Below are 143,215 nucleotides of genomic sequence, written 5' to 3'. Positions count from 1 at the left end.
TTTTAGACTTGGCAGTATGGTGTATCGACAAAGAAATAATCTTACAACCAGGTAGTTATAGGTTTGATTCCCAGGTAGAGCACTGAAATAGTGCCATTGGGTTTACTTAGATTTGCTTCATTAAGCATCTAGGTACTTTATAAATATGCATGATATGGAAAAATTAAAGTACACTATGCCCTGGGTGGGGGGACAGATAAACTTCCTGTTTGCTTTAGCACTGAGAGAAGAATATTTGCGATTGCGCTCCTTAATAGAAGCCATTGCTCGGCTGTGCCCTTAGCTCCTCTTATCTCTCATCACCAAAAACTGAGACCTGTGGCTTGGCCTCAGAGTACCTTTGGCTGGCGAGAAGAGACAGCCGTTCTTGAAATCCCCACCAGCCTCAAAAGAAAAGAGGAAATGGCGCACATCCGTGCTCTGCGGCTTTCACAGAGACAGGCATCACACGACGCTGCTGTCACTCTGAAGTATAAAGTAACTAAGCTTAAGAATCTTAAGCAGCAATGTAATAAAGCAGTGCATGATCTGTTATGCACAGCTAATGGTAGTCATGGCAGGAGCATGGACATGCATTGGCACCCAGACAGCACTTCATGTGTGATCGTAGTATCTTTGCACTTGCACTGCCTCACACATTGCACCTGTTTGTCTCCGCTTATAGCAGCGTAGCATGTCACCTGATAATAGAGAAGCAAGCCAAACTTGAGGGAAATGCTTCATTTCATCTTTTGCCCTGTGTGGGGTTATAGCAACCTGTGGCAAATGATACATATCAGTGCTTCAAATCTGAGTATCTGAGCAACTACTGAAAATGTGGCCTGGTTTAGTCTGGCCTTTCTTCATTAAGAACACATTAGCCTGCTACAGTGGGAGGACTGACAAATTCTTATTGTTCATTGCACTGTAAATGTACAGCTTTGTACAACTGTATGACTGCACATTATTGACACAGTCTTTTTAAGTGGACTTAGACTTCTGGATTAAATGAGCAAACTGAGCATGAGCAAAGTCCAAATGCTGCTACTTAAATAACACTTTTATCAGAATGCTAACAGTTTACCTTCAATACCTCCAATGATTAATTATAACAATACTTGAGGGAAGAAATAGTATCCCCCCAATGTCAGAGTGTACACCCTTATGTGGGTATCCTGGTCCTTCCTGGCTCTGTCTGTTAAACACTATCAATGCTCAGTTCCATGGGAGACATCATCACGTTGTGCACATCACAGATAGCCAAAGCAAGCTCCAGGATATTTCATATGAATCATTAATTTACCCTGCTTATCTTTGTGTGGAAGTATTTTTGTATGAGTCATGAGAGAAGTAATCATGCAAAAAATAAATGAAGCAGTCCAAGCATTTACCAAAGCAAACCACCTGGTCCCGATGGATAAGATTTTGAATTTAATCAAACGTTTTAAACAGTTCCACTCCCTTCATTTCCTGAGGCATTCTTCAACATATGGTCACTGTAGTCCTTCACTATATCAGTATGGGAATCTGTAAAATCACACATTTACAATAAAAGTAATGATCCACCATCATTCAGCAATTACCACCTAATTATTCTAATAACTTTAGATAACAAAATCCTGGCTATAGTCCTTACGCTGTGATTACCAGAACTATCACCGCAACTAATACAACCACTCTTGATGTCCTGATACTTTATGGCTTTGGCCATAAAATAGATCAAAATCATTTACTTTGAGCTACAGGTTTCAGTATCAATTAATTATCAGATACTGACCTTTCATCAACACCATCCACAGCATATCAGTGAAATTCAATTCAATAGCTGCTGTAAATGAGACAATTCAAAACTTTGAAAGTTCACAGGGCAGGACACAGGATACAGGACAAAGAATTAACTGGGGGAAGACATAATTGTGGCCTTAAACTCCATTCACACAAATGCATATCAGGGACTAGAGTCCAATTTGTCAAAGCAGTTAATAAGTAATTAGGCCTAAATTTACAACTAACCCAACAACACAAGGCATCACTCTCAAGAAGATAATAAAACAAAGATTTTAATTTTAATTTTAATATGGGCTGTCAGATTAACATTGTCGCTTTGCCATTGAGTCAATACTGTCAAAATGATGACTCTGCCAAAAGTCAATTATGTACTAAAGATGCTCTGAGTACTTGCATTCAAGGAGTGATTTGATCATTTCCATAAAGTAATTACATCACTCTAATGAGTGATGAGAAATTAGAAGGTGCATTGTTTATTTCAAGACTCAGATATGCAACAAGCAAGGGAGACTTGAATTTTTACCATTACAATCAGACTATTGGATCCCAACAGCTAATGGCATGGTGCATATCAAGAGTTAAAACAGAACTCAGACTGAGGGCTCAGAATGTCCCCATGCCAAAGATGAATGGGAATACATTGAAATACTATGCCCTAAAAAATATCACTTTCATTCACCTCATGTTTCAGTGATCTAACCAACTGTAAGCTATTGCCATCAAAAATAATGTGATTTAAATTAATGTAATGTAAAGTAAAGCTGTTCTCAGCCACTTGCGTTAATTCCAAAAAAATAAAAATAAAAATAAAAACACTGAAAGACTGAGTAGATGCCTCAGTTCCCACATTTAGAGACTAACTCAATGAAGCCATATTTTTCTTTCAAATGGATAAAATTGCATTTATTATTGTAGGGGATTATTATTCTAGTCTTCCTCACACGGGGTATCAATTATGTAGGGGACATGTCTATCCCCACGGAGGCACTGGCCATTTGGGGAGGATAGTTAACATCCCTCAACGAACATAATAATTAATAAAATGAGCTCTTTCAAGCCTATTAGAGCCCAGTTTGTCAATACAAAATTCAGACGAGACGACATTTTAATTAATAGAACAAGTTTATTAACACAACGCAGACAAACAAAACGACATAAGATAGAATATCTGAACAAACAGAACAAAAAATGGATTAATGAATCAATTGTGTGAAGGTTACTGTGAGACAGGACAACACGAAAAAGTGATTTGTGGGTTTTGGAGTGGTTATCAGCAGCTAAGTCAAACTACAGGAGATCGTGAAATGATAACCGTAGTTTGACAGGCGCTGGCAAACATTAATTAGATGTGTTTCTAACCGTGCAAGTTACCTTGCTTGACAAGCTTAGCTAAACTAACTAAGTCAGTGTAATCAGTCTCGTAATGGTAATTATAACAGGGAAAAATTTTCATTGCAAATATGTCTAATCACATCTCGTACAAGATCAAATCAGCTACGCAACAAACGACGCCAATGTTAAACAATACTCATTGAGGTATTGAGGAGGGCCAGTCCATCAGACTTAAGGGGATGGAAGCTCATTTGTGGCAGGCCTAATGGGAGGCTGCAGCCCGTCTCCCACCAGAGGCTTCTGGGTTTGTCGCTGAAGACAGAGACACGCGCAGGAGAGATCTGTTGTCCGGCCATCGTTGGGGAGCTCATGTGGCGTCCAGGTCCATCACTGGAGGTCCGCTTATTCTGGTTTTCCTTGCCAGACACACATTGTTGATGTGGGAATGACAAAGAGATCCGGTCTTCACATTCAATGAAATAGCCGTCTTTTCCGACAGCTTACAACTTCGCGTTGGGCATTTCGGTCTCTAAGGTTGCGTCATTCATTGTTGAGGGACTTGCTTCCAGAGCCGTTTGTAGATTCATAATGGGCTTACTGCAAAGAGCTTGGCCATCCAGAGTTGAAGATGAGCTCATGATACATCGGCGGTGAGTTCAGGATGCAGCGGTTTGATTTCAGGAGACATCGGAGATTGAGGAGTCTTCCTCTTTCAGAGCTTGCTGATTTCAGAAAAATTAAGTGCATCTGCTTCGGGGGGGAGGCCCCCCCGAAGGAGGGGTCCCCTAGCAGAGCTGGATGAGGTGTGATGCCATCAACAACAGGGAGCAAGGGAGCCCCGAGAGCCTAGGAGCCAAGGGACACTGCTTTTGCCGCACTAACATAGAGCCACTTCAAACACTATAGTCCACATGGGCTCACAGTTCGGTCACTGGTAGAAAACTTGCACCTCTAATTGCCACGTGATCTGATCGGACGAGAGGAGCCCACATAGGTGCTACGTGACAAAGACCTTAGAATCTCCAGTGAACTGTGTATGACCCCATAGGGGCTCATGTTTCAGGTGCCAAGTATCTCAGAAGTATTGCACGCTGTGCCAGGGTTGTTTGTGTTAATCTTAAACCAAGAGCAGTGTTATGAAGCCCATCAATAAACAGCTTGATGTTCTTTTATGGCCTGATAAGGGTGAGGGGTCATGCAGAGCCCAATCCTCTCCTTACCAGATGGCCAGGGCTGTATACATTCTGAAGATGCCAGGAGTAGGCATTGTAAATAACTTGATTTTGGTTGTAAATATGTGTCCATATCCCTACATTATACAAGAAATGAATGACAACAAGAACATATGATAATATGAGCAAGGTGCCTTTGAGGATGACTTCATTAATTTATGACTTTATTACAGCTCTGATATTCCATGATTTGGTATGATATGGACTTCCATATAAAGATTTGGAAAGGACGGTTTTCAGACAATCATGAATGAATTACATCTTTTCATAACAATCTCACCTACCACTTCCTTTCTGTGTCAGTTATTCACGGCATTCCTCCTCCACCTTTTATGATGTCGAAATGGGGGGTCAACAACCGCAATCTAATGGCCAGGTGCAATCCCTTCATCTGACTCAAAAATGAATATCCTCATACCTTCGTCAAACAGCCATCCTCTGCGCTTACCTGTATATATATTTGCATTGTCTGGAAATTTATATCTACTGAATAGTAGATATAAACCATATCATTAAAAAAAGAAAAGGATTCAAGCCTTCTGTTTTTGATGTTGGTTCTTAAGATCTGCTCTTTCTCATCCTGGTCCTTCAGACCTTCTCTGTTTTTCATCCTGGTCCTTTCAACCTGCTCTGTCCTACATCCTCACTCCTCTGGAACCATGTGCTGGGCTAGCTGATGAACAAAATAATCTTATGCACAAGCACCTGTTGTCAGGATTTGCAGAACGAAGGAGACAGAGCAAGTATACTATACCTCTGGCTTCAGACAAAATTTTTCATCAGTTACTAGTACATCATCTATTTCACTGAAAGGCTTTATGTTGTAGAATGTGGACCCTGATAGAATGATGCAAGAAGCAGGTAACCCCAGTACCGCTGCTACAGGAAGATGCAGGATAAGGTTTTCAAACATGGAACTGGATTTATTATTAGATTTATTAGAACCAGTATTTAAAATCCAATGACATCACTGTGTACAGCAGCATTGTGTTACAGCTATGACATCAAGTTATTACATATTGAAATATTCAGCAACACACCATATATTAAATAGCATATATTGGTTCCTTCAGACATCACACAACTACATATCGAGATGCTCAGCTTTACAAAACCATAAATTGTGTAACACTCTTTCTGTATACATACAGTGGTGCATAGTATTTTGGCAATGCTCTTTTCTCCTTTACTCACTCTCGACAGCATGACTAAATCCATATTATAAACATTATCGAATTACCATAATGTTCATGAAATTAATGCATTAAATTTGGCACTCCAGAGAGTGTAGCTAGAGGTATAATATCATTGAAAAAGAAAGCCAGTAAGAAGATGGAGAAAGAGAAGAATAAGACAGCACTTTTAGACTAATATACAAAAGCTGCACAGACTTTCACTTCTTCCTCCGTTCCCTTCAGGCCCTCTGTTTTCTCTTCTGCTTCCTGAGGCCTGCTTTCCGTCCAGCTGAATTCCCTCTCACCTTCTTCCTCCTCGCCTTCTCCTTATCCACCTTCTGCATGGCCCTCTTCACCCACTCCTTCTCAGGTTCAGAGCAGATGACCTTCCCTTTTCGAGTCTGTAACCTACAAACGGACCAGTCAGTCAGTTAGAAGACTCACTATTTTGCTCATTCATCCATCTGTGTGTCAGTACATTTGCTCATTCATCCATTCATGCATTCATTCATTCTACCATTGATCCATCCATTAGTTAATTTGATTGTTTATTCATTTCTCCATTTGTTTGTTCACTTGTGCATCATTCTTTTCTCTCACATTATGTGTTTAATACTGCATTAACATGTCTCCAAGTGATTTACTCAACTTTTTCCTCCGGATGAAAGGCTCTTTGGTACATCAGCACACATAATAAGGACAAACAGCATTCAGGCAGTAGTAAACTAACAGCTGAACCACATAATTATACAGTACATGACAGCACTGCACAGAGTTGGTTTAAAGTAGTAATCTCATTTGAGGATTGGCATCTGCTTTTCACTGCTGTTGCACATTTGGAAATCATATGGCCTTAAGAGCTGTATAGGGTATAGTGTTTTTGAATCTGCCAAACAGAAATCTTCCCTAACAATCTGGAAACTAAGATGAGTGCCTCTGTACAGGAGTCTCTTTATGTTTGATATGGTAGTTTGAAAATGAACAGCGCATTTACACACAAGCTGTTTTACAGGAGTATCTGTGTACTCACACCACTGCCTGCACAGGACACAGTCCACTCGTCTGCAGCTTGTAGCCCACTATGTTTTTTGGGTGGACTCTGGTATCTGTCACCGTGAGGCAGCAGCTCGAGGTGGGCCCAGCGGCTGTGAGGAAGAGGTGGAAGAGAAGAGCATCCCTTAACACACCACTGCAGAGATTTATGAATGACATTTTAACATCAGTAATATACAGTAAATACACACGTGTACAGTTGTCATTTTCTCTCCCTCTCTTTCTCCTCTCTGCGTGTCACTTTCTGTCTCTCCTTCTCTTTCATCTCTGTTTCTCGCTTTCTCTGTCTCTTTTTCTCTCTATTTCACACACACACACACAACCCCTCCTATGCAGTGTAACAGCAATGGCCACAGTTAACCTCTGGGTGTATATTTCTCTCCTCCGCTGTCCTGAGCCGGGCTGACCTCATGAATCCATCACCCAGTGACCTCAACTTCCTTTAAAGGAGGTGAACAGAAAAACACTTGAACTACAACACAGACCGCTCCATCCAAAAGGCGGAACTTACTGGCTGAAAGGCAGGTGATCCGCGCGGCAACGCAGAGGAAGACAAAGGTGAGGTGAAGCTTCATTTCTCCGGGAGGACGGTGTTCAGAGAAGGCTGAGGTGTGTCTGCGTTGATACCCCCTGAAACTGAGAGTTTTAAAAGTAATACTCTACTGCCCACTCTTCACACCTCCCGCCCCACACCTCACACCCCACCCCGTGTAGCGGAAAAGACAAAGAGGTGTCATCCTCTCCAGGAGTCTCGTGTGCCCCTCCGAAAGGGTACAGGGCCTGGGAGTGAACAGTGAGGGACACCGCAGAATGACTTTCTGTAGAACTCTTAGAGCTGAATTGTTTGGCCATTTAGATTTTAGTCTACATCAGTGAGCAGGAATTAAACAATGAGTAAAAGGATCTATGTTGCCCTATATTGTAGTTGACTGGCAAGTCCTCCTTGCAAGCCTGGCCAAACTGGGCCTTTTGGGCACTGCTCCTAAACAGCATTCATACTTTTCTGATTATTCCTACAAGGCCTCAAAGCACCAGGAGTCTCCCAGGGATCTGTCTTCCACCCACACATTCTCCTATACTTGGAATGCACAGGCTAGGAAGCCTTTCCAAGTCTTGCTCTCATTTCGACCCATCAACAAGCATATTGCCCCAAGCATCAAGGCATGCCTCAGTGAAATGTCCATTTGGATGATCAGCACAATCTCAGCTTCTCTAGATGCAAGCTAGTCATCACCACACAAACTTTCCCACCTTTGACAACATGACTGTGTCACCATCCCACAGTGCCAATGAATTGGAGATGACACTTGATACTAGCTGACTATTGTCATTCTCTTCTGGTTGACATCCTGGTAGGTGCCATCCAACCTTTCCAGCTGATTCAGAATGCAGCTACTTGACTGATCTGCAACCAGCCAAAATACCGCCATGCCATACCTCTCCTCACCTGTCTACACTGATTACCTGTTACAGCTCAGAAAAAAATCCTAAACTCTGTGTCTAGTCTACTGAGCAGAAACAAGACTTGGACTTTCATACTTACAATATGAATGAATGAATACAATGAGCTCCCCACCACCGTCACAACAGGAGGATCACTGTTTTCTGGTTCAGATTCAAAACCCACTTAACCAAATTACATCTTAGCTCCCTAAATTTTAATCTCTCCCCTGACAAATGCTAGTATTTGTAAAATGGATGACAACTTAATACACATAGAAGATGAAAGCCTGGTGGCACTTCAAGCTTTTGTAATGGTAGATAATGGTAGAAGCTCAGTGGTAAACACAATTTGGTGATACAGGCTTGTGGAGATATGGTGCCTGGAAATTGCCAGTAATAGCTTAAGGTCATGTACCTTATGAGTGCAGCTACTACCCTCATGGCATGGTTCTTAAAATGGAATTATATTTCAAGGATGGCAATAACGATCTGTGTGGCTGTGTGCTTAAAACTATTAAATGCTCTTTTTGAAAGTGCCTCTGGATAAGAGCATCTGCCAATTGAATTAATGTACTGCATATGTGTTTGTGTGTTAGAAATGGTAAAATAATGGAGGCCATGGTAAATAAGACAACTTTGCCTTTTTATTTAAGTTGTCTTGAAGTTACACTGAGGGTTTGGGGTTCAGCCAACATCAGAGTCATACCAAAGATATGTTAAATGTTAGCCACTGTCTCTCTCTTTTGTACTCAACTTTAAGAGAGATGGGCTGTGAGTGACAGCATTGTGACAGACTGGCATCCTCTCCAGGGGGTATATTTGTTCTTTCCAACTGCTTCCCTGAACAGACTCCATGGTGAGCCTTCAGCTGATCTGCAGTCAGGCAGGACTTCTTTATTCAGTTCATTAATCTGCTGTATCACCTGTAAAACTGGGTCATAATCACATTTATTTTTGCTCAGCACACAGACTTATATAGAACTAAACGTAAACTAACTAATAACATTAGCATAACAATGTGTGAATCCTGTAGGATGGGATTGATGACTATGTTAGAAAGAGCACAACAGTGTTATTCTTGCACCTGTCTTATATCTGTTTAGTGGGTGTTCGCTTTTTTCAGGTTCAAACATCCATTATGTCATCATATTAGTGCATTTATGGGTGAAGAAATAGTAGTCAGTAGGGGAAGGGGTATGTCTACAAACAGGCCTTAAAATGATCGTGTCGACCACTCAGATACAATGTATGATAATAACGATAAAAGTAATGGTAAAAGTAGGTAGATGACAAGAAGAAGAATGTATGAAAAAAGTGATACTTTTAATGTGATGAGAATAAGAATAAGAAGGATGATTATAACAAAAAATGTAAATCACCAAAAAGCAGGTGATAATGCATAAAAGTAATATATATTGAAGATGATGTTCCAGACCAATGGCCTCAGACAGTAACTGTCACTTTTCCCTGTGTGATTTCAAATGGAGGACTGGAAACAATGATGATATACCTGACTGAACTCCCTCACCGCATGTAAGTACAGCTCTCAGCTCTCTCTTAGGGTGTTACTGTACTGTGCACACATACAGTGTAAATCCAGACAGATCATCTGTGTTCAACCTCACCTCGGAACAAGCGTGACTCTAAAGGAATGATTTCGCCTGAGCCGTCGCTGCGTTTCGCAGATCTGAGGTGTGGAAAACGTTAGCCAGCAGCACACACGGGTGGGCTTTCTGACACTCGGCCCACTCCTTCCTTACGCTCCACCACAAAGCCGCTAGTGCTCCTCTTTCTTTTGTCTCTCGACTTTCTGCTACCGTACCCAGAGCAGCCTGCGTTTCTATTGTACCACAGCCTAAAATAAACAGGCCCCCAGCAGCAGCGTAGCAACATAAAAGCATTGCAGTGTAGCAACATGGCACGTAAACACTACTGCTTCACCAAAATAAAATATTATATAAGGCAGGAAAGGAGTGGGATGGCCCAATAAGGGCCTAACAATAATGATGATGATCATCATATTATCATGATGACAGTCTAGAACAATGATGATCAGCATATTGTGATCATGATGTGGATTGTTACTTGACTTGACTTGCAGCCAGGCAGCGAAGTTCAACATTTTTGATCTGTAGGCTGAATTTGATGGATATTCCAACGGCTGCAGTTGACTGAAAATAAGAACCTCTGATGCTTAAGCACAAGTAATCCAAGTGTAAATATTGCTGGGTATTGTTAGTCCAGCTTTGTTACTGTCACAAAACCTTGACAGTCTTACTGCAAGAGAGCCAGATCTGCGGTCATGGCTTATTATAATGATTTCCATAACTGCTCATTTTTGACGAGGTCTAATTCAGTACCATATCAGTGTGCTGGGCTGTGTGTTACTACATATTCTGTGCTCTCACGCAGTGTGAGGTGACATTCCAGTGTGGTGAGAACAGCTTTGGCCGCCGTGCACTGTGGAGTAGATGCAGAGTAGAGGGGAAATCCCGTTCGAGCGCTAACAGAGAGCGCTCAGTTGCTCCGCACGCTGGTTACCCCCACTTAGCCTAAAAGACTGTGCTGTAAGCTGTACGATATAACCCCCACACACAGTGGGTGCACACAGTGTTTGCTGTACAACACACCAGGGGAAACAATACACACCTACAGACACCTCGGTCCAATGCAGACCAGCGAGCAAGCACAGTAACATAAGACAGTGATGAGTATTTCTATGGACTTTGCTACTGTCCAGGACAAACGTCTTCACACTTATGAGCACCGGGCAATGTCTATATTTTTTACACTTTACAGAATCTGAAACAGCTCAATACAATAGAATCATTATCTCCACCAGGGATTCAAACTCACAACATTTTAGTTTAAGAAAATCCAGTCCCTATAGGGACTTTCCATAACACTGCCCACAAATACGTCAGGGGCTACACAAGTAAGGCCATGGGCTTTGTTTCTTCATGACTCAAAGGAACAGCAAGCCATTACCACAGCCCATACTGTCTTTGTGAATAATTTAATTCATTTCAAATAAAGATGAACAAATTCCTCATTTCAATGAATCTCTGTTCTAAGCCTATAGGCTAAAATAACAGAAAAGTCCATTTCTTTTGAATATATAAAACAAAATACGCACATGGCCATGCATTTTATTGCCATAGGGCCATAGTCCATGAAATATTATTGGGAAAAGTAATCCGAACTCCACATGTATATTAAGTTTTGAAAGATATAGGGGTCATAATTTGGGATTGTGATGACATGAGAGGTGGCATCAGCAGAGGGCCTGCTCCTGTTTTCATAATTAGTCCCGAAGGCCATGTGACTCCTTTAGTGCAGGCAGTCCCACATGCTGCCTGTCCTCAAGGAGGAATGTCAAGACAATACATTGTTTTTGAAGGCCCACCTCAAGGTTTAAAATGCTAAAAAGTAATCTGACTGGTTGACTGGAAGGGCATCGGAGCCTCAGCAGACTATATCTCTGGATGTTTAATCTGTTTTTGGTGCTTGTTTTTGTCCAGTGGACATGCTGGCCTTCTACCTGATTGCACACTGAACAGATACCCCTTTGGTTCTCTGTCTACCATGGAGTAATTTTGCCTTATTTTGTTTATATCTTGTTAATTTCTCATTCTTTAAGCTTTTCCCCGCAATTTTATGCTTTTATTAATGATTTTTATTTCACCACTTGAAGCCCCTGCTATCCAGGCATGAAAAGACTGTGGTTGAATGGAATTCTCTGAATAAAATTTGGCAAGATCACATCATTGTCCAGATGATTATTCGTCTATACCTGAAATAAACTTACATTTTCCTTTATTTGCTTTATCACATAAACTATTTATGTGTAATGTAAATGTAATATAAAATTTATGTAGTTTTGTATTTGCAGAATCAATTCAGTTAATTCTCTTTGCGTCCAAAGTCTCATTAGCAATGCTCCACCCAGAATCTGAACCTTGTTATATCACATTCTCTTATGCCAATGCTACCCTGCAGCCCCTGACAACACGGGCTTGGTTTCTAAGCATTTCAGAAAGCCTTTAGAACCATATTGTATCTATTGGATTCTCATTACGGTCCACTTCTTCAGCAAGCATGACTTCTTGTGCTGGTTTAGAGGCTATATTGCTGTGCGAAGGTTCAAGTCCAGGACACCCACAACATTAGAGATAATTTATCATGTTACCACAGGTCTCTACAAACATGGGGTGTGATCAAAGACCTGCTCTAAAATCAGTGTATGAACACTAAAGAATGATGTCAGGGAAAGCACTTTAAACTAATTGAGTATCATCTTTTCTCATATTCATGTATAATCACATAAATCATGTAAGTACAGAAGGAATATCTGATTCATTTTTTTTCTGAAATGAGGTGATGTGAATCTTCTTAGAAAAAATAATTTATTATAAGTTATTCCTGTTCATTCACAAAAAACATTCACAATTCAAGTGGAAATGCGTTCAGCTTTGATGTGTTGACCCCCATTTCACGGGTGACATGATACAAAATAAAGTTCATTTAATGTACAGTAGCAAATAATAATTTATAACATACAGTTGTAAAGTGCCTGTCCAACCAACTAAAGAGAATACATTACGACAGTTCTAGACATAACACAAACTTTTAGAGTGTGTACATTGTAGGATAAAAGACAGTGTGCTGGGATATGTGAGATGAGTCCGAAATCATGCCAGATCCAAAACAATGGCATTATACAGCTTTATCTGTGGAATTCTGTGTCAGTGGCAGGTCTTCTGTTGTTGGGCCAGGTGTCGTGATGGCCGTTGTTGGGTATGTCCTTCCCTTGGCGTTCAGGTGCGCCATGGCTTTTTTTGCCCAGAGGCTTGTGGGACTGGAGCAGATAGTAATTCCTTTCATTGTGGTGAAGCTGAAAGAACAAAAGGAAAACCAATTCACCAACTGAATTACAAAACTATGCTCTAGATGTAACATTGCAGTAGTGTGATGTTACAGATGTTACAGAAATGTTGTGGTAACCACACATGCTCATCTGCTCAATCTTTGATTGGACAAATTCAGCAGAGTGACTTAAGCATTGTTGTGTAGACTAAAGAACTGTGTGGTAAAAGCTTCGTGGATCCAACAAAAGCCTAGCCCAGAAACAACAAAGTAAATGTGATGTGTTTTGGTAAGAATACTTACACCACTGCTTCCACTGGACACATGCCACTCTTCTGCATGTAGTAGCGGCTGAGCAGCGTCACATTGACCCTTGTCTTGGTCGTTTTTAGACAACATGAAGCCACTGGTCCAGTTGCTGATGGAGTCAGAAAAAAGAGTACTTTAGATCATACAAGTTGCACGTGCCATAAAGCAGTTTATTAAATTGGAGATTGTTTGCATCTCCTCTCCCTAAAAAATTGTATACTAATATGAAAAACCATGCACTTGATTGACAGAACCAGTACCAAAAACCATGACAATCCTACATGTCCATGGACACTGTCTCTGAGGTACACTGCCCTACAAAGACCAGCAACTTCAATTTTTGTGAAAAATCTCCTATCACTTAGAATGACCTCTCTGGAACCTGATCAGACATTTGCATGAATATCAAGGCATATGTCATATTTCCCAGAAAAGCTGTGTAGACTCCCCTGGCTATTTTTATTTTGAAATGTGTATACATACATGCATACATATACACATATATAGCTTGTCAGTCACTCAACCAGGTAAAAGGTTAAGTGTCTTGTTGAAGAATGCAACAGCTAACAGGAATAGGAATGCTCTGTTAGAAACACAGTCCCTCACCTTGTCCAAGGCCAGTGAACAGGAGCAGTGCAGCAAGGCACAGGAACACAGCGATGAGGGTCTTCATCTTCTTTGTTAGCTTGCAGGTTGCTGCCTTCCACCAAACCAGTCGTGCTTTTAAACACTCCTGTGCTCACTCATCGTGGAGTGGAAAACCAGGTCATACTTCCTCCGTCAGAACCCCCTCCACCCAAGCCCCCCTTGCCTCCTACCACGAGCCCCCCCTCGACCTCTCACCACAAGCTCAGTGATACTCTTACGTTCAGCCACAGGGGGGTGGAGAAAAAAGTTCCACTCTGATGGTGAGAACACAGATATGGAATGAATAGACCTGTAGCAGTCATTGAGCATAACAGAAGCCTGATTGGATGAGCCACAAGGTTTTCTCTTGTTCAGACTTTGTTCTTTACCTACAGTCAAAATTGGTGAGGTGTTGGATGTTGAACAAGTATCGTAAAAAAGAAATATCAAATGGCATATTACATCCAAATACAGTTTCAAGAATAAAACATGCAAAATAATGTGTGTGTGTGTGTGTGTGTTTGTTTGTATGTCTGTGTGTGGAACAGTATAGCCCACAATAATCAAGAAGGCAATCCAGCAGGAATAGTAGTAGAAATATCCACAACCTGCATTAAATTGAATATGTGTGCAATAAACACAAAACACCTAAAATCAGTGGTCCCTCACAACTGAAAGGTAGTTGTAACAAATACAAATAGGTAGTTATGAACATGGCAAAATTATGAACATGACAAGTTACTGTAGTGACCCCATAAAAATCAAGCATTGATTCCCATTGTTTAAAATATATACCTAGGTCAAAATACTAAGTGCCTACAAAAAACTCAGTGAAGGCAATAACCAGTTATCAATGGCTTGTCCTTTCAGCATCTTGGTCATTGTGGTTATATTTAGGTGTTGTATCATTGTCTCCCTTTCAGTACCACAGACTGAAAGAACAGAGACCCTCCATTACGCCCTCTGACTAGTAACACTGCACTGCTTCTGTGGTAAGTGCCGCAGAAGGCGGAAAGCATGAAAGACTAGCAAATGGAAGCCCTCAATGGCCCTTCCACTTCACTTGTGTCATTATGTAATAGTCCATGTATGGTCATTTCCTGTGCATGCCACACACATTACCGTAGCACTGATATCAATTCATTGTTAAGCCCATTGTGGAATTGATGTATGTGTATCACCCCCCCACTCCCCAGCAGACAACTGTTCATGTAGACATTTTCATACCTGCATCGGCAGAGACAGTCATGATACCATTGCAAATAACACTTGCCAGATCAGACTTATAAAGAGATTAAACATGTATTTGGAAGTGCTTGGTGTAACTGATTTGCAATTTAGTGCTGTTCAGCTGATATGTATTTTTACAGCTTCATCCTAAATTACAGCTGCTTGCAATTTGGTAGGGACAAATTAGTCACTGTAAGTGACACAAACCTTTTATGGGTCTTAAATATGTTTTTTCTGTAGCCATCTTTGTAGTTCTTCTTTACTTTGTTTGGCCACAATTTCCTCATTTCCTTCCAGCTGGGAGATCGTTCTGGTCTGATATATTTAGCAGCCATAGCAGGAAGTGAAATAGCAAGAAAAGTAGAGGCCAGTTCTACTACAGTTCTACTGTTAAAAGGCCTGTTTAAAAGGAAGAAACTGAAAATACACCCACAAGAAAAGCCTCAGCTGAAAAAGGTCTCAATAATCCAGTGAGTCAGACATAGGTGTGAGAGAATGGAGAATGAAGCATAACCACAAGCCACTGTTCATCTCTGACAATGTGGGTGAGTGCGTTTTTTCCCCACAAAATGCATGATGACATCCAACTTATTTTCCCACAATGTGTATGACAATTACACTCAACAAAAGTGTATGTTGTCCTTCTATTACATCTACATCTCCTTGGCATTGACAGATGCTTAGTAGATTGCCATACCCAGAGCAATTTACAGTTGACATCTCATCCATTTACTGTGGAAGGATATTGGCCAAGGCAGTGTGGGTTAAGTAATATAGTCAAGTCTGCAATAGCATTATTCCAACCTGCATCCTCTGGGTTACTAGCCCTGCTCTTCACCACCATACCACCCTGCAGCTCTCAGACTACCTTCACTCTCTTTCATATCAGCATGTTGCTAACATCGTCACGTCCTCATTGTGTTTGAGTTCAGTCACAAGGCTCCTTTCGGCCCCCTATACTAGTTGAAGAGTCTGCAGAAACGCTTTGACAATGGAACCTTTTTCACCTGTTTTATGTGACGTTTGTTTTAATGCTTTCTATTACTAATCATAGCATACAAGTGGGCCTCTCGCTTCGTCCATATAAAACACATGTTTGAGTATTTCCTGTTCATGAGGTATTTCAAATCTGCACGTAATAGTTTTACCCATACAGGAGCATCCCAATACCCTGCCCTCCTGAGTGAAATGACACTAGGACCACATGGCATTAGGGAATAGGAAGTGAAATCACAGCAAAACACTGATAAACACAAATCAGATAAACATTGGCCAGAGATAACAAGAGATATGAAGCACTTCACAGGGACTTCACAGGGATAGAATAGGTACTGGGCCCTCTGCATGAACTGGCCTAACCAAACTATGCAAAAGCATCTACAGCACATTTCCACTGCTGAATCCTGCAGGCACAAATGACAAATTTATCATTTGTTTCAGTGCATCTATGCCAGTGTTGTAGTCAAGTCATGTAACCTCAATGCCAAGCCCAGTCTCAAGCCACCAGGTCTCAAGTCCAAGGTCAAGACTGTAACTGAAAGTTCATAACCAAAAGGTTGCTGGTTCAATTCAACACTGGGGTACTGCTGTTGTACCCTTGGGCAAGGTACTTAATCCATAATTGCCTCAATAAATACCAAGCTTTATAAATGGATAAAGTTTTAACTTGTGTAAGTTGCCCTGGATAAGGGCATTTGCTAAATGACAAAAATGTGATGTAATGTAAGGAGCCACTTAACTTGGGTCCACGTCAAGCCTCAAGTCACCAGTACTCAATTTACAGACTCATCCTCCCACTGGGGTTCAGCTGGAGGACGAATGGCCCTCCTTCAGGAATGTGCAACGCTGGGAACCTGACAGGGTACCATCCCAATTGTGTGTGGCTCCCTGAAGGCTCCTCCATTCTGGGGCATTCAGTCTGGGCCACAAAGGGACCTGGAAGACTGCACGCGGGGCAGGTGCATAGGTAGAGGGCTTTCCATAACCAAAAGCCCCCACCTCCTCTCTTCAGGTAACATCTGTTGAGGCTAGCACCCCCTGGTGTACATGTTCAGCTAATGCTTTGCAGCCTGCCAAGGCCTGCAGTCCCCTCATTGACCCTTGTCCCATTCCAGATCCATACTACAGCTCCTTTCCATGAGAGTTCTTACATGCCAAGACAGACGGTCAACAGGGCCACCTTCAGGTGGTCGAACACATCGTCACATTCAGTCATCCATGTCATGATTCTACTTCTCTAGAGCTGGGGTCACACTCAACAGCTTGTGGAATAACCCACAAACCCCAAAGGCGCTCATACTCATCACACCATCTGTGGTCAAGGCCAATTCCTGACCACAGCTGTCTTGTCCAGCTCCATGGCTACCTCTGCTCAACATGGTACATGTCCCACATGCTTTACTTCCATCATCACCTTCATCATCATCATCATCAATAACAACCTGCACTTTTGTGGCTGTGACTTCACACTTCAGATGCTGGAAAACCTGCTCAGCGGGACAGAAATAAGTCTTAAAATTAAGTGAACGCAACATAACGTCATCTAAGTAAATCAACAGCAGCTCCCTTACTGATCCCCCAGATATCTCTGCATAAACCTCTGGAACATCGCCAATCCATTACTGGGCCAAAACAGCTTACATTATAATTTATATGAACCAGGGTGGCTTGTGATTTTGAAAAAAAAAAACCACAATGACAGAAACTTTCTCTGTCAGTGTGTCTTTGTATATGTGGGTGCCTTCAGATTTATATAGTGCATGTGTGTGCCAGACATTATATCCATGTGTATATGTGTATCTTGTCTGACTGTGCATCTGTATGTGTATATAGTGACTCTGTGTGTGTGTGTGTGTGTGTGTGTGCGTGTGTGTGTGCACGTGTGCACGCATGCATGGAAGAGGAGGGGGGGTGGTGACCTTTCCCCCTCCTCCCCTTTTCTCTGCAACAGATAAACCACAGACCACCCTCCCATCGTGAACCACAGCAATTTCTGTTCTCTCACATCTGCCACCTTCCTGCCATGACTCAGACTCAGTGTGCCCGCCAGAGATCAGAGCACAGAACAGTAGCCATGTGACTTTAATAAGAAACACAGAGATGTGTGCATGAGTGGATTGCATTCACAATGCCTTAGCATCCACATAAATGTATAGAGAATATCATGGTGAAACAAAATTAGACAACAGGGAAAAAGCAGAGATTAATAAGCAACTTTAATTTCTAAATAACTTCTAAAAAAAATCCTGATTCAGATCACAAAAACAACATTAGTATCCAGTGGTTGGGATGGGTTCTCAATTTAGTGGAGAAAATCTTCTCCCAGCACTGCAACATCAAAGGCAGAGTCCTGGCTGTGATGTGTGGCTCTCTATTCTCCTGCAGGCAGTTGTGGCCTGGATTGCTAGCAGGACTCCTGAAGAAGAACCATAATCCATCCAAACCCACATAATCTGCTGTGATGGGGAATGGGAACAGCATCTCTGTCAGCTACCACTAGGATAGGCTGATCCTTGTGCTACAGCAACACATGAAGAAATACAGGCATGTAATCGTTTTTTTAGACTTGGCAGTATGGTGTCTTGGCAAAGAAATAATCTTATAACTGGGTGGTTATAGGAAATAGTGCCATTGGGTTTACTTAGTTAGATTTGCTTCATTAAGCATCTAGCTGTTTTATAAATGTGCATGATATGGAAAAATTAAAGTACACTATGCCCTGGGTGGGGGGACAGATAAACTTCCTGTTTGCTTTAGCACTGAGAGAAGAATATTTGCGATTGCGCTCGTTAATAGCAGCCATTGCTCGTCTGCGCCCTTCGCTTTTCTTATCTCTCATCACTGAAAGCTGATAGAGATCTGCGGTTAGGCCTCAGAGTACCTTTGGCTGGCGAGAAGAGACAGCCGTTCTTGAAATCCCCACCAGCCTCGAAAGACAAGAGGAAATGCACATCCGTGCTCTGCGGCTTTCACAGAGACATGCATGATGCACCACTGTTATTGGTCAAAACGATCAGGAGTCTAACCTTAAGCATTGCCAGCAAAACAGGGTCAAATTCATGCGCAAGTGCATGATCTGTTATGCGCTACTGTCAGAGGTCATGGCATGAGCATGGACGTGCACATGCACTCAGTCAGCAGCTTATGTGTGATCATAGTACCTTCACACTACCTCACACTATGCACCTGTTGATCACCACTGAACATAGCAGCGCAGTGTGTCACCTGATTTTTGAGAAGAAGACCAAAACTGAGGTAAATGGCTCATGATCCTGTGCCCTGTGTGGTGTTAAAGTAACCTGTGATTATGTATACACTGTATATGGCAGTGCTGCAAATTCAAGTAATTGCTGTAAAGTGGGGTATATCTGGCCTTTTTTCAGCAAGGTCAACATTGGCCTTTTAAATTACAAATAATAATCTTTTATCATTCCTCTACATTTACAGCTTCCTGTAGGTACTCTGTGTTCAGGGGTCACTTAAATGATGAGGCAGACATGAGTATGTATGATTGCACATTAAAGACACACTTTTAGGTAGAGGTAGACTATGGGGATTAATGTCATGACCTTAAGCAAAGATGACATATATCCCTTTGAGAACACCACTACAAATAGGGAATTAGTAAAAACAATAGCAGACAATGTAAAGATGTAAAAATGTGAAGGTAAAGATAAATGATTATTCAATAATTTACACATTATGACTTAAGATCACAAAATATCCTCGAAAGTTTTGACTTTTTGATACTTTAAAGTTTCAGCCTCAGTTACATCAAATCAATTCCAATGCTATGCTTTTAACCACAGGATTCAATATCAGTTAATAGTAGCATCTTGTACCCCTTTCATCCACATAAAGCAGACAAGGCTGCCCTCTGCCCCCTATCTTTCACCCTGGTCCTTTAGACCTCCTGACTTTCACCCCTGTCATTCAGACCTCTTCTCTTTCCTGGCCCTTCAAGCCTTCTCTGTCTACAACCTGACTCTTCTGGACCAATATGCACCACAGTACTCTTCTTTCTTTCTTTCAGTAAGATTTGGGAATAGGAAGATTAAAAACACAATTGGATTTATTAGATCAGAATCACTATCCATAAAAATATAATGACATCACATGTAGACTTCTAGAACAGCATTATATCATCACAGCTATGACATCACACAACCATATATTGAGATACTCAGCTTACCAAAACCACAAATTGCGTAACAGTCTTTCTATCTATATACAGTGGCGCACAGTATATTTCCATAATGTTCATGAAATTAATGCATTAAATTTGGCACTCCAGAGAGTGTAGCTAGAGGTATAATATCATTGAAAAAAAAGCCAGTAAAAAGATAGAGAAAGAGAAGAATAAGACAGCACTTTTAGACTAATATACAAAAGCTGCACAGACTTTCACTTCTTCCTCCGTTCCTTTCAGACCCTCTGTTTTCTCTTCTGTTTCCTGAGGCCTGCTTTCCGTCCAGCTGAATTCCCTCTCACCTTCTTCCTCCTCGCCTTCTCCTTATCCACCTTCTGCATGGCCCTCTTCACCCACTCCTTCTCAGGTTCAGAGCAGATGACCTTCCCTTTTCGAGTCTGTAACCTACAAACGGACCAGTCAGTCAGTTAGAAGACTCACTATTTCGCTCATTCATCCATCTGTGTGTCAGTACATTTGTTCGTTCATCCATTCATGCATTCACTCATTCTACCATTGATCCATCCATTAGTTAATTTGATTGTTTATTCATTTCTCCATTTGTTCACTTGTACGTAATTCAATTTCCTCACGTTAAATTACGTGATTAATGATGTATTAACACCAAGTGCTTTACTCTACTTTTTCCACAACATCAAAGACTTCCAGGTACATCAGCACACAGTAATATTAATAAGCAGTGTTCATACGGTAGTAAACTAACAGCTAAATTTCATAGTTACACAGTACATTAACACACTGCACAGACAGCCTATTTAAATTAATCAATTCAGCGTGGGATTAGTGTCTCCCTTTCACTGCTGTTGTGCATTTGGAGTTAGTAACGCCCACAGAACTGCATAGGATGTGGCAGTTTGAAACTACGTAGCAGAAATCTTTCCTAACAATCTGGAAACTAGGAGATGACTGCCTTCTCAAATGGAGTTTCCATGTCTAGTGTGGTAGTTTGAAAATGAAAAGGATGAGAACAGCACTTTTACACACAAGCTGTTTTACAGGAATATCTGTGTACTCACACCACTGCCTGCACAGGACACAGTCCACTCGTCTGCAGCTTGTAGTCCACTATGTTTTTTGGGTGGACTCTGGTATCTGTCACCATGAGGCAGCAGCTTGAGGTGGGCCCACTGGCTGTGAGGGAGAGGTGCAAGAGTAAAGCATCCCTTAGTACATCACTGCAGAGATGTATGAATGATATGCACTAAGTTAACATGTACAGCTATCATCTTCTCTCTCTCCCCTCTCCCTGTCTCTTCTCCTCTCTCCCTTATCTTCATCTCTTCTTCCCTCTCTCCCTCTCTCTCCCCTCTTTCTTTCTCCCTATCTTTTTCTATCTCACACACTACGGACTCATTTAATCTGTCACATACACTGGTCCACAACTCTACAGCCCCTCCACTGCAGTGCTACAGTGATGTCCATAGTTTGCCCTTCACTCCTGACCCAGGCATGGCGGACCCTGCAACCCTACCACCCAGTGACCTCAGGCTCCTTTAAGGGAGGTTAAGTGGAACAGAGCACTCTGTATGAAAGGCAGAACTTACTGGCTGAAAGGCAAGCAATCCACGCGGCAACGCAGAGGAAGACAGCGGTGAGGTGAAGCTTCATTTCTCCGGGAGGACGGTGCTCAGAGAAGGCTGAGGTCTGTCTGCGTCGATATCCCCTGAAACTGAGAGTTTTAAAAGTGATACTCTACTGCCCACTCTTCACACCTCCCGCCCCACGCCTCACACCCCACCCCGTGTAGCGGAAAAGACAAAGAGGTGTCATCTTCCCCAGGAGTCTGGTGTGCCCCTCCGAAAAGGGTACAGGGCCTAGAAGCGAATAGTGAAGGACACCGCAGAATGACTTTCCATAGAGCTGTTTCAAAGCGGAATGAAATCTGGCCGTTCTGCCATCTGTAACATTGTAGGCCTTACTGTACTGAAATCAGCAAGCATGAATCAGTCAGTGTATGGGCTGGGAAAAATATTTACATCACATTTGTTCTAACACAAATCATGTTAAATGATTTGGAAATTATCTTAAATTTGATTTAAAGTCAAAGTCAAATTTAAAGTCAGCTTATTTAAGTCAGAGCACTGGCGTGTTTTGGGTTTAGTCTCCATCAAAGTCATACCAAAGTCTTTAAAATGTAAGCCACTGTCTCTCTCTTTAGTACTCAACTGTGGACTGTGAGTGACAGTGTTGTGACAGGTTGGCATTCTGTCCAGGGGGTTTATTTCCTCTCTTCAACTGCTTCCTTTAACAGACTTCATGATGATCCTTCAACTGCTCTACAGCCAAGAAAGACTTCTTCATTCAGCTCATTAATCTGCTGTATCACCTGGGTCATAATCACATTCATTTTCATTAATGAAACTGCTCAGCAGAACTAAACCTAAACTAAAATTATTGAAATGAATCCTCTGGGAAGGGAATACTGGTTATAATAGAAATAGATCACCAGTGTTATTCTTACATACAACTGTTTAGTGGTTACTTCCTTTCATTGTTCAGGTTCAAAGATCCATGATGCCATCATATCAGTGCACTTCTTTGGGGTAGACATACCCCTTCCAATCAGGGGTGGAAGGGGTATGTCTGCAAAAAGGCCATAAAATCAGCATGTCAAGTATTGAAATTCAGCAAATGATAATATTGTTAACAGTAGGTAGATGACAGGATAAAGAAGGTATTTATATAGACATATGATTTGTGTGTCAGAACAGGTTTTGATTGTTATGTGTGTGTGTGTGTGTGTGTGTGTGTGTGTGTGTGTAAGTAACACATAAGTAATATATATTGAAGATGATGTTCCAGACCAATGGTCTCAGACAGTAACTGTCACTTTTCTCTGTGTGATTCCAGATGGAGGTCTGGAAACAAGGAGGTCTGATACCCGACTGAACTGCCTCACTGCATGTAAGTACAGCTCTCAGCTCTCTCTTAGGGTGTTACTGTACTGTGCACACATACAGTGTAAATCCAGACAGAACATCTGTGTTCAACCTCACCTTGGAACAAGCGTGACTCTAAAGGAATGATTTCGTCTGAGCTGCCACTCTCTTTCGTAGATCTGAGGTGTGGAAAACGTTAGCTGGCAGCACACTCGGGTGGGCTTTCTGACACTCGGCCCACTCCTTCCTTACACTCCACCACAAAGCCGCTAGTGCACCACTCCCTCCGCTATCTTCTTTCTTTCGTCTCTCCACTCTCCGAAGATCCACCACGATCATCATGATAGTATTACGGTTCAGGATTGTGGTTGCAGCTGATTGTGATTGATATTATGAGTCATTATAGTTTCAATTACAGTTAAAATCAGGATTACATTTGTTATTGCAATCATTTAATTCAATTCATTCTTTAATAAGTCCACAGTCACTAGAATTTTGTAATAGAGTCAGACAGCCTGGTTTGACCTAATGAATGTGTAGGCCCAACGTAATGCACATTCCAGTGACTACAGTCATCTAAAATGACAATGCAAAAAATGTGACCCCAGATAATGAAAGTGTCAATATTGCTGTGGATTGACACAAAACTTTGACAGTTTTGCATCAAGACAATGAGTCTCTGATCATGACCTATCATGATTTTCATAAACATCTTCTTTGATGAGGTTTAATTTAGTACAGTGCTGGGTCGTAACCTCTAAGCGCAATAGTGATATCATGGGGCACCACTGGTCACCTGCAAATTCTTTAGTGTTGCTGCATGTTCTGTGCTTTCACGCAGTGTGAGGTGACATTCTGGTGTGGTGAGAACAGCTTTGGCCACCGTGCACTGTGGAGTAGATGTAGAGTAGAGGGGAAATCCCGTTCAATCGAGCGCTAACAGAGAGCGAACAGTCGCTCCGCACGCTGGTTACCCCCACTTAGCCTAAAAGACTGCGCTGTAAGCTGTACGATATAACCCCCACACACAGTGGGTGCACACAGCGATTTCTGCACGGCACACCAGGGGAAACAATACACACCTACAGACACCTCTGTCCTATGCACGCCAGCAAGCGAGAAGTGTTGGGACAGACTGGCATCCTGTCCGGGGACTTGCTCATAACTTGGTTTATGAGCATTTCATATTGTATCCATTGGTTCCCCATTCCAGTCCGCTGCTTCAGCAAGCACTGCTTCACCTCAAAAAGTATGTTTTAAGCTCATAACTGCTTAAACTGGTTTGTTCTGACCTATAACTGCTTGAATAATGCAGAATTCATCAAAAAAGGACTTCTGATTGAGTATCCCACATTCATATATAGTCTTAAAAACAGTGAACTAAGTACAGAAGAAATATCTTGCAGTTGAATACAACATGAAGACAATATGGAGTTCTTTTTTTTAAAAAAAGAGATATTTTATTATTATAGATATTTCTGGACTTACACAAAGCATTCACAAGTCAAGGGGACGTTGAACAATTGACCGACATTTATACATAAAGCTGATGTAAAGTTGATATTGTATAGTAATAAAGTGCCTGTCAAGCCCACTGAACAGAATACATTAAGACAGTCCTTCACATAACACAAGTGTTTGCAAATGTGTGTTAGACATGTGTGGATACACAGTAGACTAAAAGACAGAGTGCAGGGACATGTGAAGAAATCATGCCAGATACAAAATAGAATGGCAACAAGGACGTTATACAGCTTTATCTGTGGAATTCTGTGTCAACGGCAGGTCTTCTGTTGTTGGGCCAGGTGTCGTGATGACCGTTGTTGGGTTTGTCTTTCCCTTGGCGTCCAGGTGCGCCATGGCTTTTTTTGCCCAGAGGCTTGTGGGACTGGAGCAGATAGTAATTCCTTTTATTGTGGTGAAGCTGAAAGGGCCAAAGGAAATACACTTTAGTCAAACATGCAACACCACAACCAAAGGACATAGAACCTTCCACAAAATTTAAAAAAGTAAGCAGCAGCATGAATTAAGCTCTCTTCTTGTGCATTGTAAAAGCTTTGTAAAAGCTACCGAATTGTATTGAATTGTAGTGAATATCCGAAGTGGATCTATCAACTAACTAAATGGAATGTTTCAGTCAGATTACTTACACCACTGCTTCCACTGGACACATGCCACTCTTCTGCATGTAGTAGCGGCTGAGCAGCGTCACATTGATCTTCGTCCCAGTTGTTCTCAGGCAACACGAAGTCACTGTTCCATTTACTGGCAAAATCAGAACAAAAGAAAATTACAGATCTTAGTTTCTTGAGCTGGATATTACTTTCTACACCCCCACCCCCCCTTAAAAAATACAATAATATGCTATTTGACATGTATACGTAAAAGTCATGTATACTATTGACAATACCAGAAATCGTGTTTGAGGTACAGCCATTAAGATGCACAATGTATACAGTAGATGATATTCCCTAGAAAGACCTTCAGGATTATGCTACATGACTTTCTGTGTAGGCTCCTGCCTAGTTTGCAATTTGACATGTCATCAGTTTTATATATAGCTTGTTGTTTATCTCATTTAGGTTATGTACCTTCCTCAAGGCAGGTACCATTGCCATAGCATACTCTGCAGGTCTGAGCTGTGCTTGAATGCCACGCTCTGTTAGAAACACAGTCCCTCACCTCGTCCAAGGCCAGTGAACAGGAGCAGTGCAGCAAGGCACAGGAACACAGCCATAAGGGTCTTCATCCTCTCTGATGGTTTGCAGATGTGTAGCGTCCGGCCATGCTTTTAAACTCACCCTGTGCTCACTTGTTGCAGAATTGGAAACAAGGTCACACTTCCTCTGTGAGGACCCCACCCCCCCACCCAAAACCTCCCACCACCACAAGCTCAGTGACACTCTTACTTTTCTACCACAGAGGGCGGAGATACAGGTCCCGAAGGTGAGACTGAATATAGAATGGCTAGAGATGGAGCACACATTGAGCACAATAGTTTAGTAAACTCAGAGGCCTGACTAGATGAGCCAAGAGGTTTGCTCTTGTTCAAATATTGTTTTTGCTCTGATAAGTCATTGAATGTGTAACAGAACAAAAAAACAGGGCAAAAAATGACATCAAATCTACACAGTTTCAAAATTAAAACTCTAAAATGTGTGATTGCGTGTGTGTTTGAGAGCTAGAGAGATGATCCTAGCCTGCAATAAACTGAATCTGTGTGCAACAGATAACCACTTAAATCAGTGGTCCTTCACAAATGAAAGCTAACAATTACAAATAATGAGTATCGAAACCCACTGTTTAAAGTATAAGTAGGCGAAAACACTAGGTGCCAACACACAACTCAATGAAGGAAATAACTTATCAAAGACTTGTCTTTTCACCATTCTAATCTTTTTGGTTGTGTTTAGATATTGTGTCATTCTGCCCCTTTTAGGACCACAGACTGAAAGAGCAGAGACCCTCCATTACACCCTCAGACTAGTATTACCGCACCGCTTCTGTGGTAAGCGCTGCTAAGAGTGGAAAGCACGCTAAAAGAGTGGCAAATGGAAGACCCACTCAGTTTCAGTCCTCAATGGCCCTCCCACTTCACTTGTGTCATTATGTAATAGTCCATGTATGGTCATTTCCTGTGCAAGCCACACACAAGAGACGATTCATTTTTATTTCACTGTACTGTACATACATAACTTCCACTGCTCAATGTCACTGATTCACCACTGAAGGAATTCCTTCAGTTCATACAATTCCATTATTGGTGCTGTTGGGCTGTTATTCAGTTCTCCTGCCTAAGTGACATAAATCTTTTGTGGGCCTTAAATATGCATCAACATGTGGTCTTTTATGTAGCTATCTATGTTGTTCTCTCTTTTTACATTTTTTCTTTGCTCACAATTTCCCCAGTTGTTTACAGTGGGGACATTGTTCTAGTTAGAAATATTTAGCAGCTAAATGACAGCTAGGCCACTTTCAGATTCAAGATAGTTCTATTTCTAAATGACCTGTTTTATAAGGGAGAGACTGAAATGAACACCCACAAGAAAAACCACAATTGAAAAAAGTCTTAGTAGGACAGTGAGATTCAGATGTAGATGTGAGGAAAAGGACAATGAAGCATAACCAGAAACTGCCATTCATCTTTAACAATGTGGGTGAGAGGGAACGCTACCCTTTTTTGCCACAAAGTGCATGATGACATCTTACCTGTTTTCACAAAAAATGCATGGCAATTCCACTGTACTGCAGTGAATGTTGTCCCTTGATTACATAATATAAACTGATTAATATCCAAAGCAATTTACATGATCTTTGCTAACATTACCATGTTCTCATTGCTGTGTATGAGCTCTGTTGTTAGATCCCTTTTGATGCCAGGTATATAATCTGAAATGCTTGCATAAAAAGTTATTATAATAGTTTGTCTTTTAACCATTTTAAGTAACACTTGTTGAATGCATGCTGTTGGCAATCGCAGCAAACAGGTGGCCCACCCCTTGCTTCCATTTTGTAAGAAGTTGCTCTGAGCATTTATGCATTGTCATGCAGAGAGGTTCAACTGAGCAACAGCATTCCATGAGCTGCAGAGGTCTGATTGCACTCACATGGAGGCCTGCAGAGAGAGAGCTACAGGAGTCCAAGTGGAAGAGGACCAGGGCCTGGGCCAGGTGTTGGGATGAAAGAGGCATTTGAGCCAGCCTAGCCAACCTGTGCCAAAGCATCAACAGCACATTTTCCACTGAGGAATCCTGCAGATGGAACAGATTTGCCCAGAAGGTCTGTGCAGGTACCAGGCATAACGTATGAGTATGTGTATACCATGTACTCTCCACCTTAGGTGTCTGCATCTGCATGAATGGAGAAATAGAACATTCCAAACTGACATTCACATGGTCAAGAACACCAGCCTGTCTGTTTCCTTGCCACTACTTAAAACAATAACATTCAGCAGCCTCACTCCCAACAGCTTGCAGGTCTCCTCCTCAGGTTTCAGACCTGCGCATTAAATCAAAGCCGAAACTGTAGTTGAGTATCAGCAACGACAGCTCAGAGCAGAACAGCGATGCGGTGAGATAAGACCTAAACTGATCAATGGGAGATTACACCTTGATGTTCCAATACTCTGAGCTGCACTGTGCAGGGCCTATGAAAAGGAGATATGTTTGTCGAAAAAGGAAATGGTTACAGTAGGTATTAGAAATGCTGCCATTTGTAAGCTTGTATAATCTTATAGAAGCATTTTTTTTTTATGATCACATAACTCTTCATCTTAACATCATGGTTCTCTGGTACATGAGGAGCAACATGGTTGAGGGCAATGTGTGTGTGTATGTGCGTGTGTGGTGTGTGTGTGTGTGTGTGTGTGTGTGCATGCATGTGTAGAGGAAGTGTAGGAGGTCCTGTCAGTAGATGTGTTCCATATATAGTTCTGTAATCACATATTCAAGTGATATGTACATGTTGAAGCACAGTGGGTGGAGCCAGTGGGTTGGAGGTGTATACTGGATTGTAGATTTACATTTTTCAGATGTAAACTCAGCAGCCTGGAGGGGAGGAATGGTGGAGCTCAAGAATTTGAAAGTTTCACATTACATTTACATTTATTCATTTAGCAGACGCTTTTATCCAAAGCGACTTACATAGGTTACAGATCTTTACAATGTTATCTATTTATACAGCTGGATATTTACTGAGGCAATTGTGGGTTAAGTACCTTGCCCAAGGGTACAGCAGCAGTGTCCCAGCGGGGATTGAACCGGCAACTTGAAGGTGTTATCACCCATTACTGTCCAATTTGAACCTTTTTGAATGCCATTTTAAGCAACTAGGTGCACCCTATGGTGCAAACATTGTTTCCTCAAGATGCTCTAATATTCCAAGATGATAACGTCCCCAAACACGTTGCTCAATGGACTCGAGAGTGGTTTTATGAACGTCAAACACCTTCCATGACCTCCCCAATCACCAAATCTAAACATCATTGAACCATTCTGGATCATAGACTGCAGAGTAGACTTCCACCTCCTTCTTCTCTCAAAGAACTGGAGGGTTTCCTTCTTGAAGAATGGTCTAGTATCCCACTAGTGACCATTCAAAATGTCTGTAATAGAATTCCAGGAATGACTGAAGCTGTTCTAACAGCAAAGGGTGAGCAAAATCCTTATTAGTTAATACATATTCATATAATCTTTGGTTTTTCCATCATTTTATCTTCCCCCCGTTTATCTTTATCTCATTATGACACATTTAGTTAAAGATAATAGAGAGAACAAACCAGTTTCCCATACAATTATGGTGTAGTGTATAATGTGTCCAGCAGGTGGCACCCTCTGGTAAGCAGTCCTTCAGTCCCACTACACCTCTGTAATCTGAATCATCTGCTGTGACGCACATGAATTTAAACACAAATAACTGACACAATGACCTCATATTCACACCAAACCGAATTACAGGTCAGTAAGGTCAGGCCCTTAATGTTCTTAACTCACAAGCAGTAACTATTAGGAAATACACATTGTATAGATGACACATACATAAATGATAATAACATAATGAAATGTAATAGTGCATGTGGATATTAACCCCAGTGCAGGCAGATTTTCCACCCTGTCTTACTGTAGAACAGCATGTGGATCTCCCTCTTACTAATGTTCACCTGAGTCCCATAAGGATAGTATGATCCATGATGTGTACCTCATTACTGAGGCATTTATGTGAGTAAACCATATTGTTACTCACTGTTTGGAAATATGTTTACAGGTCACAGGACAGTATCGCCCAAGAGGAAATCAAGATAAACCAGTACCAAATTTCAATGCGATGACATACTAAACTCAATAATAGCCATAGCAAGCAGTTATAAAGTATAGAAGTTATGATATGTGTTAATAGTGTAGCATTATATATAATGTGTATTATATGTAGTATAGAATAAACCTAGTCTTTACCGCTCATTATTAATGTACAGCTGGCATGTGTGTGAATGTTCTCTATACTCTGGGTTCGAGTAATGTGGGAGCCAGTGGGAGCTGAGCTCCCATAAGGAGGGGTCTAAGCTCCCATGAAAGCAGTAAAATCATACATCTGTGAGGGTCGCTAAGACATTACCCACAACCATTATTTTAATCACAAATAATGCATTTTTTCAATGGAATGAGTATTATTTACGTTAACGAGTTAAATAGGCTAACAGAAACATGTTTTCCAAAAGAACTACGCACCATATTCTCTCGTGAATGACAGTATGTCTGCACTTCACCACCAAGCCACCATGGGGCGCAGTAGAATATTGTGCAATAATAATGTGCGAATGCGAACCCATTTGGAAGAAGAAGCCATTACATACATCAGCCAACATTATACTACTATAGCTATAGCTATAGCTATAGAATACTATAGCTACCATGCCACCCAAAAAGGCCGCTGCTGCTGACGGGGTGTACAAGCCTGGCAAGGTTCAGTTTTTTCACAAAGAAACAAAAAACATCTTTAGACAACTGGAATTCACCTGCTAGCATGACAAACAGACCACTTTGGTCTATTTTGTTTGTGTAACAGTAAGAGGATGGCTTTCACTTTTTACTAGGCTATTGTATGTATGTATTTTTTGCCCCCTTTGTTTAAGCTTTATGTATCTATAGAAAAAATAGCAAAAACAACAAAATTATTGGCCGACATACATGTGACTATCGCTTAGTTGTTGTCTCAAAACAATGGATCGCTATCGCTACCACTGTTGTTTCAGAACCATGAACAGCGCTGTTTGTCGTGTGTATGGGGTGCGTGCGCCACATGGTAAAAAAGTGGGCTGCTGTGTGTGTGTGTGTGTGTGTGTGTGTGTGTGTGTGTGTGTGTGTGTATGTGTGAGAAAGTGTTGGGCCACTTAATGAGCAGTGAGGTCTCTCTCTCACGGAAAGTGCACCCATTAGGCTATTATTTATTCATTTATCTCCTCCACTAACATTAGTTATTTTAGAGACCCCCACAAAGTTCAGATTATAACTCGAGCCCTGACTATACTGACAATATTTACCTTACAGATCACATTAAGCAACATTATTTATAAAACCTGTATGAGAAGATTACTGCAAAGTTAGAAATTTTTGTCAGTGTGTATGAATGCAGTTGTGCATGTGTAGGTAAAGAAATGGCATTCTGCTATGAAGCATTATTTTAGATGTGAAAGTTATTTCAAAGTTAATGACATGGGAAGGATTACATTAAAGATAAATTTCAACCTCAGCCTCAAACCTCAAAACCCTAACACTGGTTACTGAAGAGGGAAGGAAGTAGAAAAACAGGAAGTTCCAACGGATGATGACAAGCCATGAAAATGCACAAAGAATTCTAAATATGGATGCATCAGGGAAAGAACCTTCCTTCTGCATGACTTTCAAAATCTGACTCCTTACGATGACAGTGTTACAGACCCACCTAGACCTTACCCTGTTAACCCCTATCACATACTGTACAGAGAGCCAGCTAAAGACAGGGAGTGAGGAAGGCCTTAACCCGTGTTTGTTTGTGTGTGTGTGTGTGTGTGTGTGTGTGTGTGTGTGTGTGTGTGTGTGTGCGTGCATGCGCACACACCTAGGCAACAGTGTTAAAAAACAGTGTTAAAAAATGAGCAAGAGCTGGAGATAAGGACAGAAATAGAAATAGAGTTCACAACCACTAAAAGGAGTGGTCTTTCACAACTAACAAATAAAGTGCAATACTAACATTATTGAGTTACAAATAAGGCAAAACATGTTTCTGTAGGGACTCCATAATACAGCCAAACATTGTGGGTGTGTGTGTACTCATGTCAAATAACACAAGACACTTCCCAGGGGACAGTTATATAGAGCTTTTAGCAGCCTGTCTCCATGGAAGCGGCCACAAAGGGTATTTTCCAGCTGTTGAGACAATTGACTTTGTGTCTTTCCTGTTCTGGAGTTATGGCGGATAAAGTGACAGAGCGGTGAAAACGTCACAAGGGTGTGGTGAAGAGCATCATGAGGAAGAAATGAAAGGTCACATGACACAACCACACTGGTTAATCACACAGCACTGACACACTCCTTCACTGAAGTTCCAATGATTATTAGGAAGTCCGATAATCTCTATCTTGAAAACCTAAGAACAAAGTAAGAGTAAAGGAAATAAAATTTGGAGAAGAGAATTTGTTTGCCATGCAGAGTTATGTCAGTCTTGTAAAGACTATTGTGGAAATACCAACTGAACAATCATGGAAAGACCAACTGAAAACGCACTTGACCAACTTTTTGGTCAAATTTGTTTTGAGTTAGGTTTAACCTGACGTAGCAAAGCTTTTTTTTTTTTTTTACTTTTTTTCTTTTATTCAACCATTGTGCCTCAGAACTTTATGGATTTGACAAGAGTGACAAAATTTAAATATTTTCATTTGATAACAAATTCTCCTCTTTAAATACCAAAAAATTATTTTCCCAAGAGTACATTTTGAACTACATGGCTGAATAAAGCAATGCTCTTTTTAAGACTTTTTTTTTAAAGGAGAACCAAAAAAAACTCTATTCCATTTCGACACTTAATTCTTGAACATTTTTTCATGAAAATTGGTCAGAAAAGATTGAAATTTCTAGATTTTTTTTTTTTTTTGGCCACAGACAAAGCACACCTTTTGGCAGAAGATGCCTTATGAAATAAGAACATTTCAGTTAATGTTGCTCTGTCTGGGTTCTGTATCACCACTGAATTGAATTCCATCACACTATTGTCAGCAAACATCACTGTCTGCATTTCCAGCAAAGAAGAAGAAACACTGACCTGCCATTACTGTGAAACAAGAAAGAATGGCATTAAAAACAACAACTTCTGGCAAAAGTTTGGGCATCAAAACTGTTACAGAGATTTTAGAGAGCACATTCAATATGCATCAGTAAGAAGGAAGATTTTCTCAATAAATCCACGAGATGTATCGGCCTTGATCTTTGGTCCTACATGTGGTAAGCAAGAATTTACAACTGCAAGCAAGTTGTAACACTTTGGTTTATCAAATGACCACAATAGACTGTGGTGTAATCCTTCAGCCATTCATTTTATTCAACTCTACAAAATATATAGTCCTGGTCCTTACCGGCAAAAGACAGAAATCCAAAATTATAGAGTAACATCCCAACAGTATTAGTTGAGGAAACATGTTAGAACACAAACCACTGCTTGTTCTTTTTTCTCCCTGAACAAACACACATCCACCACTATCAGGAGCCTGACCTCACTTCCTCTTCCCACCTGCCTGGCCCTAACCCGGCTTAAACATATGGGCATAAAATTGGACACAGGTCTTACTATATGTGGCACAGACTGGAGGAAATATCACAAAAACACCAACACAAAACCATTCAAATCCTCAAATGTATATGCAATATACTGTAAGTCAGATGGTCATAACCATCATACTGCATACAAGTAATAAGGTACAAATTATTCAAATACACATTAAAATGTATAAAGTGTTGAAGCTGAGTATGAGTAAAAGTGTTTGGTTTGGTCTGAGTAAGGTAGGAGGGTTTTACCTGAGGGAAGAAATGAGTCTTTGGCTATGGTTATCAATAGAAGAAAGCACATTCAAATAAAATATGTGACATGATAATATATGAAGCATAATTGCAGTCTAACCACTGACAGGAGACAATAGATAGATGGTACCAAATGTGACATTTTAATCCATTTCAGGAATGTTAAACTTGCGTGCTTCGGGCAAAAATTACAGCATATTAATGAATACTGTGTTGCATCCGTGCCAAAAAAGGATGAACCTGGCTAATGTGGAACATTACTGTCTGGTCTGTTATCCATATTTATGCTAAAGGTTCCTCAATTCTACACATCAGTTTCAGGGAGCTTTCATGTTTAACATACAGCGTTCATGAGGGTATATTTATGAAAAGAGGGGAACACAAACTATTATTAGCATTTTTGTCCTTTTTTATGAATGAAGAATTTCCCTCCTTGTTATTTCTGGCTAGGGGAATAGATACGTCACGTCTTCTAGATTTCCTCTTTACTTACATCCAAGTACTTATACGTTTAAAATGTCAGTGTTCCTTTGCCACATACAGCTTAACCTAGTGTTCAAGTTTGTTTTCAGAGCAGATGGATCAAATTTTTACTTAAATGCTGCCATTGAGAATACCATATGACATAACCAAGAAAATTAGTAAAGAGTTTATTCATATTTCAGATATTACAAACCTCCATAGCAATCTGCCACAGGGATATTACTTAGAAATCTCAATGTAAATTGACATGTGTTCTAAAATATAAAAACATATGCCCAGTGTCGGCCTGCTACGCTAAAAACTAAATGAGTCAGGTTAAACTACTGTACACAGGAGTTGACTCTTTAACTATGAAGACAGATATCACTTTCCAATTGCTGCTGTTGTGAAAAAGCTACAGCACTTATCTAACAACAAAGTTAAGCAATTGCTGGTGATAAATAACTCCCTTTTCTATTCTGAGCGCATCGCCACCCATCTTCATGGTCATGTTTAGACAGACATTCAGTGTTTCCACTTACAAATCGGCCACATTGACTCCCTCAGTGAGTATGCGTATATGTGTCTTCCTCTTTTGAATGCTATAAGAGCCAGCTGTTTATGAAGGCCTACTCAATCTCAAGCACAGCCAGACGACTCAAGCCTTCTTTTGATAGGACCACAGGACATACAACAACACAAACGTATTCCAGAGACCATGGGCATGCCTCTCGCGATCAGATCTTCTGTGATTCTGCTTTGTGCAGCGATGCTGCTGGTAGCCTGTGTGCACTGTGGTGAGTGCTCACTTGTATTTCTCTGACTTCTACAGATGCTGTGTCTATTAGTGTTTGTTTGTTTGCTCACCCATTCTAGCATATAGATGGAGGCTGCGGGGTAAAATTAGCCTTCCCCTACAGATGTTGTATGCTACAATGTTGCTGGCTGGAAAGGGTTGTGGTGTGAAAGTTTGGCCTTCCACAGTCCACACTTGTTTCAGTCATTATTGCCATTTTAGTCACATTTGCTTCTAAGTGGACAAAAGCAAAATCAGGTCATATTTAGCTGTTGTGACTGGACCAGAGATGAGAAGTTTTATCTTCTTTTAGATAAGCAACACTCTGAGGCTTAACCATGGTTATCTAATTTATGACATAGTAGGCCAAACTTAAATGAGGTAACCCTTTCCAGACAGAGAAATAAGCATCCTATGTTATGTATCTGTCAGCTCAGCTAGCTGGGCTAAAACATGCTCAAGGCTAAAACAGCTGTGACTGGAACTCTCAGATCATCAAAGCAAGCACTGGAAGGGCTAAACCACACTGCCGTCATGCGACGTCAATGGATGTGTGAATGCAAAACAAATCATAGAGAGATGGGATCATATGGGTTTTAGTTCATTTCAAGCCACTGTCTACAATTGTCTTTCCACTGTTGTGGGATCCAAACACTTGTTCCCTTTTTTCTCAGATCCTATCAAGGTGAATGACTGCTGTACAGGTGTCAGCAAACGTCCAATCCGGCCTCCCGTCACGGGGTGTAGGATTCAGAAAGAATCACACCCCTGTGTTCATGCTGTCGTGTAAGAGACAAACTATTTTCCTCTGCTTAACTCTTTCATTCTCTTTCCCTAAATATCGACATATCCTCTCTTCCTATCATTTTTTATCTCCCTCCTTTTTTCTTTCTCTCCTTCTCAGAACTGCATATGTGATTGCCCCCTTCCTCTCTGTCTTTTTCTATATTTCTCCAAACCAGTCCTTTCTTTATCTCACTTTTTCTTATGTTTGCATGTACAGTACCAGTCAAAAGTTTGGACACACATACTCATAGAAGGGTTTTTCTTTCTTTCCCACATTTTAGAATAATAGCTAAGACATCAAAACTATGAAATATCATATTTTGGTAGTCATCAAGGTAGCCAAAAATATTTTTTTTCTTTTTTTTGCAAAAAAACATACAAAGACATCACCTTCACTATTTACATTTGTTTAAGAAACAAATTTCAAGCATTTAAGCCTAAGTATTTAGATCAAAATGTCTTTGAATGCATGTTCTCAGTGGTAGCAAATGACCACACCCTTCCAAAATGCTCACATATTAGTATTGATTTCCTAATCTCCTTTATTTGCAGATTCACCAGCAGGGGTAAGGAGTTCTGCAGCTCACCAGATGCTCTGTGGGTGAGAGTTGCCATGGCAGATTTAAAAAGAGTATGTACAACTCCTGCTTTTTCTCAGCTCAGTTATACATCAGTAACACTGAACAGAGGGCAGTCACCAAGAGCTTAAAGGAGCTCCACAGTGGAACCTTTCAATATAAACTATCAGTCTGATTAAAAAACCCTAATGTCGACATTCTGTATTAGCATACCACCTGTGGCATTTTGTTCTTTATTCATTTCAGTGGCAATTATCCACCACCACCTAGAGTTCAGCAGCATCATCATTTTAGAACCTGTGTATGTTCATGCCTCTGAAATGATCAGTTTTTAAAGTTCTCATTTCCTTGCTTTTTTTTCTACCATAAAACAGAGAGGAAAACCATGTACAGAATGACAGAAAAAGAAATGATCAGCAAGACTTCCCCCTCCATGTGAAACCACCAGCTCTGTCAAATCTGTCATTGGAGATGCCTGCATCTCCCAGTCTCCTGTGTGAAGCTCTCTATAGTACATCTTCAACTCTCCGGCGTGGAATTCTCAATAGTGTATCTTCCAGTCTCCTGTATGGAGCTCTCCACGTCTGCCAGTCTTCGGTGTGGAGTTTTCCAGATCACCTAGTCCCCTGTGTGGGGTGGCACATTTCACTGGGCTCTTCTAGCAGCAAGTTCAGGAATTGCCCTCAGATATGGAGTGTAATGCATGTGACAGCGTGATCTGACAGTCCCATGATCCTTGGCACCAAATGGCAGCATGCTCCTTCGGGTCACTTACCCATCTCTCTCCAGGACCGGCTGATTAATTCTTCTCTACTTCTCACTTTCAGCTTTTCTTATAATTCAAATATTTATAATTTATATAATTTAATTTATTTAATTTATTTAGCTGTGAAAATTGTTGTTTTGGTTAAATTTTGTCTTGTTCTACAATGTTCTGAATGTGTTAGCTGTTCTTATAATTGATCTTAGTAATATTGGTAACCATTTATTATTTTTATGTATAATTTGGAGTCCCACAAGCTTCTTACTGATTTTGAAGGATGAGAACAAACAGAATATTCTATAATTATCACATTTTTTAGTTTTACAATATGTTTTGGAAAACAGCTCTCCACAGTAAATGGTATAATTCAAACCATGAGTCAATGGTGACACATGATTGCTCCACCCATATTGGGTGTCATGGAACCTACTTCTCCAATCACTCCTAGTTTACACAACATTTTCTGATTCACATCTCCCCTCTGCAGCACTTCCTTTATTTTGAATTTTTTGTCAGAGGGGGCTATAAGGATTTCCTTCATGATAAGGTGAAAGAATCAACTATTTACTGAAAAATTCAATAAAGGACATGAAGCAATGCTGGTTGGATGGTGTCCATTTCTGATTATCATAGCATTTATTATACAATGGTGTGAAAAAGTATTTGCCCCCTTCCTGGCTTCCTTTTTTATTGCATGTTTCTCTCACTGAGTGGTTAAATATCATGAAATAATATTTAATATTAGACAAGGGAAACCTGACAACACAAAACATTATTACATTACATTACAGTACATTACATCATTTAGCAGACTTCCAAATAAGTGCATCACTATGCCAAGCGTAGTTATCAAGAATTATTACAAGAGGTCAGTAAGATACTGAGTTAAGCGCTAAACTAGTGTAGAGTGCTTTTTAAATAGAAAATAGGGATAGGATAGATTAAATCATTATTTAATATATATAACAGAAGAAGTCACCAATTACCTATATTGCCCCTGTGAAAAAGTAATTGCAATTGAAACAAAGAAATCAACAAAATATTTTAGTTGATAATTTGATTCAGGTGACTGAACACAGTCAGGCTTGATTGCAACCAGCCCTGTTGAGTTTAAATGGCATATATGTTGAACCTTACCATCAGAGAAAAGTAGTCACCACAAAGCTTCTACAGGCACACAATGCCATGATCAAAGGAAATTCCAGAAACAAATGAGAAAAAATGTTGTTGAGATATATCAGTCTGGAAAGGGTTACAAAGCCATTTATAAGGTTCCACCAAACCACAGTGTGAGCCATTATCTCTAAATAGAGAAGACCTGGAGTAGTGGTGAATATTCCCAAGAGTGGCCAACCAGCAAACATTTCTCCAAGGGCACAGCAGCACCTCATCTAGGAAGTCTCAAAAGTTGTAGAGAAGTGCAGGCCTCTCTAGCATCAGCCAAGGTCAGTGTTCATGACTCAACAAGAAAGAGACTGTGCAAAAATGGGCTTCATGGAAGAGTAGCAAGGTAGAAACCACTGCTCACCAAGAAAAACATCAAAGCTCGTCTCACATTTCCTAAAAAGCACCTGGATGATCCCCAAGAATTTGGGGATAATATTCTATGAATAAAAGGGCCAAAAGTGGAACGTTTTGGAAGGTGCAACTCTTCCTATATCTGGCGTAAAGCTAATACAGCATTCCACTGTAAGAACATCATATCTACAGTGAAACGTGGTGTCAGTGTGATGGTATGAGGATGTTTTGCTGTCTTGGGACCTGGATGACTTGCTGTCATTGAAGGAAGCATGAATTCTGCTATGTTCCAGACAATTCTTAAGGAGCGTGCATGAGCTGAAGCTAAAGCATAATTGGGCGATTCAGCAGGACAATGATCCAAAACACAGAAGCAAGTCCACATTTGAATGGCTAAAAAGAAGCGAAATTAAAGTTTTTGAGTGGCTTGACTTGAATCCAATGGAGATGATGCGGCAGGACCTGAAAGGAGCAGTTCATGCTGGAAGACCTACCACCTACCAATCTGTCAGAATTATAGCAGCTCTGTAAAGTATAGTGGGCCAAGATTCCTCCACAGAGATGTGCAAGGCTCCTTCAAATTATAGGAAGCTTTTAGTTGCAGTTATTGCCGCCAAGGGTGATCCTACCAGATATTAGGTTTAAGGGCGCATTTACTTTTATACAGGGATGATATGTGTGTATGTTAACTATTTTCAATCAAGGATCAACATAAACATTAAAATACTGCATTTTGTGTTCACTCAGGTTCCCTTTGTGCAACATGACATTTTGTTTAAAAATCTGAAACCATTCAATGCTCCGAATTGGCAATAATAGAGAACAGAAGGGGGGCAAATACTTCTTCACGCCACTGTATATTTAGTATGACACAGGTTATTACAGATTGCTAATTAGTATAGACAGGTTGTTACGGATTGCCCAGTGCTCAGATACAGTCCTTATGACATGCACTTATGTACTTCTGTTTTGTGAGTTCCTCAGGATAAGCATGGCTGCCAAATGACTAAAATGTAAATGTCTGTTCTTGTGAATTTCCTAAATTTTTAGGAAATAAAAAAAAAAAAAAAAAAAAAAAATAGCTCAGCTGTCAAATGTGTCCTCCCATTAGGGTGACACCACAAAGTCAGTGTACTTTTTTTTGATAGTCTGCAGCATTATGGGAGCAGTGTTTCTTCATCCACTTGTTGGTTTTTAACAACTGCTTTCTCTTAACACACCTGCACAGGTATGTGCAATCTTCTGAGCTGTTTTCACCAAGACTTCTCCCTCTGTCCCTAATCACCACAGCGGCTGCTCAGAGCTCAGTGGGAGAGCAATTTTCGTGATATCCACTTCGCAAGGCTCTAAACACTCACTTAAGGGATTATCAGAGAAAAGTATGGTGAGGGTCAGGGAAGCAGGTCGTGATGAAATCATTTTAAGGGTGTCATTCTCTGTCCCACCAAGCATCTTACCCAACACTCTTCACTTGACTACTTAAATTCACAGATTTCGCAATGCCAGTTACCTGATTTCCCCTTTCTAATGTTATGAATCATAGATTCCACTTAATTATACCGTGGGCTGAAGGACAAAGTTCAAACTTTCAATGAACAGTGAGAATCTCTGGATTTAAGATTTCTCTGTGCAGAACCAAAGTGGTCTCAGCCCATGGCAGGAAGTAAACTTGGGGCTTGGTTCTAAACATAGGGCCACATGTATCAACGGTGCATACGCACTAAAATCGTGCTGAGCACTTTTTTGAAAAGTATGTATGAAAAGATACTTGCCGGGAAAACATGCGTACCTCTGCGCATGGTCTCAAGGTGGCGTACGTATAAAATTTCTAATTTGCAGATTAGCAACACCAAGAGGAACTACCGGTGATGCAAGTAAACGGGTCTTGTGTCAATCATTGATGAGTGTTATCACGCCAGGTCCCAGCGGCAGGATGAAGTGACTGAGGGGGCAGTTAAAAATGGCAAGGGGGCAAATCTTTTTATATCGTAAAACAGTAGATTATCATCCTGCTATTGCCTATTTCTGCATTTTTTTCATCCTGCAGATGGAAATATAGAGGCGTTTTGACTAGATGCGAACAATTCCCTACCTTACCTTTTCCATGTGTTTGTGCGTCATGGCTATAATATGAAATAGGAATATTTGGGGCAGATTGCCACGTCACCACCTAAAATTGGTCTTAGCTGACCCCCCACCCCCGTTTACATTTTATGTACCCTATAGAAAAAATAGCACAAACAACAAAAATATTGGAAATGTTGGAATACTCGTTGGAAACGACACAGGGAAGTAAAGTTTCAGTCATCAAGAGAGAGGGAGAGAGAGAAAGCGAGCAAGAGAACTGCATGGTATAAGCAGAAAGACAAAACGATCTGATTATCTTTGTTTTTTTTTTACTTAATGACCCTGACACTGTTGGCTATTATTTTTTTGATTGTAGCAGTCATCTCTCAGTGGTTAGAATCGTTCATAAATTCTATTATTTTGCATCTTGTAGACCTTTAAAATCTGACCACTTCTTTGTCTTCTCCTCCACAGTACACACCTCTGGTGAAACTGCATTCATAGCAGTCACCACTTTGAGCTACTGTGCATTTTTCTGTAGATTTGAAATGCCGCTAGTCTGGCCTCCAAAAAGGACATTTTTTCTCCCCCCCACCTCATCAACCATCACCTCTATCTCCGTGTCCGAATAATTTCTTTTCTTACGTCCTGCCATTGATCCTCAACATCAATCTCTGCATTTCACTCAGATTTACTTGGGATCTTTAATATGATAATTAGACGAATTAAAGGCGTGTCTCGGTCCATATAAGAACTATTGTGGGAGTGGACGTTAAGCGCGTTCATGTGCACATAGTCTCACGCTGATTTGATGTACGCTCAGATTTATTAAGACAATCAGGCGTATGTGGTGTTTGATAACTCTGACGAAAAACCTCTGTACAAAAACCGTGAGATTGTGCATACGCATGGGCCTATGGCAAGTTGTACACAAAGATTGATACATATAGCCCCTAGTCTTACAGGGCCAGGAATGAAATTCTGTGTTCGTTAGTTGACCCCTAAGCTAGTTTCCTTCTATAATGCTAACATTTCCATGATACAACCAGCATCCTTGCCAGGCCCGGTGCTATGAGGGAGCTTAGGGGTGCATTGCACCCCCTGTTGTCTCCTTATATTCTGATGTCTATATAGTATTTATGACTTTTTGTGCATTCCCTTGGATTGCAACTGCACCCCTCTGTGGTTCCTCCTGGCACTGAGCCTGATCCTTGCACTTGTGTTTTGAAAGAATCAGTTCAAGAGAAAAGGGAATGAACAAACATTTTTAGAATGTTGTTTCAGGGCAGAGATTTTTCTGGCTCAGAGTCAAAGTTTAGAATGGTTTGGGTGTTCTCTCAGGAGCTTCTTCATGGGTCCATGTGAGGTCAGCTAATAAACTCTTTGGTACAGGTGTAAGCTGACATCCTTTAAAGGCAAACCACGATGTGCTAAAAAATCTAAACAAGCTGAAAATGTATACTCTGTCAAAGAATGCTTATCCAAATTGAGGACTCCGGAGGAAACACATAAACATTTGCTTCCTCAGGAAATAATGCTTAACGAACATTGTTAGAATTAGTCAGCACTGGACCTCAATGAGATTTATGACTGAGGGTAGGCTTCACACCCACTGAGTGTGTCATGACTAAAAATACAAGTACAGACGACAGAGGGGTGAAAGAATTACTTCTAGCAAATCATGTGGGCTATAATGATTCATGGGTGTAGACTCCTGGGTGCAACATCTCACTAGATTTGGACTTTCTTGAGCAAGGGGGGTTCACAAGCAACAATTAACACATTCATGTCCAAAGTTTGTGACAGCAGTGGAACAACCACATGAAAATTAAACCTTTAATAAACAACATAATTTTAGTCAGCATATTGTCCCCCTCCTCTTCTCCCTTTACATACAATCTCTTGGCTCTGTCATATCCACCCATGGCATTTCAAAATAGTGCTATGCTGATGATACTCAATATTTCCTTTGTTTTGCTTCTTCCATCCAACACCAAGTCTATGCATATATCTCAGCTTTCTTGAAGGAAAGTTCAAGCTGGATGGTGGACTGCCACCTGAAGCTAAACCTGGCTAAGACTTAAATGGTCTACTTTCCCTTCCAGTCCTTCCTGCGTCAATAACATCAAATACAGCTGTCTCTGGCTGTTGCTGGAGATTTCGTGTCTGTTGTGGTGTCGCACAGGATGGAGTCATTTCAAAGCTTGTTATGTAGACTGCACAGGAGACTGTCAGAACCCTTTCGGTGAAGTGGTAAGCAAAACGTCACAGTGGTGTCAAGACTGCCATTGTGGGTAGGAACCCAGTTAGGCGTTGGGTTTGCTCCAGAGAAGCATGCATTCGACACACAGTGTGAAAGCAATGTAAACAGCAGACTCTTAACTGCTGATCCGCTGGCCTTAATAAGCACATAATTAGCCATGCTGTATGCAGTACAGAAAACTCAGACAAACACATTCCTTTCCTTCATAATAAACCATCACAACAGTGTAGCTGACACCACTGAAAATCAGGAATGTTAAAAAAAAGATTCTCTCACAGTGAATTAAGTACCTCTACACCACATGAACAAGCCTATGGTGCAATGGTTGCAGAACTGATGAATACCGTTGTTACACACAAAAAATGTGGTTGAAGGTGACAAGATCATATCTCTGTGTTCTCAGGTCATGCAAAAATATGTACATCCTGTCTACTTCACATGTATGGGGCTGACAAGCTACTTAAAGCCTCTGCTATCATAGAAGAAGCCTCCTCTGCAGTTGGAAAGTGGAAACCTTTCATAACGTAAGCCTTCTGGAAGTGTGTGATAATCGCAGCGCTCCTTGTGTGTGGCACTATGGCCCAACACAGTTGTAAGTACTGTTCCTCATGCTAATGCGCTAATGGGCATCTTTTGAAAGCTTATTTGCTCAACATATGTTCTTATCCAGCGCAGGTTTCATATCTGATATTTTGCCTTTTACCAGGTTAATCTGCTGGACATTTACTGAAGCAATGGGGTTTAGAAACCTTCAAAAACATAGCATGGCACTAGCCCATCTGAGAACTGAACCTGCAACCTTTTGGTGGAATATTAAATTTTCCCCTCCTCCTGCTGGTGGGTCCACTTCCTAGACAGCTAAGCAACACTACTGCTCTGTTTAGTTTTAGGAACTAATCTGTAGAAATGCATGATTTCCTGTATAAATGAGTCAGACAGTGTGCACTGACAAATGTCATGGGAACAGTATTGCTCTTTCATTTCAGTTCACTGTTCCGCCAAAGTGACCGCCGGTGAATAAGTGTTGAAGGCCGGAATACCCTTCAAGGCAACCGGATGCATCAGTGAGCCAGTAAGCAGGAAGTGTCCCAGTGATGTCAAGATTGCCGTTGTGTGTAGGAAACAAGGTGGGCATTTGGTTTGTTCAAGAAGCCTTGCTTCAGAGAAACATCCATCAGACAGTGTGAAAACAGACCACAAACTCTTAACCATTGATCCGTTAGGATTAACAGGTACGTAATTAGCCTTAATAGGCACTTAATGAGTTGTGGTCAAAAAACACAGCTGCGGAGATGGACTATCTGGAGAATGTTTCCCCCTGTTTTTGGGTGCGAGTCGGTCGAGGAAGTACCACATCATTTCTATGACAACTGGAAGCTCAAAAAAGCCATCAAGCAAGTCATGACTGTCTCAGGGCCTAGCACGTGACCCCAGCGGGAACAGAAGAATGCCTTCCTGTCACATTTTAATGTTACCCACCAGATCATATGTGGCCTACTGCACAGCTCTGTCTTGCAGTGGCAAGAGGGGTTGCAGCAGCATTGCAACTCATTTTAACTTGCGCTTCTGATGTAAAACCAACCCAAGCAATGAATGCTGAATCGGGTGCCAGAATGATCCAATTGTATTGTTCTGAACTCTTGAGACTGTATGTCACCTCTGAATCCAAAAGAAGCAGCCAGACAGACACATTGAGGAATTGATAAATTAACTGATTAACTAACGCGTGTGTGCAACACATTTCTTTGGTAGACAGCATTCACCCCCTTGCAATTTTACCATATTTTGCTGTGGTACAACCTAAAAGTTTAATGCATTTGCATTTTTTCCCTACAATAAAAAAACATTAAAAAGAAAAATCCAGCTTGGATAAATATATACCCCCGAATTATTCTTCTTTTAGAATTTAGTTGCTCCCCCTTTTGCAGCAATTACAGCCTCAAGTCATTTGTGGTAAATTTTCACGTTTTTTTTTTCACAATTGTCACAATTTTCAAGCTTTTCACATTTTGTGGGTTTAATTTTTGCCCATTCTTCCTTTGAAAACTTTGACTTAGCCATTCTATAACATTAACTTTCTTGTCTTTTAGCCTCTCTAGGGTTGTTTTGGCTTTGTGTTTGGGGTCATTGCCCTGTTGAAATATTTACATTTACATTTACATTTATTCATTTGGCAGACGCTTTTATCCAAAGCGACTTACATAGGTTACAGTTCTGTACAATGTTATCCATTTATACAGCTGGATATTTACTGAGGCAATTGTGGGTTAAGCACCTTGCCCACTATTGCAATATTAATCTCCATCCCAGTTTCAGGTCTTTTGCAGACTGTTCTAGGTTTTGCTGAGGGATCTGCAAAACAATACGTTAATGACTTTTTTAAAGTATGGCTTTCTCCTCTCCACCCTGCCACACAGCCCAGATTTGTGGAGTACCTGAGTGCTTTGTGTCTCATTCAATTTCTCCCATCTCAGCCAGAAAACATTGTAGGCCTTTCAGCATTACCCTTGGCCTCTTGGAAGCTGCTCTGGCCAATTCCCTTCTTCCCTGGCTGTTCAGTTTTAGAGAACAATCCGGTCGACAAAGATTCTGGGTAGTTTTGCGTTTCTTCCACTTCTTGACACATTGCTTTACGGGATACTCAACACTTTGGAGATTTTTTTGTATCCCTCCTCTGACTTGTGTCTGTCCACAACACTTTCCTCGAGCTATTTGCAAAGCTCCTTTGACTTCACATGTCCGTACAAGGTGGATACCATCCAACAAATTGCGTGAATTCTGAGCCAGAATTTATTTAGGGGAGTTGAAGCGGGTAAATACTTTTCCAGTGAAGATTTTTGTTTTTAATTAATTTGTTTAGCCTTCAAATTTTAGCACTGTTGAAAGTGTAGAGCAGGTTATGTAGATCAGAAGAAAAGACCCCGTTTAAACTGATCAAGGTTTTATGTTGTAAACTAACAAAATGTGGTAACAGTCTGGGGGGGGGGGGGGGGGCAACATTCTCTGACCACTGTATATATTTCCACTTTTATTTGAAAACACAGAATAGGGAAATCAATTTATATTTCACATCTATAAATCTGGAATCCAGAGCCTAGACTGTGAGGACACCTGCGGCTTTTTAACAGTATAGTCAGGGAGAGATTGGGTATTGAAAGACACATAGTCATAGGAGGGAAACCCGGGACACCCCCCACCCCTTCCCCGCCTGCTTGAGCAGATCCCGGCTCTGCCTGGAAACACTTGATCTGGACGTTTCGGAGAACTCTTGCTTCCTTCCCCTTTCTTTCTCCTCCGTCTGATGCTGCAGTCAGCGGCGGGATCCGGAGAGAGGAAATGTAGCACATGGCCCGAGATCCGGTCTCAAGTCTGACTCACCATCATAACATGGATTTCTTAATTATCAGCACAGGAGCGGAGTGATATTCTTTGTTAAATGCATCAATATGTCCCATTGCCTCCTTGTACTTGACTTCACTCTACAAGCCAACGTTTGTTCGACCACATCAACAAAACAGACAGTGTAACTGACCACACTAATATACAGTGTATCCACATGCTGAGATGAATATGATTTTATTACATGTAGAAGATGACTAGTAATGCAGGGTTTACCACCCACTCACATTCTTCTTACTCACATCAGAAATGTGTTGGTAGGCAAAAGGCCGCCTTGATAGACTTTCCTGATGGGAATGACAGATTACTACATAATGACACTGAGGGTCACCAAACCTTTCCCCACAAAGAATTAAGAAAGCTCTTTCCAAGGAAAAGTTGTTAAAAAATTGAGATTAAGACTCAAGAACATAACCACTTCCAGAAAGTGTTATATGCCGTGGCCTAGTTTTCTTCATATTTATCATTCATATTCTCTTTTTTGATCATTCTGTGAAGAATGTGATTTTTCTAAACAAACAATAAGATACCTAACACATGTCCTTACCTTACACATGGCTTCATTTTGTGTGTTGAAATTAATATTTATATTAGTTATTGCTTACGTTTTTTAAGTGATATTCTGTGTAAAACGCATACACTGATGTAGATAAATTAGATGAACTCAGGATGGCACTTCTTTACCTGGCACAGTACTAGCAGAATCCTTACATAAATCATTTATACAAATTGATCACCCTCATTTTTAATCTATCCTAATGCATACCAAAATATTTAACACTATTTTCTCCTCTTTAAAGCATTTCCAGCCCTTGAGCACATTTTTGGTCAGTTCATAGCATAGACAATTACACTCAATGATTCAGAGGGTCTCTCCCCATAATGGCTTAGTCATTTTCTTCAAAGCACATGAAAGAAGTAAAAGTACTTGCATGGGCATTGCAAAATCCATTTAATATTCCAATGCCACCATAGCGGACTTCTCTTTTTCATGGAAATTAAACTATGAGGTCACATCCTGATGGAGAAACTGCTGAAGGGGTCATTTTGGAAGACTCTATGGCACAGACCTTAAGGGTCAAGTTCCCCTTTTCACAGTATAAAAGAGGGCTCCCTAGCCATTGCCATTCAGTTAGTCTTCTTTGCCATTCATAAATCAGTGCTAAACACTAACGCTTCCATAAAGAGAAAAATGGCATTCCAGGGACAGATGATAACCTTGGCAGCTATTGCGATCATTTTGTCACTGACTGTCACTGGAACAGGTAAGTTTTGGACTTAAACAAATGTGTTTTATTCTTTTAATGAACCTTTGATTGTGTTTTACCATTATTTTTCATGCTTCACAATGTGACCAGCAACACTGGGACTAGCTTAAGGATGCATAAATGAAAGCTACATACAGTAATGTCCAACTGGAAGCTTTGGCAATATAAATACAGCAGCTGCTTAAAAGGGATACTTGTATTTGCGAAAAGTTTGTTTCCAGTTCCTTCATTACATGAGTCAGTTCAAAATTGCACTATTTTATAGGAGCCATGCATGTTGCCAAATGTATGATTCCAAAGTTCATGCGCTGTGCCTTTGAAACGGGGATTCAAGCTCTCTTTTCTTCATAGACGGAAAGGTCCTCACCTGCTGCACAGAAGTCTCCACGAAGAATATAACTGTGCCCATCCTGGGATTCAGATTTCAGAGAAAAAACCTACCCTGCGTCAGAGCAGTAATGTAAGAATGCAAGCCTCCCACCCTTTTTTCTCTTTAAAGGTCAACTGTTTGGGCTGCTTATCAATATAATCAAAAAACACCATGCCCACGCTCAAGTGAAGACAAAGTGCTCAAAGTTACAGTTATGCTCCTTTGCGGGAGAAGACAGGAAAAGCTGAAACTAAGTGGTTGCATAATTTTTTCAGTTGTCAAGAACTGAAACCCAATACTTAATATAAGATTTTTGTCTAAAAATAACTCATGTAGACTGTAGTTCTTCTAACCAAGATACTGATATAATGACCTTGTTCTGTGATTCCAGGCCTTCTGAAACAGATCAGGAAAATGTTTTTCAAAGTCTTCACATCTCAGATTCTGCACACCAGACAGACTGTTATTTTGTCATTTTGGTCATATCAGAAAATGTACAAACAGTTTACAGCGGTACAAGGCTTCACAGACACAAATTGTTTAATCTGGTCCTTCAATCAACGTTTAATCAACATCACATTCCGCAGTCCTTAGAGGGAATTTTTTTGTGCACACAGCTCACTAAATGTGTTTTGTCTCCTCAGTTTTGAGACCGCAGAGGGACAAATCTGCAGCCACTGGAAGGAGCAGTGGGTGTATCAGAAGATTCAAGAACTAGAGTGAGTCGCTGATAACTGTATTTGACCTCGATACCTGAATATATTGTTGTGATTAAAAAAAAAATCATTGAAAATTGAAAAATGAAAGAAAGAAAGGCAAGAGTTGAATACCAACTGAGAGAAAATTTAACAAAAGAAAAAAGGATAAACAGACAGACACACAGGAAAACATTGAGACAGTGCTAGACATAAAGACAGAAATAGAAACTGACAGACAACCAGAAACAAAAAAGTCAGGGCTCTCGAGGAGCTCGGTGGTTAGGGCCATTCCAGCGGTTGACAACGCTCCGGAATCCACAGCAGTGGAGCAATTTGGCTTAGCTACTCCAGGGATTGGGGTGGGTCGGAAAAGGTGCCTCATCTCACTGCCCTCAGGCACCCTGCAATTTGTATGGGGCCTGCAATTTGCTCAGATAATGTCAGGAGCATCCTGCAATGACTGCCAACTCACTGTAGTGTACTGTGAGACTTGTAGTGCAAAACAATAGCAACTGGCTGCATGCAACTGTCTCAGGGGACTGCATTAATCTCAGCTCCCCATAGCAGACGTTGTTATAGAGTGACAAGTCTACTGTGGTATAAAATTGTTGATTTCAATAATAGGGTTGCATAAAGGAGAAAAAGCTTTCAAAAGAAACAAAGAATGTCATTGCTGAAGCTGTGTGCTTTTTGTCCTTCAGGAAAGCCCGCAAGGGTCAGACGAGCTCCACCCCTTCGCCGTAAGAGTGGTCAAAGCTGTGTGACACCGCGTACACCATGCCACTCAAGGGCCTCTAAACCCCTGACCATTCACAGACCAAGGCTCGTCTGTGCAAAACCATGCTCTTCTGCTTTCAATTGTCCACCTATAAAATTGCACAGTGTGATTTGTAATGACTTGCATATTTATATAGTTTTCACATATATGCAATGTTTTTTTTGTTATTTAAGTTTGTATGAAATATTTGTATCATCAACAGGTAAAGTGGCTTATTTATTTCTATATTATTATTATTATTATTCATATTATTGATTAGTAATTATGATGCCACTATGTGTTGAAAATATGTTGTGTGCAATCTGTTCACAACCTAACTTCGAGCTGAAATTGTCCATTTGAGCTACAGACGATTTGCACATATGTTTCAAAACAAAAATTATGATGTATCTGTAGCTATAGCTGCACGTGTTAATTTAAATGGGATGATTGCACTTGTTAATTTAAATGAGATGATTGACTAAATAAACAATGAGATGATATTTGCCTCATTTCAAATGCTTGTTGAAAAGCAATGATGCCGAAACGCTGGTGGCACTGAAGCTGCTGAAAATGTTACTGAGGCGTCCCTCAATGCTCATGCCATGAATGAGAGCAGAATTATAAAACAGTATCATTTCATCATCGATGATGTTGGCAACAGCGTGGTGTAGTGGTTAAGGAGCTGAGGTTTCAAAGTCAGGGCACTGCAGCCCAGCCCTTGAGGAAGGTAACCTCAAATCGCTTCAGTAAATAACCAGCAGTATAAATGGATGGTATACAAGTGAAGGAAGTTGCTCTGGAAGTCGGCAACGTAAATTTAATAAGCAAAATAATTAAGCAATCTTAATGTTCATTTCGGTTGGTGAGTGTATGGTAAAAACCCATGTGTGAGCATGTACTTTCTTTCTGTTTAACTCAGAAAGTGCTGGAATGTGCTGATGAATTTTAAAAACGTCAGAGATCAACTGCCTTTCTCTGCTGCTAAGCTTTTTCTATACTCTGTGATCTTCTCTCATTTACACTGCAAGCTGGTCCTAGGCAGGAGCAACCACACTTAAGCCATTATATACCCCATAAAAACAAACCCTGAAAACCCTAGATAAAAATCAAGGAGTTATCATCACTTTAACATTGTAAAGAAATACAAGTTGGTGACTTCTGACAGTTTTTCGTTTTTTGCAGATGTTTGTCTTATGTACAGTGTTATTCATGATCCAGCACCACTTCAAGTAAAAAGATATTTATCTCTTTCCAGTGAGACAAGGCCTTCAGTTAGAGGTGGTTGCAAAACAGTTCACAAAGACAGCCTTTCAGAAAACAGCATTCGTGGTAGCAGAAAAATGGAATTCAGTACCCACTAACATTAAAGTACCCATAAGTTTCCTTATTCCTAAATCAAAACTAAAAGCTTGGTTCAAGACAACCCAATCAAGCAGTTTGCCTTTGTGCTGACTGCTTAAGTGCATGACATACAGTATGATAGCATCCTAACCTGGGACTAGAGATGCAAATTAGCTATATAGCTAAATGTAGTGCAACTAATGTGTTTTGCATGGTCCCTGCTAAATAAAGTAAACTAAACAGATCATTTTCCATGTATCCACATGCAAATTTATCACACCAAAACATGAAAGCATTTCATTTATGTGATGCTACACTGATCGAAGATAGCTGTAATGCCATCGCTGCAGAGGTGACACTTTGTCAGCATATTTAGGCATCACACAGTCAGGTGCTTTGCTCATCTGTCTGTTCCATGGTGCAAACTCAATGGGGTCTGTGGTCTGCAAGCCCCATGGTAAAAACTGACACTGTCAGCACACGTGAAGAGCTGCACACAACTAAGAAAATGAACTGGGAAAAAATTTCTCACAAAATGCTTTGTGTTTAGTGGGTTTGCCAGGAGCTGTGTGCACCGGGCACTTTTGAATGTCAGTGTTGAAATAAGCTTGGGAAAAAACAATAATAAAAACTTAAAAAATGAATAATAAAACAATAATAAAAAATGAATAGATCTTAAGTGACACACGCCTAATTTAATTACTGTGTCACAGTTAAAGAACTTATCCTGTTGTTAAATCACTGTGTCTAAATGGGTGACATCTGAAGTTCTAAATATAAGTCAACCCAGGCATCCCACTGACAAACGGTAAAAATGGTGTGATGACTAATAAGCTGTTAGATTTGAGAACATACCACAGAACTATGCAATCTTCACACCTATTCACTGGTTGCTCGGAACACAACAAATAGTAACTGGTTTCAAGATGACACAGGAAAAGACGAACGTCAGCAAAAAAAGTCATAAATAATTTGAGAAAAGTATGAGCAAAGCAAAGAGGCATTTACAGGAACACATAACTGTCCATCCTGTGAACTGTGATCCAGATTTTGTGATAACATGTCATGGATATCTAGGCAGAAATAGGATCACATCTCTATCTACCTGTGCTGTAATGTGCATCATCATTGATTCCAAGCAAGGCCTTTACACAATTGTATCTTATTTTTACATATTATTATGAGCTTGGAGGCCACTGAAATTGACCACACAAAAAACAAAATGTTTGCATAATCACTAAATCAAAGTTTAGGGAATGTTCTTATGGATGCTTTGAAAGAACGATAATGCATTACCATGCACACATTTGTCCTTCTCTGCCGTAGCAACAGGTTTACAAGTTTACAAATCTTTATGGTTAAACAAGAAGCTTGGGGGTACCATTCTGTATGCAGTACATAAACTCACACGTCACGTTGCTTTCAATTTAGCCATGACAAGAGAGTACCTGAGGCCACTGAAAAACAGTAATGTTAATAATATAGGTTTATATAGGTACCTCTGCACCACCTAAACAAGCCTACAACACCATGGCTGCAGAACTGATAAATATAATCATTATGCATGCACACACACAAATGTGGTTGGAGGTGACAAGAGCAAATCTTGTATCTCTGTGTTCTGAGGTCTTACTATGTCAGGATAGGCATCATGCAAGAGCATGTACTTCCTGTCACATTCACACATCAGGGGGCTGAGAAGATACTTAAAGCCTCTGCACCATCAAAGAAGAAAGCATCTCTACAGCTGGGAAGTGGAAACCTTTCAAAATGCAAGCCTTCTGGAAGTGTGTGATAATCGCAGCGCTCCTTGTGTGTGGCACTATGGCCCAAAGTTGTAAGTACTGTTCCTTATGCTAATGCGCTAATGGGCATTTTTTGAAAGCTTATTTGCTTACCACATGTGCTTATCCAGCACAGTTTTCATATCAGGATATTTTGTCTTTTACCAGTTTAATCTGCTGGACATTTACTGAAGCAATGGGGTTTAGAAACCTTCCAAGATATAGAGTGGCACTAGCCCATCTGAGAACTGAACCTGCAACCTTTTGGTTGAATATTAAATTTTCCCCTCCTCCTGCTGGTGGGTCCAGTTCCTTGAATGCTAAGCCACACTACTACTCTGTTTAGTTTTAGATATGAATTTGTAGAAAAGCGTGATTTCCTGTGTAAATGAGTCAGACAATGTGTACTAGTAAACATCGTGTGAACAGTAACACTTTTTCACTTTAGTCCGCCGTCCGACCAAAGTGATCACCAGTTGCTGTGAATCGGTGTCAAAGGCCCGCATAACCTTCAAGGTGACCGGCTACAAGTGGCAGAATGCCCTCGACCCCTGCGTGGAGGCTGTCATGTGAGTTTTTTGGAAGCTCGATAGTACCCCATTTAGAGGGGACACTGGTCTCTTACCGACACTGATGCAAAAGCACCTCTCCCAACCTGATCTGAGAACAGCCTATTTTACTCTGTTGCTCAATCAGTGGAGCCTTCAAGCACTGCCAGGGAGAGACAGGGAGATGAAATGCTTAAGATATTAAGCAAGCTGCAATCTGTTAGCATTTTTGACTTTTCTGTATCTAATGCGTGACCCTTGCCTTCAGGCTGTTAATAGAAGAGGTTTGTTGTCTTATTTCAGTCTACAGGTTAAAAAGAGTTGCTGTAACTATAATCGTAAAAGATCTGCTCTCACAGTTTTTCACTAAGATGAGCTTAGCATTTATATTAATAAACTTAACTTTGAATCAAAATTAAAATGAGTCAGTATGTTGGAAAGCAAACTGCATCGAAACAAAACAAATTCAATCAAAAGATAATCATCTAAATATATATTACTATATACTTTATTCTGGCCATCTATATATTTGCCTATACATATATATATATATATATATAGGCAAATATGTAGATGGCCAGAAAAAAGTTAATCTGTTAACATTGACTGTTCAGTCCATACTACATGATCTTTAATTGAATAGCCCTCTTGAAGGTAACATTTATTTGTTTTGACATATTTGTATCTGACACATTGTTTTTTTTTTTTTTTTCTAGATTTTACACAGAAAAGGGGCAGGTCTGTTCCGATCCAACAGCTCGCTGGGTTGACAAGAAAATGGAAGGTACTTCAACTCATTGTGTTACAGTGATGGTCTCTTTGCTTGCTGTGTGTACTGCAGTTCTAGAATGATCACTTCCAAACCTAAAATGCTGTCATTTAGACATCTTCAGATTTCTTGTCTTCAACTGAACAAAGAGGCAGTCGGGAAACAGGTCAACAACTTTACGGCATTTAAACAATGTATTATTTTTATTAACAGCATGTTTGTCCCATGAGTCTTTGGGCCTGCTTCATGGACTACTGTGGAGCTAGTGGTTTTATTTACAAAGTGGGTGGAGAGGCAGTGTTTCTCAGCATTGGAGCAATTAGCATTCAATGCCATTTTACACCACACCTTTCCCCCAGCCTCTCAACCCTGACTTTTCATAACAGTGTGATGACCCTTCCACAGCCCTGTCTACTATGCATTCTGTGATTCATTATTACAGATTCTTATATGTTTATAAATATATGATTTTTGTTCAGGCTTTCATAAGTGCTCATTTGTTTCTGTCTGTGCTCTTTCAGAGGTACCAGAGATGTGAGAAAAGACAAGACATCAAGAATTCTCACAGCAACTATCTTCGCATCAGGTGTCAGAGATTAAGTGAAAAAGACAAGATATCAAGCATTCTAATAGCAACTATTGTCTGATCCTTATCACCACTTTATCATTTTAGCAATACAAAAGTATGTCAGCAGAAATATGAAAATTATAGATTGCCTCTAGAAAAAAAAACCTTTGCATATTTCTCCCTAAATTTCCATTAAAGCTTTTTATTCTCAACAAATGGAGTGTGTTACATTTTATATTTATTTCTGACAGAACTTTGTCATGTCACTTTGGCACCTATTAATTGGCACCTTCATTAAATTGTAATGTACTGATTTATGACACTGCTTCACAAACATGCCAAAGATTTTACACTGTTCAGCAAACAGCAGCAGCTTTGCTTAAAAGGCAACATTCACATCCCATATCGGTTGGACGTACTCTGAATTTTTCTCTCTTACCCTTACAATCATTCCGACTTCATAACCTCTGACCTTGTAAAAAATTTGTAATTGTCATGTATGCTCCGTCTATGTGTGATTTTTTTATATTTATAGCTTGTACATGCAAAAAAATATTTCTACATGATTTATGGTTTGGTGCTGGAGCTTTGATACCTTCTTCATAAGTTGCTGTTTTTTTTCTACACAGTAAATATCAGTAAAGATCAGTATTCATCTATTATTCCCTTATTGAGGTGTTATCAACCGACCATCAAGCTGATGCATTTCTGCGACTCAAATTTACTGAAAATTAAGCACTTGTGAAATTCCTTTAAAACCCTCAGTGGTCTTGTGATCATCTAAGGCAAGGTTTATTCAGTATAACTGTGCAGTTGCAAGCACACAGTGATGCAAGAGATTCATGCAAAATAATCTTGCCAGGTTCCTGGAATAACTGAATTGCGAGACAGAAATGTGCATTCACTCTGACTCTTACTATCCATTATCATTTGCTAACCTTTCATGACTTCAGCTTCATGGGGTGAATTGCTTGCCAATATGTACAGAAGAACAAGGAGCTGTTCAGGGAGGTGGAGACAGAACAAAATAGAACAGAATAAGAAAACTATATCAATGTGGAATCTTGCCTTTAGTTTCATTGAAACTGTGTTTCTCTCTTGACAAAGTAAAACTTTAAGGAGACATTAAGCACACCACTGACTTTAAAACATCAAAGACCACCAAAATTTAGAACCACATTCAAACGACCAATTCCCAACTCATGCTGTATCATAGAGCATACAAATTAAACACAGAAAGGCTGTGGTTTCCTCTGCCAGTTGTTCGTACAAAGTTAAAATGGCTATACATGAGACTGACATAAATACAGAAATAAATAACTGCGCTTATAAATATTATAGCAAATAAATACATTGCTATTCAACATGCCTTCTCTAAACAGCAAAAGATTGTCTAAAATTAAATAAGCACATTCATATATGGTAAACATATGGTAACAGTACTTCATAAATGGGAGTTTTATTAATATGAGTGAAATTAACTTTTTGCAAATCTTGCCACACGACACAGCATTCTAAAGCACGCCCTTGAGGTCTGCCTTTCAAGCTAAGTGTAAGGAGAGCCTCAGACAGATATGGATAATTAGTGACATCTAGTGGACATCAAAGTCAAGTCATTTCACACTGCTACTACTGCATATGAGTGTCACTGAGCTGGCTCATCCTTTGCTGCACCAAAGGATATTTATCTATAGGAAGTCCTGGCCACTGGCACCCAGGACTTTGCTCCTCTGAGAACTTAGAATGCCAAGGGTGGAGTGCACCATACAGGCATCACTCACACCTGGGGTGGAGTGCAAATATAAATGACTTCCACCCTGGTTTCATATGTTGACACTGGACTTGTGCTAATTTCTTCTTTGGACGCTCCTTTCCAAATGTTTTTGTCTGCATCCTGTAAAATGGCCAAGATAATCAAATTGTGGCAATGCGTGAACAATAATAATAAATCTTAAAACCTTAACATGTGACATGGGACAGTAGGGGGCAGCAAAGTCTTTTTCATGATATTAAGAAGTGATTTTAACGTTGACTTCAACTTCACAGCCAGATAAGTCTTTAAAAAGCTGCAACATGTGAGGGGAATTTGTTTTCTTTTCATCCCTATGGATCCTGCCATGTCAAATGCCATAATTTATATAGTTCATCAGAAGTGGCCCCATAAAATTTCCATTTAAAGTCATTGAGCCTCTATTGGACCTAGTGCTGTTTGTTCAACCCATTACTGAAAATTAGCAGTCATGAGCGGCACTTCCATCCTATGCCCTTAGCATTATTGATGGGTCATGTGCCTCTCAATTTATAGGAAATGTATAGCTACTGTTGTTGTTACTGTTATCTTTTTTCCGTCACCCAATGCATTGCTTGCGGATAACCACAGAGTGGGTTGCACTTTATAGCACAGGACAAAGGTGTGATATTATGTTTTACATGTGCTGCAATGAACAGTTGCAATGGTCTGCACCCGCCAAGAGAGCGTCTGCTACCACACAATCAAACAGCAAAATAGCACAATGTACTTATATTAATTGTTATGATAGCTGTAAAGTAACCCCCTTTCTAAATATAAGTACCAAATTGGCGTTTATTAGTTTTATACAAAATACCGACTTGATATACTCAGTTACTATGTAACAGAAAAGTGTTACTATCCAGTCAATGAATTATTACTTGGTTATTACAGCACTGTGGAAGAAAATGGTACTGAAGTGTCCCTCAATGCTCATGCCATGAATGACAGCAGAACTATAAAACAGTATCATTTCATCATCGATGATGAGGGCAGCAGTGTGTTGTAATGGTTATGGAGCTGGGCTTGAAAAATGGGGTCCTACAGCCCTTGTGCAAGGTCATTCAATCAGATAGCTTCGGTAAATATGCGTGTAACTGTGTAAGTGGATGGTCTATAAATGAAGTTGCTTGTAATGGTAAAGTAATCGTTTGTAAAATGATATATTGTTTTAGCGATATATACGGAAAGGGAAGCAACAAAAAACACTTTGGCCAAAGTGTGAGCACCAGAGAAATCAACAAAAAAGGTGATATTAATGTGCAGGTTGCCATAGTCTTAAAAAGTCACATGGCAGGCCCATAATGAAACTACAAATCAAGCAAGCCCTTTTGATCTTTTTCTTAATCTTTGCCTCTTATTCACATGCATATTACATCATTCTCATTTAACAGATGCTCTTATCCAGAGTGACTTACATACATTACAATGTTAACCTGTTATCTATTTATACAACTGGATATTTACTGATGCAGTTCTGGGTTAAGTACCTTGCCCAAGGGCACAGCAGCAGCACTCCAATGGGGAATCAAACCAGCAACTTTTCAGTTGTCTGCCCTGATCCTTACCACTATGATACACTGCCGGCACTAAGCTCCACTCCAGATTTGCTTGTGGAGCAATTCATTACACCACAGCATGAAAGCATCTTTTTCATGCAGTGCTGTAAAAGATAGCTGTTGTGGTGGCTTTCGTTTAATGTCATGTGCAGAGGTGTAACATTGCAAAAACATAAATATTAAAAGCCTGATTAAGATGGGGTTTTTCCCCAAGTAGCTATTTTATCACAAGGACTGGCGTGTCAGCACATGTAATTGCCGGGCAGTCAGGTGCTTTTTTCATCTATCTGTTCTATGGTGTGAACACCTCAGGGTCTGTGGTCTGCAAGCCTCATGGTAAAAACAGATGTCCTCAGTGCATGTGATGAGCTGTACAAAACTGAAACTGTCAGCACTCAAACAGCCCCTACACTTGATTGGCCAAACTTTGTATATTGAGCACTAGAAAATTAAATCGGCCCAAACACACTGTCCCTACGCCAGAGAGGATTAGGACGTAGTCATTATCCATTTAAATCAGGATGTGGCCCTGTGCAACCACCAACTTTCCCGTATAGTTTGTCAGCTGCCAAAGGTGTGGATCTCAGCATATCATGTGACTAGGGATATTCACACATAGTCATTTTTCCAAATGGTCACTCAACATAGCATATTGGGAAAATTTCCCCACAAAATGCTTTGTAGTATGTGATAATGCATGAGCTGGTTTGGAAAAACATTAATGAAAACTTCAAAATGAACAGAGCTCACGTGATAACTGAAGTGAGTCGTAACTGAAGAATTTAATGCAACTGGGAAATTATGCCATATGTAACATGATATATTGCTATTTACTTTTAAAAATATGCAGGCGTTACAGATAGGTGAGATCAATGGAAAACAAGAATATAATTTTCTGAAGTGTATTAGAGTAATTATGACATTACAATACATAACATTATGTTACTGTAATTGTAGTTTCATTGCATTTCTGTGATGAGTTGACATGGTTTCAAAGCAATGGATGTGTACTCTACCATGATATTTATAAAAGTAAGGACTACCAAGTAGACAGCTGGACGCAGAGCTAAAAGGTGACACGTTCAAATCCCAGGTAGGACAATGTTGTTGGACCAATGAGCAACATCCTCACCTCAAACAGCGTATCCAGCAGCATGGCCAAAGTGTGAACGTTGACGTTTGAGGTTGTCAACATAAATGAATGTGTCATGTTTCCTCACAACAGCAGAAGTTGCATATGGTTTCACTATGATACAGGAAATATGGAAGTCAGAAATAATCATAATAAAAATAACAATCATAAATAATTTGAAAAAAGCATGAGAAAGCAGGGAGCACACAACTGACTATCCTAGAACTGTGCCTCATATTCTGTGAAAACATGCCATGGAAATCTAGGCAGACATTGGTCCACATCTCTGTCTACTTGTGCAGTAATGTGCATCATTCTCCTGAGCAAGGCCTTCACACAATTGTTGATTGAACCTTATTCTTACACATTATTATGAGCTTGGAGGCCACTGAAATTAACCACACAATAAACAAAATTCTTGCCTAGTCCTTAGATGAAAGTTTGAGGCAGGTTCACATGGATGCTTTGGCACAACAATAATGTATTACCACGCACAAAACCCCCAATCTGTCCACCTCTACTGCAGCAACAGGACAGAGGTCAGGTCCAGGCGTTAACAACCTTAATGATTAAACCAAATGCTTGAGGGTGCCATGCTGTATGTAGAATGCTATAATTCAACACAGAAAATTCAACACAGAAAACTCAAACATGACCGCCCTTTATACTTAACCATTGCTATAGCTGTGTAACTGAGGCAGTCTGTCAATCATGTTAATAATGAAGGTTAAAAAAAGATCCTGCTTCATCACATTAAAATAAAGTACTTCTACACCACTGAAACAAGCCCACAATGTGATGGCTGCAAAACTGATAAATTTAGTTTTGGGTTTGTTTTTTTTTTAGTGTGGTTGGAGGTGACAAGACTGAATATTGTATCTCTGTGTTCTAAGGTCTTACAATGGAGAGACATCATGCATGAGCATGTACTTCCTGTCACCTTCACACATAAAGGGGCTGAGAAGATACTTAAAGCCTCTGCACCACCAAAGGAGAAAGTATCTCTGCAGCTGGGAGGTGGAAACCTTTCAAAATGCAAGCCTTCTGGAAGTGTGTGATATTTGCAGCTCTCCTTGTGTGTGGTACTATGGCCCAACACAGTTGTAAGTACTGTTCCTTATGCTAATATGTCAATGCGCATTTTGTACTACTTATTGTTTGTGCTGCTTACCATATGCCCTTATCCAGGGCAGTTTTCATAGCTGATATTTTGCATGTTAACAGTTTATTCCCCCGGATAAACTGGGGGAAGCAATGGTGTTTAGGTATCTCGGTGAAAGGTGGAATGACAATGCCCCACCCAAGAACTGAACCTGCATCTGTCTTGTCTTAAATTCTCGACTCCCTCTGGTTTTGGTTCCAGTTCCTAAGTCTGCGTAGTAATGAGCTGTAGAGCGGTGCTGATGATCTTTTGTTTCAGTTCGTGTGCCGACCAAAGTGAGCACCAGTTGTTGTGAATCGGTGTCAAAGGCCCGCATACCCTACAATGTGACTGGCTACAGGAGGCAGAATGCCCTCAAGCCCTGCGTGGCGGCTATCGTGTAAGTCTTTTGTGAGCCCCCTGCTCAATGGTGTGATAGTCCCAAGTTTAGTGGGAACACTGATCTCTTATTAACACTGATGCACAAACACCTGTCCCATCCTGATCTGAGGACAGCCTATGGAAACTGTCACACTCAATCAGCTGAGCCTTCAAGCACTGCAAGATAGAGACAGGAAGACGAAAGCCTCAGCTACCAAGCCAGATGCAATATTTCAGCCTATAGGTTAAAAAGGGAGGTGGAAAGATCAAAAGAAGTTCTGTACCTACAATGATAAAAGATCTGCACTGAGAATTTTTCATTGAAGATGAGCTTAGTTTTCGTCTTTAATGTAGTCTCTGAATCAGAATTAAAAGGAGTAGGTTTGTTGTCTCTCATCAGTGGTTTTACTGTCTCTTATCAAACATAGGTAATTCCCATGCCACAAGCAATCTGTATGGCAGTGGCAGCTGGTAAGCTGGAACCAGAGGAAACACAAGCCTTACCATGAGTGAATTGTGGGAAGTGAACAGAAACAGTTAAAACTAATGATAGGTTTAAAGATAAGACTTGTGCCTCCTCTGTTTCTAGTTCACCAGCTACCACTGAATCATGAATGGGTGAATGAATTGTTTAGCCACTATAAAAAATGTCAAAATGAATTAATCTGAATATAAATATCTAAGCTTATATTATATCATACATCCTGACAGTCAATAATATTTTCCATCTGTTATTAAAAACAACTCCTCATTTGTAATGTCAGTGTTCTCTAAGAAGGTGATTCAATTCAAAATCTATATGAAAATGAAACACATTATAACATACCTGAGATATTGTTCAGTACAAGAATAAACCACAAATACATTGCAATATTCCAAAATGGCAGTATTTTACATGTTTTCAATATATTGACATTATAACTTAAAAATACATCCTATAAAATATATTCTCAATATATTACTTGCTAAGTTGTTTGTCTATAACATTCACCTACAGCGTAATAATTGTTCTTTATACTTTCAGTTCTTTATCAACTGTTCAGTCTATGCCACTTTTGTGCTTTGATCTCGGGTAGCATTTATTTGTTTGCATCTTTTTTGTAGATTTGAAATAGAACAAGGGATGGTCTGTTCTGACCCAAATGTTCGCTGGGTTCAGAAGAAGATGAAAGGTACTTCAGCTCGCTCTCATCCATCTCTGTTGTGTTGAGTCTGCAGCAGTTCTGGAACAATGTCTTCAAATCAAACCACAATGTAACTTGGACATGTCAAGGCTTCCTGGCTTCAGCTGAGCAAATATACTGTCAGGAAACATGGCAGCACATTTGCAATGAGTAGATAATTTATTTAATTTCATTTACATTTCATTTAATGTCTTCATTAATTGTATGTTTGTTCCTTGACTCTTCTGGGCTACTTCATGGACTTCTGTGGGGCTCCAGCATAATGGTTTCCTGTACAAAGTGGGTGGAGAGGCAGTGTTTTTTGGCTTTTGGGAAATTAGCATTCGATGCCACTTTACAGTGAACCTTTCCTCCAGCGTGCCCTCGTTCCCCTGGCCTCTCAACCCTGACTTTTCATTACAGTGTGATGACCCTTCCACAGCCCTGTCATCCATGCATTGTGTGATTCATTATTACAGATGCTTGTTTGCTTATGTAATAATTATATGATTGTTATCCTCTCCTGTGTGCTCATATGCTTCTGTCTGTGCTCTCTTTCAGAGGTGCCAGAGCTTGAATGAGAAAAGACAAGATACCAAGCATTGTCACAGCATCTATTGCCTCAGCATTTTCAATTTTCCACTTTTATATAGCATGTTTAACAACAAAAAAAGATGCCAAACTGAATGATATTCAGTTTCTGCTTCTAAGAAAAAAAAAACTTTTGTATGTTTCTACCTACCTTCATTAAAGCTTCATGTGTAACCAGCATTAAAGTTATCAAAGTATCAAAAGCTGTATTCATGTCATTTTGTGTTTATTTCTGACAGAAATCCTCATTTTGTGGCACATAACTTTTTTCTTTATTAGATTACTTTTAATGACACTGCTGACACTGCTTCTCCAGCACATTAAAGATTAAATTAAAATTTAGGCCAATACATTTTTTGCTTCATAACCAGCCCATAATATTACAAGATTCATCAAACAGCAGCATTGCTTAAAGGGCAACATTCACATCCCATATCAGTTGGACATACACTGAATTTTTCTCTCTTGCCCTTACAGCCATCCTGCCTTATATCCCCTGACCTTATTCACCAATCACATTTGCAAAGTTCATTCCAAAAAACAAGATTAGTCCATCTGTTTCATCATCAGAGCAAAATGTATGTTCTTAAAAATGTGCAGGGGTGGTTTATGACATCATCGTTTGTGATGTATGCTGTGTATTTGTGTGTATTTTTATAATCCATTCTGGCTGGTGCCTTAATGAATTTTTCATGTAGTATTTTTTCAACACACTCAATATGTCTGACCAGTGTGCATCTACTATACCTTTATTTTTAGAAATTAAACATCGACTTGATATTCTTCTGTTACTGAAATTTACTGAAAAGTGAACCACTCATGAATTCATAAAAATTGAGATTCCTTTCCTCCTTGTGGCTTTGTGGTGAAGAGAGGTAGAGGTTAGTCAATACAACTAAGCAGTTAGAAAGAAGGGTGCGGTTTTCAGCAGAGCTTCACAATAATCTTTTTGGAGTTCACAGAGCAATTGGACTGTGGGTGCAAGTATAGGGTAAGTACCTTTTGTGAGGGATGACACCCGAGAAACAGCCATATAGTGGTCTGTTTTGATCTATGTGAGATGAAGAGGTGATGATACTTGGTGTGGTGTGTGTGTGTGTGTGTTTGTGTGTGTGTGTGTGTGTGTGAGGAATAGAAAGGGGATGGTGTGGGCTTTTTTGATCTGTGATCCGGGTGGTGCTTGGCCTGGAGGTCTTTATCACTATCTGTTATACCCAAGCATGGCACCTGTTAAGTCTCGATCTCTGATATATCGAGATAATTTACCCTGTTGCATCTCTGATTATCTTATAAGCATCAACAGTCAAAAACTGTAGAGGACATGAAGCATCTCATATACCGGGAAATAACAAAGAACTCGCTTTCTTTAAATCCCCAACAGCACAAAAGCATTGTGATGCTCATTTGTTAACCATTCATGATTCCATCTTCATGAAGTGAACTGTTTACCGCAGAACAATAATTTTAATTTTATTGTTCACATCTGGAATTGACTTTTTTCTTGGAAATAAGACATTAAAGTACAACTGTGAGGAAATGTTATTGAGAACACTCATGTGAAATATCGAAGACCAATGAAATCCCTCAGAACTGAATACAAACTACCCTCTCACAACTTATGCAGTACATAATGTAAAAACACAGCATGTAATGTAAAATTAGAAATGCCATAGCTTCCTCTGGCAGTCATCCCAACAAATTAAATAAGTGTCTGTATATGAGAAAGGAATAAATACAGAAATGAATGACTGCCTGCCTTCTGTAAATTGCAACAAATCATCTAAAATAAACAACATAAAAATATGACAATAATACTTCATGTATGACGCAAAGGGTGAAACAGACTGTTTAAAAATCTTGCTGCAAGGCACAGTATTCTAAGGAACCTCCCTAAGGTCTTCCGTTCAACACAGTATAAAGAGTCAAGAGTTTCTTATCGTAGACATACAGGTAACTATGGATCATTAGTGACATCTAGTGGAGAATACAGGCAACTAATGTTGCACTGCGCTGCTACTGCATATAGTCATTCATCTGACTTTTTCCATCCCTACCTCAAAGGCCAATTACCTCCAGGAAATGTATGAACTAAACTGTCCTAAAATGAGATCCGCTGGACCTATTGGTATGTACAGTAGCAGTTAAAAGTTTGAACACACCTGATTAAGATAATGGGAGGCATGCATTCAAAGACATTTTGATCTAAAGACTTTGGCTTAAATGCTTGAAATTAGTTTCTTAGTTCAAATTTGGTTTGCTTGCTGTATGACCAGAGCAAGACTGACATCAGCACAATGCACCCTGCATCAAAGTCACTGCCACCATTTATGTTGTCTTAATACAGATTTTCAGCATACATTGGGCTGACCAGCTGTTTGCTGCATGCTGGAGAAGGTGCTGGTGCTTGCAGAACAAGCACCAAAGGACTGCCATTACAGCAAACTTCCTGCAGGGGGCAACCTGGCTAGCAAGGCAATTCTACAAGCTCTCAGGACTGAATGACTAGTATTCAAATTACCTGAAGGCCACAGCATCCCAGAGAGCATAAAACTCCACCCTCTTGCTCTGTGCCCAAAGAAAACGATTTCAATAATTCAACACATTCTTTCAAGGACGTCTGTTTTGAATTGTGTTTACCTAGGTTGGATCTGTTTGAGACACTGACAGCTCACTCCAGATAAAAGCACTTGAGTGTGCTGGCACTTTTCTTTTATAGACCACTGAACAGTTATGCTAAATGAATTGTCATCAATCGTATAGGTAAAATTTGCTTGGAATTATGGGACGAAAGTAAGATAAAAGGCAATTCATCTGTGAGCAGGATCCAATGAGCAAGAGGCTTTACCTTCCATCTTTGACCAGGAAACTGGGCAGCCATTGATTTAAAACAAAGAGCCCAGCTGTCAAAGGTGGTGTGTCTCAACGTATAGTTACTGCAGGATACCTTCTCCTTATTATTGTTTCACCGATTTCACCAAACAAGATCACTTGCAGTGTAAATCCATAGCTTTGAGCGCTAATGCATGTTTGCCATTTCTTTCGTTTTCTTTTTTTAAACATTATGCTGTGATAAGATGCTGCCGCTCACCCTGCGGGGTGGCGCGTAGCAGCAAACCTTTGCGGCAGACGGGCTATGACCTAAAATCAGAATGATTGCGTGGAGTCGATTAGCTGTTTTCAGTCTCAAACATCAGTTTCATTTTGAGTCAGTTTGGCTTGCTAAAAAGCTTTTTTTGGTCATCTTTGAGGGTCCCAAAAACATATTATTTTCTAGTAAAGTGGTTCAATCTTTGAAAATTACAATAATATGCAACTGAGATAAGTAGTTTTTAAATTTATACTTGAATTCAGATCTGTCAGATTCTAACTGGCTAGCACTGCACCAGATGACACCATGATTGTCAGATGAAAGGCAACTTTGTGGGCTTGAGATACAGAGCATTTACATGGACAACATACAGTAAAGAAATACATTCTGATGAATGTATACCTTGACTATTTCTTAATTCTCTTGACTCATTGAGAGGGAGGTAGTGATGTATTCACAACAGCAAGCATTACTGTATGTGTTTTTTTTTTTTTTTTTTTTGCAAAAAAATGCTTTTATTTCTGTCTGATTGTGAGAGAACAGAACACAGAAAAATCCAAAAGAGGTATTTGAGTGTCATGTCACACTGATGAACTAATTCAGTTTAGTTAAATCTGTGCATATTTTTGATAGATATCTCAAAACATATTATCATACAATATAAAATATAAAATAATTTTTCACAAAATGCCACAAAGAGTTAAAAATAGTTTTTCAAGAAGTAAAAATACTCCTTTTTGACTGTTTGTTTCTTTCCAATGTGGGTATGAATGAAAGATGTGGGTTTATGTGTATCTGGAAATTGAGGTCATCAGCGCTTTGAAGATCATACTGTAATGATTTTAACAGCCACGCTTTTTATAGCCATGCTACCGCGCAAGCAAGTTTCTGACAGCAAGTATACACCTTTTTTAGAAAAAAAAAAAAACAATTCTTTAATTTTATCAAAGATGGAATACAATCATGCAACATAATGGGAAGAATAGTCTGTCATGAGGGTTTAAATGTTTTAGTTCATTCCTGTGTAGAGAAAAGAGTGTCAAATACAAGGTAAAATATGAGTTGATCTGTACTCGCGTGAGATGCATGTTAAACGTGTGCGTGCATATGATATTACCAAGCTGAATCTAACACTAAATCTTAAACCAAAGCAGCCATGCTACAGGTCGGAGTTGATGTATTCTACCTAAGATGACTACGGGAATCTCAGCAGATTGCTGTTGACACTTTTTACAATTGGTGACCATTTTACCCTTTCTTTTGCACTCCAGTGGTATATTCCACTAGCACGATTCTGTAGATTGTTCATCGTAGTAAGAGGCACATGCACATTCAGCTGTGTACGTATTTGAATGCCCCAGCCTTCATCCCATCATACAGTTGCCTCGTGTTGTGGTAACAAGTGGCCATATGCCTACCTCTCAGTGCCCGCCCTGGTAAGCCACCAACTCACCACCAATTCCCCAGCAACCCCTACCACTCCAACGACAGGACCTTCATTTCCTCCTTCTGAATTGCATAATTCACGATCTACAACACTGTGGCTGGTGTTGACACAAGGCCATGAGCCTTGCATCAGCAATTTCGTAATATAAAAAGGCACAAACAAAAAAAACACCAAGAGTTCGGTTTTAAATGTTTATTTCTTTTTTTTTCCTCAAGAAAATAAAAAAGGTTTTAAAACAAATAACCTGTATGAGATATTTTATGCTAATTAATGCAGGTAGACTTATTTAGCTTATAGTTAAAAGAAGGTCACCAGGAAAGCTATAGTTGCAATTTTAATATTGTGATTATTCAGATTATATGGAAGCAGCAGGCTGCATATCCAGCAAATTTGATCTTTCTGTAATATTGCCAAGCAGTAAATCAGTCTGAGCAGTGGACAAATGCAGATCACCCGTGATGTGTTTAAGTCTCTCTGGTGATATGTGTGAATCAGTCATTCAGGATGGCGCTGGAGTTTTTCCCATGGATGTGTCTGCTTGGGTCTTTGGTAGCCAGTGTCTTCAGTTTAGCACTGCAAGGACACGCACGTACAACATGGGTTAATTGCCACATTAAATGGATGAAAATTGAAGAATAAGAGGGGTCAGGTGTATATATACACTCTATATATATAGGTCTGAAGGTTTACAGAATGTATCATCAAGTGTATTCTAAGAATGAACGTAAATATATATATATATATTATGTCATTTTACATTACATTATTGACATTTAGCAGACACGCTTATCTAGAGTGACTTACACAAGTTTTTCTTTTTTAAACAACGTTATCCATTTACACAGCTAACAAACATTTACTGATGCAATTGTGGGTTAAGTACCTTGCCCAAGGGTACAGCAGCAGTGACCCAGCAGGGAATTGAACCGGCAACCCTTCCGTTATGAGGCCTGCTCCATAACCACCATGCTACACAGCCACCCACTATGCTGCACAGCCGCCCATTTGCCTATAAAGGAGGCAGTAGCCCTGATCTCGTATGTAATCATGACCCAATCGATGTCTCACCTGAGACGAGTTAGGTGTGCTTTCACCCATTCGTCTTTGGCACTGGCGCACACCTTCTTGTTACGCACTGTGTAGAATCTAAAAATGAGAAGAGACTTCATTATGTGAAAGTGAGCCTGTGTTTGTGTGTCTGAATGCAGGTGCATGTGTATATTCATCATTGCACATCTATAGTGTCTGTTTGCATTGTGTAAATGTGTGTGCAGTGTGCATGCATGCATGTGTAACATCAATTTCTGACTCAAAAATGTGCTGTAAGTAGTTTTGTAAGGATGAAAAAAACAATGGCATTGTTTTGTACAGAATGAATAGGGTTAGCGGTGTATTATCAATAGAATCAGCGTTGTAATGAATAGTAGGGCTGTGTCATATCAGAGGATCAGCGTTGTAGTGAAAGGTAGGGCTGTGTCATATCAGAGAATCAGTGTTGTAGTGAATGGAAGTGCTGTGTCATATCAGAGGATCAGTGTTGTAGTGAATAGTAGGGCTGTGTCATACCAGAGGATCAGTGTTGTAGTGAATGGTAGGGCTGTGTCATACCAGAGGATCAGTGTTGTAGTGAATAGTAGGGCTGTGTCATACCAGAGGATCAGTGTTGTAGTGAATAGTAGGGCTGTGTCATATCAGAGGATCAGTGTTGTAGTGAATAGTAGGGCTGTGTCATACCAGAGGATCAGTGTTGTAGTGAATAGTAGGGCTGTGTCATACCAGAGGATCAGTGTTGTAGTGAATAGTAGGGCTGTGTCATACCAGAGGATCAGTGTTGTAGTGAATAGTAGGGCTGTGTCATATCAGAGGATCAGTGTTGTAGTGAATAGTAGGGCTGTGTCATATCAGAGGATCAGTGTTGTAGTGAATAGTAGGGCTGTGTCATACCAGAGGATCAGTGTTGTAGTGAATAGTAGGGCTGTGTCATATCAGAGGATCAGTGTTGTAGTGAATAGTAGGGCTGTGTCATACCAGAGGATCAGTGTTGCAGGGAAGCGCTGCACTGTCACTTACATGATGGCATCGATGCGGCACACCTCCCGGGAGCTCTGCTCGATGAAGCCCTTGATGGTACTGAACGGCAAAGGCTTGACAGTGTATTTCACACAGCAAGCGTGGTTCAGTGGTCCATCTGCAGAAACACATACAGACAGACACACACACACACATACACAGACAGGCATAAGTGACTGTATCTTACTGTAGCTTCCTTTTCCACATGGAACAAATCACTACAGCAGAAGACTCACGAGGAGAGACGAGACAACACAGGAAAACAAAAGGAAGACCGAGCGCTAGGGAGACCAGGAGCACTGAGATGTTACTGTTAATGCCAGTAGTAACAGGAGCAACACCTGTGTCCTCTTGGACCTCTCGTTACAAGTTGAAATCCCAGAGGGGACATAACCATTACACCCTTGGAAAGAAGCTGAAGAATCCGAAATTCCTAATTATCAAGCCAATGAACGACGCATAAAACTGTTTAGTGAAAATAAATGCTGAGTAAATCTGCAAAGCAAACAAATTATGTATTTTCTATAGCAGCACTCACAAATGATCAAGCATTGCTCTATGTGAGAAGGTTACTCTCTGCTCACTCTCTAGCACTCATGTAAACACTCTTATATACTGCAGCAAAGGTGATGTTCTCTCTTTTTCTGCCATTCAATTTGCTGTGTTGTATCCCATGTCAGCTGTCTTTCAGAGCAAAAGAAACCTGCCTGTTATTCCAATATCCCCTGATATCACAGAAGAGTACATCAATAATATCCCAACATGGCTGGAAGGACACCTAGGTAGTAGGTTTTTAGTACTTGTAAAAAGAGAACCTTTCAGAACTCTTGAAAGGTACTTGAATGACTCACTCTGTACTACACGGGGAGCAGTGAGGAGGTGTCAGAGGCCGTTCACCTTGTGAAGCATAAAACAAACATGCTAGAGTCTGCCTCAGTCAAAAGCCCCATTTGCATTCGGAACACCACGCCAACGAGCATTTATTTTTTTAATGCTGACTCAGCTGGGCGCTCCCACACAACTGTGGCCCACGGGACACCCTGCACCCACATAGAGACGCAAAGAAAGAGAGGAACAGGGGACGAAAACACTCACACGCGGTGGCGGTGTGACTGAGCATGCTCAGAAGGCATGCCAGCAGCAGCAGCAGCGCGGTGGGAGCCAGGTGCCTCTGGGACATCGTGCCTGCGAGGAGGATGTAGCCGAGCTGGGTGTGGACGCTCGACTGGACCTGTTAATATATCAGTGCAGGGTGGGGCAGGGGGCGGGGCAGGGGTGGGGGTGGGGACCCATGGGCAGGTATGGGGTTTGAGGGACCGAAACTGCTCGAGGACGCGGTAGCTGCAGCATCCTGTGTGCACGTTGCATCGTGATGAAAATGGGGACAAGGGACCCAATAAACAGGACGCCTGCAAGCAAACACAGTTCTTCAGTGATGCTGAGATTGCACTCCGGGGACTTCCTCCACCAGACACGTGTGCGAGCAACATGTTGCTCTGAGTTGCTCAAGACTTGTGTTTGTTGGGGGGATTTCAGCGTATATTATGCCCTGTTACCCATTAAACAGAATAGTGAGAATACTATACTATACACACCAGTTTGTCTAAGATGATGAGATGAATGGCTTGGTAGAGTAGAAAAAAATGAGTATAAAAACGTGCACACGTATAGACCACATGATGGTCTACGTTTCAGGTATACTACAGTTTAGAACCATAGTACAGTGGCATTGTAGATCAACATCGTGACACAATCATCATTATGTTAAGCATTGCAGAGAAGTAAGCAAGTTGCTCCTCTTGCACCTTGGTTATGGCTGCAACTGAAACTGTGTCCAGAGGACTCCTTAATGCACATGTTCTAATCATAATCTTAGCTTAGTCTCACATTGTTAGAGCACACATCCTGTTACACATACAATTAGACAGATCCTCTGTCTTTTGTGTTACAACAGTAAAAATGCAACCTGCTTCCAAGTGGCCAAGGTTTTTGATTGCCTTTTTTACATTAGTATGTGGGTAAGTTGTCGGAGTGGATTCTCCAAAACTCAGAGCATTCGTTATTTCAACAGATGTTTTAGCTTCTGTAGTCAGATATTGAGCATGGTAAAATATTTTTCTTAGGACATGAATCTTTCCCAGAACCACTTTTGGTGTACAAAAAAGACAAGTTATGTCATGTGCAAGTCAGTCCATACCCATTTGCAAAAACTAGGTCTACTTCTGAAATTTTTAATATCTTTTTGTAGCATGCTGAATTAAATGATTGATGGGCAAATGCACAGAACAGGACAAACAGTGATGTAACAATGCATTTTGTGCAATAGGAAAGGTCCTTGCCAATTTTCCCAATGCTAAATGGCACAGTAATCTGTATGTGCTGATAAAGGCACTGCATTACTACATGGTTTTACTCAAACAGTAAAAAAACCTTTAAGAAACCAGAAACAATTTCAAAACAGCACATCACTAGTTATTGTCTTGTGCAAACTTACAGAGGTCTACAATGAGCAGATGTAGCTGTCATGTAGGCTACATGTGAAATGTTTTGTCAGATGTAGCTCTAGCCTGAATGAGATGAAATTTGGCCTAACCAGGCCAGACAGCCAAATGGCAGGAAGTGTTGTAAGGGATAACAAAGGATTAGCAACGATGTAATGCAACAGGAATTAAAAAGCAGCAGCAGAAGAAACAATTGAAGGAAGAGAGCGCAAACAGTCCAAGTTTGCTATGTGACAGAATGAATTTGTATCTGAATCCTGCATGTTCAAATGAGAGTATATGGTACAGAAGTAAATGTTTGTGGGAAAATCAGACCTCAGGGCCATTGCAGCTATTTCTGCAGGAACCCCCAAAAAAGGCCTAACTCTTACTACTGCAGTAATACTGTAGTACTTCTACTCCTACTGTAATTAGGAATGGGGTATGTCTTGCTGAGCCATAGCTTGGTATATATTTGATTACAATCACACATCGATCCTTCTTCAACATTATCAATGTAAATCATGGTGCAATGTATTTAAAAGAAACAAAGGAAACTCTTAATATGTTATTACAGTTTATTTGATGGCAATCAAAAATGGTAACAAGGCTGTGCATTGTATTGCCTGACATCACAGTAGGATATCAACAGCTCCTGTGGAACAGCTTTTAAAATAAAACTATAAGCAAAAATACAGAAATCACGGCAGCAGTACGGAATTTACCACATTCTCTAAATCACATTCAGATCCTGAATTGAAAGAAATGTTCTTGCTTCATCTCACTTGTAAGAGTAAAGCAGTGTGCTGCAATAAAGCACTCATATGATACTCAACAGATACAAAAGGAGCATTTTCAATTATTTGCAAAAAAAGTTTTTTCTAAATGCAAAAGTAATGAATGTGAGAACATACGGTCATTTCACACATTGTCATTGTATGTATGAACACTAAAATTCAGCATAAAAGTCCTGGCCCAGTGAGCCTCAGACTGATAGTCTGACACTAAACAGATGCTGTTACTGTCTTACTCTTCTCTGGCTGGGTCCTTGAGTCTTGTTTTTCCTCCCTCTAGAAAAATGAGATGAACCATCAGTTTCAGTTCAGTTTAAAGACACACTGCATTTCAGAACATCCTCTGTTACCATTACATATACCATTCAAACAACGAAACTTTACAAAGTGTCTAAGAAAAGGAGAATTCAGTCTCACAGCTTTGGCCTTGATTCAAACGTATGTCCTCAACTTTAACAAGCAAATTCTTTCAGACATTGATTTTTTTTTCAGTGCACAGCTTTTTTTCATTAATATTGGTGATCACTGAACTTGCTGTTGAGTGTAATTGTGAGTTACCTGTCACCCTCTTTAACTTGGAGTGACAAATGTAGGCAAGTATTATAATTTTATTTTTATTTATGCAGTATTTTCCAGTGACAGTCAAACCAAGCAGCGATTAGATTGAATGTCTATGCTAAATATAATGCTAAATATCAGTCTCACCTGAGGACTTTAAGGATTTGCTTAACCTTCTTGGCTTTCGGGTTGGCACAGATCAGCCGATTATTTCTTGTGATGAACCTGGGGGAGAACAATGCAGGCACCGTTAATGGGCTCTGTGCTCGGTTTCAACAGCGGTGGCCCGGCTGGGGCAGAAAAGGGGAAACAAAGGAACTCATAATGTTCTTAATAATCCCCAAAGGGAGGAAGAGTAGTCATTGTGCCTTACACAACAGCTGGAATGTTGCAGCTCCCAGTGACTTCTTGAATCCTGTATTCCTTAATGAGATCCACAGGTAGCTTTCGCAGCTGAGAAGCTTTGGTGTGAACCACACAGCAGCCACTTCTCCCATCTGACAAGAAGAACCAATATGATCCTCAGTACTTCGTTCTTATTCTTAGCTCTTGGTTCTCATTCTTAATTTTTGTTTCTTAATTCTGATTAAGAATTCTTAGTTCTCACTCTTGATCTATATCTAAGCATCATATCCCCTTATTCCAGATGACTCAAAAAGCATTGGAATATACAAATGCAAGTACAGATCAAAGTAATGAGCAGACACAATATAATTGGGCTGTTGACAACCGGCAATTCTCTGCGGCTAAATTATTTCTTTTAAATGATCCAAATCAAGAAATGCAGGTTCTCTGGTGCAATCAGGTTCCTAGCCTGTTCCTAGCCTTAGATTGGACCCAAGCAGGGAGATCACAGGGCAAAGCTGAAGCAGTGTCATTCATCAGCGCCACAAGGGGTAGAGTGATAGGCAAAGAGCTGAAATCAACGAAGGGGGGGTGATCCTACTTACTCTTTGTCTTGGCCATGCTTTCAGAGCTCAATGCCACAGCCAGCAGGACAGTAGACAGCACAGCTGTTGAGGTCTTCATGGTACCACAAGGAGAGTGAGGACGGCTGTTGCAGGAAAGGCTGGAAGAAGTACCTGTTTGATTGTTCCAGCCAAGCCTGCATTTTTATACACTTGACTAGCTCGCGGGGAAACCACCATCGAGATTATGGAGATAAAAATTAACCGGCCGTCTACAATCTGCAACAATGCTTACCGGCACCTCTGAGGCTCATCTCTCCCAGGGGTTCATGGGGGATTCTCGAGAGGTGGAAACTTTTAAAGTTCAAAGCCATTTTGACTTTCTTATCAGTACATACAGTAGTGGGCTAGAAAGCCGTAGGCCTTGAAGGTTTCACGTGGGGGAACTGAACCACGCGCTCATACAGCATCCTATATTTGTGAGTGTGTGTGTGTGTGTGTATACACATTTGTGTGCATGTACAATCAAAATCACAGTTTACTGAAAAGCAAGGGTAAGTATGGAGAAGGTCAGTGTATATTCAGGTTTTTATTTCATCCAATCAGTCTGGCTTCATTGATCAGATTGGTAATTTAAATGCCTGTATTGTTACAGAATAATTTCCCCAGATATCTGTATGAGTGTATGTTTTGACTATGGAGCACCAGCACAATCTTCATCTTTAACATACTGTATCTTGTTTAAAAAAAATGTGCATCCATTCATCTGCATCCATTAAGCAAATTATTTTAAATTATTTGTGGTAATTTAAAGCTGTGCAGTTGGAAATGTACATGTTATTATTGTGTTGGAACACCAAAGAAACGTAGACAGTGATGACATCACAAATGATTATATGGCGGTGGATCTGCAAACTCTAATTCCATCTGTAACTCTCTGTAATTCAGCTCAGTTTGGAAATGACCATGGAAACCATGTTTGTAAAGATGCCTGTACAGTAAGACAATGTACCAATCAATCAAATATGGCATGCCTTGAAAATGTATTTATATCTTAAATAATTTACATGATAAATTCTTGCACCACTTATAAATAGTTCACAAACTATTTAGGTATATACATACTGAATACGTCTTTGGAAAAAAACTGGGGGAAAAAAAAACATTTCTTACGAAATTAAACAGAAATTGAAAGACGTTCTAAAAGTAGAACAGAGACATAATAACATCTGTGGTTCCAAACTTGTGTGGTGCTGTCAAGGATCCCAGATGAAAGCAGAACTGGTTCCAAGTCTAGTTTGACCTCGTAGAGGTCACACAGGTGGCAGCATCAGGCTCCCTTCTTGTCCCTTTAAAGGTGAAAGTTAAAGCACATCGGTGTTTTGTTCTGAATCCACTTTAAATATAGTTATGAATCACAGGTGCATTGCGATACACTGTGCTCAAGCCAGTACATAATGGTCTCTTGTAAAAATGGCACAACATAAAGAATGCTGCAGATTAGGTGTGTTGCACAATTCAAATGTTTTTACTGATGACAACAGGAAGTGACAGTTTTCTAGCCACATTTCTTGCAACAATGTGTGTGCGGCATTGTGAGAGCATTGTGTGCTGTCTGGGTTTCTTATCAAAAATGTGCGATGCCAACAGGAACTCTACTCACTGTATGTGCTCCATAGCCTCCTGGACCCACTGGTCATTAGGGTTGGCACAGATCTTCCTCCCCCTCACAGTAGTGAAGCTGAGGGAAGAGGAGCAAATTTAGTCACAAGGATGAAGAGTCTTGGTACAGCATCAGGATACAATAGAGGCCAAAAGCAAACATCCCTTTAAAGACTTACAGTATAATGTTGATTACTGAACACAAGTGCTTCAGTACTTTAACACAGCCATTCAAAAGCAACATTGCTAAGGAAGTACCATGGAGGTCTATAAAACCAAGTTCTCTCACCATGGAAACCAATTAAGGCCCCATTAATGAATAAATTTAAAAAACATCATTTTATTTATCAGCATATTTTAATATTCAATATGTTGTGCCTGTCCCATAATAGATACTATTATATACAAGTGACACATGATTGTTACACATGTAACATTGATTAATGGTGTAAAGCAACAAAGCTGCTGTATAAATTCACCAATATTGCAGTGCCTGTTCACTGCTAATATGTGCTAATAATGTGTTAATAACATGATAGGTCATGGTTAATAAAAGGTTTTGACATAAAAAGTTACCCATTCCTGTAGGTAAGTCTGCCCACTGGCTGAGATTAATATTATGCTTTTAAGAATGTCAAATGTCAAATGGCCTCAAGCCTGTCAAATGGCCTCAAACCCTTCATGGAAATGGCATTGAAAAACTAGCATGATTACTTACACCACAGCATCAATGTTACAGGAACCTCTGATGTCCTGGATGTGATAGTGGTGTAACAGAGCAACGGGGAAAGGTTTTTCACTGTAAGATAAACAGCATCTCACAGGACCTGTGTGGAAAAATGCACACATTAACATATTTAAATATTTGAATATTTATATATTGTCAGGAAGTGGAAGTCCACATGCAGTATCACACAAGATACATTACAATGTTACAGCGTATAGTCATCTGCAAAATAGAACAAGTAGACATTATGGATCTTCAGACATTTTGATAATAAAGTTGAAACCACCCAGTTTCATAATGATTTCCTATGAATAAGCCCTGCTGGTAACTACGCTGTAGACTAGTCACTTTACTCTGGTAACATAAAAGTAGATGTCCTACTTACCCATTTCACCCTCAGACACCAATGCCACCAGGAGCAGCAGCAGAGCTGGAGCGGCCATGCCCACTTTCGCCATCGCTGAGAAGGTTCGCGTTTGAAGCTGGAAACGATTGCTGTCTTCTCTTGGCTGAGGGAACCTGTCCTCGCTGTCTTCTCTGTCAGTGCGGGTACCTGCTTTATACCTGTCTCATGGACTTCACATTTCGGAGCATTTCCTTGATCGCTGTGGTCTTCCTCGGAACACGGAGAGAAAATTGAGGGTCACTGGGAAATTGTAAGTGGGTCGCGTGGGAACCACATTTACCTTTCCGTCATCGACACAAATCCTGTCATTGGCACACTGTCCCTTATGTATGTCACATTAGCACGTGCAACTTTTGACAAAAGTCAGTCGCAAATTGGGGAATTGCAGATTATTAGCACATTATTATATAACATGCAACAGGGGAGATTTTGTTGTTTTGTTGTTTGTTGTTATTGACAGTGTGGGATTTTCCTTCCTTTGAATTGCTTTTATTTAAGAATTTCTATCACTGTAGTAAAGACAGAAATCTCTGAGTCAATGAAACTAATTGAGTTAATATTCACCAGCTTAGCAAACAGTCTTATCCACGGTGATTAACAATGCTTTTGCTAGATATTGGAATGGCAGGCTTGCCATCCACCAGTTTCCAGATTGGCAAGGCACACCCTGCACCTGTACAGGACTGAGAGCTGGGCCCTGTCACCATGATAGCTGGTGTGGCCTTGTGGCAGGCTGGTCTTGTGCGACCAGAAGGGAAGACATACAAGAGTTTTCACAGAGGCCTCCTTAAATCACTGTTCCTGTTCAAGAAATGAGGAGAAGTTAAGAGGTAACAGTTGACGAATAATTTGGTCTGCTGGCCTGGGAACTGCTTGTTTCAGAGGTTGCAGAGCCCAAGACTCGGGGCTGTAGGGCTCCTCGTCAGAGCCTGTGGGAGAAAAGTTGAACAAGAAGGGTTATCTGGAGAAGCTACTGCAGGGAGCGTGAGGCTTTCCCCACATCGGGCTGGTCCTTCCCTCATGCTGCCATAAAATGTTGATAGAATGAGCTCCAGCTGTTTAACTGAGCCATGAGAAATTGCTGTGGACTCAGTTAGCATTTAAGAGCTCCCATGGCCGTGCCCTCAAACATCCATCTGATGTTAAGCATTTCAGACGTGGATCAGTCACATAAAGTTTGAAACACCACTTCTCCTCACATAGCAAAGAGGGAAAAAATCCAGAGCGAAGGTGCACAGAAGAATTGAGTAAACGTTGAGAACTGTTTGTGTACGGCAATGTGTCCTAGATTCTTAGGTGTAACCTCGTTTCATTTTGATATCACTACTTGACATAAATACAGAACATTTTTCTTCACACTCACATTCATATTTCACATTTTATATGATGAAAGCTCATTTTGACCCATTTACAATGTATACAGCTGTACATTTGTTCAAATAATTCAGGCCGATTACATCACTCAAGAGAACACAAACAGTGATCAGGAAATTGGACCTGAAACCTTTATGCTGCAAGTCCAGGTCCTTCACCACTATGTTGAACAACGCTAATTTATCTTTAATATTTTTAAAAAAAGCATCCCTACACCTTCCTCAAAGATTAGTAATGAGATACTTTATTTTAAACCCACATGATACTGTAGACTAATATCTGACAACCACACCGAGTGACATGTCAGATCTGAAAACTATGAATCACAGTGATGATGAGTCATTCTCTTTGAATCCTAAATGGCTGTTTGTATGCTCACATCACAGACCTCCTCTTTGGGGGCATGACATTGATTATTTAAGCTGACATCAAAAACCACTGTCTCCCACAGTCACGTTCATCATCATGGTAAAATATTGCCAAACCATTATTTAAACCAACTCAGAAAGTGGGAGTGGTACCATAAACATACCAGAGCTGGCTATTAATTGTTCCGAGATTCATTTTATATGTGGATAAAAAGCCAGTATGAAATATCAAATGTCAAATATGTAGTGAAATGCAGGAGGAAAGGTTGTGGGGGGGGGGGGGGGGGGGGGTTAAGGGGGAAATTACGAAATAAAAAAAGAACGAAGGAAAAAAACCCTCGCTTTACCGTGACCCATTTAGCAATGAGAAAATGCACACGTTCCCCTTTCAGCAAAAGGCCACCATCACACACAATGTTCCTCTGACCTAAAAAAAGCTGTGACATCAGAATCCGACAGCATGCATTTAGCACAAGCAAACAGGTTTCAGTAAGAATCAAGTAGTGGATCACTTCAGATGAGCTCTATGTAAAGTAATGTAAAGTATGACTAGCGTTTCAGTCCAGCCTATGCATAGGCGTTATTTACGCTGGAGACGCTGGGGACATGTCCCCACCACTTTTTGTCATGGCCCATTTCGTCCCCACCACTTTTTGAAAGTCTTTAGTTAGTTGTGAACACGTCAAATCGTTGTCCCCAGCACTTTTCAAAACAAACTGACGCCCATGAGGCTATGCCTCATGAAATAACGCTGATTGGTGTTGATGTGCAGAAAGATGAGAAGACAGCACCTTTTTTCACTTGGCAGTGTCCTGTTTGTAATACCATTAGTGATTTAAACGCTGCCGGATTTGAGGACCACCCTTATCTTCAAACATAATCCTGATGATGGTTTTTTGTCTTAGACTGGGACGATGGTAACGTAATTCAGTCCTTTATATGCTGAGCCATTTTAGCATGAAGCTGAGTATGCGCCTCCTGCAATAACAACGTTGTACCACTAGATGGCGAAAAGACCGACAATGACAATTCTGCAAGGAAATAGCAAAAGAGAAAGGAAAATGAGTCTGGCAGTACCTGCAAGAATCATTTTAAAACAGAACAATGGATAAACCCAGTTGAAAACATAAATGATTGATTGTCAGATGCTTATCTAGTCAGATAATTATCTAAATGCATTTTTTCCTGTGCGATATGTATATAACATGTATTTTTGCTTCCAACAGACTTTTTATTAGTGTGACTAAATTTGTTTGCAAATTAGTTCCATAGAGCAGTGTTTCCCAACCCTTAGGGTGACCATACGACCTCTTTTTACTGAACATGTCCTCTTTTTGGGACCTAAAAAATGCATCCCAAAAAGAGGACATGTCCGGGAAAAAGAGAACATATGGTCACCCTACCAATCCTACTCCTGGAGGCACACTGTCCTGCATATCTCCTATCTATCCTTGCTGCTTGATTAAATCAGGTGTGCTCAGCTAATCAAAAGTGCCACTGATGAATTCAGTCAGGTAGGTAGAGCAAGGACAGATAGAAGATATGTAGGACAGTGTGCCTCCAGGAATAGGGTTGGGAAACACTGCCATACAGCATTACCTAATCACACACATTAAACTAATACGGAGGACATTTCATCAAACTTTTTCAAATCATGATCTCCTATTGACATTCTTTCATTTGATCATATGAAACCAATGATTTCCACATACATGCTGTGAGGTTTTGCTTATTAAAACACTTGTATGCTCAAAACAGTTTCAACCCCTTCATGCTGTTTTTCCTCTCAGTGTTTTCTTAAAATCCAAATCTGACACATTGTAGTAGATATCCATAAGAATCTATCCAGATAGTATCAGTGCTAATAATAGGAAATTTCTCACACTAGATCTTCTCTGGGCTTGGCTAAAAAGCCACCTCTTTAACCACATGAGAGAAATTTTGCCCCAGCCGCTGATATATAGCACTTTTGCTGAGACCGGGGGCATGCACACAAGCTCCACTCTCTCGAAGCTCTCTGAAGGTAACCACAGAAGATGGCCCACTTCAACCTGAAAACAGTTTGTCTGCTGCTTGTCTTGACTGTGACCCTCTTCAATCTGCAGGCAGATGCAGGTACTTGCTTTAGCCCTCTTAGTCTGTCTCACTCCTTTTGCTTCTCTCTCATTCCTTCAAAGAAGAGAGTTAAGGGTAGTTTGGCAAATGCTTTTTTAGTTAGGAGACTTTAACTGAGTGTTTGAGATTAACAGACAGTACACTATAATCTTTCCAGTGTAGCAACTGCTTGTGTTTTTTTTTTTTTTTTTTGATCTCATGCCATATCTGTATTGGCAAGCTGTGATCTGAATACCTTGAAATCAACACTGAAATGACATTGTTGTTCATTGACATTGTTCTTCCTATTTCAGCCTGCTGCACAAAATATTCAAGGAGTGAAATTCCAATCAATCTAATTAAGGGTTACTCAGTACAGACCATCACCAAACAGTGCCACATCTACGCAGTTATGTGAGTCGTCACCTTCTAAAGCCTCTCATATTTTGATATTTTGAAGTAAAACTTCAGGACAGCTATGTTCAGAGGGAGGAGAAAAATGATAGTAGGAGAGCTGTTTAAACAATTTTCAATTATCAATTTCTTCAGCAATTCCCAAAGAAACAGATGAGATGAATTGGTAGTATTCTTCTCTCATCTGTGACCTAACTAAAGTGCTAATAGTCAACAAAAACAGAGTACCAAAAATAAAGCATTATGTATTTTTAACATGTATATCTTTAAAAACAGAACTCAAATAATATATTGTTAAAACACTTTCTGAAATCATTTTTGTCTACCGACATTTTAAATTTTAGCAGACTTGAGAGTTATGAATGTACAATGAACTGAACTGGGAACTGCGCTGTTAGGTGAATTGGGAGAGAGGAGACATTCCTATACCCCTGATGACTGACTGATGATGTGTTCTGTCCTCTAGTTTCCTCACACAGAAAGGCAGAAAACTGTGTGCTGACCCTAGAAAAGCCTGGGTGATGGACAGGATCCAGGAGCTCAGGTGAGAATCTGCTGAGGTTACTGTGTCTCAGGGCTCACTTGACCCTGTCTCTGGTGTCTGTCACCTCCCTCAGCTGTGTCTCCAGGGTGCCTCTGCTTGAAGTCATTCAATCAAATCTTTATAGCCATAGTGCTTTCCACCTGTGATCAGTAGCAAGGTGAATTGAAGAATAAATGTGAGTTACAAAAAAGTGGAGCACAACAAAAAATGATATAATTATATCAATAGAGGGCAGATGACAAAAAGAGTGACTGCATTTTCATCTGGTTTCTGTACAAAGAAATGGTCTGATGCAATACCATACATTAGTGATATACAGAGTAAGGTATTTTGTGAAAGACTTGAGAGGACAAATAATGAACACCACACATTAGCTAATTGTTCAGGTTAAATCTCTGCTCTCTGCTGTCTGTATTGCCTGTTTTTCAGCTTTGTCTTTCATGTGTCTTAGCCATGCCTTGCAGGTCACCTTTCAATGTTTTCCATACCTGTCTTATGTCATTTTCACTTCTATGTGTGTTGTGTCCCTAATGTGTGCACACAGGGTAAAATATGGCACTTTGTCATCTCAGGCATACATGCACAGAAGGCTAAAGTAATCTTAACATTTTGTTTCTGCTTGGCATTCCAGGAAAAGAGTGCAACAAATAGCAAGGGAACAGCGCAGGAACATTGATGTTCCTTCACCATCGGCTGACTGAGAAGCCCAGTGACAACTGAGGACTGACAACTGCACTGAGCTGAAAATGCTAACGTTAGCATCTATCGCTAGAGACTCATGTTCTATTTCTGACTTATGGCTTCATTCATTCTCCCTGAATCCACTGATAATTTACCAGTTAAATTGTGGGGGACGTCATTAGTGATGATCTGATGTTTGTTAAAAAAAAACAATTCCTGGTTCTTGGTTGGCTCATTTTGCAAATGTTGAATGTATTGCGGAAATTCTAATGTATTTTTGTAAATACCTCCGCTTTTCTTTGTGTTCAAACTTTGTGTTGCATATAAACATTTAGCTTCAAATACTGGTAACCTCACATGAGAAATAAAGACAATTCTTGAATCCTGTATGCTTATTAAACAATAAGATTCATCACCATAACATTTATTTATTTACATGTATTAATTTGGCAAATTCTTTTATCCAAAGCAACTTACAAGTGAGGCAGAGTACAACACAAACTTATCTGAGTAAAAATTAGCCTTACGGCTAAATATAGACATTTTTGAAGGTGATAAAACGACATATAATAGAGCTGTCAAGATAGTTTTGAACAGCAGTTTTTAAATGGTGTCTGTGGGATGTTTTGTAGTATTTTTAATACAAACATTAAAAAAGAATATAAAATGAATTTATAAGCTTCATTCCAGATCTTCCCACAAAGGTCCAACGATGTTTAGACTTGTTGATTGGGGAGGCCATGGAAGGTGTTTGACTGGCATTCATGAAACCACCATTGAATCTTTTTACAGTTTGTGTAGAGGTGTTAACAGCTTGGAATATAGGAACATCTTAAGAAAACGATGTGTTCACAATAGGGGGTACCTGGTCACGTAATATTGGACGTATTTCCATGCAAAGTAATAATCAGACTCCCACAGGATCCACAAATAGAGTCCTTTTCAATTGCAAGTGCCTCCCTCCAGTAATAGGGGGACGTGTTTGCTCTCTGGTTCCATGGCTCAGATGCCTATGCTGCATGTTAATGTCAATGCAAAGCATTCAGGCACCTTGTCTTGAAAAATTATTGGAGCCAAATCCAACATACTGTGACCCTAGCAGACTTTATTTTCAGGTTCCAGTGTGTGTTTGTAGTGAAGCCCAGCTCTCGCTCACAGATTGCAATCATGGGGAAATGCAGTATTTACCAACAGTTCAACTGTTGAAAGAGCTCTGGAAATGCAGTTTGGTTCTCAATTAGGTCACCACGTGATGAGTCCGTCACCAAGACATGGGCCAATGTTCTCTCACCAGGATGTGGTATCACCCCCTATTGGCCACATGTTGGAAAGGGCCACACTGTAGCAGTAACGAGGTAATCCTCTACTATGACATCGCTCCATTCTGTTGCCATTCTCTGTTCGTCTGTTTCATCTGCTCTCAGTTATTGCATATTTTATCTCACTCTAAATCAGCTTCCTACAATTATAATTTACTGAAAACTATATATTGAGTCTAAGAGTACTGACTGTGCACTTTTGAAACCACCACTCATTTTCGATGGTAAAGCTGAAACCCGATTAGCATGCGGGCTGACCCAGTACGGCACAAGTGTTTTTCCATTGCACAACTTTCAAACCACAACACGGTGTCACACCAAATGCTGCCATCATGTGAGTGCATGTACTCATTATTAATTAATCCGGTGTTGCTCATTATCTAACAACTGGCTGCCTTATCTCACACAGACATCTCTCATATAGCCATTCAATCACCCATCTGAAAATAAAGTTGATGGACTTGATCTGATATTATGATATTATGGTAAAAGACCATAGGACTGTGGACATATTTAAAGGGTCACTAACACAAAACTCACTTTTGCATACAGGCAAAAACACGTTACTGACTGAGAAAATTCGTCTCTTCCCCCATCTCCTACGTCACATCTATATCAATGCCAATTACACTAATAATAAAACACAATAGGTTCTTTTAATTAGGCAGATGGAACATAACACTAAACAATAACAATAATAACAATAATATTAATGACAGAGACCAAAGACTTCTTTATTGCAGATCTGCAGGAGACAGTCTCATAGATGCACACTCAGCAGCATCAGAAAGAGTATCTCAAAAAAATAAGGCACAATGCAGTCTTTTTTATAGCACTGAACAAAGACAGAGCCTCGAAGTTTGCAACCCTCTCATCACAGAATCCAATTATTTTTTATTTCACACTCAAGGTCCATCTTCGGGGCAGTGTCCAGACAGTGTCTAACTCCTCCCCAACAACTGGCCATACTTCGTAACATATGGCACGCGTGTGATATTATTTTCCTCTCTACTCCCTCTCAGTTCTACTTCGAGATATCTCAAAGCTGCATACCTTCCCACAGTCTCCTGTGCACCTCTGACCCTTTTTTTAGCTTCTGCCCACATGCATACAAAGTATAATATGATTCATATATATTGTTGTTTAAGGGTAACATATTGGATTGTCTCATACACTTTCAGATCTCCACATGATTTTTTAAAACTATAATGATACCAGAGGTATATATATCTGATGACCACACCAAAGGACACATTTTCGAAAATCTGAAACACAATCCTCATAAAAAGTCATCCTCTTGAAGTCTACTATGCTGTGCCCACAAACTGCAATATAACTAGGGTTACCAGAGCAATCAATACATACACAACTACAATATTTATCTTAACAGTTAGTTTCAGGAGAAACTTGGTTTTCAGATGAAATCCCTATTCATATTATAGCAGTATTTCAAACAAAGTTTTTGAAGGAATTTTCTGAGTAGTTAATTGTATGGTAATGTACATATTAAGAAGTGTAAGAGTTCATATTACATACCAGTAGCGCCAGTACTATACTGTAGGCTAAATTGGGTGTGTACTGTATTTTGTAGGTGAATGGGATACCTGAACAAGACAATGGTAAATACATTTGGCATATTATCTTATGTGTAAGCAAATCAAGTAAAAGTTAAAATATGTTATACTACATGTATAGAGTAATATATCCAGCGAAAAGAATCAACATTTAAAAAGGGAAATGGATTTTCCCACAGCAGTTCTGCCCATTCTTTTGTGCTCCGCTGGAAAATCCTCTCCACCGACGCAAGAGCAAATTTCCCCCCAGCCACTGATATATAGCGCTCACACTGAGACCAGAGACATGCACACAAGCTCCACCAAGCTCCACTCTCTCGAAGCTCCCTGAAGGTAACCACAGAAGATGGCCCAGTTTAACCTGTCTACAGTCTGCCTGCTACTGGTCTTGGCTGTCAGTCTCTTCACTCTGCAAGCAGAGTCAGGTACGTATTTTAGCTTTCTCTGTTTCTGTCACTATCTCCCTCTGTTATGCTCTCTCTGGTAGTCTGTTTTATCTTCCCTCTCTTCAACTCTATATTTTGCCTGCTGCCTGTTTTTTTTCTCCATCCCTCCTATTTTTAATCACTGTGTGTGTGTGTGTGTGTGTGTGTTATATAGGCGCATTGATATGACATGTTGTGATCTGAGCTTTATTGGTATGTATGTTTATGATGTTCTTTCATTTTCAGCCTGCTGCACTAAATATTCAACCAGCAAAATACCAATGGATCTCATTAAAGGCGTTGCCATACAGAGTAATGTCGGAACATGCAACATCAATGCAGTTATGTGAGTAACCTTCTTCTCCAAGTCTCTGATATTTTTCAAATAAATTAACAGGAGAGCTGTGTTATATAGAGGGCGGAGGCAAGATAAAGGAGGAGCTCCTTTAATTATTTCCGCCAGCTCCCCCCCCCAAAATAACTGTACTATAAGCAGAGATTGCACTCTCACAGAAGACGCCAGCTATGACCTCATCAAAATGCTTTGTGCCAAGTCCCGCCAAGCAGGAGTTACCATGTGTTGACACTTCATGCACTGAGCGTGAGGTAAATGTCTATGCATTGACCTAAAGAGGTGAGCTGAGAGAAAAGATAAGGGAGACAGATTCACTCCTAATGACTGACCGAGGTTTTCTCTCTTCCAGTTTCCTTACGGTAAGAGGCAGAAAGCTATGTGCTGACCCTGCCAAACCCTGGGTGATGGAAACGATCCAGGCGCTGAGGTAAGAATTTGACAAGGCTAGTGTGTTACAGAGCTGTCTATTCCATGTCTTTGGTGGCTCCTGTTTTTCTCAGCTGTTTGTTCAGGGCACCCACCTTTGTACTAATAGATTAATCAGTTCAATTTGAGCTTTTACACTGCCCTCAGTACAGGAGGTGTCACAGAGCCCTTTGCAGACCACTTTGCTGTATATCATTTTTTCAGCTATGTCTTACATGTGTCTTGTGGATGTTTCCTGTGTGAGGCCATGTTGATCCATTGTCTGTCTCTGTTCTTCCTCTGTGTGGCACACAGGGGAATCTCCTGTTAAACGTGTGGTCTGCTTTATGTTTTTACAGGGAGAGAGTGAAAAACATGACAAACACAACCAATGAACAATGATGTCGCTCTTCTCCGCCATCACCTGGAATCAGCTGGAGACCAGCCCAATGGCAATACCAGAACAACACCTGAATTCTGCCTAATGCTCTTGTCTTAACATTTATCACTGCAGGATCAAGCTCTGTGTCTTATTTATGGTTTAGTCACTTACAGTATACAGTATTAACTTATTTTGGGAATCAATGAAGGTATGTCTATTCAATTCTGGGGGAAATCATTACCAATTTGAATTGCTTTTGGTAATGATTTGAATTCATTTCAAAAGCATATTGCTTTGTGAAAAAAACCTCTTAGTTTTAAAAACTAATCCATGCGTCTTGGATCGATCATGTTGGGAAGAACATGTTTGTGTTGAATTCATTATTGAAATTCCAATAAAACTTTTTGCAGTACTTTTGCTTCAGTTTCGTTAGTTATTGTCATGAAACGTTGTTCCGAGTACTTCATAAACATTGGCTCTGCATCTAAACTTGAAGGCACATTGTATAGTGAAACTGAATGTTAGTGAGGTGAAAATAATAATTTGTATATATTTGGATTTTAGTGTTGCTGCAGTAGTTTCACAGTTGCTATCACTCAAGTCATAAAATGCAAACTGTCTCTAAAGCCGAGTAAGATACTTAAGCACACACTTTTTTTGGTTTCAGACAATATATTTTTGGTCAATAGCAATGACTGACAAATTCTTCAAGTTATGTAACTAATCCAAAAATGACACATTTGTTTAAATTCAGTACTCAAAGCTAAAAATAGTCAATACTTACGTTCCCAGTTACCTGACTCTTGTCAAGAGGCTGGTGGCAGAGTTTGGTTTGGTCATATTAATGTTAAGTTTTAAAAAATGGTCCAATCATCTCAGATGTGACCAAAAAGGTAGAGATTGCTAGAATCCTGCTTGCTGATTGATCAATAAATCACCAGCTAGTTGCTGTAGTTAGTTGCTCTAATAGGTCACTGCAATTTGATAAAAGGGTAGAAAATGTAAAAGGGAAGGAAAATGTTAAGAAAACTTGTGTTTTTTAAATTCATGTGAATAAGTGACCACCATGTCTACATTTTATATTTCTCTAAATTTTTATCCACTGACCACAGATTGTTGGTTTGAGCGTTCTCCACCTATGCTGAAAATAATTATGTGTCATCATCTTCACCCCCTTGCCCGCCTCCCCCCAACTCCTACGGAACTGGGACGGACTCACTATGGCAGGCAGCATGTTACCCACCCGAGAAATTCACAAACAAGAATGTGAGACAGCCCACAGTGTCTTGAATAACGAGGAATAAGTTCTCTACCTTTCTCCATCTTCACTCTTTCCTACATTTGCCATAGCAGAAAGCACTCCTTTGCCACCAAGAGTAGTTGGTATTTTACTGTTGTCTTCTTAGCAAAATTGCATGAGTATGATTGGATTATAGTATTTTTTTTGGTACAATATCCATATTAATCCAAAACCAAAGTAAGAATTAAAATAATCTTGCCATCGTTCAAAGTACGTATGGACAATGTTGTGGGGGAGGAAGTAAATATAGTTTGCCCCCCTTCCAGTAATAAAGGGGTGTGGCTGTTACTGTTAGATGCTGGGAATGTCAATCGAAAAATACTGACTTAAAGCATTCAGGAACCCTGTCTTGCAAAAGTGATTGCACCCCAATACAGTGTATTCCAACCATATCACTGGCAAACCAGTTTTACCTGAATTCCAGTGTGTGTCTGTAGTGTAACACAGCTCTCACTCTGACATTGCAATCATGGGGAAATGCCATGTTTACCAATATGTCAGCAGTTCAGATAGCTCTGGAAATGCAGTCTGGTTCTCAAGTAGGTCACCCTGTGACGACTCCTTTGCCAAGATGTGGGCCTATGTTCTCTCCACCCTGAAGTAGCATGGCCGCATGTTGGCAAGGGCCACACTGTAGCAGTAAGATCACAATGAAGATGTTCCTCTTTAATGACATCACTCAATTGTGCTGCATTTCTCAGTTTATCTTTTTGATGTGCCCTCAGTTATCTATTCCACAGGGAGGAAGTAAATCTACAAAAGCCAAAAAAATAAATAAATAAAAATTCAGCCCCAGGCCCAGAACTTGCAATATCTCATACAAAGCCACCTGACCTGCTCAGCTACAACTATTTTTAAACTACTTACAATTACCCAGAGGTTGTTCTTTATCTGACAGCTGGCTGCCTCCTCTCAAACAGAAATCTCTAAAATAAACATGTATTTGTCTAGAAATGAGGTTTCTGGAACTGATCTGTTATAATGGTACAGGAAAAAGGATTGTGGGCTCTCAAGACATTTAAACATTCACTACTACATATTCACATTAACATAAAAGTATAAATATATTTCGGAATATGAAAAGTATTTAATGTCAGCTGTGTTATTAGTTCAGGGATAGGCAAAGATCCATCCTTCACTGATTTTGCTCCTCTAAATAAAGAATAACTTTCCAGTTTCCTTGAGGATTACTAATGAAATACTTGATTTTTAACAAAGATCATACAAGACCTGTATACACCTGAGGATGCCTTCTCAAAAATATGAATCACAATCATATACATAGTACGTGTTCACATTACATACCTGTAGTGTGACTAAATTGTAGGCTAAGTTAGGTATGTACTGTATTTTGTTACTGAATGGGATAGTTGAACAAGATAACAGTATATACATTTTGCATGTTATGCTACTTGTCAATGTGTAAAATTTTTTAAAAAGTCAAAATATGTTATAGTAGATATCTAGAGTAATCTATCCAGAGAAGGATCAATCATTAACAAAGGAAATGGAATTTCTCACAGAGGTTCTGCCCATTCTTTGCGCTCCACTGGAAATCCCTCATCACCGACGCAAGAGGAAATTTCCCGCAGCCGCTAATATATAGCGCTCACATTGAGACCAGAGACATGCACACAAGCTCCACCAAGCTCCGCTCCCTCGAAGCTCCCTGAAGGTAACCACAGAAGATGGCCCAGTTTAACCTGTCTACAGTCTGCCTGCTGCTGGTCTTGGCTGTCAGTCTCTTCACTCTGCAAGCAGAGTCAGGTATGTGTTTTAGCCATCTCTGTCTTTGTGTCTCTCATTCTTACTCAGCCACAAAGAATGAATACAGCTGTATACATGCATACAGACAGCATTCTTTCAGAAAGGCTGCTTTTGGATTTGGTGGCAATCAAAACCTTGTGTGAGCGGTATTTTTCACAGCTTTCCATAGGTGTGTTTCTATGGCACTTTTTTCATTTGATTGCCTAAATAAAATGCATGTTTCTCATTTTATTTTCAGCCTGTTGCACTAAATACTCAAGAGCTGAACTTCCAAAGAGCCTCATTAAGGGATTCTCAGTCCAGAACATTGGACTATGCAACATCAATGCAGTTATGTGAGTATCCATTTTCTGGAAGTCTCTGATGTTTTTACAAGGGACAAGGGGGTTGTTTGTGTTTTGTTTGTGCAATGTATAGTAATAATGGAAGACCTCAACTATTTCTTCACTAGTTTATAGACACAGAGTGGTAATGAAAAAAACTCTGTATTCTCTGAACGCTGAATTCTCTCACTTGAAAGGTCAATTGTGATATGACCAATGTTCTAGCCAAATACAAGGAGAGACTAACAGGACTGATAAAAAAAAAATACATTCCTTGACAAGCTGCTCTGTACTCACACTTTATCTGCTGGTGGAGTTAGGGTAATATATATGATATGAACCCAGGAGACAAGAGTCAAAGAAGAGACTTACATTCTTCCCTGATGACTGACTGATGTCCTCTCGCCCAGTTTCCACACACGAGGAGGCAGAAAGGTGTGTGCTGACCCTGCAAAACCCTGGGTGATGGACATGATCCAGGAGCTGAGGTGAGAATCTGCTGAGGTTCCTGTGTCTTAGGGCTCTCTCCACCATGCCTCTGGTGTCTGTTGCTTTTCCATGCTGTGTCTCTAGGGTGTGTCTGCACAATATCAATAGATCAGTGAGTCACTTTTCACACACATCTTAACAAAGGAATTCACAGAGAGCCTTTAACAGAGTGTTAAAGGAAAACAATTACATTACATTACATTACACAGGAAAACAATGTAAGTTATGAAAACCATGATATGATACGGAAAGGGAGGTAAATGTTGAGCCATGCTACAATGAACATCAGAAAACACATCATATATTAGTGTGGCTATGTTTTAAAAAGAGACCAATACAACCTGTACTGGTTTTATAAGACTTGCTTTTGAGGAAACAGGAAAACTCAAATGGCACAAATTAGGATGTTTGTTAGAAAGTTAGGAAAAAATAAAGGCCCCTGTTGTCTGCAGTGTCTCTGTCAGACCTTTTCTCTGTTTCATTTTCACCTTTGTCTTTTATGCGCTGCAGCCTTGTCCTGCATGTATTGGATGTTTTCTGTGCCTGTGACGTGTCTGATGTTGATTACTTGCCTGTTTTGGCTCTGAGGTGTGAACACAGGACAATCTCTCCTTAAATCATATTAAATCTGAAAGGAGGTCAACAAAAGTCATGTCTAAACTTTGCTTATTCTTTATGTCCTTACAGATCCACAGTAGAAAGCATGTCAAGCCAAACCCAGGGACAGTGATGTCACTCTTCTTAGACCCTCTGTAGCTGTAGGAGGACCCAACAGCTGAAGACTGGGAGCTGTATTGTGTTAAATACTTGCAATATCAGTTGTTGTTTAAATTTTATCATAATGTTGTATTTCTTACAGATGGTTTTAATTATTCACCATACATCCATGGTATTAAGTTATTTCTGGATTACTTTCATTGTTAAACCATTGGGAATTCATTGTAAATGATTTTATCCAATTCAAAAGCATATTGCTTTGCTTTAAAGAAAAGTCTTAGTTTTAAAAACTAAACCATGGATTGGTCATGTTGGGAAGAACATGCTTGTGTTGAATTCATTGTCGAAATTCCAATAAAACTTTTTTGCAATACTTCTGCTTCAGTTTGGTTAAATCCACTCAATGCATAACATAAAGGCATAAAATACAAACTGTTTTTGAGAAAGGTATTTAAGCATAGGACACATTTTTTGCTTCTGACAAAATATTTTTGTCAATAATGGTGATTTAGCTCATCAAGTTCTGTAAGTAATCAAAAATGAGACATTTACTTAAATTCATTACTTAAACATTGTAAATGCATAAGATCACAGTCACCCGACTCTTTTCAAATTGGCTTGTGGCAGAGTTTGATTTTGTCGTGTTAATGTTTGGTTTTAAACAATGGGCCAATCATTTCAGATGTGATCAAAAACTTAAAAGTTACTAGAATCATGTTGCTGATTGATCAATGAGATCCATTACAATAACTCAGCTACAGACTGGTGGGATAAAAATGATGTTTAATGCTTAGGAGATTCAATTCACATTCAAAAGATCAGACAAATACTGTACATACTACTGAGCTGTGAAGATTCCAATGTTTTTGAAAATGAAATTTAACATGTCACCTTTGAGATTTATTTCACTATATGACATATATAACTATATGTATGACTATATAACATGACAGCTAATTAACTAGCTACCTATAATAGCTAGCTTATTAAAAGTTAGATAGCTGGTCACTACAGCCGCCTTGTAAATTAATATATATCTGAGGACATAGATACATAGCGACCTGTGTATTATCTTTAGCTAGTAAGTTGTCCTAACCAGCTACCTATCATGAAACATGTTCAAGCCACCAACCACAGGTCGTTGGTTTGAGCTTTCTCCACCTACACCGTCATCACCCTCACCTCCTTGCCCCCTTCCCCCCTCCTCCTACAGAACTGGGAAAGACTAAATACGGCAGGCAGCATGTTCCCCACCAGAGAAATTCACAAACAGTGGAATAGGAGGCAGATCTGGATGCAGCAAACAGTGTTTTGAATAACGACGAGTAATTTCTCTACCTTTCTCCATCATCACAGTTTATCACACTAGCCATGGCAGATAGCGTTGTGTTGCCACCGAAAGTAGTTGGTATTTTACTGTTGTCTTGTCAGAAAAACTGTATGAGTCTGATTGGATTATAGTATTGTCTATGTACAGAATGCATGTTGATCCAAAACCAGAATAATGTTGTGGGGGAGGAAGTAAATATTGTTTGCCCCCCTTCCAGTAATACTGGGGTGTGGCTGTCCTCTGGTTCCAAGGCTCTCAGGTGCCTGCGCTACTGTTAGATGCTGTGAACGTGAGTTGAAAATACAGAATTAAAGCATTCAGGAACTCTGTCTTGTAAAAATGTTTTGAGCCAAGTACAGTGTATTTCAACCATATCATTGGCAAACCAGTTTTACCTGAATACCAGTGTGTGTCTGTAGTGTAACACAGCTCTCACTCTGACATTGCAATCATGGGGAAATGCCATGTTTACCAATATGTCAGCAGTTCAGAGAGGTCTGGAAACACAGTCTAGTTCTCAATTAGGTCACCCCGTGACAACTCCCTCACCAAAATGTGGGCCAATGTTCTCTCCACCAACTTGCGGTATCACTCCCTGTTGCCTGCATGCTGGTGAGGGCCGCATAGTAGCAGTGTGATCACAATGGAGTCATTAGTTTTTAATGACATCACTCAAGTGTGTTGCAGTTCCAAGTATATATGTCTGATGTCCTCTCAGTAATCTCTTCCGCAGAGAAAAAGACAACTTACACATACAGCAGATAGATTATTATCAAAAGAGCCCTGGTTCCAAACCTGGCAGCATCTCATACAAAACCATCTGACCAACTACCTGCTCAGCTGCAAACGTGTTTTTAAACCACTAATAATTACCCAGATGTTGCTCATTATCCAATAGCTGGCTGCCTCCTCCCAAACAGACATCTCCCACATAGATAAGTATCTAGAAATTAAGTTTATGGAACTGATCAGTTATTATGGTAAAAAAAGATTGTAGATCCTGTGTAGAAATTCACAATTACATAAAAGTATAAACATTTTTTTGAATATGAATGACAGTTAATGTCAGCCATGTCACAAGTTCAATCATAGGTGAAGGATTATCACTCACTGATATTGCTCCTTCAGATAAAAATACTTTTCAAGTTTCCTTGAGAATTACTAATCAAATACTTTAGCAACAATGATATCAGAGTTGTATACACCTGATGACCACATGAAAGCATGACTTCTCAAAAATATGAAACACAATCCAAATAAAAAGTCAACCTCTTGAAGTCTAGTTTGCATGTGAAATCCCTCTTCATATTATAGGATTACAACATTTCAAACAGAGTTTTTGAGTAGTTTATTGTATGGTAATGTATACATGGCACATGTTTGTATTATATACCTGTAGCACCAGTACTATATTGTAGGCTAAATTAGGTATGTACTATATTGTGTAGGTGAAGGGGATAGCTGAACAAGATAACATTAAATACATTTGGTGTTTTACGTTACATGTAAATAGGTAAAGTAAAAAAGTCTAAATATAACGTTCTGGAATGCATAACGAGTAATCTATCCAGAGAAAGATCAATAATTAAAAAGGGAAATGGAATTTCTCACAGCAGTTCTGCCCATTCTTTTGTGCTCTGCTGGAAAACCCTCATCACCGACATGAGAGGAAATTTCCCCCAGCCACTGATATATAGCGCTCACACTGAGACCAGAGACATGCACACAAGCTCCACCAAGCTCCACTCTCTCGAAGCTCCCTGAAGATAACCACAGAAGATGGCCCAGTTTAACCTGTCTACAGTCTGCCTGCTACTGGTCTTGGCTGTCAGTCTCTTCACTCTACAAGCAGAGTCAGGTATGTGTCATAGCTCTCGCTCTGTATCAGCCTTCTCCCTCTCTAACTGTCTGTCCATGTGTGTGTGTGTGTGTGTGTACAAACATTTTGACTGCACTCTTTGGATTTGGTAGAAATCAAAACCTTGTGTGAGTGTTTTTTTTTTTCCAGAGCTTTCCACAGGTGTGTTTCTATGACACTTTTTCATTTGATTACCTAAAAAAGTGCTTGTTTCTCATGTCAATTTCAGCCTGTTGCACTAAATACTCAAGAGCTGAACTTCCAAAGAACCTCATTAAGGGATTCTCAGTCCAGAACATTGGTGGAAAATGCAACATCAATGCAGTTGTGTGAGTATCCATTTTCTGGATGTCTCTGATGTTTTTTTAAAAAAGAGCAATTCATTAGACAAGCGGAGGCAATGAAAAAAGCTCAGCTGAAATTCTCTCTCACCCAAAAGGCTGGCTGTGATCTGATAAATGTGCTAACCAGATTACGCAAGGAGAAACTAACAGGGCTGATAATACTACATTCCTTATTGAGCCATTCACTCACACTTTATGTGCTGGCGTACTTAGGGTAACATCTATGCATATGATATGAACTGGGAAACATATGACATAGAAGAGAATTAGATTCATCCTTGATGACTGACCGATGTTCTCTCTCCCAGTTTCCACACACTAGGAGGCAGAAAGGTGTGTGCTGACCCTGCAAAACCCTGGGTGATGGACATGATCCAGGAGCTGAGGTGAGAATCTGCTGAGGTTCCTGTGTCTCAGAGCTGTCTCTGCTGTGTCTTTGGTGTATGTTGTTTTTCTCCTCTGTGTCTCCAGGGTGTGTCTGCATAATATGAATAAACTTTTAGTCAAATATTAACTTTCATACACATCTCAACAAAGGCATTAATACAGAGCCATTCACAGAGTGCATTACAGTAGAGAACAATACAAGCTGTAAAAACCACAACATACTTCTGAATGGAAAGTAACTGTTGAGCCATTCTACAATGACAGTCGGATTATTTGAAGAGTGACTGTGTTTTACGCAAAGAGATCAATACAATCTATACTGCTTTTGGTACAAGGCATTATCCTGATGGAAGAATAGGAAATTACACTATACATACTATGGTATTTTGTGTATGATTTTCTCTTTAGAAGACAAAAAACAATAATGGCACAAATTAGCTAAAAGTTAGGAAAAATAAATGCCCCTGCTTTCTGCTGTGTTTCTTTTGGATTTTTTTTGTGTATTATTTTCCAGCTTTATGTCTGATGTGTCTTAGCCATGTCTTGCGTGTGCCTTTTGGGTGTTTTCTTTGTCTTTGTTGTGTAATATTGAGCAATTCTTTGACTGTTGTGTCTCTGAGGTGTGCACGCAGGGCAATCTCTTGTGAAATCATATCAAATCTGAAAGGAGGGCAAAATAGTCATCTCTAAACTTTGCCTCTGCTTTATGTCCTTACAGAACCGCAGTAGTAAAAATGTCAAGCACAAACACCCAAACCAAGAAACAGTGATGTCACTCTACAGGACCCTCACCTGTAGGAAGACCCCACTGACAGCTGAATACTGGCAGCTACATCGTGTTGAATACTTGTTATTTTATCATTTATTTATTATTTTTATCATAATATCAAGATATTGTATTTCTTACAGATGGTTTTGATTATTCACTGTATATCCATAATATTAACTTATTTTTGGATTAATTTAACTGTTATGATTTGAAGTCATTGAAAAGCATATTGCTTTGTTCAAAAAACCTCTTAGTTTTAAAAACTAATCCATGCATCTTGGATCAATCATGTTGGGAAGAACATGTTTGTGTTGAATTCATTGTCGAAATTCCAATAAAACTTTTTGCAATACTTCTGCTTCAGTTTGGTTTGTTATTGTCATAGAACATAAACATTGGCTCTGTATCAAAATTTGAATGACCATGTATAGTAAAACTGAAAATGTGAGGTAAATATATTTATTTATATATTTTAGAGTTTATTGTTGCTGCAGTAGTGTCACAGTATTTGTATCAATGCATTATATCAATGCATTCCATAAAGGCATGAAATACAAACCGTTTTTAAAATTGTGTAAGAGATTTTAACACAGGACATAATTTTTGTTAATGACAAAATGCTGCTGCTCAGTAATGGTAACTGACAAACTCATAAAGTTCTGTAAGTAATCAAAAATGAGACATTTACTTAAATTTATTACTTAAACATAGTAAACACTTAAGTTCACAGTCATCTGACACTTTTCAAATTTGCAGGTGACAGAGTTTATTTTTGTCACATTAAAATTTAGTTTTTGTAAATGGTCCAATCATTTCAGATGTCATCAAATCCATTACAATAACACAGCTATGGACTGGTGGGGTAAAAGTGATGTTTAATACTTGGGAGACGTGATAAATGTTTAATGATCAAATATTATACATTGCACAGAGCTGTGAAGGCTCCAATGTTTTTGAGAATGAAATTCCCCGTGCTGTCTTTAAAGTTTATTCCCTATATATTTAATACATATATCAATATATACGAATGCTTCTACACAGTGAAAGCTCGTCAAAGTGCTGTTAAGATAAAATCTGACAACAATTATTAATTCCATACATTACAATGAGTATACCATTCATGTTATTTTTAAAATATTTAAGTATATTAAATATATAGGTCATTTCAAAATAAAAATGAATGATAAAACACTGGTAATTTACAGAGTTGATTACTGGTCTGAGCACTTAAGCCCGCCTTGATAAGCTTTCTCTAAAAACATCATGTAAATAGATTAATATTAGACATACTGAATTAATTAACTAAAGCTACAGCTGGTCTGTAAGCAATGGCCCAATCAAAAGCATCACTTAAGGGCTTCCAAGTGGCTCAGCCAGTAAAAGTGTTTCTTTCAAGCGCATGCTGAACCCTACAGTCTAGGTGTGCAACCCATTGTGTCATTTCTTGACATTGACAAGGAGCCCACATCGACAGAAGAAATCGACTTCTTTTTTTTTTTTCATTTTTCCATTTTCTCCCCATTTTGGAATGGCTAATTCCCCAAATTTTTGGAATGCCCAATTTGTCATCGATGTTCGGTCCCATTGCACAACCACCACTGTCAATCCGGGAGAGTGTGGACAAGCACATGCCCTCCTCCGAGACACGTGATGTTAGCTGCTGATTCTTTTCGCACTGCGGTCCACAAGCTAAGCTAGCACAGAGATGAGTCGGACATTTCATATGCTTTGGCACATGGACCACAGACGCCCAATCGACCAGCAGGGGTGGCTGTTGCTAATGGGACCGAAGCCCCTGCCGACGTATCCACCCCTATCCCCGGCGGAACGAAGCCAATGTGCTCCGCCTGTGAGCTCCCAGTCACTGTCGGCTAGTGACACGGTTAGGATCGAACCCGGGCCGTAGCGAAGAAATCGACTTCTTGAGCCCAAAAATGCATGTTGATCCAAAACCAAAATAAGAATTAAAATAATCTAGCGATCATTCAAAGTACATATGGAAAATGTTGTGGGGGAGGGAGTAAATATAGTTTGCCCCCCTTCCAGTAATACTGGGGTGTGGCTGTCCTCTGGTTCCAAGGCCCTCAGGTGCCTGCGCTACTGTTAGATGCTGGGAATGTGAGTTGAAAATACAGAATTAAAGCATTCAGGAACCCTGTCTTGTAAAAATGTTTTGAGCCAAGTACAGTGTATTTCATCCATATCACTGGCAAACCAGTTTTACCTGAATTCCAGTGTGTGTCTGCAGTGTAACCCATGCAGCTCTCACTCTGACATTGCAATCATGGGGAAATGCCATACAGTATTTACCAACACGTCCGCAGTTGAAAGAGCTCTGGAAACACAGTTTGGTTCTCAAGTAGGTCACCCCGTGATGACTCCCTCACCAAGACGTGGGCCTATGTTCTCTCCACCAGCTTGCGGTATCACCCTGAAGTAGCATGGCCGCATGCTGGCAAGGGCCACACTGTAGCAGCAAGATCACAATGGAGACATTCCTCTTTATGACATCACTCCATTGTGTTGCAGTTCCTGGTTTAGGTATTTGATGTGCTCTCAGTTATCTCTTTAACAGAGAGAAATACAACTTACACAAACAAAAAGGAGCACGGACCAGGACCCAGCCTTGGGCCCAGACCTGGCAGCATACAAAACCACCTGACCAACTAACTGCTCAGCTGCAACTGTTTTTAAATCACTTACAATTACCCAGATATTGCCCAACAGTCAATGTGTGGGCTGCCTCCTCTCAAATGGGCATCTCTCACATAGACAGACAAGTGTCCCTCTAGAAATGAAGTTGATGGAACTCGTATGTCAGTATGGTAAAGGAAAGCAGTACTGTGGATCCTCAAGACATTTCAACATTCACTACCACATATCTATATTAACATAAAAGTATACACATTTTTCTGAATATGAAAAATATTTAATGTCAGCCATATTACAAGTTCGGGGATAGGCAAATGTTCATCCTTCACCAATTTTGCTTCTTCAAATAAAAAAATACCTTTATAGTTTCCTTGAGGATTACTACTGAAATACTAATACTAATATTATTTTTAATGACAATTATACCAGAGTTGTATATACCTGATGTATATACCTTCTCAAAAATATGAATCACAATTAAAAGTCATGCTCTTGAGGAACACTGCACTATTTACATTACATTATTGACAGTTAGCAGATACTCTTATCCATAGTGACTTACATAGGCTACACTTTTTACACATTATCCATTTATACAGCTGGATATTTACTGAAGCAATTCTGGGTTAAGTACTTTGCCTTAGGGTACCACAACAGTGCCCCAGCAGGGAATTGAACCAGCAACGTTTCAGTTACGAGCCTGGCTCCTGACTACTATGCTAATCTATGAAATTTAGTTTCAGGAGAAACTTGGTTTGCATGTGAAATCCATCTTCATAGTATAGTATTAATACATTTCAAACAAAGTTTTTGAAGGAACTTTTTGAGTGCTTAATTGTATGGTAATGTCTACATAGTAAGGTTTATACTATATACCTTTTGCACCTGTACTATACTGTAGGCTAAATTGGGTGCGTACTGTATTTTGTAGGTGAATGGGATACATGAACAAGATAATGGTAAATACATTTGGTATACTATGTTACTTTTAAATAAAGTAAAAGTCAAAATATGCTATACTTGATGTCTAGAGTAATATAATATAATATAGAAAGATCAATAATTAAAAAGGGAAATGGAATTTCTCACAGCAGTTCTGCCCATTCTTTTGTGCTCCGCTGGAAAACCCTCTCCACTGACGCAAGAGGAAATTTCCCCCCAGCCGCTAATATATAGCGCTCACACTGAGACCAGAGACATGCACACAAGCTCCACCAAGCTCCACTCTCTCGAAGCTCCCTGAAGATAACCACAGAAGATGGCCCAGTTTAACCTGTCTACAGTCTGCCTGCTGCTGGTCTTGACTGTCAGTCTCTTCACTCTACAAGCAGAGTCAGGTATGTGTCATAGCTCTCGCTCTGTCACTCTCATTCTATGTCAGCCATTTTATCTCTCCCTCTCTGTCTGTCTATCTATCTATGTGTGTGTACATACATTTACACTGCACACTCTCAGAAGTTCCTTTTGGATTTGGTGGGAATCAAAACCTTGTATTAGTGGTATTTTTCAGTTGTTTCCACAGGTGTGTTCCTATTGTGCTTTTTGATTTGATTAACTACATAAAATGAATGTTTCTTATGTCAATTTCAGCCTGTTGCACTAAATACTCAAGAGCTGAACTTTCAAAGAACCTCATTAAGGGATTCTCAATCCAGACCATTGGTGGAAGATGCAACATCAATGCAGTTGTGTGAGTATCCATTTTTTGGAAGTCTCTGATGGATGGATGGATTAGTCTCTGAAGGATTAAGTGGGTTGGTTGTCTTTGGAGAAGATAGATAATGGAAGGGCTCTTCAATTACCTCTTCATCAGTCCCTGATGACTGACCGATGTTCTCTCTCCCAGTTTCCACACACTAGGAGGTAGAAAGGTGTGTGCTGACCCTGCAAAATCCTGGGTGATGGACATGATCCAGGAGCTGAGGTGAGAATCTGCTGAGGTTACAGATTGCATTACAAAGTGAAACAATGCAAGTTATAAAAAAACACAACATAATATAGAAAGGAAAGTAATTACTGAGCCATGCTACGATGAACATCAGATTATTTGTAGACTTACTGTGTTTTAAGAGCAGAGATCATTACAACCTATACTTGGATGGAAGAATAGGAAATTACACTATATACCATAAAGTATTTTGTATAAGACTTGCTTGAATCATATCAAATATGAAAGGAGGGAAAAGGTCATCTCTAAATTTTGCTTCTGCTTTATGTCCTTATAGATCCACAGTACAAAAAATGTCAAAACCAAACAGCCAAACCCAGAGACAGTGATGTCACTTCTCTACATTCTCCGCTGGAGGATCCAACTGATAGCTGAAGATTGACAGCTGCATTGTGTTGAATACTTATTTATTGTTTTATTTTATCATAATATCATATTTCTTAAAGAGAGTTTTAATTAATCATTATACATCCTTGATATAAACTTATTTCTGGATTAATTTAATTGTCAAAATAATGGGAACTCATGGTAAATGAATTTATCTTATTCAAAAGCATATTGCTTTGTTTTAAAAAAAAAAAAACTCTTAGTTTTAAAAACTAAACCATGTATCTTGGATCGTTCATGTTGGGAAGAACATGCTTATGTTGAATTCATTGCTGAAATTCCAATAATATCTTTTTCAATACTTGTTCTTGTTTCATTCATGTTTGCAAAAAACATGATCATGTTGAATTTATTGATGAAATTCAAATAAATCCTTTGATAATACTTTTGCCCCTGCATGCCTTTTTTATTGGATAACACTGTTCAGTTGGATCTGATTTAGACTGTAAAGACACAAGTCGAGGAAAGTATGGTGTCCAGATGAAGGTAATGTTTATGTTTTTACATATCTTGAGTTCACTGCATTAACACTATGTGTGCAGGTTTTATTCCCCCAATGCGACCTTTAAGCACAGGACACATTTTTGTATGTTGTTTCATACAAAATTTTGTTTTGTCAATTTCATTGACTGCAGAACTCATGATGCTTGGAAGGTATCCAAAAAAAAAAAAAAGCTCAAATCCATGCTCTAAATGAAAGGTAACACACACTGATGTTAGTTTGAATATGGGACTGATATATAAGAATATAGGCCCATTAATTATCAGGCACTCCGACTCTGCCCTGAAAGATACCGAGAGCAGTGTCTGCAGTGTAACCCAGCTCTCACTCTGAGATTGCAATCATGGGGAAATGCAGTATTTACCAACAGTTCAGCTGTTGAAACAGCTCTGGAAACGCAGTCTGGTTCTTAAGTAGGTCACCCCATGACGACTCCTTTACCAAGACATGGGCCAATGTTCTCTCCGCCAGGTTGTGGTATCACCCCCTATTTGCCACATGCTGTCAAGGGCCACACTGTAGCTATAATGACACAATTTGCATGTCCCTTTACTATGACAACATATTTAAGCATTCCCATACACACATTCACATTATCATACAAGTAAAACATATTAATTGACTGTCAAAACACTTTAAGTCAACAGTTGTACAATTTCAGGGATAGGTGAAGGCACATCCATCATAATTGCTCTTTCAATAATACATTTAAAGTTTCCGTGGAGATTGTTCATGAGAGTTTTCACTAGACAGCAGAGCTGTAAATCTGATGGTCACCCCAACAGACATCTTACTTCAGTGTGAATCATAAGGATAAACCTTTATATATACCAACACATGGCTTACATGTACAGTAAAAGCATTCTTACTGTGCTGTTAAAGTTTTAAAAGAAGGTATTTCTGAGTAACTCTGTGGAAAGGTACATAGCAGATATATAGCATGCTGAAAACTATATAGTAGAAAAAGCTGGGCATATGTGGTCTTTTGTTCCTGAACAGGACAGATGATGAAGATGATGGTTAATAAAATCTGTTAGGTTTTGTTATGTGTAAATAAGATAATTGAGAAATAAATCTGCTACAGTAGATATCTATAGTAATCTCTCAGAAGAGAATTAATATCAAAACAATAAACAGGTTTGCCTCATTCATATTATTGTTCACTCTGAGAGGCATACATACAAGTAAGAACACAAGAAAAGTCCAAAACTGACATGTAGCAGATATCCACAGGAATCTATCCAGAGAGAATCAATGATAAAATGGGAAGTGGAATTTTCACAGCAGTTCTGTCCATTCTTCTTCCAGGATCAGCAGGAATGCCTACTCCACCCCTACCACTGATATATAGTGCTCATGCTGAGAGCAAAGACATGCACACCAGCTCCACTCTATCGAAGCTCTGATGGTAACCACAGAAGATGGCCCACACTAACCTGTCAACAGTCTGTCTGCTGCTTGTCTTGGCTGTGACTCTCTTCAGTCTTCACGGAAAAGCAGGTAATGGTTTACTTGTTTTACCTCCTGCTTCTCTCTCACTCATATTTTATATATATATATATATATATATATATATATATATATATATATATATATATATATATATATATGTATATAGCACTATTTCAGTGGGGCAAGTTGCGTTTCAGTTTAGTGGCAATCACTCTTTTTATGTATGTTCCTACGGCACATTTTGATATCATAACCTTGATAAAATATATTTTGACATTTTGTTTTTCTTATGTCCTGTCAATTTCAGCCTGTTGCAATAAATACTCAAAAGCTGAACTTCCAAAGAGCCTCATTAAAGGATTCTCAGTCCAGAACATTGGTGGAAAATGCAACATCAATGCAGTTATGTGAGTATCCATCCTCTAATGTTTTTAAAAGTGACAAGAGGGTTGGTTGTGTTTGGTATGTGCAAAGGAAAGACAATGGAAGAGCTTTTTAGTTACACTACACTATATTTAGAGCTGCCCCCGACCAAAGATTTTCCTAGTCAGCTATTACTCATTAGTTCAAGCCATTAGTCGACTAGTCGTCACATGTTTATGACATTAATTTAATTATTTTTTATTTATGTATTTTTAGAGGGATCAGAAAATGGTTTGAGTTCCAGGGCTGAGGAAGAATGTTATAAGTAACATTGTCAACACTGTGCTACGTTACAGAGGAATACAAAACCGTAATAATGAGCCTTTAAAATATAAATTTTACAAGCGGTAATGATTCTGAATGTGTCCAGCAACCAGCAAGGAGACTGAACATTTTGTTAATTTATTTAAACACAGTACAACATAATAGGCTACAACGTATGAACTTGTAACGCCAACACAATAACTTATAAAACAAGTGATAAATGAAAAACAGAACATGAAGTTAAACATGCAGTAGGCCTAGCTAATCTTCCTCAGTCCCCACGAACACTTGTATAAGCCTAATAGGGCATATGACAATATATTTATTTAGCTGCATATAGCCTTAACTTTGCAATTCATTAATGTTAATTAGGCCATTAATTATTTAGCATAATGGAATAACCCTTTCGCGTGTACGGTCACACCGGTGTTATTAGTGGTTTAGCACGTATGCTAAAACCGGTGCGAAAAATTCTAGCTAATTTTAGCTTTGAGGAAACAGTGATAAACGTTAAAAAATACTGCAAATTCTAACTGAAAGCTATGAGAAGCTTAATAATGCTAATGAAAACATAACATCTAACGTAACAGCGCACTACATTGCATAAAAATAAGTTACGTGCGAAAGGGATAATAACGTTATAGGCTACTTGGGGGAGAGCCGGGACGAAAGTAACATTTTTCAGATAAATGCCATTTTAAAAGATAATGTTACAGAGAGAAACTAATTTTCGTTGTGATCAACAACTCACGTGTGTGTTTTATCAATACCAGGTGCAATTTTGTACAAATGTGGAACAACTTCAGTATAATAATATATCATAATAGCTATATAATAAGTAGGCCTATAGTTGTTATTGTAGAAGGACGAAAGAAACAATTGTTACAATTGTCCCAACAATGACTCCTGACAGTTAAACCTGACTTGCTTCTAAACCGAGAAACTCTTGACATGGCAAACTTCAGGATGTGTTAAAGTACTAATTAATCTGTCAAATGATCATGACTATGACACATGAAACAATAGACACAATTTGTCATTTAAAAAAAAAAAATTACCGCTTGAGTGAATTTACTTTCCGTGATTGAAAACAGCTTCTTGGGTATAAGTCCACGAAAGTATGATGTATCCACACGATTTTTTGGGGTTCAGGTAAGTGTTGCATGCTGTACATGCTGACACAGTCAGGCATATCAGACTTGTATGGGCTCGGAGAAAATCGCAGTGTTACTTTCGTCCCGGCTCTCCCCTACATGTTTCAGATGATAAGTCATGTTTGAGGTTGATAGGCCTATCTTTGCATGCAGAGTTTGCATGTCACCTTCTTGGGGTCGTCCTTTACACACTCGAAATGATCCCACACTGCCCGTCTAATCACTTTTTAACGACTCCTGAATGAAGTTTGAGAGGTTTTTTTCTGCGACTAACCGACCAATGGAAACTTAGTCGACTGAGACTCTTCTCATCGACTAACGTTTGGTCGACTATTATGGGGCAGCCCTAATTATGTTACACTATTATCATTTAGCAGAGTGATTACACAGTGTATCTAATGAAGTAGCATGAGAAGTTGCACAAACAGGACACCACTAACCACACATGAACATGTGTCAGTGACAAACACAGCACTGAGACCACAAATGAACGCCTAAATAGAAATGTAAATGCACAGCAATATGTACAACTTAACTCTATTATTCCAAATATAATGCTAACACATGCTACACACATGCAAGTAAACCTCATTGCTCATAAGGGGGACAAAATATCACATTTTGTTAGGGGGTAGCTGTAACCTGAAAAGATGGGTCTTCAGCGTGCAACAAACGATGGCCAGTGTTTCACTTGTTCTGACCAAAACAGGAAGCTCGTGTCACCATGTAGGGTCCAAGATAGACAGTGGCGTGACTGAGATGCAAGGTTATGAGAGGGAGGAAAGGCTAAGCCTGAGTGCAGTGGTTTGGCCGATGTGTAGGGTCAGACAATCAACTGAGGATAAGTAGGAGGTATTGAGGGCCTGGAAGGCTAACACCATTGCTTTGAAGCGGAGGTGAGCCATCACCATTAAAAAGTGAAGGGAGAGACTCAAGAGAATTTGCAGACATTGTGGTCCAGTCGAGCAGCAGCATTCTGAATGAGTATGAGCAACTACTACTTCACCAGCTCACAGACAAACAGTGGTAATGAAAAAGCTCAGCTGAAGTCCCCTTTGATTTGAAAGATCACCTGTAATCTGATCATTGTTCTAACAACCAAATTATGAGCTAGTCCATGTTCAGCGGTATTCACAGTGTGGTGTAGTGGTAAGGAGCAGCACTCATAACCGAAAGGTTGCAGATTTGATTTTCCAATGGACGACTGCTGTTGTACCTTTGGACAAGGTACTTAACACCCAATTGCCTCAGAAATTATCCACCTGTTTAAATGAATACAACTGAAACCTTTGTAAGTTGCTCTGGATAAGACCATCTGCTAAATAACAATAATGTAATGAACAGATGGAGTTAAGGTAACATCTATGTATATGAAGTGAATTGGGAGACTACAGACATAGGAGAGATATAGATACATTCCTGATGACTGACTGATGTTCTCTCTCCCAGTTTCCACACACTAGGAGGTAGAAAGGTATGTGCTGACGCTGCTAAACCCTGGGTAATGGACATGATCCAGGAGCTGAGGTGAGAATCTGCTGAGGTTACAGACTGCATTACAAAGTAAAACAATGCAAGTTATAAAAAAACACAACATAATATGGAAAGGAAGGTAATTATTGAGCCATGCTACGATGAACATCAGATTATTTGTAGACTTACTGTGTTTTAAGAACAGAGATCATTACAACCTATACTTCAGCAAAAAGAATTGTCCTGATGGAAGGATAGGACATTACACTATATATCATAAGGTATTTTGTATAGGACTTGCTTAAATCATATCAAATATGAAAGGAAGGAAAAGGTCATCTCTAAATTTTGCTTCTGTTTTATGTCCTTCTAGATCCACAGTACAAAAAATGTCAAGCCCAAACAGCCAAACCCAGAGGTGAGAATATGCTGAGGTTACTGTGTCTTAGAGCTGTCTCTGCTGTGTCTTTGGTGTATGTTGCTTTTCTCAGCCGTGTCTCCAGGGTGTGTCTGCATAATATCAATAGATCAGTCAACTCAATTATTACATTTCTCAAACTTCTCATCAAACATATTAATACTGAGCCTATCACAGAATATACTATATAAGAAAACAATGCCATGCAAAAACACAATATAATATGAAAAGGAAAGGAAAGGAATTGCATTCTGGAAGTGCAGTTTAGCTCTCAAGTAGGTCACCCTGTGACGACTCTTTGTAAAGACGTGGGCAGATGCCCTTTACCCAGGGCTCAGCATTGCACCCTGGTGGCTGAATTTTGGCAAGGGCCACACTTGGGTGGCAGGGGCAGAACAGAGCCATACTTCAGCTGTCAGCATCATTCATTTCCATGCAGTCACTGTTGCCATTCTCATTTTGCCTGTTTCGTCTGTTCTGTTAGCTCAATTTTTTCCCATTTAAAAAAGTTTTATACAGTAATTATTTTCTATGTGAGTTTTCTGATACTATAGCATTAAAAGTGGATCATTGTAATACTGTACATTGTAATATCCATACCCATTTATACCTTTGCTTTTCTGTTGCAGAGATTTTGTCGAGGAAAAAGCCCCTGTCTGCCCAAAGAAGGACAACTGCCTGAACTTTGGTCACTGTCCTATGAATGGCTGAGGTCCCCCCCCCCCCCCCCAAAAAAAAAAAAAATGGAGATGCCATATTCCTTCAATCACAACACAACAACACATCAACACATCATACTTTATTTTTTAGTGCCAGCAGTAACAGTAACGTGCCTTTGCTCCATGTTAATCGTCTTAGTTTTTCACACCAACACAACAGTATAGTCACAGAGGTTGCAAGCTCCATTCAGCCTGAATAAAGCAAACCTGACAACTGTCTATCTCTGCTGTCAGATAGGAGCAATGCCATCCTATTACTTAGGGCAATGTATGTTCATTGCTGTCTCATTTTACTGTGGTTTACGGTGAATACTTCACACAGATATTATGTGAGAAATTCAAAAGTGAACCAAGGCATGATAATGCACCAGTGCATTTGACCTCTGCAACCAGCTCATGTTTTATGAAGGACAACTAGCAAACCAATAAATAAAATTGCTATTGCAAAAAACATATTTCTTTAAATAAATGATTAATGCACAATAGCCCATTTTTGTCATGACTGCATTTCAGTCACTAGTGGTATCTAAGGTAACAACAGCTTGCTGGACTGGGGCTGCCAGGGTGGCATAGCTCAGTTCTCCTCACTAGCGAGGAGACATTGTTTTTCCCTTTCCCTTCTGTTTGGCATACACAGCTGGCCCACCTGCCACACACTTTCTCTTCCTCCTGCCTGTTTACTTACAGCCACACGCAAAAGGGGAACTGTGGAAAGCACAAACGGAGAAGTAGTGAAAGTTCAAACGAATGACAACATCATCAGTCAGGGAACAGTGAATGGTGGGAGGGCCATTCTAAGCTGCTGGCTGTGACTGCTCCTGCAGCCTACCCGGGTTTTTGGCATTGATTTATTGCACAACCTGTCACAGCAGGAATGCCGAGAGAACTTTGGAAAGTCCTGCAAGCTGATGCAATAGCTGAAATAAGCAGATAATAAGATCATGAGAACAGGGTTACCGGTAGCCAGATATAAACTATTAACCTATTCATACATGATGGAAGGACACAAAAATATAAACGGTCCAGCTGCAAATAAAAAAGAAGATGATAGAATTGGATAGCAATGACAGACAAAACACCATTAGAAACTGAAACAGTGTTATTGCCAGAAATTTAAACAGTGATTCCTGCAGTTCTAACAGCTCCAGCTCTAAGTCTGTTTGGATTCATTTCACATATTCAGCAAATTCAAAGGGAGATTGATTTGAGATATTTTTGAAAATTCAGTAAGAAACAGCCGTTTATTGAGGGGATGTTTGGTGTGTAATGTTCAGCAGTGATCATTGTGTCACTCATTATCGTCATGCGCCCTCTGGGGTTCCTCCACACAGCGGGTTTCGTCATCACGCGTTTGAGGAATCAGAGGAAGTAACAGAACGTTGCCCAGTCAAGGAATTTTTTGCTTCCTTTTTTTACGCTTGTCAAAGGTGAGGGAAAAGAAAAACACCTGTCCTTAAACTATTCTGGAAAGTCCTACTGTTGAATATTTACAAAGTCCTTCTGGAGAACATTCACAATGCACCTGACTCTAGATAAGCACATTTCACACACTTTGCCTTAGATTACATCACGCTGTTAAGAAACACAGAAGGAGTTTCTACGGCCCATCTGTGGCCTTAGGGCATCACGTGGCCCTTCAAAGCTTCACGTGTGGCCCCTGAAGCCAGGGAAGGAAAATCCACATCTATGAGGAACTAGATTAGAGTTATGATTAAATATGTTATTGTTGAGTCCCCTGAAATATTACAGCACAGGTAAATAGGAGGGAGCTCTTTTCCAAGGAGTGTTCACGTTAGGCCTGTCATCTCAACAGAAGCATCAAACCAGTACTACTGCAACGTATATTTGGCAAAACAGACATTTCATCGCCAACCTTTCCCCCACCCATGTCAAGTCTAACATTGAAAATATTGCACATAGAAGTGGATGGATATAGAAATGTTTTAGTTCGCAGAAAAACATATGTATCTGGTACTGAGCTAAGAATATATTTCACCTGTTGCCCTCTGACAGTTCCACAGATTTAGTCATGCTGCCAAGGTTTTTGGTGATGATGTTCACCAGGGGGCTCGTTTGAATGAGCACATACCTGAAAGGCCAGGAGCACAGCCAGCTTACCAGGAAAGTAAAGTATAAATGACTGAAGTGTAAACGTTGTGATTTGGATGCTGTGTATGCTCAGTGCTGTATTGTGTGTACAGTCATATCCACCATTTTTTACTTTTAATGTTCTATGCGTATTTATTATGGAGTGAAATTATATATTCCTGAATATAATGGTTTTGTCCAAGACTGTCTCCAGCAGCTAGGGTGGCGAGCACGGGCTAGTAGCTCACGAGCAAAGCCCTCTTTAGCATTTTCAGATTAGCATAGCTGTATACAGTTTCTGTGCAGTATTGCTGGGTTGAATATATTTTGATGCCTTTTGTTTGTTTTTTTTTCCCCCCACATATTGGAAGGACTTCCGCACAGAAAAAGCAAGACTTACTGTATGTGCTATAACAATTTTTATGGAAGCCATCATGCAGTCTGAAGAGGTGAGACTACAGTCTGTCTACATTAAAACAGAAGTATTCATATGTAGCGACAAATGTAATATTCATTATAACTTCAGTATTGGAATGTAGTAGTAGTAGTACTAGTAGTACTAGTAGTAGTAGTAGTAGTAGTAGTAGTACTAGTACTAGTACTAGTAGCTAATATGTGTAAGGGCTCAGGCAAGGACTCGGTCGCAGACCAAGAGAGCTTCAAGTTCCAGGCGGGGTTATTAATGACGGCAGGCAAGTTGCGAAACAAAAGCAGGCAGGGTCAAAAACCCGAAGGCAGTCCGTGGACAAAAGCAGGGTCGGTAACAGAAGCAGGCAGGGTCAGGAACCCGGGCAGGCAAACGATCAGGCAACGGGACAAAACGGCAAGCAGAAAAACAAAGACGAAGGGCAGGCAGAGTCAAACGCGGAGAAATCAGAAATCCAAAAAACTGCAGGACCAAAACAGGTACGAAAACACTGAGACGAACTGGCCAACAAGACAGGAACAAGCAGGGTAGAAATAGGGCTGGGCTGATGAGGAGATGGGATGCAGGTGGGCAGGCAGGCAGGTGAAAGTAATGGGGCAATCAGGTGGGCGGGGACCAGGCGGGGAGCGGGGCGGGGCTGGAACACAAGGAAAAACAAAAGCACATGGACAGGGAAAAAACAAAAACACCACAGCTAGGGGGCGGGGCCCTGACAATATGACATCAGAACATCTGAACAGAACAGAACATCTGCAGAACATAGATTGAATTTATTTTACAGGGAATTTAAATATATTTTTGGCTGAAGATATAGAGATTTTGTGCTTTATCATACTCACAGAATTAACTGGGTTGAAGTCGTTTTGTTTAAAAAAAGCCACACAAATGGCCCTTGTCTTACCAGTTGTGACTGTACTTTATCGCCATCTAGCGGAGAAAGAGTTCGAGGGCTTCCTTTAGCAAGTCAGTCCGGTAAGGTCTGTAGCGTTCTCTGCTGACGATTTAGAGCATAACTCAAAAACAGGGTACGCTTTGCTTTCATCATACAGAATACAGACTCCCACATAAACTACATGTTAGACATTTTATTTTCCACTACAACCGACAACAGCTATCACACCAGTTATAAAATGAGAGACAGTCTGGAGTGGATTAATTTGTTAATAAACACAATTTCTGTGCGTGTGAGGTACTTAATATAAATTGCTTTAATACTGTAAATGTCAAGATGAATAAACAGATAACCTTCAAACAAAAAATAAAAAGCAAGCTATGCACGTGTCCTTTTTGTGGAAAAAAAATCTGAAAGGAATGCATAAAAGGATTCATCTGAAAACATGGTAGTATATTAACATATTTTATTTGTCTATCTATATATCTATATAGTAAATCCTTCAGCTGAGGGACATGGCCTGGTGCTGGCGTGGATCATAGAGTCTCTGGTGGACTAAGTGGTCATTGCTTTCATGGACCCTGTGCCGTGATCTGGTGTTGACTGTCTTAGGGTCGCCCTCATGACTATGCCGGCCCCTAGGTATGCTGCCGTAATTTTAGCCTGCCGGGGTCTTTCCTTGTTGCACACCTTTTTCTCTGCCCTTCCTCTCCTGCCTCTCTGTTCTACATCCCTGCCATTCTTATCATCCACTAACCACTGTTTTCTGTTTGCTTCCTATTCCCTGCTCCGGGCTCCTGTCCGGAGCTGTAGCCCAAGCGCCTCATCCCGTTTTCCAGTCCTGCTACCTCGCTGCCCTGCCCATCAAAGCCAACTGCATTCCAAGACCTGGACATCCTAGGAGACATTCTTATAATTACTCTACTGTTAACTACTATTGTTCTATCTGCCCAGTGCCGGCCAGAAGCAGATGGGCCCCCCCCCCCATGAGCCCGGTTCTGCTCAAGGTTTCTTCCTGATGGGGAGTTTTTCCTTGCCACTGTTGCCTTAGGCTTGCTCTCAGGGGGTCTCAGGCCTAGGAACAATGTAAAGCTGCTTTGTGACAACTTGTGTTGTAAAAAGCGCTATACAAATAAAAATGAATTGAATTGAATTTGTTTCAAGGCACAGAGAATGGAGCTTTCGTTTGAAAAGGATCAGTTAGGGTATAAGGGTATCTGTTATTCCGGTTATTCAGTTCCGGTGTCTTTCTTAACAAGGTGCGACCATTCGGTTGAAATGATTATTCAGTTCGCCAACTGTAGAACAGTGTTGCAGCCTACTACTTTTAACTGTTTCTCCGATGGGCGCGGAACATAATAAATCTATGGTTACTAATGTAGGGTGACCATACATCCTCCTTTTCCCGGACATGTCCTCTTTTTGGGACCTGAAAATGCGTTCCAAAAAGAGGGCATGTCCGGGAGAAAGAGGACGTACGGTCACCCTATGGACAAACCTGTCTGGATTCATTTGGGATCTTTAAAACGACACAAGTAGGCTTGCGTTCCTTCTGTTCATTCGAATTTGCGAGCAGGACCCCTTTCATTGCCCTCGATTTGCCCTTGCGTTAACCGAATTGAAGGCAATCTGAAAAAGTCTCATCTCTAGTGCACTGCTGGAGATTTTCCACCAAAAGATCCGGCAGTGCAGACTGCTTAACCTAGAGGGTTACAGGTGTGTTTATACTTTAGTAAGGATATTAAGCGCTGTGTAACCCTTACTTATGTGCGATTGGAATCTCTGGGTGGCGCCGGGCATGTTTTCAAAACGTTACGGGTGGGGGAGCGGGGCGAGATGGCACGACGCGGGACTGGTATGAAAAGTCGCGGGAGCTGCAACCATCGGGGGGGCGGGGACAGGCTCTTCGGTCGTGGTACCCGCTCTACTTTGCAATTGTGCAATACATTACTGGCAATACCTGTTAGATCTACAATAATTTACTGAATTGTTTTTAAGATTAAAGGTAGCCTAGCAATGTCTAGGAAATCCCCCATGTGCCTGATTCTCACTCTCAAAATGTTCCCGGTGTTTACTGTTTAGCCTACCTCAAGCTAGTCCCAGGATATCACTGCACTGCACTCCATCTTAAACTCTACAAGCGGCAAGTCTGTGTGTGAGCACCGTTTGTTTGCCCTGTTGGCACGCAATACTTTCCTATCAGCCAAAGTGTTTGTTATATTTTAGTCATGCTTTATTCTACATAGGTCATTTATTTGTTTTGCTATTTTTCTCGGTCTTTACTAAATCTGGTAATTGTAGCTTTATTACCATTGAGAAAATAAAACTTTGTACTTTACTGTCTATTAGCAAACACTGGCCCCACATGTAGCTCAAACGCTTCTTTCCGTGGATTCAGCAAGACTCCGGAATTTCCGTTGCCACTGTTTCTACGCACGTGTATTTCTACCACCTGCAAGGGGACCACCATAAACACATCCTCAGTTCTAACGCTCCTGCACTTACTGTAAATCCAGTAATTACTCTGAAGAAATCACCTAAGACAACCCGTCATCCGTCCCCATTCCCCCCATCCAAACTAAACACGAAGAGATCTATGTGTTCCAAAATCGCTCAACATCCAAACACTGCGGATAAAGTCAGATAAATAAAGTCGGATAAATTACAGACGTAATTTTATGTTCACCTACAGAGGGCGATAATGCATCAGTTACAACAGATCATTGAGAGCTGCTATTCTGGGTTTCTTCAGAGCAAGGACCAAGTCCAAAAAACCTATACTATAGAATAAGTATATGCATTCAAATAAACCAGAGATTTATGGAGATGATGTATTTAAGACCTCAGATGTGAATCTTGCAGTCTTCCAGGAATGTAAAATTTCCATTCCTTATTTGGTTATCTTAGTGAAATGTAAATATTTCAAAATAAAACCTTCACCCCTTTGAGACTATCTGAAGATGAAAAAAATGTGTTGAAACAAACAACAGGCTGTCTGCAAACACAGGCTAATAGTGGTATGTGTTTACACCTGTGATTGGGAAGTAGATTCATGTAAAAGACACAATAACATGGGCTGTCTTTTATTTTATTCTTTCATTTGCTACAATGCAAGCTCCTTGAAAGGCTCATTTTCAAAGAGCTCTCTTTAATTAAGCAGCTTGACTGTAGTCAGTCACTAATTGCAGTAATTAAGATGGACTCCTCTTTACAACTGCTTAGGTAGACATTTCAGTGCAAATCAGACATAACAAGCTAACACAGCATCTTTTTTGATAACTCAGGTTACTCTATCCTTCAGATATTTCACCACTGAGCAACAATCACTTAGAGTTTCATTTTTTTTCCTAAAAGCAGAAGTTCAGGTGTGAAACCTATTCTAAATTAATAAGAGTTGTCAGTTCCTCTCTGGAGAATATGAAGATCAGAATGAAAATTGAAATACAGGTTTTGATCACAGTCTCGGCTCAATGATACAGGGTCAGTCAGAAGACATTCGTTACTCAGTGATACAGTATGCTGTATTTTAAGCCGTTTGGTGAGCCGTACCGGTTGACAGGTCTGTCCTCTGACTGATAGTGTATCTGGACTCAACAGATCATGACTGTTCACTACCCCCCTGAGTTCTGAGGCAAAAATGCAGCCTGAAACAGGACAACCCCGCCTAAGCCATCGGTTGCATCACCTTTTAACCCCTTCAGCAGTGGCGCCATGCCCCTCCGTGTCAGTCTGTACAAATAGTGAGACATAGATTCTTGGAGCTGGAGGAGGACGGCTGTTTTGGTGGCATCCAAAACTTGGCTAAATTACACATGCTGGGACTTCCTTGGTTATATTTGTTTAGGCTTTCTTCCTCCTTCTTACTCTACTCATAATGTAATGTGTTCCAGCAGCTCACCAATGAAATGTGCAGTCCAAGGGAGAGAGGGTGCTGTCGAGCGCTTGTGTGGGCTTCCTTGGACCTGAGTCAAGTCGTTAAGGCCCACTCATTGTTCTTTTTAAACCGAATGCCTACGTGCCCTAAACACTATCCGTGTTTGCAAAACGTGGGTAATCCCTCAGTCTCATTCGATGGCGGAGATAAAAGGAAGGTGATTTGTAGATGCGAGAAACGCAGAAACACACCACAGCCATCGGAAGAGGTTTAATTATGGGGCCCCTCCTGTTTTCCCATGGAGTTGCCTCCCCATGCTATGAACGGTGAGCATTGTGGTGCAAAGCAACTGCTGTGCATTATCCAGGTGGGGTCTAAACTCCGCCCACCAACACACACACACACACACACACACACACATAACCCTGTCCCCACTTACACACACCTCGAAATTAAAGTGCTTTTCAGTTCTACAGAGACCATGCCATTCTATCCACCCAGGGAGTTTACCCCTGTATGTGACCCTCTACTTGAACAGCTGCCAAAGCAGGAGGCCACTCTTGGCTTCCTGATGGTGCATCTTTAAATACGGTCCTCTCTGATGTTCTGGTCATGCTGTCTATGTGTGCTCTCATTCTAACTTAGCTCTCTGGCTCATACGGACATGCTGTCTGGCCAGCAAAAGTGGTAGATCTGCACCATTAAGAATGATCTGCACCTTGTCTATGACAGGGGAATAGAGCCAAGACACTTGGCCATATCCAGGGGTTATATTTGGGTCTTGGAGGTAGCTGGGATCACTTTGGATGCCCTTCAGCATTGCTGTCGGTCATGTTGTGCCATCATTAGAGAGGTTAAAGCAGGCTCTATCATATTGTACACTGAGGGTTGTAACCTGGAGTCTGTACGCCTTCCACATGAAAGCACAAGAGTGATCCCATCTAAAGTTTACTGCTTTTAAAATGACTCTGTGATTTAGCTCTGGAGCCGAAAGTCCCTCTTCTCTCCCAGCATAACCGCTGCTGAGCTCTCTGTTCTGTTAAAAGCCAGAGCTGATAAGAGAAAGGTGGCTGCACCACCCTTGCAGTTGGCCTGCCTTACTTATCTCTGCGTGTCCTTGGGCCCTGGTCCCCGCGGTATCAAAAAATGCCACAAGGAACGAGAGAGAACGGCCTCCCACTTGGGAGAGAGCTAGCCAGCAGGTGGCTGGTTTGACTCTCACTGGTTTGAGCTCGAACCCGCTGTTTCCCCCACTTATGTGAAGTGCTTAACCTGAATTGCTTCTGTGAGTGCATCCAACTGTGTGAACGAACCTTACATAAAACCGTAAGCTGTGCTATTTGGCTCGGGCAAGCGGGTCTGCTAAGGTAACCCATAATGCAGTGGATCTTAATTAGGCTCCTCGTGGCACAGTATTCGTTCACTCTGTGGCACAAGTGCCAAAAATGAATGTTGGCAGTTCCCAGAGCCAGCGTGTAATGTGTTTGGACCTCGAGGGATCTCTGTGGACTCCATGACCCCATGGCAGGGCAGGTGTACTCATGGTGTACATAGCAGGTCCCCAGTACTCAGGGTCAGATGGGGCAAAGAGTGTGCTATCCCTGGGCATTTAATTTCATGCCAGCAGCGTTCGTTGGCTTCACATTTCCTTTCCCGGCTTGGGTGTCTCACTGTTTTGTATCCATATAGCAGTTAAGTGTTGGGTGGGACCTTTCCAGCACAAAGCACAAAAAATTCAGAAGGACAAATGTCATTCTTACAGCCACCAGGAGTTCCACCTTTACAGGATTACTGGATGCTTCACGCATAGCATACCTGACAGATGTGAAGGGCCATTCTCTGACCATTAGTTCTCCTTGCAGTTGTCATTGAACATGTATGGTATGTCAAACTGGACATTTATATTACATTGTATTATTGGCATTTAGCAGACACTCTCATAAAGAGAAACTTACATAGGTTAAAACTTTTACATGTTATCCATTTATACAGCTGGATAATTACTAAGTCAATTGTGGGTTAAGTACCTTGCCCAAGTGTACAGAAGCAGTTTGCAGGCAGGGAATCAAACCAGCAACCTTTCAGCTCCTTACCACTGTGCTTCACTGCCACCTACACTTTTAAATGAATTGTGGCAGTAAAAGGTAGTAGATATGCAATAGGGCATTAAAGTGTTTAGTCAGACATGCAAGCACACACAGGGGCTAGTTCCAAGCTTCCAAAGCCTTCAATAAGTCACATGTGATGTGGTGTAACATCACCAAGCAGCCATTGCATGGTCTCACAGGGTGTTGAATGAAGGAGCTGCTCAAAGCAGCCACACCTTAAAATCATTAAGAGTCAGAGTAATTACCCTCTATCACTCCAAGCTGTCTGGGCACTATACTATAGCCTCACTGATGCTAACCACCTGTTTGGATGTTCAATGACACAAACTGGCAAGTAAATAAAGATGTTAGTCACACAAACTGGTTATCTGTGAGTGTAACAGTGTGGGTGTACTTCCTATTATTTTTTTTATCATTACCATCATTTTCATTGGAGATCAAAAGGGAAGTTAGGTGCGTGATTGTCATCTTCTATGTGGGTAGACATTGGGAAACCAGACTATAATGGTTTTCGGGATTTTATATGAGATTTCTTCTTATAAGATTTCTTCACCAGAGTCACCACCACTTGACTCTTCTTCAGGGAGTATCTCAGGGTTAGGTTTTCATTTCTCATCTTGCATACGACCTGAAACTGCCCACACTCCTGGGTGCTTTCCCAAGCAAACAGGCTTTATGGCGTTCAGTTCAACCAAATACTTACCCTGAGTTCTGCTGTCTCATAGAAGTACCATGGGTGCCAAGTTGCTCTGTAACAATGTCCCAAATTCCAGCACACCAAAAGACATAACTGAATGTAGTGTACAATGTAATTCACTGAAATATGAGAGTGACACACAGCCAAAATATTATCTGAGGAAAATTATAACATCAAGTGTCCAGTGGAAGGATGATAATCTCTCCCAATGTCACAGTGTGCCTGAAGAAACTTACAGAGCGCAAATTTGGAAAAGAAATGGGTGCGCCTAGAGAACAGACGGCCTTCCCAGATGGAGATGTGTGGGTGTGTGCTCGCGCGTGTTTGTGAGTGTGTGTCTGCCTGTGGGCAGAACAAATGTCGAGTCACAGTTCCTCTGTAGGTATTGCTGATGCGCCCAGGGCCCGTGTCCAGTACAGCACAGAGAATGTTAAGATAAATGGAGGAGACTGTGAGCAAAGGGATCTTTGGTTTTGTGTTTTTACAGCTCGGTCATGACCACAGCACCTGTATAGTGTCAACCGTTCCCTCCTGTCAGAGGGATTAGCTGCTGTTTTTCTCCAAGCTTTACTCTCCCACTGAGAGTAACTGAGTCCCTCACCTTCATAATTGTCATGATTATGACGGGTTGTTGTGAGTAACAGGGAACAGAGGATATCATGTTTCAATAACAGCTACTGTTGAGCTTGCGGATCAGGCGAAAGTGCAGGGCTTAGCAACCAGGTTTGCAGTGATTCCTAAACACATAAAAAAGCATAAAAGGGCATGTGAATCCAGACATTGTGGACCACTGCAGAATTAGACAAGGAACAGTGCCAGTGGTGGAGGAGGTGTGATGGGGGCCTTCTAGTGGCCACAGGTCAGATGAGGGTAATATCTGTGGGTCTTTCTCATTCTCTTTCCCCCCTCTCTGTTTCTCTCTTCTTCTGTTTCTCCATCTCTTTTTGTCTTTTCCTTTCTCTCTCTCCCTCAACCCAAGTGCAAATTCACTCTCTTCCCATAGCGGCAGTAACGATGGTTGAAATGATTCCATATCCATGTAGCTACTTATCAAGCCTTATTGAGTGCACTTTTTGCAGGTCACTCTGGGTAAAAGCTTTTGTTAAATGAGTAAATTATATATTATATATACAATAAATACATGTATGACAAGCATTCCTACAAGAAGAAATTACCAAAAAAAAAAACTCCAAAAATATTAAAAGTACTGGTGAACTGGCCTGTTTTGGCATTCTTCCCATATGCTCACCGCTAGTCCCTCAGGCTGTGACAGTTGACACTATGCTGGACCACTGCTGTTCCTTTCCCAGTGTGACTAACATCCTGTGTGCTTCAGACCTGTGTGTGAAATGAGAGAGGGATATACTCATTTTATTAAGGAATAACTCCCTTGTTTGGGAGTATTTCTCACAATGTGCCTCTGTCTCAACTTTTTCTGCCTTTTTCAATGGCTGGCTTGTGGTCACTGAGACAGTAATTTGCCAGGACCTGTCTTTGCCCTGCATTTCTGACAGTTAGGGAGCATTCTTACAGTGTGTATTTGTCTGCTTAGGGTTACTGCTCTGGATTGTGTTTTAGAGTTGTTATCCCAGTGGCCCAGATAGGAGCCATTGACGTGTTTTTTAACTAGGTTTAATGTAAATGAAGGTGTATATACGGTGTAATTGCTCTGTTCACTGTGTTTCTGTACAAGTTTGTCAAGGGGACGCTTGTCCAGGCTGAGCTCTTAGTATTCGAGGGGTTTAATGCATTTGGGTCACTCTTTTATAAAGGAACACACAGTGGCATTTTAAAGCTCTTTTCTGAATGTAAATAATCAGCGGATAAAAGCTTAATTCAGTCCTGGCTTACGCTGTTTGGAGTTTTTCTTTGTCCTTTATTGTAAAATATTTCAACACAGCAGCATGTAATTGGCAACATAACACCTTAGAAAACCTTAACACATATTCTTAGTGGGGATTATATTGTACAGCCATAGACTCAATATGGCATTCAATATAAACCCTGCTTGTAGGTTATGGCTACGAGGAGCACTGACGGTCATGATGCTGATATGTAAATCATCATGTGTAGCATATATATGCACATCTCTCCATGTCCATCTGTCTTTCTCTGCTGCTCTGTCTTTTCTCTCTCTCAGTCTCTTTCTCTTTCTCTCTCTTTTTCTGTATTCCACAGCACATGGGCTTTCAATGGGGTGCAATGCAAAGTAATTGAGGCCGATGACATGGAACAGACAAGCTAAAGTAGAATGCTAACCCTTTGGTGTTTAACAGTGTTGCTCCCTTCTGTATGTTGGGGGTGATTGGGATGGTTTTTGTTTCTGTGTTCAGTGGTTGGCTTTTGTGTTTTTTTTGTTTTGTTTTTGTTTTTCTTCGTTTTCTGTGCTTTTCTGTTTTCTTTCCTCCCGTGTCCCCTTTGTTTTAATATGTTCTTTTTTGACAAATGTTGAAATTAAGAGGTTTTTAAAGTCAGTCTTCCTCTCTCTCCCCCTGCTCTCTCGTTCTCCCTCCCTCTCTGCTTCTCTCTCCCCCTCACTCTCATCCTCCCTCTCTCTCTCTAGTTTGCCTTTCCCCTTGTCCCTCCCTCTCTTCCTCTTTCCCTCTAGCTCCAGCTCACAGGCAGTAGTTCTCCTGTGCCTGCCCACCCCGCCACTCACCAACCCCCTGAAATGGGGACTCGCGCTCGGAGGGCCGCCCTGACCCTGGGTGGGTCCCAGATAACAGCTACATTCTGAGAAGGACAGGGGGTCCTGCCAGGTCTGATATCGTTCAGGGGAAACTGCAGGAGGGTGCGGCTGTGGGCGGTTGGAGGTGCTGTGTGTGTGTGTGTGTGTGTGTGTGTGTGTGCGTGTGCGTGTGTTGGGGGGGAGTACTGTCTCCTGGACATACACATCGCACATGTTCTCCTGCTGTTGCGCTGTGGCGAGACTGGACCCCCCCGACGTGAATCACGCTCCCTTCGCTCTGTCAGCAGCCGCAGAGCCGCGGATCCCCAGGAGCCTGGATCCCTGCTCGAGGTCACAGGACACAATCATATCAAATTTAGAGCCAGCCAATCAAAGGCCCCTTCTCCTCATCCAGGGTCGAACAAGGACACAGCTGTGCATGTGCACTGTAGCCATTTAGCACCAACATAGGACCCTGCTGAACTTTCGCAACTTTCACAATGGTTAAGACAGCTGGTTCAGGTTTCTTTAAATACAATGTGCACTATAAAATATGTACTGTCTCATATTACGGAATACTCTGTTCTATTACTGAATATCAGTTCATATGCCTAAACATCTATTTGTTCAGTCTTATTCACACAGCTAGCTTGTGATGTTTATGACATTATAGTAATGTTATAGCTTTCACCCATCAGATGAGAGAAAGATGGCCTTTGACACTGATAGGTGAATTTTACCGCCGTTGTCCCCCGATGGTGGAATGAACTTCCACACTTCAGAGAGTCCACTGTTCTGCAGAGTCCCTCGCTATCTTCAAGAAACATCTGAAGACACAGCTCTTCTGCTCTCACCTGAACACCTGAAACACTACCACCTAAAGCAAATTTCTTATGTCTTAAACTTTGTTTTTCCTTTAGAAAAAATTCAGATCTATGGATTCATGCGATCACATCTCTACCAGCTTTTACCTTGTACCTTAGCTTGTACCTTTTCTGGCCAACTATTAAAACTTGGTCATGCAGCGTTTCTAATATTGTTGACTCTTTATATGTTTTTTGTTTGTGTTGTACTTTGCCTCACTCGCTTTGAATAAATGAATGAATGTAAAAGTAAATTTGCGGTGAAGACATGAAATGCTACACAATCATGTTCTATACAAGCAGAAAATACAAATGGGATTCTTTATGCCCAATTAAGGTGGTCCAGGTCTGAATGTTTCACAAATTAGCTTCTGTGACTTTTAAAAAAGGAATTGGAATTTCTACAATAAGTTTAATCAAATTAATGAAAATCAGTCATTTACTTTACATTAAACTATGCAGCTCACTTTTAGAGGACGGTCTCTTTTCTAGAACTGAGCTGTTAACTTGCATGACATTAATGTTTCTCTGGCTGGGATGGGGAGGCACCTGCAAGGTGGATTTCATTCTAACAGAGCTCAATTAATCAAATGTGACTGAGCTGTTAGCTGAATACTGACACCCGTATATTTAATCTGATATAATTGTCCCAGGGAAGGTGTGTTTGTACCAAGATAAAAGTGACTGCGGCCGAACACAACAAATTTCCCCCTCCAGCCATGACAGGGTTTATAAGCGTGAACAAGTTGTTTTTGTTTAATAGACTCATTTTTCAACCCTCAAACCACCTAAACGGCAAACGTAAATGAAAAGAATGTGCATTATGGAAACAGGGTCCATGCGCGGACACTTTCAGGGCTATATGCCTTAGAGTTAATTAATTAGTTTAATTTTTCTTTTTGTAATGACAAAAATTTTGCTGCCATATTTGACGAGTCATGTGACCTATGGATATATACGTTGGGCCTTACTGGAGGTTATCTGCCGAGCTTCTGATGGCTTGTCTCAGTTTTCTGGCTTTAAAAGTGGCAGAGTAAAGAATATTGTCAATAAAACTCTGACAAATCACACTAGGGTGCCTTCTACCTTTCATGTTGGTCTCTTTTTATACAAGTGCTGAGTTAGCATGTCTGTTAATAGCGAGCCCTGTAACAAATTTGGGGCAGCTGTCTCAATTAAGCCTAATTAGTTACTCTATTAATTGCTCTAGGCTCAATTGAGCAACTAATTGTCCTTACTCAGTAAACCTGAATGCCTGTCTGTATTATTAATTAGTTTAATAAGAAGGAGGGGCCCAAATGAAAATCCCCTGCAATGCAATCCCCTCTGCTTGTATCCTCAGGTTGGAACAAACATGCTTCCAACAATCTATATCTGTAACTACTGCCTGCACTTTCTGTAACAGAAGTTACTCATTAAGTGAGAAATCCAGATTAGCATTCAATTAACATCTTAATGACTGTCAGCTCAGCTGGAGTGAAAAATAGCATGCATGTTGGGTACCCCACACTTACACCCCCCCCCCAACTCCATAATGAAAATGAATGTAAAGTACATAGTGCACAATGTGTAATATGGATGTTTATGGAGTATGGATACAAACACAAGCAAGAACACTGAAGTGAGGTTTGTGCTGTAAACAGTTAGCCCTTCTTAATGACATGGGAAAACCTTTCAGTAGGTGTTTGTCAGCAGGGCAACTGGAATCCTTTTCTTCTGTGCACACACTGAGCAGTAATTAATATTTACAGTTCATCAGGATGTCATAGAACCTGTCACTTCAAGATCATCCTCACACTATGGTAATGCGAACAGGCAGGCTGAATTTAAACCCATCCCTGCAGATAAAAGAGGACCTCTGAGAACTACAAGTACTGTTTACTTCCCATGTGCAGTATAGGTGGGCTGCAGGTAAAAGCATGTTCCATAAGCTCTTGTCTTACGCTATGCCCCAATGCACAGTCCCGTGAGAAAACAGGGGAATGATGCTACGCTGGTGTTCCTTTTATTCCCCTTATCTTGTGTGTTTCCAGTGGTTGAGCGTGTGTGTGTGTGTGTGCTGCCATGTGGATGCATCTCAAGAGGGAATAGGCCACCTTTTTCAGAGGTGTCCATGAGATACTGTATCGTTGGGCTGAGCTGATATTGCTACACTGAGAGGCCCGAGAACAGAAAGGCCTGATTAAAAATAATAAATGATCTGCCCCGCTTGCCAGCAGTCACGACAGGGGGTTCACATTCCTGTACCCAAATGCCAGCAACTAGAACAAGGATTTATTGAAACTAATTCAATCGCATTTCCATGACCGAGGAAAAACTCTAAATCCGTGTTTATGAGGCCGGAGTAGAGACATAAATAAGAGTGCCATTGTGTGTGCCTTTGTTACCGTGGCAATAATGGTTCTTATTCAGAAAGTGCATGTGTATGGATTCATTTTCCCATAAAAAAGCGTTCCCCTGACATAAAAAATAACAGTCCTGAGTCCTATCTGTCATAAGATAGAGTGTTGTAGTAACCTGAGACAGTGTTCAATCCCAAACTCACACATAGCGTTCTACTAACCTGGTAATATTGCTGTAATGTTAGAAAACCGCTGTGAAAGCGTTAGGTTTTGTAGAAATGTAGTTATACGCTGCAGGTTGTAATATGCAGTTAAATTAAGTACAGACCCACTTTGATGAAATTAGATTATTGACAAATGTGCACAGATTATGTGTACAATAAGTATGAAACATATTCTTGCTCTGATGCTCCAGAAGCTGCTGAATGTAGCAAAAGCTCCATTACATCTTACGCTTACATTCAGTGATGAAAAAGGTCCTGCTAGGATAATACTGCTTTGCACAACAAAAATAAAAAGGAAGAAAAAAAAAACAAATTTCATGTTCTTGTGAATGTGATATCCTCCGTCAGGTCTTTTTCTTGGCAAATAGCATTTATTTATTTTCTGACAACCTCCCTGCGCTGGGCCATGGGAAAGCCCAACAGAACTGTGCCTATTCAGTAACCCTACACTGCTCCAGAAACGCCCAACATTAGATTCAAGGACGGACCCTAGTGCTGGACCTATAAATCGTATCACTTTACTACTGCTGTCTTACTTAGGTTGGCATCTACTGTCCACACATAATAAAGCTCCTCAGTTATATCAGACACAAACATTCATAATGACCAACATGGGTTGATACAGGAGCTCAGAATACTCTTTCTTTAGAGCTCATATATGACCTGTTTCAAACTAACAGATTGAAGGTGGATTGGTCCAAGAGTGTTAAGCTGTGGAGATGTTATTGTCATGCCCATTAAAAATGACACATACTCACTCATACGCAAGATTAGGGGAGTGGATCATTGCATAGCCCAGTGTAGTATCTTATTATTCATATTATAACAGCATCTTATTTTTGTACATTTGTCTATCCATTGTGTCTAGTGTATTCCATTGCCACCCATTTAATGTAACCACATTATATTTTTCTTCAGATCTGAGTAATTCTGATTCTCTGATTTTAGGAATTTCTTCAGTAGACAGGCACACTTATCCATGACAGCTTAAACAGGTACATTTTTAAATAGTATCTATTTAAACAGCTGGATAATTTTACTGAGGTGATGTGGGTGAGGGGTTCTCATTGTGGATTTGGAACTCCACCCTTAGGGTTACAAGCCAAATGCCCTATCCAATTCCTTACACTACTCTCCCTTGTACACGAGACATGGATGATTGAGACTAAACCCACACTAGTCTCTTGAATAAACTAAAACCACTGCCGAGGTCTTATTTTCACAGCTGTAGAGATACATTATAAAGCACCAATTTTCCTTCCTGAAGATTTTCCAGGAGCCTTTATTCAATAGCCCATATGTTTAAACATTACTTTTTCTTTAGGTGGTGGCACAGATTTTGCTGAAATGACTGAGTATGCAGTCTGAAAACAGTATAAACAAAGAAACTTATTCTTCAACGAGCCAAGGAAAAGCTTCCTTTTTTTCTCCTGAAACCCAACATCAACACATGGTCAAACACCGGATTGGCTGGTTTGGTCGTCTGGTTCAACTTAAAACACATTGCTTGACCGAGAACGGAAAATGGCAAGGGAGACATTCTCTGACCAAACACAACATTATGCCAGCTCAAACACCAAAGAAACATTTTCAAGAACTTTTCCAGGTGATTTCACTCTCATCTCCTTCTTGCTGAATGATACAGATTTTTCTGTGAACCTGTGGAAACATCACCTGGAAACATTTACACAGGCAACTCCATACAGTAAAGAACAGGTCAACCCACAAAGTACTGTTTTGCCTGTGCTGCAATAATAGTTATTACTATAATTATAATAATAATGGTACATCACTTTATCAAGGATTAAGGACAGTGTAAATAAACACAAAGGAAATTCACAGCAAAATAAGGAGCAACTAAACATTACAATGTAAGAGGCATTGTAACCAGCACTGCAACAAGAAAGCTGATGGCTAAATAAAGTGTCATCAGGCTAAACGTTACAGCTAAACCAATCACTGATATGTGTGAGCAAAACGTTATGATTCAGTACTATCTTAAGTCTCACTCCAAATGCAGTGTCCGCCAAGTACAGTCAAAAGAGATGAGTCTGTAAAGGAGGATATGAAACATTGCTATTCTGAGGCATTCATCACCCTATGATTAATTTGACAAAAATACAGTGATTCTTTTTTCTCTGCCATTTTCCGAAAATAAAAATCTTCCTACATTTACCAAGACCAAGCAGGCTACACATTTAACACTCAAGACACAGAAATATATCAGGTTATTATTATTATTATTATTATTATTATTATTATTGATGGACTCTGTCATAATCAGAGTTGGGGTAGCAGTGCAGTTCTTTGTCCCAGTTACAGTATGTTTTGGAATTCAGTACACATGTGAAGACAGACTGCATTAGAAATGGACAAATTTGCTATTAGTTGCTATTACAATCTACTCCTGGAGCTCCCAGATCCTACAAGTATGTATTTTCTCTCTTGGACACACTCTTTTTTCCTCCCTCTCTCTCTCTCTCTCTCTCTCACACACACACACACACACACACACACACCATATTTCTAATACTTATAATCTCCCGTTTTGTGCAGTGTGTTACTGCTGGCTACATACTGTATAGTACAGTGAAGCCGAAGAGGGTACGTGCGCCAGGAAGTGACGTCGTAAGACCACTTTTTTCACCTTCTTCCAATAAAGATTCATGCTGAAGGTTGCGTGAGCCGGCAAAGCGAGAGAAGTCAGAGTGGTAGACCTCGTGTTGAGGGTGACATAGGGAGACAAAGCCAGGCACTTCCAAACACTTGGTAAGAAATCGTCTTTTTTTACTTAGCACAACATAGCTAACCACCTTAGGTATTGACTAGTAAAATAACCAAACTTTGTCATTGGATATATATCCGGCAATCTATGTGTGTGTATGACTGTCTAGAAATAAATCCATGTGCTACCATGTGCATGGCAGCAGTTAGGCATATTGTTATGTAGCGAGCAGGGTTGTGCATTTAGGCTGCGGAAAGCCACGAAATCGGTTACTGACACTGGACATTCGCATATGACATCTGATTTAGGTCGCTGGTTTGCCGACCACCCAACCTGCTACTCTAGCTAGGAGGCTAAGGTTATGATGGGTGGCTGGTCCAGACAGCCACTATTTCGTGGTCATCAGTTGACACTCTGCAGAAGGATCGTTTTAGCTAGCTAGCTAGATGCATTTAGTGAGAAACCTAAAGCTTTAGTACAATTAGCTATTGGCTGGCTGACTGTTTAGGTGGTATATAGTAGCTAGCTAGCTATGTCGCTGGTCTGCTCGCTATGTAATGATTGCCAACACTGTAGCATGCGCATAGCTCCCTTTTCGGCGCATGGAAGGAGTTGAGAGTCAAGCACAACTATTGACCTTGACACTCAAGGTAACTAGGGTAGTTATTAACTATTTAGGTTATCCGGTCAAGGAGAAAAAGGAGCAATACATAGCATAATAAGTTTATGTCTTAACTTGTCCCTCACGACGATGTTAGATTTTTTTAAAATATCTACAATTGCCTAGAGACAACTAGTTAGCTGGCAGTGTTTTCTTTTGTGCAGTAGGAATCTCTCAGTCGACAGCAAACTAGGTAGCCAAATGACAGTAATATTTCGGACGATATAAATATACGAGTTTATAATGTCTTGTAATCAGAAATACACAGATATATATTTTACAATGGACGATATTTTGCCCTACCCTAGCTGATTCAGGGTTCTAGCAACTTATTTTGCTGTGACATGCCAACATATGCTTCCACGCTATTGGCCTGTAAATTTAGCAGATTCATATTGATTTTTATATGCAACGGGCGCCTTAAATAGCTCTGCAGTTTGCAGCAGGTGATCTTGACATTTCCGCCTGGCAGGTGGTATGTCTGCCCTATCCTCCGTCCTTGGAAAATCCCCTGTTTCCTCTTCGGTTGTGCTTTGCACTAAAACCTTTAAAATCTCATGTAGTCTAAACAATCTGATTATGGATTTCACAACCTTGCCACTGGTATTTCTGCTGAAGGACTCCTCCGCACTCATAAACACACACACAGTAAACTTGCTGGCTTGACGTTTTGGATTGGTGTGGTTTATGTTTTCACACTTCTAAATCCAAAATGAATGGTGATATTCTGATAACTAACACGTTAACTGTAAGTTCCAGGATCTAGGTCAAAATCAGTATGTTGTTTTCGTTTTGTTTTGGGTCACAGGACACTTTTGCCGTACGCTTAATGGACATTACCAAAGTGCCCAACAGCACAGTGTAACAGAGCTGTTGTACATGAGTTCAGAGAACAGGTTGAAACTTACACACAGTAGCTGGAAATTCAGCACGTTCAAAAAGGCGCAAATGTGCTGTGTGTTCTGCGTTGTGCTCCCTGGTCAGCGGCTCCGCCACTGTGCTCTAATTCCCTCTCCCATGAATACCTTGGGAAGTCCGTATTAGTTCTGGAACATTCCAGTGTGACTCTCACATGATTCCTTACCATGGAACAGAGCATGGTGGCCTTTTGAATCTTTCTCTCCCACTTATTAGACATTTAACGCTTTCCTTGTTCACTTTGCCACCATGTGAGAACCGCGCGGTGTGAGAAAAGCACTTTGTGTCTGATATCAGTCACTGATATTATTAGTTATAAAAATATAATGCGTGCATCCGGTGTGAAATCTGCTCCTCTGAGAACAATATAGCCAGTCTGCATTTGTAAAGCTGTACTGAAATGCTTTTTCTGCCGCCTGCCGCAGTGATATCGGATCACACGGGGGCTGAGTGCTGAGTTACAGTCTCATGATGCTCCATATTGTTAAAGGTTTCAGTTAGCTGCTCACATGATGGAAAATGAGAAATGAATCACTAATAAGCCATTGAGGGCGTTTGATGGCCCGTGCAGCTGGGTACTGTATTTATCCAGAGAATCAGGCATTGTGGAGTGCCTCGTTACTTTATCGTATTATCACTGTACGGGTCCCCCTGTCACTGCTGTGAGCGCGTCCTGTTGAGGTTCTCTCCCTGTGTCAGGTGCAACAGCTCTGCTCAATGGGAAGCCCTCACAGGTGCGTTTTGCACGACTCTTTCTATTCAAATCGACGGTTGACTCAGAGCATGAACATTAGGGAAGTGCTACCCACAGCCTGCCAAAGAGAGTGAGCTCGTCTTGTCTTGCGTTTCTTAGGAAGCAGGGCTGTTTGTTTTTGGAGATTTTTTTTCCTCTTCTCTGCTGTTGTATTGTAAGGGCTGTTCCCGTTTGTCTCCAACAGCGATTGTATTGTTCACATTGTTTGATGTACTGCAGGCTTGCGGCACCCTACTGGCAGCCGGGGTTACCGCAGCTTCAAAAGTTTCGGCTTGTGGTAGACTAGATGACCGCAAGTGTTGGATTGAAAAGAATTTACTTGTCGTCTTAAACCCCGCAACCCATTCTGTGCCCCCGTTCTGAATATAACCAATATACCATAAGACAGTGTTCAAATGCATTGTCCTTCAGTTATAAAGCAAAGGATCTTAGAGCGCACCCACGTGTGTAGAAACCTTCATCATTTGTGCTTGGCACAGTAATCACAGAAGTTCATTGTTTTTAGTTGGTTACTTAGTATTTTGTTGTTAGAAAGTCATTTCTTTTTTCAAAGGAGCAGAATTATGTTTGAAGTTGGGGAGGGGAGGAGGAGCAGGAGGACAAGGAGGAGGAGCGGGGGTGGGGGGGGAGTCTTGGTTTGATCTGATTGTGATTGTGTGTGTGTGTGTGTGTGTGTGTGTGTGTGTGTGTGCGCTCGCGTGTGTTAGAGTGCACGCAACACTTCCTGGTAGGGCGTGACCCACTGAGCACGTTTCCCTATCTCTTGCACACATGTATCTTGGAAAGCCATTAACATAGCTGGGGCTTGAACTTGATCCAAGGTGAAGGCTAATAGGCATTTGCATTTTTATGACCCTGTAGTAATACCTGTTTATTTACATTGTACCCGCTGGGCATTGTGGGAACAATCAGGGCTTGTAACCCAAAGGTTGCTTTTTCAGTTCCCCGGCAGGATACCACCACTGTATCCTTGGACATGGAACTTAACCAGCATTGCCTCAGTAAACTGAGCCAGCTATGTAAATGTATATCATGTAAAAAATATATATATAAACTATGTGAGTTGCCCTGGACAAGAACATCTGCTACCTGTTAAACATGTGTCTTGTGTAGTTACACTTGTGAAATACACTGTGTAGGGTACACTGTAGCACCTATGCAGTGTGTACGATGTAAATACGCAAGTATTAAGGCCACTTAGTGTCATTTGAGATCCTGTTTTACAGCAAGGCTCCCTCTCTGCACGTCTTTCATGGCGCGTTCTGTCTTTGTTCCTTCTGAGAAAAGCGATCTCGTCTGCTGAGAAGCGTGTGCGTCATCAGATGTGGCATACTTCAGCAGGACAGATATTTCTGAATGACTAGCGAAAGGAAGCTGCCCTGATAAGGCTACCTTCCCTGAACCCTGCTGTCGTCTTCTACTACTTCCTTCTGCCGGTTAAACCTGAAGGTTCAGCTGCTGCCTCCGGCACTAACACTTGGATTTCAAAAGCCACCTAGCTTTGATTAGCATTCTGCTAAAATCAAGGGATTTGGAAGATGATTGAAAGCAATTCCATTTAAATGTTTAACAAAAAATCTATCATTTGCCATAGAAGCAGTCCAGCTTCTATGTACTTCCAGCAGATATTTCAACTTCCTTATTGTTCATGTTTTTAAATGCTTAACGCACAAATGTGAATAGTAACAAGGCTCCTGGTAACTAGGCTGCTGTGTGTTATCAGTAGCCCACACCAAATTCCTCAAAACCTTGGGTAAAAAAGTGATTCTGTTAAAACTTTCATAGGTTGCTTCCTGGCATGATCAAGTGAGTGGATGTTGTTGTGTCTTTCAGACTGCTGTGAAGCCACAATGGAGGAAGCCAGGTCCACGATATCCAAAATAGTAAGCGCATTTTAAAGCTCTCCTCTTTAAGTTAGCACCAGCAGCGGGGAAACACTACAGAAGTTTCAGATACGACCGTAAGAATGAAAGTTCCGAAGTGCTGGCTGTTGAAATAGTGAAGTTGTCACCCAGATGTTGTGTGGGAAAGTAGATCTCAAATGTTGTTTCCGCAGTTCAACGGGGAGCCACGCTCCTACACACGCTTCAACCTGACGCAGAACATGGAGGGGGAGAACAGCCAGGTGGAGATGAAGCTGTCCTCCGACATGGACGAGGAGACGGGCAACCCCGTGGGAGAGCCCAACGGCTACACCCACAGCCGCAACTCCACCTACACAAGGAAGCCGCAGCGCACCCCGAAAAACGTCTGCTTCATGGTCATCGCCACTCTCCTAATCTTCGTCATCGGTGAGGGGCAGTCCAAAAAAAAAAAAAAAAAGCATATCACTCAAGTATAAACAGCATATGTGTGTAATACAAACATTTGACTAGAAATGCGGTTTTCCTGTGACCTGGGTCTGATTCTTACTCAGCCCTTTATAATTCATTGTGGAGGAGTGACCAATCCAGTATGCAGGCCAGTATGTCCTTTTGAGACACAATATTCTGTGATCTTTTTGAAGGGGATGTCCATCATTGAAGCTGTGTCAGATTTGTTGAACAGGTTGAATGTTATTCTAGAAGCTTCCACTAATTTTAGGGTTACCAGACATCGATTGGGGTTTTGAATGTTATTCTAGAAGCTTCCACTTATTTTAGGGTTACCAGACATCGATTGGGGTTATGGGCTGTTAGTTTTGAGTTTTGATGCTTAAATATTTGCAAACAGGATGCTGCAACAATGCTACCAATTGCACGCCATTTGTGACATATTTTCCTCCTCCCCTTTCCTCTCTTCAAGGATATCTGATTGGCTACCTGGCTCACCGCAGACAGGGCGAGGAGCCGGTCTGTGCCGCGTCCTCTGCCTCAGACAGCGAGACGGAGGCCCAGGGGTCGTCGCTGATGGAGGTGGAGCCCACCCTGAACTGGGACGACATTAAGAAGCTGCTGAGAGACAAGCTCAGCACGGACAGCCTCCAGAGGACATTCAGGTAACTGCACTCTTCTTCCCCCAACCTCTAGACACATTACATTACATTATTGCTATATAGCAGGTACTCTTTTACATAGGTTAGTCTTTACATGCTTTCCATTTACACAGTTGGATATTTACTGAGGAAAGTGTGGGTTAAGTACCTTGCCCAAGGGTACAGCAGCAGTGCCCCAGTGGGGAATTGAACCAGCAACCTTTTGGTTTCGAGCCCCGCTCCTTAACACTATGCTACACTGTCACAACACGTGGCCCAAGCATGTGCTGGCGGAGCCCAAACTACTATATCAGGTCTAAAAAATGTTTTCATTGCCATTCTAGCCGCGCTTTCTGTTTCATCAAAATGAATAATTTGTACGTTTTTCTCCCTCCCCCCTTTTTCTCTCTTTCTGTCACATAGTGACTTTTCTCGCAATGACCACGAGGCAGGCTCCAATGGAGATGAGGTTCTCGGGACTCTGGTTTACAAAAGGTTCAACAGCTACAACATGAACCCCTGGACCGACGAGCACTTCGTCAGATTGCAGGGCCCTCCAACAGGCGCCAACAGAGTCCTGTTTAACGGCAACGAGATCGGAAGTCCCCGTGGATACCTGGCCTACAGCGCTGTTGGGAAAAAACAGGTGAGAATCAGAACTGCAGAAGAATAGGGCTCGTCGGGCAGGGAGGATTACACTTTTCCTGCTTTTACAAAAAAAAAAAAAATTCCCAGCTTTTTCCCTGTGCAGCTTCTTAGCATAGACCTCTGAACTCATTTGCAGGGTAAAGTGGTTTATGCCAACTACGGCACCCAGGAGGATTTTGCACACCTGCAGAGAGAGAGAATGGAGCTGAATGGGACCGTGATCCTCGTCAGAGCTGGCCGCATAAGCTTCGCAGAAAAAGTGAGTGGAGATCAAGACAGACCTGCCCACACTATGCATGCTGACTCTCAGATTCTCATCAGCAGGGAAGAGGGAGCTGAGGGTATTTTTTTTTTTTAATTGATAGCTGGGTAGTTCTGCCGATGGGGAGGGAGGGGAGTGATGTAATTTGTGGGCAGAGTCCCATCTTAGAGACGGCAGGTCATTCATCAGTCCTGCAGATGGTCCTATAACTTCTTGTTATAGACATAGTCTGTCATTTTGTGTAGCCCAATTTCCATTGTTCTGGAGCAGCTGCGGTGAAGGTGTGCTCTCTCTCCCCCCGTGTTTATTGCAGGTGGCCAACGCTGAGAGGCAGAACGCGGTTGCCGTGCTGATCTACCCGGACCCTTTCGAGTACTCCATCGGCGTGAACGAAGAGCTCTTCGGGCATGTGAGTGTTGACTGCTAACGTCGGTTTTGTAACCATAGCACGAAAGGAAGTATGGCATTGCGTCCACTAAATTAAGAACAGTCAGGTGGTGTGTCTCGCCCCCCCACATCATATACCAGCTGTTACCCTTTTCAGCAGTGCATATGATTCTGCAACAGTGTACATACCTCCTTTCAAAGAGGTGCTTTCAAGCAGTAATACCCAGAATATTATCCATAACTTACTGATTCCCTGTCAGTGGCAGGTACCCAGGCGTATCCCTCCTTAGAGATGATGAATGGGTTGATCATGTCATGTTCTCTTTTGATGTATATATTTTTTTGAACTTTCAGGTCCATCTGGGCTCTGGTGATCCCTACACCCCTGGGTTCCCCTCCTTTAACCACACCCAGTTCCCCCCGGCAATGTCCTCGGGCCTGCCAGGAATCCTGGCCCAGACCATCACCGCCGATATGGCCACCAAACTCTTCAAGTACATCCGCACCTACTCTGTTCTTCTCTGTCTGAACCTGCAGTGCACCTACAGCACACTACTTAATGCCGTGTTTTCATCAGCTGGTCATGGTGTGGCTGCATAGTTCTCCATAACAGTAACAGCAGTATTTTAGTATGGTGTCCTCTCCCTTGTTTTTTTTTTTTTTACAGTTGGATAGGGAGGGGTTAACATTCATTTATTCCACACTCAGATACTGTGTGATCCATTCTCTCAGATGTACAGTCACGGTCACTTGAATGAGTCACACTTAAAATGGAGAATTACTGCATGTTTCTGTGTATAGGGAATTAACCTACGCAAGGCCACTGTAGCTGAATCAAGTCCTGGGTGACTGCTATGAAAATGATCACTAAACTTAATTTGTCCAGGATGGTTGGAGGCTGACATCGGTTAGGGTTATGCTTAGGGCTGAAAGGTCAGTGTATCAATATTCATATAACCTGTAAATTGTATTAAGCACAAACACCTCTGTAGTAAACTGCCACAACTTTGATGTAGCAGGTGTTAAACAAGGATTGCCTGTAAACATTTATTACTGTTGTAGATACACAGAGTGGTTTAAATGGCCAGTTCCAATCATTATATTGGTGTTATTTTCTTACTTTATGGAAAGTTTATAGATTGTTTTATTTATTTGTATTCTATTAATTGCTATTAGCAGTCCCAGACAAGGCACACATGCAGTGTGCTGTTTTGTCTTAGTCCAGTCTAACCAAAGCCATTTCAAAGCCTTTAAATGGTGTTCACCAGAGCAGCTTTCTTTTTGCCTTCCTCCACACAGAAAAATGAGTGGGAATAACGCTCCAAGCCAATGGGTAGGACTGCTAGGCGGCGTGTCATACAAGATGGGCGGGGACAATGACAATGTGACGGTGGAGGTCAACAACGTCCTCACAGAGAAGAAGATCCACAACGTGTTTGGTGTCATTAAGGGATTCGTGGACCCAGGTACTGCAGAATTTTTTAGATTTAAGATTATGCAGACACTCTTTTTTTTTTCTTTTTTTTTTTTTTTGCCAGCTCTGTGTACTGACGTAATCGTGCACACGACAATTTAGGCTTTTTTCACTGGCAATGTTTGTAGTTTCTCCTTGGTGTTAACTTATGCACCCTTGTTTCTTTTCGTTAGATCGGTACGTTGTGTTAGGTGCTCAGAGGGACTCTTGGGGTACTGGATTCGCAAAGTCAACAGTGGGCACCAGCCTCCTGGTGGAGCTGGCGCGTGTCATCTCGGACATGGTGAGGAAAGGTGAGATTGGGCCGGGCATCACGTGACTGGCTTTAACCAATGGGGAGGGCGAGAGAGGGAGAACGCTTCCTACTAAGAGTGCAGTGTCTGATACACTGCCATGCTTTCAAAAAAAAAAACATATTGGAGAAAAAGTGGTCTTTTGAGAATCTTTTGCACCAATAGTTCAGGTTTCCCTCACACACACACACACACACACACACACACACACACACACAGTATGTGTATGTGGTTCTTGAATCTCACAAAATAGGAAGTGAGAGAGAGACAGGTGTCAAAAAAATATGTATCATCAAGACTTTGCATAATGTGACAAAGAGTGTCATTCTAGAATTGATCGGTCTTGTTTTCCAGCATTTTCTGGATGTCTGACCTGCATTGTTAACTTTTTTCACATTTGACCCTCACAGATGCATATTTTTTTTTCTTAATATGGCATCACATTGTAGAATACAACTGGGTCATAACTGGAGCTTATTTGATATTTTGCCAGGGTGGATATTTTTAGTCCACTGTTCGTGGGAACACAACATTTATTTCTCTGCATTGTATTTCTTTGCTCTGTAAATCACTTGGTGAGCTGCGTGGTATTGACAAGTGCTATGGCAGAACTGTGGATGATGTCCTACTTTTAAAATGGGTATGAATGTGTATGGAAATCTGTATGGATGTCCTATTTATAGCAGATGTATGGCAGAGTAGTCCAGTCTTCCTGTTTGCCTCTGTGCGTGATAGGCAGGGCTGGCGGATGTTTAGGGACAAGGCTTATAGCAGTTGTGTCTGTATTCATGAAAGCCCTCTCACTCTCTGCAGATGGATTCAAGCCCCGGAGGAGTATTGTCTTTGCGAGCTGGAGTGCTGGTGAATTTGGGAGCGTGGGCGCCACCGAGTGGCTGGAGGTAAGCACTGCATGGACACTGCAACTGAGGCAGTATTCATTCATGGTGAACTGTGAGAATTCCAAATAAAAGCTTGCTTTTTTCCTGTTTATTTCTTTCAGGGCTATTTGTCTTCTCTGAATCTGAAGGCTTTTACCTACATAAATCTGGATGGTGCTGTCTCAGGTGATTTAAACCGCCAGACTATTGAACATTTTTGTCTTTAAATATTCTACTCATTAAAATGAAAATACTTTTAAATTTTAACATTTTGAAAATTTAAAGCAAAAAAAAGCTAGCCAGCTAACTGTAGGCCCTCCATGTAGACAGCCTCCAGTTCAGCATCAGTGGACACCTTCTCATATTTTCTTTGAAGGAGCTTCTGTGAATTGAGTCACTGCATCAGGATAGATGCTCTTTATATAGTATGCAGCACATGCTTGCTCTCCAATCCAGCTGGCGTTTCTGCAGCACTCTCTGAATCGGAGCAGCCCTAATGCACCATCTCTGTGTCGTTACAGTACGTTGAAAGCTGCTTGTGCACTGTTTTGTTCATCTTGGAAAGGCATTTGTAAAACACTGCAGATGTGATGCATTTTTAATTTGCTTCGTTTTCAGGGGTTGAAACGTTTCAGGCCTCTGCTAGCCCGCTGCTGTATGGCCTTATCGAGGGAACGCTGAAGGAGGTAAGCTGCCAGCGCTGATAACGGCCCTCTGGAGTTTCTGTAGCTGGAGATGGGGGGAGGTTAAAAGGATGTTGTGTCACACTTAACAGGTGGACTTCCCAACTGGGCCCAGCGGAAGAACGATCTACGCGCAAGTGGCCAAGGCGAACTGGGAGGCTGAGGTGTGAGTAGCCCATGAAAGAGCCCAGAGTTTGTCCAGGATTAACAACTCATAGGGATCTCAGATGTACATCATTTAGCAGTTATAGTAGTAGTAAATCTTTATTGTCTCTAAGGGGCAATTTGGTATACATACAGCAGTCATCAAAAACATATGACGAAGAACACATGCATGAAGCCCTGCACACATGATCATAATGTCAAAAATATAGAAAAATCATTACAGCAAAAAAATAAATACCATTTTATTTTTTTATAGTAAAGTAATGGCCATAGTATCACTATAGATCCACAGCAAACATGGTGTTGTGACAATAAAGGTACATATAATATAAAAAGGTACATATAAAGGACAATAAAAGACATGAATAAAGAGTATGAATTATGCAACCTGACCAGGGCTACTGTATCTGCAAAACAGTGATGCTTCAGTGACAGACCATACTGCCCTTTAACCACGCTGATCACCTCCACATATCAGTTTAATTCTGAATTTAAATGAAAGGCCATCTCCTCTGTGGAAGCTGTGAAAGTGTATAGCCACAGGTCACATCTGAAGGGCACGTTTCTGGGTCAGCCCTGTGATAAATATCTTGCTCACCCCAGTCCTGCACTAGTCATCCTCATGAGGTTGTTGACATGGTGTGTGCTTGTAAAATCTAACAACAAATTTCGTCTGGGTTCCTTTTTTGAAATATCAGTCGGCTTTTGTGAAAGTGGTTGGAACGTGCAGTGTGGTTGGTCAGCTCCCATTCTTTCTGCTCATTGTTGCAAGAAAGCTACTGAATATCCAGTTGGTTTGCCTTTGCCGTTGTCCACGCCACTCTTGAAACAGCAGCTCATTTTGGGCTGGGGGCGAGTGAGGGGCGGCAAAGCCGTGCTGGACTCCTGTACTAAATGGTGACCGTGAGCGATGGCACGAGGACATCCCGCTCTGGCGACACGCTCACCCCGGGTGTTGCTTTTGCAGGATGGTCCCCATGAAAATGGATGACTCCGCCTACCCCTTCGTGGCCTTCACCGGTATCCCGTCGGTCTCCTTCAGTTTCGCCAAGGTGCAGCATCGCCGTGACAACCAGAAACATTCGTTTTGAAGCTATGTTTCTGTATGTATCTGATTAGGTCATACTGTGCCTGTGCACAGTGCGGTGGGACATCTTGGTGTGAAGTGTGCTGTATAAAAACTTGAATTGAACAAAACAAAATCAAGTTTAAGCACCAGATCACACAGTTTTGTTCACAAAAGAAAGGTTTGTTTCTAAAACACAGTAATTGGTCATTTATACTTTTTTACAAGTGATGCTTAAAGTTGACCTAGTAATGGTTTTACTCAAGCATTTTCAGAAAAAGCATAAATAATTTATTCTTCATTCCAAAAATGAAAAATTGTAGTGTTTTAATTCACAGTCCTCTTGCCTGCAGCATTCTACATTTCAATGTTCAATATTTCTTGACTTTCAGAAATTTCGAGATTACAAGTTCTTTGGGACATTGTTGGACAACAAGGACAATTTGAACGCTGCCACAGATTACCGCCTGCCTCAGGTTGCCGTGGCAGCCGCACAGGTGGCTGGGCAAATGGCTGTGAGGCTGGTTCATGACCACCTGCTGAAGCTAGACATCCAGAGGTACAAGACCAAGATCCGCTCCTACGTGTCCAAGATTAACCGTCAGGTCTACCAGCTGAAACAAGTGAGTGAAATCCACCACTTTCCCAGCATTTGAAACAGGGGAGGTAGAGCTGCACTTCACCTGGCCCAGGTGATACAGAGAGCTGGAGGTTATCTGGGCCAGATGATAGAGAGCTGGAGGTTATCTGGGCCAGATAATAGTTTCAGATGGGAGACTGGATGATTACCCGCACAAGGTATGGAAGATCTGGGGTGTAATTGTCGCAGGTCAGAAAGAGCCCCAGGTTAGGTACATGCCGTAGGTGAGCTACAGCTGTGATTTACCTGCCATTGGTACATTAGAGTAGCATTATTCCTGTATATAGAGCTAAAGCGTAACTGTCTCGACTGGGAGCGTTGGGAAGGTCAGCGCTTTGGTCTGACTGCGTACGCTCACCGGCCCCATGCTTTCGGGCGACCTCTCAGACTGCGTGTGCTTCCCTTCCAGTCCGGCACCCTTCCCGAGAACCTGACCGCGCAGTGGCTGATCATGGCGTCTGGCTCCTACAGCCGCGCCACCAGCAACCTGCTGACCCGCATCGAGAACAGCGACCTCACCGACGTTGAGATGTGCCGCATCATCAACGACCGCCTCATGAGGGTAACCGCACCGCGACCCGGTCCTTCACCTTGTCTGACCAGTCTGTGTCACTTTCGTAAAATGGACTCGGCCCTATCGGTCGCCATACAGGGAATGCACTTGTTGGAAACACACTTTTAATCCAAAACTGCAGTCGCGGTGCTCTCTGAAAGTTGTATAAGCAGCATTTTCACAGGGACAGCAGACTTGCATGAAAGCAGTGATTGTTGCTTCCGTTTTTCCGTAGCCATTTTAAGATATTGTCTATACCTCTGCAGCTTGGCCTCTTAATTCCACACAGAAATAACCACGGTTTCAATGATAAAAAATGTAGCTGTGGCCTGGTGTGGTCGGATCAGACGCAGAGCGCCAGCGATATTCGTTTTAACCCGTGCCGTTTGTGTCTTCTCGTTCCCCTTCACAGGTGGAGCACAACTTCCTCTCTCCGTACGTGTCGCCCAAAGAGACCCCGTTCCACCACATCTTCATGGGGTCGGGCACCCACACGCTGGCCGCGCTGGTGGAGCACCTCGACGCCCTGAAGGAGGGCTCACCCAGCGCCAACACCAACCTTTTCCTCAACCAGTTCGCCCTGGCCACCTGGACCATCAAGGGCTGTTCCAACGCCCTGGAGGGGGACATCTGGGAGCTGGACAACGAGATGTAGAACCCAAACAGCGCGCAGAGCGACCACCGCGGGACAGAAAACAAAATATTTGTCTTCAGCCAAATAGGCAAGGTTCTCCGATTAGAAAATGACCAAGGTGCTTCGGATACCGAGCAATCTCTCTTGTACCGATTCATATCCCACGTGTGGTCATCAAATTTCAGTCCAAAACCACAAAACTGATTGATTAAATTAAAGAAAAAACATTACCAGAGAAAAATAAGTAATTTAAAGGAAAAAAAAGTTCCAGTATTTGAATTTTGAATTGATCAGAAATATGTTGGTTCCTTTCTCCAACTATCAGGAGTCAATGCCATGTTCTTTCAGTAAACTATCATAGCAGTCAAACAGACAATAGCTCACAACTTCTTCAAGCAAATTACAACATAATCCAGTGTTTGACCTGTAGAAGCTATCTCCGCTAAACAATACTCTTAGTGGTTTTGGCACAAAAGTACCAAAGTTAATACATAGAACATACAGGTCAGTGTGGCAGTAACATGGTGCTTAAGTATTGTACCTCACGAACAATTATTTTGCAACCCATATGAGACTGTAGGTCTTCCTAACCGTTACTATGCTCTGATTTGTTGAAATCTCGAGATGGCATGAAACCTGAATGGCACTGACAACATTTGAGGGAATCACAGATGTAAAACTGAATCACACTATGAAACTCTTTAGGAAAGGGACAGGACCATAGTACGATGTGTCAGTAACTCACCTCCCATTGCTGACTTCCTATCTTTTTTCCTGTGACTGAGGTGTCAATATAGCTTAATTTCATTAGTCAGTCTGAGAAAAGTGCCGTTATCCCTTCCAGAATTGAATGATTCAAGTACGTTACCTTCTCCAGAAGACAGTATTCATTTCCCTCGATGTAAAAGATTTTTTTTGTTGTTGTTTGTTCATTTTTTAAGATGGGAAGAGAAAAGGGTCTTCACCATTTGGCACTGAGATATATATTTATTTGTTATGTTATTTATTTATCAGTGACAGGGTTCACTATAAATAGTGGGTTTTTTAACGCCTTTTTAATATATAATTATCGGAAGCAGTGCCTTCCATAATTATGACAGTTATACTGTCGGATATACAAAGCAGCATCTGCTTCAGAAATAAACTTGTTACCAACAGCTGTTACTGGAAACCGCTACATTGGAAGGCGGGGGTCGGGGTAGTCCAGCACTCGACGATTAGTCAAACACGTACAGATGTGTTTTTTTTTTTTTTTTTTTTCCTTAAATGTTTTACTTCTTTGTCCAAAAAATTAATAAATAATGGGACACTAAAGGACAAGCAGCAAATATTTGTGTCACACGTCACTACAGATCACTGGCCGTTTCTGGTACACGCATTTTGGTACATTTGTATTTCTAATCCTAAAGCATTATCGGGGGCAGTGTTTCCCATAATGCGGAGAAGAAGGTAGTTTTTGCCTACCAGCATGTGTATATATCGAGGGCAGTGTCTCTCATATTTCACTGTAGGGTGGATATAATTATCGGGAACAGTGTTTCCCATAATTTTTTATATACAGTATCGTCTGCACTTACAAACTACTGCAAAGCTTCACATCTGTCGTTCATGTCATCATAACCTTAGTTAAGGCCAGGGGACGGAAGTCTCGGGCACTGTCACCTCCGTCCCGGCTAGCACTGGTTGGTCAATGAAAAATGGCTGGGATCCCAGCTGAAAAATAAGCAAGGAATCCATCTTTTACTGGTTGGAAAAGAAAAGAAAAAGTGAGAGGGTAGAAGAGGCTTAATGTTTCCATTACCATCTTATGTAAGACCTTAGGGTGGCTTTTGGGGTTTCTTTTTTTTTTTTGTTTTTTGGTTTTTGTTTCTTTGTATGATTCCATTACTGTGGTTCTTCTTAGGACATTACCTGACTTCTTTTTCATGTATTTGGCTTACCTGTGCCTGCTGCAAACGTTAAGAACGTTATGTATATGCCGTAAATAATGCAGAACTTGCGCACTAGAATTTCTCTTGCTTTTGCATTCCCAACTCCTTCTGCGTCCTGTTATTCTAATTCTGTCTTTCAGTTGTTTTAAACTCTGAGGCTGTTTTGATAAGTGGGTCATTGAAATATGATAGGAGGAACGCTCTTATATTTTTTTTACAAATTGGTAAAACTTAAATGTTTTGCTTGTGAAAACAAACTCATTGAGACTGTGGGTAATGCTTGTAACAGTCTGAATATGAAACGTGATTTTCTTTGCAAAGTACTATGAAAAAATTGTCTTTGAATATGAGTGGTGCAAAAAAAGTTGGAAAATGCAAATACACAACAGGGTGGGGAAATTGGTGTCCTGGGAGAAAAAAAAAACAAAAGCCTGATGACTCTCAGGAAGTTAAATTTGGGGAAAGGTGTTTAAGGTCTTTTTCCCCCAATGAGAGTTTGGAGAAATGATTTTCATTGTCAAAAACAGGAAGTCATTTTCATTGTTAAGTCATTCCTTCCTGTGAAGAGCTCGGGTCATTACCTGTGAGATTTTGGACATTAACCTTGTGTGCTTATCACAAAAACAGAGATGGGGAATAAATATCCATTGGGAGAGATCTGATTGTCCCCTGGGCACCCTTCCACTCGTTGATGCGATAAAAGCCTTTTTTTTCCATCTGTGTAGTGCTTGTGGCATGTTAAGCATACGTTGGACATTTTAAAATGAGCACTGACCCCCATCCATCTCTTACTGCTTCATAATTAACATTAAAGGAGACTGAAATTCACTGGCACAGTTTTTGACCAGCATGCACTTTTAGCATGATGTAACAATTATACAAATGCCATATAGTATAGATACTGAGAGATTGGCACAGCATTTACCAAAATAGGTTTTAAAGCAGTGAGCAAACTCATTGCCATAAGCCTAATGGAAGAAGTCACTTTTTTTTGAAAACCCCTTCAGTTTTGTGAAGGGAACTTCAGTCAAGGCAATGTTGCAGCAACGGTGTTCTTTTAAATTGTCCAACGGTTCGCTCTCTGAGTATTACTTCTGGTACAGTATGATGAAAAAGATTTTAGCTCTGCTGTTTATGTTAAAAGTTTGCTGTCATTCAAACTACAATTTTGTGTGAATAAAGAGGTAAAGGAAAAGAGTGCCTGAACTTGTGGACATTCTGGATGTTGGTGTTTGGGACAGTACCGTAAATTGATTTCATGTTTTTCTTACAATCAGTCAATTCACAGCTTTATGAGCTGACATTTACTCCAACTGAATTAGTAGTGCCTAGTTTGGGTACCTCTACACATGCAGATGCTTTAACATATTGGACATACCTGATCTGCATAGATACTTAAAACCCATTCATTTTAAAGTTTCAGGTATAGCTGTTTAGTGTATAATTGTTCTTATCGGATAGTGACACATTAAATCACCTAATACTGAACTTTTCCATCACTTAACAAAAGACAACATTGCCTGCAATCAGATTATAAATATTTAGCTAAATGGGTAAAGGTATCTTTCAGACTTGGACTGCATCCTGGCAAATGGGGGAGGGGGTAGATGGGGAACTTCTATTTGATAATCATCTGGCAACTGTTTGTGCGATTAGCAAGCCTGTCAGATTAAATAAGGCATGCCCACTAGCATGTGACCCCTTTGATCTTGTGTGCATGCGGTGTGGTAACTATTTGTGCACTTCATATGACATGTTTTTTGTCATAACAAAAAAAAATGGTTTTAAATTAAGAGATACTAAGCCCTAATTGCTCTTCGTATCCCATCGGTAGAATTGATTATTTCACACAGCCTGGTTATTTTTTCTACCAATGTTAAAAAATGACAATGTGGTATGCCCAAATGAGATGCCACCCAATTGGACAGGTTGAGGTCAAAATGAATCGCCCGCTGATGGGTGATCTCACATAGGTTTACAAGCTTGTTGTTTAGCAGAGATGCGCTAAGGACCATTATTGGTTTTCAGATATATTCTCAGCCTCAGCTATTCATACTTTGCTGGCATCCACTGTTTGAAGAGCTATATTCAACATGAACTAGGGACTTGGCCAAACTTATTTTGGCCTTTGTTTAATCACTGCTCTGCACACATTTGCTGATCTCTTTAGTCAAATTATGAGGAAACAGCTGCTATTGTGGGTTCACTGAGCAGGAGAAGCAAAGAATATGATTTGTGAATATGTGCAGTATTTGGTCTAAATATAGATTAGAGGCTAATCAGATTGGACACTAATAATCTAAAACCATGTTTCCCAACTTGGTCCTGGTACTCTTTTACAGCTCAATCAGTCCTAATTAATTGAAGGCTCCAGTGAACAGAAAACCAGCACACACACAGGGCCCAAGGATCAGGATTGGGACATACTGCTCTAAAAATCTATCCAGTATATGAGGGCTCATCTTCTGTTAAAGTCCCAGGTCTTGCCCAATAAAT

The 143,215-nt window shown here is 40.6% G+C and overlaps 10 protein-coding genes across 10 annotated transcripts; 5 read left to right on the top strand and 5 right to left on the bottom strand.

The window, feature by feature from the left end:
• Positions 1 to 12,583: 12,583 nt before the first annotated feature.
• Positions 12,584 to 21,851, bottom strand: LOC118796061 (C-C motif chemokine 2-like). The gene is made up of 6 exons (XM_036554892.1): positions 21,788 to 21,851; positions 21,260 to 21,374; positions 20,525 to 20,627; positions 13,784 to 13,877; positions 13,172 to 13,286; positions 12,584 to 12,896 (listed from the first exon to the last, which is right to left on the bottom strand). Exons 1-6 carry the CDS (start codon positions 21,849 to 21,851, stop codon positions 12,719 to 12,721), a joined length of 669 nt encoding a protein of 222 aa, XP_036410785.1. The 3' UTR covers positions 12,584 to 12,718.
• Positions 21,852 to 24,633: 2,782 nt separating this feature from the next.
• Positions 24,634 to 25,863, bottom strand: LOC118795311 (monocyte chemotactic protein 1B-like). The gene is made up of 3 exons (XM_036553717.1): positions 25,805 to 25,863; positions 25,273 to 25,387; positions 24,634 to 25,046 (listed from the first exon to the last, which is right to left on the bottom strand). The coding sequence occupies exons 1-3, from the start codon at positions 25,857 to 25,859 to the stop codon at positions 24,869 to 24,871; spliced, it is 348 nt and encodes a 115-aa protein (XP_036409610.1). The 5' UTR covers positions 25,860 to 25,863; the 3' UTR covers positions 24,634 to 24,868.
• A 26,558-nt stretch (positions 25,864 to 52,421) lies between these two features.
• On the top strand, positions 52,422 to 54,567 carry LOC118795949 (C-C motif chemokine 8-like). The gene is made up of 4 exons (XM_036554766.1): positions 52,422 to 52,572; positions 52,968 to 53,088; positions 53,784 to 53,851; positions 54,358 to 54,567. The coding sequence occupies exons 1-4, from the start codon at positions 52,506 to 52,508 to the stop codon at positions 54,372 to 54,374; spliced, it is 273 nt and encodes a 90-aa protein (XP_036410659.1). The 5' UTR covers positions 52,422 to 52,505; the 3' UTR covers positions 54,375 to 54,567.
• Positions 54,568 to 66,972: 12,405 nt separating this feature from the next.
• On the bottom strand, positions 66,973 to 69,958 carry ccl20l (C-C motif chemokine 20-like). The gene is made up of 4 exons (XM_036554807.1): positions 69,861 to 69,958; positions 68,766 to 68,883; positions 67,764 to 67,841; positions 66,973 to 67,268 (listed from the first exon to the last, which is right to left on the bottom strand). Exons 1-4 carry the CDS (start codon positions 69,943 to 69,945, stop codon positions 67,187 to 67,189), a joined length of 363 nt encoding a protein of 120 aa, XP_036410700.1. The 5' UTR covers positions 69,946 to 69,958; the 3' UTR covers positions 66,973 to 67,186.
• A 1,879-nt stretch (positions 69,959 to 71,837) lies between these two features.
• On the bottom strand, positions 71,838 to 73,667 carry LOC118795306 (C-C motif chemokine 5-like). The gene is made up of 4 exons (XM_036553706.1): positions 73,548 to 73,667; positions 72,971 to 73,094; positions 72,745 to 72,822; positions 71,838 to 72,315 (listed from the first exon to the last, which is right to left on the bottom strand). Exons 1-4 carry the CDS (start codon positions 73,624 to 73,626, stop codon positions 72,264 to 72,266), a joined length of 333 nt encoding a protein of 110 aa, XP_036409599.1. The 5' UTR covers positions 73,627 to 73,667; the 3' UTR covers positions 71,838 to 72,263.
• Positions 73,668 to 74,314: 647 nt separating this feature from the next.
• Positions 74,315 to 76,732, bottom strand: LOC118795977 (C-C motif chemokine 19-like). Its single transcript, XM_036554799.1, has 4 exons — positions 76,280 to 76,732; positions 75,886 to 75,994; positions 75,169 to 75,246; positions 74,315 to 74,854 (listed from the first exon to the last, which is right to left on the bottom strand). Exons 1-4 carry the CDS (start codon positions 76,350 to 76,352, stop codon positions 74,836 to 74,838), a joined length of 279 nt encoding a protein of 92 aa, XP_036410692.1. The 5' UTR covers positions 76,353 to 76,732; the 3' UTR covers positions 74,315 to 74,835.
• A 3,267-nt stretch (positions 76,733 to 79,999) lies between these two features.
• Positions 80,000 to 82,156, top strand: LOC118795291 (eotaxin-like). The gene is made up of 4 exons (XM_036553682.1): positions 80,000 to 80,157; positions 80,451 to 80,550; positions 81,017 to 81,094; positions 81,726 to 82,156. Exons 1-4 carry the CDS (start codon positions 80,079 to 80,081, stop codon positions 81,793 to 81,795), a joined length of 327 nt encoding a protein of 108 aa, XP_036409575.1. The 5' UTR covers positions 80,000 to 80,078; the 3' UTR covers positions 81,796 to 82,156.
• A 7,058-nt stretch (positions 82,157 to 89,214) lies between these two features.
• Positions 89,215 to 90,894, top strand: LOC118795293 (eotaxin-like). Its single transcript, XM_036553683.1, has 4 exons — positions 89,215 to 89,302; positions 89,541 to 89,637; positions 90,036 to 90,113; positions 90,802 to 90,894. Exons 1-4 carry the CDS (start codon positions 89,224 to 89,226, stop codon positions 90,842 to 90,844), a joined length of 297 nt encoding a protein of 98 aa, XP_036409576.1. The 5' UTR covers positions 89,215 to 89,223; the 3' UTR covers positions 90,845 to 90,894.
• Positions 90,895 to 93,940: 3,046 nt separating this feature from the next.
• Positions 93,941 to 119,699, top strand: LOC118796060. Its single transcript, XM_036554890.1, has 9 exons — positions 93,941 to 94,019; positions 94,249 to 94,348; positions 94,672 to 94,749; positions 95,469 to 95,475; positions 99,427 to 99,508; positions 99,762 to 99,861; positions 100,018 to 100,095; positions 106,148 to 106,192; positions 119,606 to 119,699. The coding sequence occupies exons 1-9, from the start codon at positions 93,941 to 93,943 to the stop codon at positions 119,697 to 119,699; spliced, it is 663 nt and encodes a 220-aa protein (XP_036410783.1).
• Positions 119,700 to 125,778: 6,079 nt separating this feature from the next.
• Positions 125,779 to 141,865, top strand: tfr1b (transferrin receptor 1b). Its single transcript, XM_036554963.1, has 18 exons — positions 125,779 to 125,863; positions 129,986 to 130,035; positions 130,209 to 130,443; positions 130,937 to 131,129; positions 131,529 to 131,751; positions 131,890 to 132,012; positions 132,329 to 132,424; positions 132,757 to 132,896; positions 133,702 to 133,868; positions 134,050 to 134,169; positions 134,983 to 135,068; positions 135,170 to 135,233; positions 135,666 to 135,733; positions 135,823 to 135,896; positions 136,863 to 136,947; positions 137,354 to 137,584; positions 138,011 to 138,163; positions 138,567 to 141,865. Exons 2-18 carry the CDS (start codon positions 130,003 to 130,005, stop codon positions 138,807 to 138,809), a joined length of 2,334 nt encoding a protein of 777 aa, XP_036410856.1. The 5' UTR covers positions 125,779 to 125,863; positions 129,986 to 130,002; the 3' UTR covers positions 138,810 to 141,865.
• The last annotated feature ends 1,350 nt before the right edge of the window (positions 141,866 to 143,215 follow it).

Source organism: Megalops cyprinoides, chromosome 20 (assembly GCF_013368585.1).
Source record: "Megalops cyprinoides isolate fMegCyp1 chromosome 20, fMegCyp1.pri, whole genome shotgun sequence".
NCBI classification, from domain to species: Eukaryota; Metazoa; Chordata; class Actinopteri; order Elopiformes; family Megalopidae; genus Megalops; species Megalops cyprinoides.
This window is presented reverse-complemented; position numbering and strand designations above follow the sequence as displayed.

What these genes read in the sequence shown, in the direction of transcription:
- LOC118795949 (XM_036554766.1), top strand. Translation starts at nt 52,506, where the DNA reads ATGCAAGCCTTCTGGAAGTGTGTGATAATCGCAGCGCTCCTTGTGTGT. An exon ending in TGGCACTATGGCCCAAAGTT is followed by an intron (nt 52,573 to 52,967) that starts GTAAGTACTGTT and finishes TTTTCACTTTAG; the next exon opens with TCCGCCGTCCGACCAAAGTG. An exon ending in CCCTGCGTGGAGGCTGTCAT is followed by an intron (nt 53,089 to 53,783) that starts GTGAGTTTTTTG and finishes TTTTTTTTCTAG; the next exon opens with ATTTTACACAGAAAAGGGGC.
- LOC118795291 (XM_036553682.1), top strand. Translation starts at nt 80,079, where the DNA reads ATGGCCCACTTCAACCTGAAAACAGTTTGTCTGCTGCTTGTCTTGACT. An exon ending in CAATCTGCAGGCAGATGCAG is followed by an intron (nt 80,158 to 80,450) that starts GTACTTGCTTTA and finishes TTCCTATTTCAG; the next exon opens with CCTGCTGCACAAAATATTCA. An exon ending in GACAGGATCCAGGAGCTCAG is followed by an intron (nt 81,095 to 81,725) that starts GTGAGAATCTGC and finishes TTGGCATTCCAG; the next exon opens with GAAAAGAGTGCAACAAATAG.
- LOC118796061 (XM_036554892.1), bottom strand. Translation starts at nt 21,851, where the DNA reads ATGAAGCTTCACCTCACCGCTGTCTTCCTCTGCGTTGCCGCGTGGATT. An exon ending in GATTGCTTGCCTTTCAGCCA is followed by an intron (nt 21,375 to 21,787) that starts GTAAGTTCTGCC and finishes TCTCCCTCACAG; the next exon opens with CCAGTGGGCCCACCTCAAGC. An exon ending in GTTCACTGGCCTTGGACAAG is followed by an intron (nt 13,287 to 13,783) that starts GTGAGGGACTGT and finishes TGACTCCATCAG; the next exon opens with CAACTGGACCAGTGGCTTCA.
- LOC118795306 (XM_036553706.1), bottom strand. Translation starts at nt 73,626, where the DNA reads ATGAAGACCTCAACAGCTGTGCTGTCTACTGTCCTGCTGGCTGTGGCA. An exon ending in AAGCATGGCCAAGACAAAGA is followed by an intron (nt 73,095 to 73,547) that starts GTAAGTAGGATC and finishes TCTTCTTGTCAG; the next exon opens with ATGGGAGAAGTGGCTGCTGT. An exon ending in TGCAACATTCCAGCTGTTGT is followed by an intron (nt 72,823 to 72,970) that starts GTAAGGCACAAT and finishes GTTCTCCCCCAG; the next exon opens with GTTCATCACAAGAAATAATC.
- LOC118795293 (XM_036553683.1), top strand. Translation starts at nt 89,224, where the DNA reads ATGGCCCAGTTTAACCTGTCTACAGTCTGCCTGCTGCTGGTCTTGGCT. An exon ending in CACTCTGCAAGCAGAGTCAG is followed by an intron (nt 89,303 to 89,540) that starts GTATGTGTTTTA and finishes TTTTATTTTCAG; the next exon opens with CCTGTTGCACTAAATACTCA. An exon ending in TGCAACATCAATGCAGTTAT is followed by an intron (nt 89,638 to 90,035) that starts GTGAGTATCCAT and finishes CCTCTCGCCCAG; the next exon opens with TTTCCACACACGAGGAGGCA.
- LOC118796060 (XM_036554890.1), top strand. Translation starts at nt 93,941, where the DNA reads ATGGCCCAGTTTAACCTGTCTACAGTCTGCCTGCTACTGGTCTTGGCT. An exon ending in TGCAACATCAATGCAGTTGT is followed by an intron (nt 99,862 to 100,017) that starts GTGAGTATCCAT and finishes TCTCTCTCCCAG; the next exon opens with TTTCCACACACTAGGAGGTA. An exon ending in GACATGATCCAGGAGCTGAG is followed by an intron (nt 100,096 to 106,147) that starts GTGAGAATCTGC and finishes ATGTCCTTCTAG; the next exon opens with ATCCACAGTACAAAAAATGT.
- LOC118795311 (XM_036553717.1), bottom strand. Translation starts at nt 25,859, where the DNA reads ATGGCTGTGTTCCTGTGCCTTGCTGCACTGCTCCTGTTCACTGGCCTT. An exon ending in GTTCACTGGCCTTGGACGAG is followed by an intron (nt 25,388 to 25,804) that starts GTGAGGGACTGT and finishes TGATTTTGCCAG; the next exon opens with TAAATGGAACAGTGACTTCG. An exon ending in TGTCCAGTGGAAGCAGTGGT is followed by an intron (nt 25,047 to 25,272) that starts GTAAGTAATCTG and finishes TGGCCCTTTCAG; the next exon opens with CTTCACCACAATAAAAGGAA.
- LOC118795977 (XM_036554799.1), bottom strand. Translation starts at nt 76,352, where the DNA reads ATGGCGAAAGTGGGCATGGCCGCTCCAGCTCTGCTGCTGCTCCTGGTG. An exon ending in GGTGTCTGAGGGTGAAATGG is followed by an intron (nt 75,995 to 76,279) that starts GTAAGTAGGACA and finishes TTTTCCACACAG; the next exon opens with GTCCTGTGAGATGCTGTTTA. An exon ending in TGTAACATTGATGCTGTGGT is followed by an intron (nt 75,247 to 75,885) that starts GTAAGTAATCAT and finishes CTCTTCCCTCAG; the next exon opens with CTTCACTACTGTGAGGGGGA.
- ccl20l (XM_036554807.1), bottom strand. Translation starts at nt 69,945, where the DNA reads ATGTCCCAGAGGCACCTGGCTCCCACCGCGCTGCTGCTGCTGCTGGCA. An exon ending in TGCCGCATCGATGCCATCAT is followed by an intron (nt 67,842 to 68,765) that starts GTAAGTGACAGT and finishes TCTCATTTTTAG; the next exon opens with ATTCTACACAGTGCGTAACA. An exon ending in GCACACCTAACTCGTCTCAG is followed by an intron (nt 67,269 to 67,763) that starts GTGAGACATCGA and finishes GTGTCCTTGCAG; the next exon opens with TGCTAAACTGAAGACACTGG.
- tfr1b (XM_036554963.1), top strand. Translation starts at nt 130,003, where the DNA reads ATGGAGGAAGCCAGGTCCACGATATCCAAAATA. An exon ending in TCGAGGGAACGCTGAAGGAG is followed by an intron (nt 135,734 to 135,822) that starts GTAAGCTGCCAG and finishes CACACTTAACAG; the next exon opens with GTGGACTTCCCAACTGGGCC. An exon ending in AGGTCTACCAGCTGAAACAA is followed by an intron (nt 137,585 to 138,010) that starts GTGAGTGAAATC and finishes CTTCCCTTCCAG; the next exon opens with TCCGGCACCCTTCCCGAGAA.